Source organism: Xyrauchen texanus, chromosome 25, assembly GCF_025860055.1.
Source record: "Xyrauchen texanus isolate HMW12.3.18 chromosome 25, RBS_HiC_50CHRs, whole genome shotgun sequence".
Taxonomy (NCBI): Eukaryota; Metazoa; Chordata; class Actinopteri; order Cypriniformes; family Catostomidae; genus Xyrauchen; species Xyrauchen texanus.
In genome coordinates, this window is record NC_068300.1 from 26,547,407 (window position 1) to 26,659,152 (window position 111,746).

The 111,746-nt window shown below is 40.3% G+C and overlaps 5 protein-coding genes and 1 pseudogene across 7 annotated transcripts; 4 read left to right on the forward strand and 2 right to left on the reverse strand.

The window, feature by feature from the left end:
- The first annotated feature begins 14,783 nt into the window (after positions 1–14,783).
- Positions 14,784–32,856, forward strand: LOC127618825 (nuclear ubiquitous casein and cyclin-dependent kinase substrate 1-like). Its single transcript, XM_052091463.1, has 8 exons — positions 14,784–15,163; positions 18,650–18,699; positions 18,860–18,914; positions 19,164–19,192; positions 19,283–19,414; positions 24,898–25,071; positions 25,208–25,348; positions 31,193–32,856. The coding sequence occupies exons 1-8, from the start codon at positions 15,147–15,149 to the stop codon at positions 31,495–31,497; spliced, it is 903 nt and encodes a 300-aa protein (XP_051947423.1). The 5' UTR covers positions 14,784–15,146; the 3' UTR covers positions 31,498–32,856.
- A 1,513-nt stretch (positions 32,857–34,369) lies between these two features.
- LOC127619270 (major facilitator superfamily domain-containing protein 4B-like) lies at positions 34,370–42,661 on the reverse strand. Its single transcript, XM_052092125.1, has 10 exons — positions 42,333–42,661; positions 41,069–41,267; positions 39,566–39,808; positions 38,770–38,929; positions 37,761–37,876; positions 37,485–37,658; positions 35,508–35,655; positions 35,173–35,243; positions 34,976–35,093; positions 34,370–34,870 (listed from the first exon to the last, which is right to left on the reverse strand). The coding sequence occupies exons 1-10, from the start codon at positions 42,560–42,562 to the stop codon at positions 34,773–34,775; spliced, it is 1,557 nt and encodes a 518-aa protein (XP_051948085.1). The 5' UTR covers positions 42,563–42,661; the 3' UTR covers positions 34,370–34,772.
- A 35,116-nt stretch (positions 42,662–77,777) lies between these two features.
- Positions 77,778–90,761, forward strand: LOC127619351 (uncharacterized). The gene is made up of 9 exons (XM_052092247.1): positions 77,778–78,229; positions 79,364–79,393; positions 83,784–83,826; positions 89,781–89,954; positions 90,026–90,087; positions 90,166–90,219; positions 90,304–90,372; positions 90,493–90,634; positions 90,735–90,761. The coding sequence occupies exons 1-8, from the start codon at positions 78,119–78,121 to the stop codon at positions 90,598–90,600; spliced, it is 651 nt and encodes a 216-aa protein (XP_051948207.1). The 5' UTR covers positions 77,778–78,118; the 3' UTR covers positions 90,601–90,634; positions 90,735–90,761.
- Positions 90,741–91,757, reverse strand: LOC127619353 (putative nuclease HARBI1). The gene is made up of 3 exons (XM_052092248.1): positions 91,458–91,757; positions 91,245–91,356; positions 90,741–91,162 (listed from the first exon to the last, which is right to left on the reverse strand). Exons 1-3 carry the CDS (start codon positions 91,578–91,580, stop codon positions 90,789–90,791), a joined length of 609 nt encoding a protein of 202 aa, XP_051948208.1. The 5' UTR covers positions 91,581–91,757; the 3' UTR covers positions 90,741–90,788.
- A 2,005-nt stretch (positions 91,758–93,762) lies between these two features.
- On the forward strand, positions 93,763–103,614 carry LOC127619350 (lamina-associated polypeptide 2, isoforms beta/gamma-like). Of its 3 annotated transcripts, none has more exons than XM_052092246.1 (9): positions 93,763–94,172; positions 97,659–97,770; positions 98,120–98,257; positions 99,505–99,551; positions 100,161–100,262; positions 100,745–100,840; positions 100,921–101,007; positions 101,934–101,998; positions 102,810–103,614. In XM_052092246.1, exons 2-9 carry the CDS (start codon positions 97,689–97,691, stop codon positions 103,105–103,107), a joined length of 915 nt encoding a protein of 304 aa, XP_051948206.1. In that variant the 5' UTR covers positions 93,763–94,172; positions 97,659–97,688; the 3' UTR covers positions 103,108–103,614. The 3 variants fall into 3 exon arrangements, with proteins under 3 accessions (XP_051948206.1, XP_051948204.1, XP_051948205.1); XM_052092244.1 differs by lacking the exon at positions 93,763–94,172 and adding an exon at positions 94,396–94,905; XM_052092245.1 differs by lacking the exons at positions 93,763–94,172; positions 100,921–101,007 and adding an exon at positions 94,401–94,905.
- Positions 103,615–104,729: 1,115 nt separating this feature from the next.
- LOC127618430 (N-fatty-acyl-amino acid synthase/hydrolase PM20D1.1-like) lies at positions 104,730–107,131 on the forward strand (annotated as a pseudogene).
- Positions 107,132–111,746: the final 4,615 nt, after the last annotated feature.

Here is a 111,746-nt window from a genome sequence, read left to right on the forward strand (position 1 = left end):
TCTTGGGCGCGGACAACAAGTGCGCTGATTAATGTTGATAGGCCATTTAACTATCTATATGTTGTGACTTTATGTTCTTTTGGCCAATCAGGAGTAAAATAATGGAATGTACGTCCTTGCAAATGGTATAATTGATGTAAGATTTTGTGTAAGGTACGAGTTAGCTTTCGATCACCTCGTGAGACTTTGTCGCTGGCTCTACCAATTTCACTGCAAACTATTCTTCAGTAAATTTTGATTCTTTAATTGAATTTCTCGACTCCTGGTTTTCTTTCTCCATATCTGGTCCAGGTCATAACTGTTATACCCATATATATATTTGGTGGAGGATTCGGCGGGTAATCACTCCGTGGTGACATCTCTGGCAAATCAGCAAACAAGGTAGGAAGCTTTTATTAATTGTTAGGGCTGTCTGACTGGAAGAGATTTTGAAGGGGAGCGGGAGAGCTTCACTCCGATGAGGCGAGTGAAGAGTAATTTAATTATACTATTGAGAGTATAAGAAGTCGCTGAGAGAGCTGTTAAGGGTTAAAACAGCAAACAGCGCAAGTGAAACGTGCTCTGTGGGGTGCCCAGGTGGGCACTGGTGTAGCACCACCCCGGCAGAGTGCGTCCCTGGATAGGAGGTCCAGTGGCACCGTAAACCTGCTCAATCTCTTCCACCTCAGATAGGGGTACCCCGAGCTTAGTGAATCAGGCAGTTAGGGATTCAGATATTAGTTATAAAATAAAATAAAATACAATAGGGATTGTTTTGCCAGGGATGCATCAGGAGCGGCCCCAAGTAAATAAATAAATTGTGACCTGAATTGGTATGGATCAGTATATGTGACCAGGATGTTTGTGAAGAATACTTTGTGGTGAAATTGGTAGAAATCCAGTATTGTTGCTGCTATAGTTCATTTATCCGCGTAAAATATTTGCTGCTAAAATCTTTTCGGTAGTGATTTTCAACTGTGACCAAGAAAAATGTCTGATAAAGGGAATTTTCTGAGCAGTTCTGACCAAAACGAGGAGGGCACACGCTGTAAACAGCTCTGCTCTGACGAGCTCAAATCAAAGAAATGTGCACAGCTCATTAAGAAAATGGTCAGTCAGGGGTTTGAGTCTGATTGGAACGTCATGCAGCAGATTGACTGGCTGCAGAACAAAAAAGACGCTGATAGGACCAAATATCTATCTGTGTTTGCCTATTCATGGATTTGTAAACTGGGTGGTATACCTTTAAGCCATGAAAAGGCAATTCCAAATGTGATGGACGGATGGTCTAGTTTGATTGCCCAGCGTGATAGAGTGGCAAAAATTATTGGGCAGGAAGTCGGCTGTGATCTGTGTAGTTTGAGTAAGGGTTTAAAAGGCTGTTTGTGAAAAAGCAGAAAATACTGTGAAAAATGAGACTGTGAAATTTGATAAGATTTTCTGGGAAAAATTGTGTGTGTGTGCTCTCAGCTTTCCTGACAGAAAAACAAATGCAGTTCTATTTTGATAGCAGGGAACACTGAGACACTTTATCAGTGATCAAGGCCAAAGAGCATTCAGTCTCAGTCACCATTCACTTTCATTGAAGAAAAAAAAAACACAATGAAGATGAATGTGGTCTGAGGTGATCAGTCTCTAGCAATCTTCTTAACATTTCATTTTGTATTCCAGCTAGCCGATGATGAGTGTGAAGGATGCCTTATTTTGATTGACACGGGCGCGACTGTATCAATTACAGATCTCGATCTTGAGATCACTTCTGAAACTTTGTATATAGAAGGCCTAAATGGCACAAATGTATATCATAAATCTGTTCCTGTCCCTCTAACCATTTCTAACTCTGAAAAAGTATATTGGACTGAATTTTGGGTAGGGAGAAATACTGTAGGGACTCTAATCGGTGTTGACATTCTGAAAGAACTCGAAGCTGATGTTTTGCTTTCTCAAGATAAGCTAGTGCTTGGCTGCAATGAAACAATTCAGCTTATCTCAGAGTGGCCCCCACCATGAGCAGAGATGTGCAGTGGCTGAACCTGCTAGGTTAACTGAAACTCGCCCTGAGTGGAAGTTTATAATTTCCAAATTTCCTGATGTATGGGCAAAAGATAAATATGATTGTGGTTTAGCACAGATTCAGCCACTGAGCATCCCAGGTCCTTTGCATGAAGCCAAAAGACAATATCCTTTGAAAAATGAAGCTCGACAGGGGGCTGACACGGTTGTTGATGAACTATGCAAACGGGGGATTGTGATTCCCTGTTCCTCTCCCACTAACTCTCCCATGTGGCCTGTCAAAAAGCCGGATGGGAGCTGGCGTTTGACCATTGATTACACTTCTCTGAATTCAGTGTCTGAGAAAATGCACCCTCTGGTGGCCAACCCCGCAACTATCCTACATGAGATAGGATCTGAACATTGTCTTTTTACTGCTTTAGACATTTCTAATGGTTTTTGGACTTGTCCCCTAGCCAAGGAGGACCAAGGCAGATTTGCTTTCACCAGCAGGGGTCGCCAATGGACATGGAGTCGTTTGCCACAAGGTTTCTGCAACTCACCCACACTGTTTCATCAGGTACTAGCATCCTTCATCGATCCGGTAAGAAAACAACTTGAATATGACGGATCTGTTCTCCTACAATATGTGGATGACATTTTAATTGCTAGTCCAACCAAGTTCAAACATTTGACTGCTGTACAGACTGTTTTGAATGCCCTCCAAAACAGGGGATCGAAAGTGAACTTGAAGAAAGCACAGCTCTGCCTGAAGTGACTTATTTGGGGCAAATTGTGGGTGTGCACGGCAGACGCATCACTCCTGAACGAGTTAAAGCTATCATTGAACTTCCAAAACCAAACACGGTCACTGGTCTAAGGCAAGTAATGGGTCTTTTGAATTATTGCCGCCAGTATGTTTCTGAATACACTGAACTTTCTAAACCACTCACAGAGGCGCTGAAAGGAGGAAAACCTGGATCGGAGCTGATCGACTGGACTGAGGAGATGGAGGAGGCGTTTGTGAGTATCAAAGAAACTCTTGCTTCCTCCCCAGCATTATGTCATGCCGATGCCAGCAGGCCGTTCCATCTATGGACATGGGTGGGAACTCGATCCTATTCAGCGGCCCTGGGTCAAAGGGTTCCAGGAAGAAACTCCTATGGGATGGTAGGATATTAGTCTGCCCCTATTCCTGTTTCAATGGCAGGACAGCATCCGTGCCTGTTGATATGCGACTGTGCAGAGTGGGCTGTAAAGGTTACAGCGGACATTGTGACTCATCAGAAGGTGATACTGCACACTAGACACCAGATTCTGAAACTGTTAACAAACACTCGTTTAGGCTCTATCTCTAATCAAAGACGAGCTAAATGGGAGGCCACTCTCTTGAGTAAAAATGTGGATATAAATATTGACATTGAAACTGCTATCAACCCTGCCTCTTTGCTTCCAGAAGAAGGAACTGCACACAACTGTGCCCGACTGATCGAGACGGACAGCCAGAGCCCTCTTCAATCTGAACCACTTTCTGATGCCATGAAGTTGTTTGTGGATGGTTCCAGCTTTCATGAACAGGGAAAACGCTTCACTGGCTGGGCTGTTGTAAATGAACATGGTGAAACTGTTGACTGTGGTTCTCTTTCAGGAGGAGGGGCTCAAGTGGCCGAGCTGGTCGCATTGACATGAGCATTGTAGTATGGCCAGGGGAAACGAGTCAATGTTTACACTGACAGCCGTTATGCATATGGTGCTGTTCATGACTTCGGCCCTGTGTGGAGACGCAGAGGATTTCTAACCACTGCCGGTCTCCCGATCTCTCATCAACAGCAGGTAAAAGAACTTATGAATGCCTGTGTTCTTCCTGCAACAGGAGCAGTTATCAAAGTCACTGGACATGCAACGGACAATTCTCCTGAGGCCGCAGGAAACCGAGCTGCTGACACAGCTGCCAGAGAGGCTGCAACACGGACTGAGACTTGTGTGAGTGTTATGGCTCTTGCTCCTCAGGAGAGTGAGACCCCCAGAGACATTTTTAAACTCTATGATGAGGATGACCCTGAAGAGATAGAACAATGGACAAAATTAGGAGCTCAAAAAATGCAGAAGGACTGTGGAAATTTAATGAGCGTTTTGTTTGTCCTGTTTCTGCTAGAACTGAACTAATGTCTTTGTATCATGGTTTGGCACATGCAGGTCCTGAAAAACTACATGCAATGATTTCCAAAACCTGGTGGTGGCCACGACTGAGGGCTTCTTGCAATGATTTTTGTAAGAGATGTCTAGTATGCCTTAAGGTTAATTCTTCTTCTAAGCTGAAAATTCCCTTAGGACATGCCCCTCGACCTCAAGGGCCGTGGACACACCTCCAAATTGATTTCATAGGTCCACTGCCCCTAGTGGAAGTTTTACATACATTCTAATGATTGTTGATCTGTTTTCCAGATGGGTTGAGGCATTTCCACTGAGAAACTGCACCGCAGATGCAACCGCCAAGATTATGTTGAATGAAGTTTTCCCAAGATGGGGTTTGCCCTTACAAATTGATTCAGATCAGGGTACACATTTTACTGGGAAGGTGATGAAAAATGTCATGAAGTTGATGGGGGTGAGGCAACACTTTCACATTCCATTTAGGCCCCAATCTAGCGGATCTATTGAACGCACTAATCGTACGCTTAAAACTTCATTGAGAAAGCGATTGTTGGAGTGGGGGAAAGGGTGGCATGCGGCTGTCCCAGCGATTTTGTTAAGCATGAGAGCCAGCCCTAACAAGACTACACAGCTCAGCCCTTTTGAGGTAATGACAGGTCGCTACATGCGGCTGCCCTGGGATGCCCCCTTGCAACATGAGGGACCATCCGGGCCTTTGAAAGACGCTTTACAAAATTATCTGAAAGCTTTGGATGACAGTCTGCGTGAAACACGGGTTAGTGTTAGCACACGACAAGCAGATCGAGATAATGTTGAGCAAAAAGACATGCCTGCTTTGCCTGAAATAGGTGACAATGTGATGTTACAGCGGGAGATATAAGGGAGAGTTTCCCCCTTAGGTCCGAAATTTGATGGGCCTTATCAGGTGGTATTGACCACTAACACCTCTGTTCTACTGGACAGGGGGGTTTTGGGTACCGTATGGAGACATTGGTCACAGGTGAAACCACTTGAAAAGTGTAACAACTTACTACCTCGGGATCATTAAATGTCTGTCGTGTATGTTAAAATTCTAGAATTCTAGAACAAATGTTTTATCATGGGTACAATACCCATGTCTAAATTCAACTGAGGGTCTAAATTTAATTCCGACTATGTACCAAAAGATAAATGATCGTTGTTATCGTCTGGACGGAAATGAGACAGTGACCTATTGGCTTGGTCACTCCCCAAATTATCCCGATACTACCCTCATTATGCAAAAAGGTCGGTGGATGGGGAGTGGGTGTCCTCTGTCTGTGTGTGTGGATGTGTGTTCGTTTCTGTTTTTCTTATGTATGCAGGTCCGCTTGCAGTAACTTGAACCCTTCCGAGGATATATATATATTTGATATGACTAATCAAATAATCATAAGAGTCATCAACCGACTGAGAAAACTGATGACACGCTTGGAAGAGAAACTTAAGAAGGATAACATCCAGGCCCTGTTGTGAGTGGAAGGTGGGAGAGCCTTCGCGTGGGGACTGGGAATTTTTAGTATCCAGCATGTCCACTAATGAGGCTGAAGAGACAAGTGTGACCCGTCAGGGAAGCATGCGTTACCACTCCACCTTCCGTAGTGACCTCACTTGGTAGACCAGACGTGGCGGTATTGGACCCCACATTGGTCTAAAACGGGGACTGAAGGGTGAGGGTCAAAATCCCTTGGCTCTTCAGATATATCAATATATATATATATATATATATATATATATATATATATATATATATATATATATATATCCTTTTATATCAATATCTATCTGTATTCTGTTGCTTAACTTCTTTAATAAAGTGATGAATTAACTATATGCATGATCACATAATCAATTCTATTTTCTTATGCATAATTGAAATATACTTTGAATCATATGTGTGTTGAATGTTAATTAGTCTCTTTTAGGAACATTCCAGAGTCTCTCTGTCCTGCACGTCGGCTGAAGGTCTTTTGGGGGATAAGCTTATTTGTGACGCTCTCCAGCCTCTCAGGGAGGGGGTCAGGGGAATGCGTTAAACATGTGTTCCAGATGTATTCTGTGTTTGATTGTTACCTTTCCATGACTAATTATATGGTTTAAAGTCCTATGTAATAATACCTGAATAGTAGAAGTGTGATTTTCTATTATTATTTCTTTAGGGAAGAAATGTATGTTATTTCAACCCTCTCCTCTGCCCGAGGAGTGAATATTTTATCTCTCTGTTTTGGTTCAAATGGCCTGATAATGTGTGCTCTAGCTGTCTTGTGCCCAGAGAAGGACTGTCGTTCGTCAGTGTTTTGTGTGTGCGTTTGACCTTCTACCTAGGTTTTGAACCAGGGATGCACACCAGACCGATTCGAAGACGCCCCGCGACCATCTGCGAGGTCACTTCAGACGTAAATCTCGGGCGCGGACGACAAGTGCGCTGATTAATGTTGATAGGCCATTTAACTATCTATATGTTGTGACTTTATGTTCTTTTAGCCAATCAGGAGTAAAATAATGGAATGTACGTCCTTGCAAATGGTATAATTGATGTAAGATTTTGTGTAAGGTACGAGTTAGCTTTCGATCTCCTCGTGAGACTTTGTCGTTGGCTCTACCAATTTCACTGCAGACTATTCTTCAGTAAATTTTTGATTCTTTAAATTGCACTCCTCGACTCCTGGTCTTCTTTCTCCATATCTGGTCCGGGTCATAACTGTTTTACCCCTAACAGTACTTGCGCAGCCCCGAGGGCCAGCTGTGTGGCAACGCGTCTGCCCCGAGGGAGACTCTGTTTGGGCATACCATTGCAGGGAGTGGGAGGTCTCTTGGGAGGCAAACAGGTCTACCTGGACCTTGCCGAATCATTCCCAAATCAGCTGGACCGTCTGGGGGTGAAGCCCCACTCTCCACCGGGCCAGCGTTGTCGTGACAGCGCGTCCGCTATCACATTGAGGTCGCTGGGGATGTGAGTGATGTGCAGCGACTTGAGTCGCGGCTGGCTCCAAATGAGGAGATGACGGGCGAGTCGCGACATGTGGCGGGAGCGTACACCGCCTTGGCGATTTATGTACGCTACCGTGGTGGTGCTGTCTGAACTGACTAGGACATGTTTGTCTCAATCTAATGAGAGAAACTTCCGCAGGACAAAGAAAACTGTCAGCAATTCTAGGCAGTTGATGTGCCAGCGCAGCGGGGCCCCTTTCCAATGGCTTGCGGCTGCGTGCCTGTTGCACACGGCACCCCAACCCGATTTGGAGGCATCAGTCCTGACCAGGACACATCGGGACACTTGCTGCAGGGGCACTCCTGCCCGTAAAAAGCAGAGGTCTGTCTAGGGTTTGAATGTTTGGCGGCAGGCGTGGGTGATTGTTACCCGGTGAGTGCCGTGGCACCATGCTCTTCTCAGGACTCGAATCTAAAGCCAGTGCTGAAGCGGTCTCATATGCATCAACCCCAGCGGCGCGACCACCGCAGAGGATGCCATATGCCCCAGGAGCCTCTGGAAAAGTTTTAGCCCCCAGGAACCAGTCATCCAACCACGATGGCTGTGGGGATGACAGAGGGTTCCAGTCCAACCCCACGCTGGTGACGGCCCGGGCAAGCATATCGGACATCTGCGCGTCAGCCTCAGCCTGGGCGTGCTTGCCCGAAGGTGGCAGCCCAGGGGAGTCATCCGCGTCAGACGCCGCGCTCTCCGATGCAGCGGCGATCTCATCCACCTCGAGCTTTAGAGGATAATGGTCTGTATAATCTTTTCTGTACAATTGTTTTAATATATCAAATGTTAATATGAGTAGGCTATCTCTCTCCACATGGAATGTGAATGGGTTGGGGCACCCCATAAAAAGAAGGAAGGTTATTTATTTTCTTAAGCGTAAGAAATATGATATCAAGAAATGTATCTTTCCCCACAGGAAGATATGGGGTGGACATGTTTTCTTTAGTGTTTGCTCAAGTAAGAGCAGGGGAGTCATTACACTGATAAGTAAATCTAAAATTCAAACGTCAAATAGATTAAAAATAAATTAGGAAGAGTCATTATTGTTTTAGCTGAAATTCAGGGGCAAAGTCTTATTTTGGCTAATATTTACACACCTAACATGAATGATCAGGGCTTTTTTATAGATCTTGAAGATCTGGAAGAAGGTGTTGCAAGCCGCTGGCAGCCCTCATGATCTAATATTGGGAGGAGTCTTTAATCTTTTGATGGACTTGGACCGTTATCACAGTAAAGCAAAAGTGTGCAAGCCCTCTAGACCAACATTGACGATTCACAGGATGTGTAAAATCTTGGTCTTAGAGATATTTGGAGACTTTTGAACCCATCTGGAAGGGACTATACATTCTTTTCATCAGTCCATAAGATTTACTCTAGAATAGATCCCTCAATAAGTCACTCATTTCCTCTGTTGTTGATCGCTCAACTGGAAACTTTTTAGTCTCAGATCATGCCCTGGTGGGTTTAGAGGTGTTGCCACGTACGAAGAAAAATAAATCATATAGTTGCCGTTTTAATGTATCCCTTTTGCAAAATCCTGAATTCCAACAAATGCTAAAGACTGAAATCAATGTCTATATGGAGACCAACTGGTCCACGCTATCCTCTGTGGGCATGGCTTGGGAGGCTAGACATTTAAATATTGTCCAAAAAAAAAGGTATGACATCTCTTATACATATAGATCAAGTGGGGTTTATTCTGGGCTGTAACTCTTCTGATAACATTAGGCATTTTATCAATATCATGTGGTCATTGCCATCTCACTTGAGAAAGGCTTTTATATAGTAGAATGAAATTACCTTTTTGGTTTTTGGAATTTTGGAAATATAGAGGTTCGGGAGTACTTTTATTGGGTGGATTAATTTAGTTCAAAAAGTAATTGAATTAATTTTAGATTATTGTACTCTGGATAGGGGCACCCAGCAGGGTTGCCCTCTTTCCCCCTTATTGTCCTGTCTTGCCATTAGCAGCCACAATAAGAAAGGAGGATGATTTTCCAGGGGTGGTGGCGGGTAAGCTTTTGCTTTAGCAGATGATATTTTATTATTTGTCTCTGACCCTACTAGATCTATGCCTTGCCTCCACAGAATATTCATTCCTTTTTAAATTCTTAGGATACAGAGCATACTGCCCAGTAACAGCTTTTCAGCAGGGCATCTTCCAATGGCCCAAACAGGGCATTAAGTATTTGGGTATTTAATTCCCAGCAACTTTGTGTGATTTAGTTTAGAGTTAATTTTTACCCTTTAATAAAAAGCTTTTTGAGTGATGTGGGCAGGTGGGCTTCATTACATTTATCTATGATTGGGAAGGATAATGTTATTAGAATGACTTGTTTTCCAAAATTCAATTATCTGCAACAATCACTCCCTATAAATTTCCTTCTCTCTTATTTCAAGCAATTTGATAGCCTTCAAGTCCTTCATTTGGAATGGTAAACAGCCCAGATTATATTTCAATAAATGACATAGGCCGATTGACAAAGGTGGGCTAGGCCTAACCAAGATTGTTTTATTATTATGCATTCGGTCTCAGACATTTGGCTTGTAGCATATTTGTCTTACTAAAATGGATAAACCAAAAGTCTGAAGAAATATTTTTTCTTCCTAATTCTGTTTTTCATTCTATATTTTTCTATGTTTAAAAGATTATGTGTATATATATATATATATATATATATATATATATATATATATATATATATATATTTATATATGACTAATCAAATAAATTCATAAAGAGTTCATCAAATAAAATTATTTGATCAAATAACGTCAAATAACAAATTATCTTTACAGCTGAATCTGTATGCACATTTTTTTTTGTCAAATAACGTGAGCACAACAGAGAATCACTTTATGACTTAAAAACGTAGCGTACATTCAGTACAACAGCAAACGTGCTTGTGAAATTTGCTTAAATATAATTATTCCTGATATAATAGAGTATAAGAGAATATTGTCTGAATATTTATAATAATATATTAAAATGAATATAACATTTTTAGTATGCAGTAGTAATATATTTTGGGTCATAATTTCTTCAGTTTCACGCGTCAATTTAAACCAAACTTTTATTTTGATGGATCACTGTATCAGTTTCTGTGTCTGTTGGAATTTTCACATTTCTTGATAAGAAGTTCGCCACATGGTTGTTTTGGTTGTTAAACAAGGGTGAAATATCATTAAATAGATAGTCTGGAATGTGCTGTTTCGCTTTCTGTAATCTATTAGGTCTTACACAGATTACATAAGACATAATGTGATGTTCTTAGCGGGTCAACGCCTTCACACATCACTTTCAAGTGTGCAATACAAGAGAACTGGACATATGTTAAATTAAAGCTAATTAATGTATTAATAATGTAGGAAAAATAATTTATAAATGGTCAATTAACTATAAAATAAAGTCAAATAATCTATAAAGTGAGATCATTTTCATTTTGAGGTTGAATTATTGCTTTAATGAAAGGAAGATCATGCCTAAAAAGGGTATCTCTTCAGATGTAGATTTTTATTGTATTTTAGTAAATTTTCCATACGGAACATTTGATTATATAGGTAACAATATTTGTAATTTAAAAATATTTATTATTAAAACATCTGTAACAATTGAGATACTATTTACCCATTGTATGTAACATTCTTTGGTGTATTTTCTGCAGTGGTTGTAAGCCCAACAGACTGCCAGACCTTCCTCTGTTCATAATTGTGTGATGAGGAGGATGGCATGGCTGGCTGTGCACCCTGAGTGCTGAGTCACCTAATCAGTGTGAAAGAAAGATTAAGGTGAGCCAGAGATGCCAATTCGAGAAGGAGAAAGAGAGAGAGAGAGAGAGACATACGCACACGGCCGCTGTGTGTTTTATGTTGTTTTAAGTTCATTTCTGCCATTAAAGTTCTGTTGACTGTTCTACTGGTTCCCGCCTCCTCCTTGCCCATCCTGAACCCATTGCACTGATGCCAAAACCCAGGAAGGAGGAGGCGGAAACCGGCAGAACAGATTACAGAACGTTCATGACATAAATTAACAACATAAAACACACAGACACGTGCGCATGCACACACAGCAGCCACGTGTGTCTCTGGCCCTGTCCCAACACCCACCTTGCGGTCTTGGCCACTTGAGTGCGCATGCACACAACAGGAAGTGTTCAAGCCTGTCCCATGTCTAAATCATGCCAAAGCTCAGTGCACTTAACCAACACCAAATCCACACTTCGCTTCGTAGTGGTCTTTCAGGCTAAATGTTTCCCAGAGTTCATCACGATCAGGTGCCACACCCAACCTACCTGAGAGATCGGTGTATTTTCGCAATGATGACATCAAGGGAAGCTTTTCAACTTAAGTTATTTATTATAATCATATAGTGAAGCTGTAGAGCAGAGGAGTCATTATGGGCAGCTGCCCGTAATTCTCTCTCTTAAACTGTTGTCACCGGCCACCTTTATCCCTCACACGTGTGTCATTCCAGCCCGGCCCTGCCCTCTTCCGTTCTACACTCCTGCCTGCATTGCCTCAGGCCAAGGAGCCCCTGGCATGATGTACACCCCCCCACTCCTCTCCGGGGGGGTAGGGCATGCCTTGGCCCCTTCTGATGGCTGGTCATCCCTGTCTTCCTCAACCTGGGAGGAGACAGGAGGGGAAAAAAACAACAAAAAACTAAATAGGGGAGGGCAAGGCCAACACCCAGCGACAGAAAGAGAGGAGAGAGGAAATGTAGAGGACAGAACCCCCAGTGGACAGAACGCCCCTCCGCGTTCCCGGCGGTCCATGGGGACACTCCTCCGCCCCTGGCAGCAGCCCTAACGCTCCAGGCAGTCGGAGAATCGCTGCCCTAGTCCCCTCGTGGACAGCCGTCTTCTCTCGACATCTCTGCGTTTCTGGGGGACGGCAGGGCACTCCTCCGCCCCTGGCAGTGGCTCCATCGCATCAGGCAGTTGGGGAGTCCAGTCCCCACTCACCCCGTGGATAGCGGCTGTTCCCCGCATCCGGGCTACTCCGTCCCATGGCGGATGGCAGCGGCGCTCCCCTGGGTGGATGGCAATGTCGAGTAAACTGCGACGGGCTTCCCTCCTCCTTCACGGTTTTCAACACCAATGTAAAGGGGTTAAGACGGGCATGGAGGAGGTGACAACTGGCTTGACTATATAAATAAAGTTTAATGATAAACTTAAACAAAAACACACAAACATAAACACATACAGGGCAGCTGCCTGTAATTCTCTCTCTCTCGAGCTGTCGTCACCAGGCCACCTTTATCCCTCGCGCACCCCATCAGGCTGATTGGGGACCGGGCGTGCATTGTTCCAGCCCGGCCCCACCCACCTCCCTCTACAGAAGCATCTATTTATTTTAGTATAAATTAATAAATTCAACATTACGTAACATGTTTGGGATGACTTAATATCAGCATCATAATTATAAAATATTATTTATGTGTATATTTATATACATCTTTGTTATTGTTCTCACCCAGAAATCAACTTATTTTGTTTGTTCTTGCCTAATACTGCTGGTGATTTTGGTCATTTATCAGCCAGTGTGGCATACAATATGTGGTCTAGTAAATGTTGTTTTAAAATACAAAATGCATCAACTACTACCACAGGTTCTTTATCATCTTTATGCATTTAAAATATACGTTTTGATGCTTTTAATTTGTTGTATGAAACCACAAACTGATAAGTTGTGTAAAGCAGTCTTTGGTCATCTTATATAAATGACTTGTATAAGCCAAAGCATATAATTTTAATGGTTTGTATTAGTAACTATTAATGATCACACAGGTTTGCAGAATTTTTTTAAATTAAGTTTTATGCAGTGTATTGAGAAACAAAGTAGAAAGGAATTGCTTATATTTCATATTTTACAGCAGTTATGGATGATGCAAATTTACAGTTAAACATTTTTAATGTGCAAAGAATTGAAAATCAAAATGAGTAAAAATAATTAACTTTTACAATTATTTTCACACAATAAAAACATTATAAACAATTTTATTTGCATATTTTCTACAGCACAATACACTTCCAACAACCAGTAGTGAACTAATAAATGAAAAGATGGGAAAATGTTCAGTTATTTATTATTTTAAGTAGGCTATAACAGTCACTGCTACCAAAAACAATCAGTCTTCAGTGAAAAGACAAAAACAGCTGTCAGAAACAGCACCAACATCTTTAAGTCTACGAGTGTCCCAACGTGCAATCAAAAGTCACCCAAACACTTGCAGTCTTCACGTCTACTTGCACACAAGTGGCCAAACACCGGAAATACGTAAGACTAGTGGGTAAATAAGCAAGACCAGAACCGCAAGTGGGGGTATTGGGACAGGGCCGCCCTCTCATCTTTAACCCCCTCTGATTCAGGGCTGGGTGTGAGAAAGAGGAAGATTACCACAGGAGAAGCAACTGTCTCAGTTTAGTTTGGCCCTGTTCCTATAAAGTGGTATTCTTATCTGTGAGTAGATATTTTTGTACCCTGACAAGCACTATTTTACAGAACCTATTTGCAGCACTGTGCAACTGGTCAGATGTTTGACCATGGCTGTGCATAAACACTAGTGGTGTGCTAATAAACATGACAACCTGCAGGAAAGCCAGGGTTTCTATACCTTTTAAACACCTGTTGCTTCCTACAAATGCAACAACACAACTCTTAGCAGTCAGATTTTTTCCCATAGAAATAAAAAGCACTTTTTCTATCTTCACCCCCTTTCAAATAAGGATAAATACATGAAATCTTTTATCATCGTCATTTAGTCTGATGATGTTGGCAAGATAACGTAAAAACTTCAGTCGGTCTAATATATTGATAAATGAATCTAGTTTTACTCTTCATTATAGGGATATTTCACCCAAAAATTTAAATTCTCTCATCATTTACTCCATCCCAGACGTGAATGACTTTCTTCTGCAGAACACAAATTAAGATTTTAGAAGAATATCTCAGCTCTGTAGGTGAGTACAATACAATGCAAGTGAAATGTGGCCTGAACTTTGAAGGTCCAAAAAGCATATAAATGCAGCATATAAGTAATCCATACGACTCAAGTGGTTAAATCCATGTTTTCTGAAGCGATATGATAGGCGTGTGTGAGAAAAATCAATATTTTCACATTCTTCATTGTGCAAATCACCACATAGGCTACTGGGCATGGAGGAGAATTTATAGTAAAAAAAGGCCTTAAATATTGCTGTTTCTCACCCACACTAATCATATAGCTTCTGAAGATAAGGACAACAACTGAAGTCTTATGGATTACTTTCATGCTGCCTTTATATGCTTTTTGGAGCTTCAAAGTTCTGGCCACCATTCACGTGCATTGTATGGACCTACACAGCTGAGATATTCTTCTAAAAATCTTTGTGTTTAACAGCAGTAAGAAAATCTGGGATGGCATCAGGGGGTGAGTAAATGATGAGAGATTATTTTATTATTATGTTGGGTTGAACGATCCCTTTCATCTCATGTTATTAATATCTGACCAAAGTGGATTGAGAAAATATTAAAATAAAATAATCTAATCAATTGAAGTATAAAAACAACAACATTGCTTTAAGTTGAGACTGAGTAGTAAAGGACTGTGGAAAAGTGTGGTTTATCCAATCGTTATTTGCGGGCATTTTGCGTTCTTCAGACTCCCATCCCACTTTTTACTCATGAGAGAATTCTGGCTGGCAGGCCAGGGCAATAGCTAATTAGTTAGCTAATATTCGACGACAGGCTTTACCAGGTCAATAGGGCCTGGCAACAACATTTATACATTTCTTACTCACATAGAACAAAGCGGCGTGCAAGTAGATCTTGATCGCAAACGTTTGCACGTCTTGAATGCAGTTATTATTGCATCTAGGTAGTTTCTTTTAGCTCTGCGCTACAGAAAGTGCAGCAGCGGGAGACACCAGGATTCAGCTGCAGAAAGCCAGCCGCGCGAGCACAGACAAGCAAGCCATCTATTACAAATAAAGAGTTTGTCGATTGGGGGGGAAAAGCCGCCCAGTTCGTTTGCAGAATGGCAAGACCTTCTAGGTAAGTGCGTTTTATTTGCTTGCTGGTTTACAGTTATGTCGGTTCGCACATGATGTGATCTGCATGTGTGTGTCTATCTCCATGTTTGCTAACTGCTAAATGGCTAACCAGCATTTTTCTCCAAGGCAGATCTCCGCGTGTTTACATAGCTCAACAGAAACGGCAAAAATCGCGGGTAAACGCGTAGACTGTCAATGCTTTATAAATATATTCAGGGGTTCTTTATTAATAAAATAACCGGCTCTCGACGTCCCCAGACCTACCTAAGATAACCGCAAGCAGCCAGCATCTAATAAAAATGCGGGATAGTAGTTGTTCAAGCTGGCGGGCTAATTAATATTTTTCAAAAACAGCCAGACAGTCATTATCGGGAGGAGAGAACTAGTTCAACTTGTGTTTATTGCACGACTATTTTGAAGCTTAAGAAATTGGTATATCTTTAAGGCATTGAGATATAACTTTCACGTGTGTTCCATAGTTAGCCCTCTGATAGTGTAGTGGCAGCGCGTGTGTGAGCTGCAGCTCAGTTTGATATAACTCCTCGAGCGCAACGCGCGCCATTACGTGCATACAGTGCAACACTTAAATCATTTCCACTGGTAACTTATGGTTGAAATAAGTCTACTTAGGTTTTGGATTTGTTTTCAATCAGCAGATAATAAGAACCCATTATAGGTAATCAAGAAATACGCTTTATTTTAGTAAGTGCTGTCAGTTGAATACAACATTTAATCGTGATTAATCACAGATTTTGAAAGTACTGAAATTTCACTAGATATGTAATTGCTTTCCTGTCAAAATGCATTTATTTGTTCTTTTGGAAAGAAAAGAAAATGTAAAATGAATGCTTTATTAACAAACAAAGCCTTCCAAAGTATAAAGATAGAAATGCACTAAAATACCACCAAACAAACCTTTTCACAGACTTGTTATTACGCGTTTCCTCTTTTAACAGCATACATGTAGGAAAACATTTTTATATTTCCAATTTGAAAAATATTTAGTGTAAATTTATTACATTGTATTATATTACCTATATGACCATATTTGCTGCGATGAGGCTCCCACCCACTCCTCAGGGATTGACCAAATTTGTCCTGTTTCTCTCTTCTTACTGCTGTTATCTAGCGCTGTATATTTGTATCTTTTTTTGCAAAGCTGTGAAAGCGTAATAGTTTATTTATTTTTTCTTTTGCTGTTGGAGCAACAAGTAAGGTAAGCAAAAATTAAATTTGTTGTGGTCCCCCATTAACCGGCATTCAAGTTTATCCAACTATGACGACTTCCGCTTTTGCGAACGTAGTCGTGTGAAAAAGGTCCATGCAAACATTAAAGGGTAACTAAACACCTGCTCAGAGTCTGACTCCACCCACTAGAAATATTTGAAAATGCAGGAAAAGTGGGCAGACCCCGGCGGGGATAGAGGGAACGAACCGAGTGCGGGGCTGAGCGGGGGGGGGGGCTGGGGGTGCACCTGAGACTCGTAGTGACGGATTAATTGACAGCTGCTGTCAGAATCTATGCTATTATTATTCCTCACAGGGTCGCAAGACGACATGTACATGAATCTGGCTTGGTGAGCTGGAACCTGCTTACGTCAGCTGTCACCGCTACGCCACGAGTACCGCAACAGCCAATAGGAAAATTCAACTGCAGTAGCCACCATTCAACCTGAAGAGGGCAGCACTCAGACGTTTTTACACCATATATTGTAGAATTAAAACACTTTATACACAAATGTCAAAAAAATTACTTGAATCAATGACCAGTACTAATAAAGCCCCATGCTTACAGATCATTAACTAAAAAAAGTTGGTTTAGGGTTTAGTTACCCTTTAAACGTTTTCAAGTCTAAGGTCACATCCAGACGTGTACATTTTTGTTTGAAAACGCATCTTTTTCTCTACATTTTGGCCTCCCGTCCACACTGAGACCGCATTTTTGACAACGAAAACTTTGGTTTTCAAAAATACTTTCTCAAGTAGATAAATTTGAAAACGCTGCCTTCACCTTGTATCATGGACATGGAAAACAGAGGTATCCGAAAATGATGACGTATTTGTTGTCTTGTGATGAAGTCATGTGATCCTTTCAACCCAAAACAATCAAGGTGGAGGCCCATGTTGTAGCAGGATTGTTGTGCCTGCTATTTACTTTGATAATGTTGTTAAAGACAATTTGTACTTTGTATAACTGGCACCTTGTATTAATTCTAAAGCAACGGGAAGTTTACCCAGAATGGCTGGTCGGTGACACAACACAAGGTCAATTGTGTTTCAGACCGTACATGAAAATCAGTTTTCAAATGTATCTGGATTAATGTGAACGTTGCCTATGTGGGAGCTTGACTAATTGAAAGAACTAGTCCCCATAGGTTGCATATTCATTGCAATGTGCATTACATTTCTTAAACCCTCGTCCTCCACATACACTTGTATATGGAATTCACGACTTCCAAAGGACACCTACATTTTTTGTTTCGCAAGTCCCATCTGGGTTTGTTTTTTTAAGAGGTCCTTTCTCCATCACATGATCATTGACTCAGAATCGCTGTTCTGTGTTTGTTATGTGTACATCAGTGTAATCTCCCCATCAAGCACAGTGCAAAGGTTCCGCCCTGTTCCTACCAGTGTTTAGAACTTACATGGAGCTGAATAATATTGCAGAATCTAATGTGAAAATGGTTATAGGTTAATCGTGATTTAAGAAGAAAATATAATTTTTGGAACATTTTAAAATAGCACCAATGCAAATAACATTTCCCATAGTCTAAAGCATGCCTTTAATGCATTAATTTTGACAGCTCTAATTTAAATACAATGTTGCGTCCTTGTTTCAAATAGTATTTCTGTCTGCTTAAACAAGTGACTAAGAACTTGTACTTTGGTGTTTGCAGTGGCAACATGTTGATATTGAACTTTCAACCTGGTAATTGGATTCTTTTATTGAGTCTGTTAGCTCCCTCTAAGTTTGGAGTGAATGTTGTCCTCGTCAGGATAATTTATGGTCTCGGGATTTTCTGTGGGCCTCTAGTTCAATGCCCTATCTGAACACTTAAGAGATTCTAGAACTGTCCCTCTCCACATTGCTGCTGTTGGTATGGCAATTACTCCAACATGGCACCCCTGTCTCCTCTGCACTTTTATTCATCACAGCTTTAAATAAGAGTTGTGACAGCTCTGTTAACATTTAAAATGACTTTCACATATATACAAAATCAATCCTTTTAGAACAAGAAATTTGCTAACATTTTGTACATTTGTTTAATTTTAGATTCGTAAGATTTAATTATCTTGCATAAAACTGGAGAAAGTGATACATTCTCATTTGAAACTTTTGGCATATTAAGATTTTAGTTGTTTTGTATTTTTTTGCGTTAAGCTATAATTGTGTTTTTAGATAATAACTGTTATATAGACATATTGTACATGTGTTTGGTGTTTTCTCATGGGTCATTTATTTTTTCTTATTTTTCTTTGTGCACAGGAATAAAAGGGTTGTTGACTATGCACAGTTCCAAGAGTCTGATGATGCTGGTAAGCTCTTCTAATGCAAATATACTGTTACATACCTCGCCATTGTGTCATATTTTAAAAAACAATAACACAATGGTGTATTGATTGTTCATAATATGCAGAGTTGTATGTACTGTGAAGTCATGCTGTTTATGTTTCGATTTCACATGATCTTATACAGATGAGGAATATGAAAAAGAATCAGACCGACCTGAGAAAAAGGCTGTAAAAGGCAGGTCAGTCTCCCCAAAATGTATATATTTTTTGTTTGTTTAATAAAAGTTTGACATAATAATTCAGTTTAGTCACCACTGTCATGTTTGTATGTATTGATTTTACCCTTCATCCATTTGGAACATTATTTATGAACTTGTATGCACATTAATTACACTGTTAGTTTTATTTTATAATCATGGCAGCCGTTTGTCTGAATTAACAATTTGTATATATCAGTATAATTAAATGCTTTTATCGTTCCCATGTAGTGATGATTCTCGGCCCAAGGACCGCAAGAGTAAGTCATTTAATTTTAGCCTTTATTAACTTTATTTGTATTGTTTTTATTCAGCTGTTGACTAAGTGCTTTTCCATTCTCTTATTCAAGAGGATCTCAGTGATGATGACAATGATTATGGAGAGGATGAGGAAGATGATGATGATGGTGGTGACAGTGACTTTGATGCTAAAGAGGCCAGCAGGGGGAGGCAGGTGACAGCTAAACGGAAAAGGGCTGCAGGTACTACCAATATAATCCGTGACTATTTTTTTTATTTATTTTTTTATTTAACCTTTATTTAACCAGGAAGTCCCTTGAGACTGAAGTCTCTTTTTTGAGGGAGACCTGGCCAAGACGGCACACCAGTTACAATTTAAATACAAAATACAACATAGTCAACAAACAAACAAGTGTCACACATAGAAAGGAACAGGTCACATATGGCAGTTACATTTTTTAGTTATATGGCATTTTAACATGGCCTTAAATTCATTTAATGGGACTAGATCAGTTAGATGTAGCAAATTTTGCAAGTTATTCCAAGACCATGGCGCAAAGTAAGAGAAGGCTTTTTTCCCAGCTCAGTAAAAACCCTTGGAACCTGGTAAGAAAGCCACCTCGTGGATCGGAGTTGAAAACTGCTGGAATTCTTCATCAGGAGATTACATAGCTATGCCGGCAATTTACCCAACATGGCCTTGTATAGAAAAATATGCAAATGAATTTGTCTACGTAGACTTAATGACGACCAGCCTACCAGTTCATACAGCGTACAATGATGAGTACGGAAACCAGAGTTAGTTAAAAAACGTAGAGCACTATGATACACCGAATCTAAAACGCGGAGAGTATTAGAGGCAGTATGCATGTAGACAACATCACCATAGTCCAAAACACTCAAAAAAGTAGCCTGCATGAGTTTTTTTTCTAGCTAACAGATTAAAACAAGCCTTATTCCTAAAGTAAAACCCCAGCCTTAGTTTCAGCTTTTTTACAAGCTTTTCAACATGAACTTTAAAAGAAAGTTTGTTGTCCAGCAAAAAACCTAAATACTTATATGATGAGACATTTTCAATTAAGTCCCCAGTTAGTGTATTAATAGTTATATTATCTTGGGATTGGGAACGAGCCCTTGAAAACATCATAGATTTGGTTTTCTTAGTATTTAGCACTAACTTGAGGCCATGTAATGAAGTTTGTAGCTGTTGGAAGGCTAACTGAAGGTAATTTATAGCTTGGTTCAGTGAAGGGGCAACTGAATATATCACACTATCATCTGCATAAAGGTGTAGTTTAGCAGTTTGCACATCCTTTCCAATATTATTTATGAATATAGAAAATAAAATAGGAGCTAAAATCGAGCCTTGAGGAACACCCTTAGAAATCTCTAAAAAGTCTGATTTAAGACCATCTATAAAAACACATTGTGTTCGTTCTGTAAGATAGTTTTTGAACCAATTGATAATCCGTGACTACTTTATCCAGTCTGTCATTCAGTCATCTAATGCATCAAAATGCCTAAGAACTCATTTCAGTTAGATAAACAAGTTTCTCTAAACACACTTGTCGCATTGCATGTTAAAGGAATAGTTCACACAAAATTGAAAATTATCTCATTATTTGCTCACCCATATGCCATCCCAGATGTGTATGAATTTCTTTTTTCTATAGAACACAAACAAATATTTTAAGAAGAATATCTCAGCTCTGTAGGTCCATAAAATACAAGTGAATGGTGGCCAAAGATTTGAAGCTCCAAAAAGCATATATAGTCACCATAAAAGTAATCCATATGACACAATTAATGTCTTCTGAAGCGATACGCTAGTAGGGCTGAAATGATTAGTTGACATTATCAAAAATGTTGACAATAAACAAAATTGACGACAAATATTGTAGTTGTCGAATTGTCCTCTGATTTAATTTAACACAACATGAGATATTTTGACACACGAATGATGACACAGGAGAGCAGCACTTCAGCTCGCACTTGATTGTGGAGAGGAAGAAAGAACAGCTCACAGTCCATACGCACTCCAAACTTTCCAAACAGATTAAGATGATGTAGAAAAATGCTAAATAAGTAAATACAGAAGCAGTGTTGTTGTGAAATAAAGCGATGCCATACCTGGTGTTCCATTTGAGCAAAACTTGCCTGTCAGAGCATCTAAAAGGAAACACTGCGCCGTTATATACTGTAATGCATCCTTTATCAAAGTCCAAATAATAAGGAAGCGGGCTGTATAAATAAGCACAAACTCTGAAACTGGCATTTGTCTGTGCGGTCAGAGCCATTCATATGAGTCGCATGAAAAACGGCACGAGAGAGTTTCAAACTTCTCCCGGCTGATACACTATGAGAAGCTCATCACTGGCACACACTTGCTGCAGCTAGAGTTTGTTTATAGTGATTGCTCGTGACATAGTGAATTATAATATGAGTGTCACGGTGTGTATATTATGGTGAAGAAAATCGGTGATACGCAGGTCTATAAAGAAGAAGGAGTTTGCTTTTTGTTCGTTAAATATGGATCGAACTCAAGGGAACAAATAGGCGAGAGGGTTTAGTCCATTATACAATGCAAAAAAATATGTTGTATTTGTCTTTTTTGGTGTGAGTGAAAAAATACACTTATATTTAAGATACGTTCTCTTAAAGCAATTCTTAATATCTTTTATGTTGTTTCTCAAGTAAATGTGTCTTGTTTTAAGGATTTTTAGATAATGTTAAATGGAAAACAAGACAAAAACACTTGATAACAATAGGATATTTTACATTTAAACAATAAAATTCCAAGTAGTTTTTCCACTTTAGTTCAATGATTGTCATTTAGAGGCATTTTTAAAAGATGTTTTTATCCTCTTTATTGTTAGTAAGCACGTTTAATACAGCATTTTAAGTTGGGCACAAGCTGAATAGTCAGTTGAGAGCTAATGATTAATCATTGCAATAATCGGCCGAATAGGTGAATAATCGTTCTAATAATCGTTAGATTTGTTGATTATAAAAATAATCGTTAGTTGCAGCCCTATACGCTAGATGTGTGTAAGAAATATATAAATATTTAAAACTTTTTTTTACAAAAATCTTCGCTTCCGGCCAGCTCGTTGATTAGGGTGTAGTTTAAACTGTCTCTGCCGTGACATAAGCGCATAATTCTTGTCTGCATATATATTCATATGTAGATATTTATTTGCAGCTGTTCCTATGGACCACGATACAGTTTCCACACAAAAGCAGTTTATGCAGCAGTCTGAGCAAGGAGCTCGAGGCATCTTTTTTTATTCACTTGCATTCCAACTGATTCAAACAGCTCTCCTTGTTGACTGCTCCAATATGGCATCTCAGATGACATATCCAAACCAGCCGAAAGAAGCATCCATCTGTGAAAGGCTGCGTGACTTAGACCCTTGAGAATTTTTTGTAAAAAAGTTTTAAATATTGATCTATTCCTTACTCACATCTAACATTTGGATTCAGAAGACGTTCATTAATCCACTGGAGTCCTATGGATTACACGATGGCAATGTGTGCTTTTTGGAGCTTAAAAAATTTAGCACCCATGCACTTGCATTTTATGGACCTTCAGAGCTGAAATATTCATCTAAAAATCTTTGTGTCCTGCTGTGGCATTCATACCCATCTGGGATGGCACAAGTGTGATTTAAATGATTAGATATATTCATCCAAAAATGAAAATTTCTTTTAAGGGGTCATATACTAGTTTTAGACCAATGTGTTGTAGGAATGTGCACGGTTTCTGGTTTTAACATTCGGTTAACCGCACAGTTAATCTGTTTTTCATCAGGATGCGGGAATAAAGAATGTTTATTGCTAGGGATGTCCCGATACCACTTTTTCCACTTCCGATCCGATTCCGATAACGGAAATCTCAGTATTGGCCGATACCGATCCCGATCCGATGCCAGTGTTGTTTTTTTGCATAATCAGTTTATAATATCTTTACATTATTGTGTGGAGATGTCTATTGTGTAGACACAAACCTCTAACTACACATTATTTCAATATAAATGTATAGCTTATTAAGAAACACTTTATTATTAACTATAGCCTACTGGATACTGGCACTCCCCGAGTTCTGATTACACGCACCTGCATATCATTAGTGGCTAATCAGTGACTGCATAAATACCCCGCTTTCTCACCCGCGCGCACACACACTCTCACTCTCACTCTCTCTCTCTCTCTCTCTCTCTCTCTCTCTCTCTCTCTCTCTCTCTCTCTCTCTCTCACTTTCAATTTCACACTCTGTGCCTGTTCTCATCGATAGTAGAAAGTTCTGGAGTCTCAGAAATACTATGTCAAACATGTGTCTTCATTATTGCCTGCAAGTATCATAAAATTGTTGCAAGTTATCTCTTTCATCGTGTCTATACACTGTCTGGATATTACGTACCTGCTGTTTGCCACTCTGCTTAACTGGATTTACTCACAATGTTTACGTCACTGTTTCAATCCTCTGCTCAATAAACCCTGCAGAGTTCATATCTCTGATGTGAGTCTCTCCATGATAGCTTTAACTTTTGAACCCTCACACTTTTTATTCACAGTTTAATTCGCTTCTTATTTATATTCTGGTTAAATGCACCTCCAGTGCCGTTCTAAGTCCATATTATAAGTGAACCGAACTGCTGAGCATCTACATCTGAGATGTTCGTTTGTAGCGCTCAAATATTGTGCACGTGTGAAGGCTATAAATAGCCGCGCGTGTGTGTGTAAACCGAAGCACCATTCACTAACGGGCTGAAGCTGCGCGTGCATTTATATGTTTACTTATTAAACACAGCCTATTGCAATTCACAGAGCTATCGTGTGTCTTCAAGTGGCTTTGAATAAAATGCACGAGTCATATGAACCGCTTTAATGGTGTTTTAACAGTTCTTTTATGTAATTTTTTAAGCTTGACAGTAACGAACATGACTAACACAGAGTATCGGATTTGGGTCGGGCTCGTCAGACCGATACCCGATCCGTCTAAAAACGTCAGTATCGAAGCCGATACCGATCTAGGTATCGGATCGGGACATTCCTATTTATTGCGGTGGAATTTCCACAAACACCACTCAAAATAGCAGCAAATAAAATGCACAGTGAGCTATGAGCTTAAATAGCACAATACATAGATCATTAAATGCTAAAATCTCATAATAATGTCAAACAAAAACAATCAAACTGTATATGTGCTATGATTGGGCAGGTTCACATTTCTGTGAAGCAGCAAACGCAAGTATTGTCATGTTTGTGGAGTTACATTGCTGCAGTTAAATTGCCGCGTTGGGATGCTTTGATTTTTAAATGGTTTCAATCAAATGGCATTTTATTATTATATTAGGTTTAAGATTATATTATTTTAGGTAAATATGCACACCAGAGCAAAAGTCTAACCTTTAATCATGCGCTGCAACTTGCTCGGTAAAAAAAAAAACCTGGAATCATGTTAAATAAGTTTGTAACAGTCCTCTATGCAACCTGAACTAATTCAGAACACAATGTAGGTGTTTTGAGATATGATGATAAACATTAAAGTTCTTTTTAACTTTACTTGGTGTCTAGAAATGCGGCAATCCTGCACGAGGCGCCGTTATATTCAGCACAGCAGTTAAAGACGTCCTTCTAGTGCTGGTTAACAGTATATAGAAAAACAGTGCAGACGTGCACCTTCAGCTTGTGTTGACCATGCATTTGCTATTTTAACTTGCAGAGGACAGTGATGATGATGGTTGTAAAGTTGTAAAGAAGAAGGGCCGACAGGTGCGTCAGGCAGCCACTAAAGCTGCATCCAAACAGAGGGAGATCCTTCTTGGGGATGGAGGAAGTGAGGAGGGGGAGGAAGAGGAGGAGGAGGAGGAAGAAGACAGTGATGTTTACACCGGGGGTATGGTCATTATTATGTCACAAAAAAGTCAAAATATATCTAATGCCTTTTTTATCAGATATTAGTGTATTCTGAGAATGTTTTTGTATTGTGATTTTGTTGACTTTTGAGCAATACTCTGCTTTTCTGCTCATAGAGGACTCCGGTAGTGATGAAGACTTCATGGTAGAGGACGATGACGATGACAGTGATTATGGGCGACCCAAACGGAAGATCTCAAAAGTGACCAGGAGAAGCAAAGACAAGAAATCGCCTAAACCCAGGATAAAGGCTTCAGGTTGACCACTATAATCAATCAATCAGATTGTGCCAGGAAAAAAAAAAAAGTTGAAGGGATAGTTTACCTGAATAGGAAAATTCTATGATCATTTACTCGCCCTCATGTTGTTCCAAACCTATATGACTTTTTTCAGTGGAAAACAACTGGAGATTTTATGTAGAATGATAAGCCTCAGTCCACGATTCACTTAAATTGACAAAAAGATGCCATAACTTTTTTTATGCATCAACATTCTGCCTAACTCCTTTTGTTTTCTTCAGTAGAAAGTCATACAAGTTTGGAACAACATGAGGGTGAGTAAATTATTTACATTTTGGGGTGAACTATCCCTTTAAAGACCCCATGGTATAATTCTTTTGTGTGTTTTGTGTAGAGTTCTGTGGCTTTTAGTCCACGTGTGATAGCTTTGAGACCATCTATTCTGGCTGCCAAAAGTTTGGAATAATGTACAGATTTTGCTCTTATGGAAAGAAATATATAGCAATAATTCAATATATAATGATTATACATATTTATATCAATATATAATTATACATAGTTATATTTAAATATTTAAAAATTATATATATAAATAAAAAATATTCAGATAATTAAAATGCATTACATTCCTGTAGCAGAAGAGTTCATCATTGATAAGACAATACAAAAAGCGGCTTTAGAATACAATTTATTGTTTACTACCATATGTCAATCATTGGCAAACAGTTCACAGCACTCTATTTCACAAGTGAATTTGTCAATCAGTTCGAGATTTATTATGAGGGCTTAAGGACACGTAAATTTATTCGTGATTAAATATTTATGGGTAATTTCCAAATTTTGCACCATCTCAATCCAGCGTCAGACATGCTTGTGTAGCGTCTCGGGTGCGTTGCATCATAAACATAAAATGTTTGGTTCACTGTGTCAAGTTAAATATAGTTAAATACTCAATCTTTAAACACATCTTGAGATCCCTTAGTTCGCATTTGTGCTCCTTCGAGTGTTTTGAATGCAAGAACGTAACGCATGTCTGTGTTGTTTTCTTCACTGTATAAACTGCGTGTTGCTCATACAGCTGAAATTTCACTTACTACCCTCTGGAGTAAACAGGTGGTACTACAAGCTTGCATCCTATTATGGTCTGGGGCATACATTTTTTTAACGCGTTATTTTTTGTAAAATTAATCGCACTGAATTAACGCGTTAAATCGACAGCCCTAATTTAATAAATAGTATATTTGCCCTGTGTAAATCACAATATATAGGAACTGTATCTAAAATAAATAAGGAGTGATAAATAAATGCTAATACAACAGGCTGGAAAAATAGACATTTATTCAATTTAATATCTTATATACAGTGCATCCGGAAAGTATTCACAGCGCTTCACTTTTTCCACATTTTGTTATGTTACAGCCTTATTCCAAAATGGATTCAATTCATTATTTTCCTAAAAATTCAACAAACAATACCCCATAATGACAATGTGAAAGAAGTTTGTTTGAAATCTTTAAACAAACTTACAGCCTCAAGTCTTTTTGAGTATGATGCTACAAGCTTGGCACACCTATTTTTGGGCAGTTTCTCCCATTCTTCTTTGCAGGACCTCTCAAGCTTCATCAGGTTGGATGGGGAGCGTTGGTGCACAGAAATGTTCAGATCTCTCCAGAGATGTTCAGTCGGGTTCAAGTCTGGGCTCCGGCTAGGCCACTCAAGAACATTCACAAAGTTGTCCCGTAACAACTCCTTTGTTACCCTTCGCCCCAGTCTGCGGTCCAGAGCGCTCTGGAGCAGGTTTTCATCAAGGATGTCTCTGTACAATGCTACATTCATCTTTCCCTCGATCCTGACTAGTCTCCCAGTTCCTGCCGCTGAAAAACATCCCCACAGCATGATGCTGCCACCACCATGTGTCACTGTAGAGATGGTATTGGCCAGGTGATGAGCGGTGGCTGGTTTCCTCCAGACATGACGCTTGCCATTCAGGCCAAAGAGTTCAATCTTTGTTTCATCAGACCAGAGAATTTTGTTTCTCATGGTCTGAGAGTCCTTCAGGTGCCTTTTGGCAAACTCCAGGCGGGTTGTCATGTTCCTTTTACTAAGGAGTGGCTTCCATCTGGCGCCTCTACCATACAGGCCTGATTGGTGGAGTGCTGCAGAGATGGTTGTTCTTCTGGAAGGTTCTCCTCTCTCCACAGAGAAATGCTGGAGCTCTGTCAGAGTGACCACTGGGTTCTTGGTCACTTCCCTGACTAAGGCCCTTCTCCCCCGATCGCTCAGTTTGGCCGGGCGGCCAGCTCTAGGAAGTGTCCCAGTGGTTCCAAACTTCCATTTACGGATGATGGAGGCCACTGTGATCAGTGGGACCTTCGATGCTGCTGAAATGTTTCTGTACCCTTCCCCAGATCTGTGCCTCGATACGATCCTGTCTCGGAGGTCTACAGACAATTCCTTGGACTTCATGGCTTGGTTTGTGCTCTTGACATGCACTGTTAACTGTGGGACCTTATATAGACAGGTGTGTGCCTTTCCAAATCATGTCCAATCAACTGAATTTACCACAGGTGGACTCTAATCAAGTTGTAGAAACATCTCAAGGATGATCAGTGGAAACAGGATGCACCTGAGCTCAATTTTGAGTGTCATGACAAAGGCTGTGAATATTTATGTATATTTTATTTTTAATAAATTTGCAAAGATTTCAAACAAACGTCTTTCACATTGTCATTATGGGGTATTGTTTGTAGAATTTTGAGGAAAATAATGAATTTTATCCATTTTGGAATAAGGCTGTAACAACAAAATGTGTAAAAAGTGAAGCGCTGTCAATACTTTCCGGATGCACTGTATTTAAAATGTGTTGAAACTTGACACCGGGTGACGCATCCTGAAAACTGCACCGTTAGATTGGTTTCATGCTGAAGAGCCTTCTCTCTCTCCCATAAATGTAAACGAGTGTAAATGCCAACATCATCATATATGTCGAAAGGACTGAAGCCTGTCAATCAAAACATGAGCTCACTGATGTCATTAAGTGAGTCTGCTTTTTTATTCCATCTGTTACTCCAGGTTGGAGGCTTCCGTTAATATATAGTTTATACGTAGGGTTACGTCATACCTAAGTTTAATGGTGCAACGCTCAAATATTTAGTAGTGCAGAAATTGTGACTTAATGCCCATTTACTCCACAACTAGGCTAAGTTCTAATGTACGTATAGCTGGTGCAACTGGCCCCTGGTGTGCGCACTGTCCTGACAAGCAAGTGACTGGTAATAATGCAAAAGCCAATGAAATGGAGAGCATGCAAAAGTAGAGAAAGGCATCGGGGGAAAAATGTATTATTAAATGAAAACATAACCAACATCTCCCAAACTTTCTTCTGTGTTTCCCCCGTTGTGTGCAAATCAGTGCAATAATGGGTGCCAGTTCATCTTTCTTGTTGTTTTGGTGCGAGTTCATCTTTCTTGTTGTTTTCATGAACAAACTCTCCCATTGCTATTTGTGTGGGTTTGTGAAAGAAGTTCGGGATCGTAGTTTCATTCGGGCACAAAAGGTCATGTGTTTGATACAGCTGGTCTGCAAACAGTCGTGTTTGTGCACTTGACTTTAGTGGATGCACTTAACTCGCATCTTTGTTTCTACATCTGTCTTTGGCTTCCACTGCTCTGCTGTGATTTAAACTGAACTCAATATCGATTCTGATTCTTTTGAGAATCGATTCAGACTCTTTTGAAAATCGATTCAGATTTGTTTGAGTATGAATCGCAATGCATCGCTGAAACAATGTTTTCCTCTACCTTACATTGATCCCACAAAAGCTCAATGCGGGTTAAGATACATAAGATACATAAGACTCTTGTCCAATGTCTGTTTCTTTGCCCACTCTAAACTTTTCTTTTGTTTTTCTGTTTCAAAAGTGTTCAAAAGTGTTTCTTTGCAGTTCTTCCCATAAGGCCTGTATCCCTGAGTCTTCTCTTTACTGTTGTACGTAAAACTGGTGTTGAGCAGGTAAATTCAATGAAGCTGTCAGCTGAGGACATGTGAGGCATCAATTTCTCAAACTAGAGACTCTGATGTACTTATCCTCTTGTTTAGTTGTACATCTGGTCTTCCACATCTCTTTCTGTCCTTATAAGAGCCAGTTGTCCTTTGTCTTTGAAGACTGTTGTGTACAGCTTTGTTTGAAATCTTCAGTTTTTTGGCAATTTCAAGCATTGTATAGCCTTCATTCCTCAAAACAATGATTGACTGAAGCGTTTCTAGAGAAAGCTGTTTCTTTTTTGCCATTTTTGACCTAATATTGACCATAAGACATGACAGTCTATTGCATAATGTACCCTAAACCCACAAAAAACGAGCACTCGATTACTCGTAAAGTAATATGCATGTTAAAAATAACACGTTTGAAACGGATGTGAATCTTATATTTTGTTTTATTCACAAACGTTACCATGAACGGTTTCAAAATAAGATAACTTCAACAAACTACAGTATGCTTTACTTTTGGGGAAAATTTTAATGGATAATATGCATTAATAAAAATGAAAACAGAAAATATTTTAAAATTAACCGTAAAAAACATTTGCACGGATATAAACTTAGAGTCTACATAAAGAAATGAAAATTCTGAAAAACAAGTGCTGAATGTTTGCTTTTTCAGGGTTCCGGCGGATCCTTAAAGTCTTAAAATGTGTTAAGGTCATAAATGGTCTTAAATAGCTTGGTATAACAAAAGTCTTTATTATCATTTAAAGAAGTCTTAAATTTGGGGACAGAAAGACAGGAGTCGCGATATGATATGAGATATATATATATATATATATATATATATATATATATATATGATATTTATTAAACCACAAAACGCTACGATTTAACTAAATAAATGCATTCTGAGTGATCACCGATGACTACTACTGTTGCCAGATGTTTGCTTTAAGGTGTTTATTATCTAATACGTTGTAGATTATTGTAAGAGTGCATATTTCCCTTATCTGTTTGAAAGAGTAGCTTGAATCAGTGAAGCACAGACATTTCAAAATAAGAGTCCCCAGGCTTGTTTATAGTTAAAAGTCCCATCGCACCAATTTGGTCCACCCTGTCACAGGAAGAAAAGACTAAGAACATTTTTTTTACATTCTATAAATGATTTATTTTGAGATTGTGTGGGCTTGTTGTGGTATGGATTACAGTATTAATTTTATTGTTCTAAGGTCTGAAAAAAAGGTCTTAAAAAGTCTTAAATTTGATTTTAAAAACTCTGCATCAACCCTGTTTTTATCAAATGCGCTCTGCCCTTGTTCAGAGAATTAACATGAATACACACATACTGGTCTGATCAGCTTCCAAGTTCACTTTGCATTGACTTTCCACCAATAAAATCAGATCCTCGTCTGTTGGTTTGCATGACTCCAACAAGAACCAAACTGAGTAAAATTAAATACAAATATTACATGTATTGCTCAGACACCATGATATCCTCTTCTCTCATCCAGCACCTCGATCACACATCCACAGACCCTCCCCCCATCATAATATATTTGAGCAGTGTTTATGATACTTGTGTAACTGGTGCAGAACAAGTACTTGATTATTTTGCATATAACTAGTTCACAGCTTCGACATAAACTAAAGGTTATTGGCTTTTCAAAACAAAAAACATATCCAGCCCCAGCTTATGATTTCAATTGGAAATACATCAACTGAATTGTTTTCATGGGGTTTTTAAAATGTAAATCGTTTTACTGTAATGGCTTGATAATTAAGTAATTACTACTCTCATGAACTGCCTGCTTTTCACAAGCGTAGAAAGCTGAGATCCCCTCAACTGTCCCATTGTTTGACTTGATTTTTTTCCAGCAACCCGAGGGCCCAAAAAGAAGAGAGGGAAACGTCAGACAAAGGTGAAGAGAGTTGTGAAGAAGGCCTCGCCTAAAGATGATGATGAGTATATTGAGAGCAACAAGGAGCAGGAGGAAGAGGGCCAGGATGAAGACAAGGAGTCACCCGCCCCCAAGAAGAAAAAGGATGACGAAAGTGGTGCGGAAGAAAACAATAGTGACGAAGAAAAGGAGAAAGAGAAAGAGAATGATAATGGCAAAGATAACGACAAAGAGGAAAAGGACGATGTTTCTGAGGAGGAGGCTCCATCAGGTGAAGACTAAAGTCTTTTACCTGTTGGTGAAAATGTCTATTATCGGTCTGTTTTTCTTAAGGATCAGTAGAGTTTGTTTCCCACAATACTCAGTGTTTTGGATGTTTGTTTATGTCTCTTAGCTTGTAAATACCATATCTCAAAAGAAATCTGTTAAGTATCATCAGACCTACCCTAAATGGTTTATCTTAATCTTAAACAAAGGATTTTCTTCAGCCTAAATGCGGTCTTTCGTAATTATTTTTATAAAATTTTCAAATATAGCTTTTTGCGGCGGGTTTTGTTACAGTTGACCAGTTTTTAAACAAAGTAGGAAAAAAGATTGTCAAATTCGCCCCCCCAAAAAATACAGATTATACTGTATGGATTATCTTAATTTTGAACATGGGATTTCCTTCGCCCTAAATGCGTTCTTTTGTATTAATGTTTATTGATGTTTCAATTATAGTTTTGGTTTCTTTTTTCAGGAATCATTTTGGTATAGTTGACCTTAAATCTGTAACAGGAAAAAGATTGTTAAAGCCACCCAAAAGCTACAGATTTTACTATTGGCTAATCTGTATTTCACAATAAAAGGCACCTTACATTTAAAAAAATGCATTTAAAAGAAAGTAACTGCTTGTTTACTCTCAAATAAACCAACCCCCTGACTTACTTAAATGTACATGATCTCATCCCTGCTGCATTGACAGGTGCAAACACGGACTTATAATGAACATACGCTTGATATCATGAACAGCACTGGATTTTGTGCAGTTCATTCACGTGATGTGTCCTTCGACCTGTCTGCATTGCTACATAAAGTGTAAGTTACGTAGTTATAAAGTATGCTACTTTCTCCAATTTTTGTGCAGTTAATTCTCGAGTCTAGTAAATCAACTTTTTGCTTCTGAGCATTTGAACTAAAAGATGACTCTTTCTATGGTTGTATTGAATCTCTTTCATGGGTGGCATGCTTTCATGTATGTGGTGTGTAATGTTCAGGCGACAGGTATGTTGGTAGGTGGAGTCTCAGCCAGCTGGGTGGGGCCCTGTCAAATTAGTGACAAATTTTGAGAATGAGTGATGTCAGAAGTGAGCTAGTGAAGACCTTATTATTGACCTCTGTGATGCTTCATGTGTGCATTTTTTAAAGAATATTTTGATGCTTATAGATGCCTTTTTAAATGAGCGGTTTGTTAAGCCATTAGAAGGGTAAAACAACCTGATTTCAATGCACACCATCCATAGCATTCTCAGCTTCATATGTATCTCCATCCTAATCTGTAGCCTTTCAGTCTATATCATAATTTATCCAAAAATACATGTTTTAATTACGCTATTCTGATTTTTGTAAAATCTGTTTTACAAGGAAAAAATAAAATGTATCTTTAAAGAATTTGAGTGGTTGGTGAGCTGTTCTTCAGTTTGTTATATAAAGAATAAATGTGTAATAGTGGTAGACTGTAATGAAAATGACAATGATGTTTCCTTTCCCTCCTGTAAAGACTGAAATCAGATGTTTTCTTAATCAGGTGCTCGATGAATATTGTGATCAAAACCTGTGCACTGAAGCTTAAATCAGCTAAATTCTTTCAGGTTTGAATAAGATCAGTCTCTGCCATGAACAATTTGAAGTTGTCTTTACAAAAAGTCTGACCTAAGATGATAATTTTGTCAAGATACCTAGTGCAAGCTATTGAGACCTCTTTCAACATTACATTTTTTTAAAGGTTTACATGTTTTAATTTAATAACAAAATTCCATAAAATTGAAGTGAGTAATCTTTAATAAAATAAATATTTTACGTTTTATTCATAAAATTTTGTTAAACATGACACAGTTCAATTTGATGGAATTGTGTTATGAAATTAAAATGTGTGAATCAAAAAAAAAAAAATATGTATATATGTATATATATAGAGCCTGTGAAGAATATGCAAATCTTCCAGTTGTGTTATTTAATGCCTCTCAAATGTATTCATTTCTAAAAGAAATCTGATGATGGAAAAGAGTTTCTTATTTTCTGTTAAATTCTCTCCAAATTTGTCCTTTAAACATAAATATTGGACAGAGATTTATTGACTAAGCAATTCTTGATTTGCTTGTTTTCATGATCACTGAGTTTTTCCCAATTCACTAAATATTTTCTGTTTATTGACTTGTTTGGCTTTGCGCATTAAATGTTTCCATCGTGACATTGCACGTTTTAAATTTTCTTGATTGTATTTAGTATTTCAGTATATATAATACTGAATTACACACTCAAGAATTTTTTTTAAAAGTTATATTTCTTAAATAACTGCTGTGGGTTACACTCGACACGGGAGATTCTTGCACAAACAAAGGGAATACTTTTATGGACTTTTCACTCTCAGGATATTCCCAGAATGGAAAGAAAACTGTCAATACATTCATATAATTTGTCCTAACTCTGTATTGAAGAAAGAATATTTTTATTTTCCTGGCTGCTCCTGTATAGAGCATTGGTGCAAGAGCGTGTTTTGTATTATTAGGAAATTTCTATGAATTTTCCCTAAAGTTGGTGAATGGTTAATTGAGTTGTTTGGTGTTTAATTTGGTGTCAATGATTTTTAGACTTTATGGGTGGAGTACAAAAAGAATTTTATTTAAATTAAAATTTTTATGCCAGAAATGACTCCATCCCTTCAGCAATTAAACATTTCTCATATTTGACAGCCTTCTATTTTTAATAAATTTTACAATTAAATACAATAATACAAAAATCAGTCAGAATTATTTTTGCAAAACTGTAAAACACAACACGACACAAAAATAGATCATAAACTTAGCAGAAATACACAAATAGTTTATATTGCATCACTGTTTTTTTTTTTTTTTTTACAGAAATATGACAATGAAACCACAAATGAATTCCCTTTTAATGTTTACAGTTTAACAGTACAGTTATGAGGATAGTTCAACAAAAAATGAAAAATCTGTTATAATTAACTGACCATCTTGTTCCAAAACTTTATGGCTTTCTTCCATGGACTCAAAAGGAGATGCTAGGCAGAATGACAGGATTAATGTCATATTGTCCGGGAGAGGGTTTCACCCCTGCCTCAGTCACCATTCACTTTCATTGTGTTAAAATGATGCAAGAAAGTGAATAGTGACTGAGGCTAATATTCTACTAAAAATCTCCTAAAGATTCAGAAGGGTTTGGAACAACATGAGGGAAAACAATGACAAGTGTTTTTTTAGGCAAACTATCCCTTTATTTAGTTCCAGCAGGTTAAGACCCATTAAGATTTTCATAGATTCTCATGTAGTTGGTTGTGATTATGTTACGGCAATTTTTTGTTCCATCACAGCTTTCTCTGGAGTGGGTGGAGATGGTGCTTGTGGGTTGTCTACCATAGCAGCTTTTTTAGATGTTCCTTTGTGGTGAAGACATTTAGACAGAGTGATATAATGCTTCCTAGTTAAGTATGCACACAGTATGTATTCCCCCTGTGACATATTGGGCAACTTTTTTATTTTACCTGTGAGATTTTTGTGGATGTGGTGGCACAGGATCAAGGCAAGGAGGAGGATGAAAGCAAGGCATCCGAGGACCATGCTACACACCAGAAAACTATAACTGCCTTCTGTCTGAATCAGCTGGGGGAAGTTTTCTGTTATGTTGTTTATTTTTAGCAAAATATTTCTCAGATGTTACAACATTATTGAAAGTACTTACAGATCCAATCAACACCTGCATTGACATCTCGCCCATTCCAGCAAAGGTCACTAAGACTGGTGTTGCACATCCTGAAGAAAGTGGAGAACAAGATAAACTTTTTGCATGTTTGTCCATGTGTGTGCAAAAAAACAAAACACACTATGACATTTTTACAACTTTCCCAAAAATACAAAAATTGAGAGTGGTGGATTACGGCTGTCAGAAAAGAGGAGGGTGCCAAATTTGCAGTCACTCCCTCAGCAGCTGTGTTTGAGTAATACTGTATAATATACTAAATTAAATCTTAATATTGTTCTAAAAATTCAGTTTCTGTGTGTGTGCATACAATTTACCCTGGTAGTCAAGGATGTCCTCAGTGTAAGCCAGCATCAACGGGAAAACACTGCTGAGGAAAAGCCCGACCAAGGCTGTGCCCACAAACAGAAACACATTGTTTGTGTAGAGGGTCAGCAACAGCAGCATTGTTATAATCACGCCAGCCTTAACAAGAGAGAGAGGGACAAAGGGAAATCACTATCCACCATGATTCCTTATACACTACATAGATACATGTGGGTCCAAATGTTCAAGACCGCATTGAATAAGAATGCATTTTACTATAAAACCTTACAATAAATTTCAGATCTCAAAACTTAATCCCCAATGCAATCAAGCTTTTACTGAAACCAAGCTGCACAAACGCCTCATTCTCTACTTCCACGACTTCCCTACATCACTAGGAGGCTCATTATTTCATGACAACCTCTAAAGCAATAACATCAATACCTACTTTTATCGCACCCTTGGCCCCGACCACTGGTGCTCAGAGAGAACAGGACAGACAGGACCTTGTGTGGCCAACTAACTATTCCTGAACACCAAAGAGGACTCATCTGGACTATTTTTTATTATTTTTGTTTTGAAACATGTACTCAACAGAAGTCTTTGACCATTGTCATGTATCTTGTGACACTTTTTAAAGTGACGGTGTCAAGTTACAACTCTGAAAATGGGACCTTGTTCCATTTCATTTAGCTGCTCTGCTGTTTTGAGCACAAAAGCATCCTGGACACCTTCTTGCGCCCATCTGCGTTTTGTTGGTGTATGTAAACATGCACTTAAAGGACACCGGTATCAAAGTGTGTATTTCAGCGTGGATTGTATGTTTTTTCAGCTCATATCAGCATGGATTGCTTGTGAACCAGTTATAATATGATTCAAGCTTTGCAAAGGAACTGTTATTGAAGGATATGGGCAGTTAAAAACACTACTAGACCCAACAGCAAATCAACTGCATAACCGTAAGTAAACAGTTTCATTCAAGAATGTGTCACATTTCATGTTTGCTAGTTTATGATGCTGATGTGCTTGAGTGTACAGTGTAATATATTCGGATGCAATGTGTTGGGTGTGCATTATGTGTAAACCCCGAAATGTTGTTTTATAATGTTGTGGAGCTTGATCATTCCCTTCTGAATGAGATTCAAATATGGCTGTGTTCAAGGGCTGCACAATGTCAATCATAACAGTGGGCATTTACATTGAAGTTTCAAGGAGGCGCTTATGTCAAAACCGGGCATTTCAGACAGAGGGCGAGACAGGGTGGAAAATTATCATATAGTACTATACAGGGTGTATTAAGACTGATTATACATAATTTGTTTAGTGCATAACAACTTTACTAACATTATCAGTAGACCTCAGGGAAGATAATACAATTATAAAAAATGTCATGACCCCTTAAATTAAACCTTAATATAGCTTTTTCCTAGTATAAAAGTAAAAATGTCTGGATTAAAGGTTGGGTTGAGTAGATTTTATTAACAATGAAAATCAGCCCTGTGTATGTCAACTAGAATAGTTCAATCTAAAATGAAAATGTTGTCATTATTTACTCACCCATGTCATCATGTTGTTCCAAACCCGTATGACTTTCTTTCGTGAAACACAAAACGTGAATGTTTGAAAAATATTCAGGCCATTATATCCATATAATGAAAGTGAATGAGGACCTTTCCAAAATGACAAATAGAAGTACCATTAAAATATCATAAAAGTGTTCCAAACAACTCACTATATTTCCAGTCTTCCAAAGCCACATTATAGCTTTGTGTAAGAAACAATCTGAAATTAAATCAGAATCTGTCCCATGGACCACATGTGCTTTTAATTTTAATTCTGCATTTTAAAACACTATCAGTTAAGGTTAGGTGTTGTTAATGGTAAGAATGTCTGTTTTGTTAAAGTCTTATTTCTCTTTTTGGACTCAAAATTCAAATTTTTGGTGAACTATTCCTTTAAAGACTGACAGCAAGAAGCAGGTTTATTACCAGGTTGATAATGAGCAGATGGACCGGTTTGAAACGGTATGATAATGGGATGGAGACCAGTCGTCCTGCAGTGACAGCTGCCCAGAAGACACAGTTCAGGTATGCTGCCATCTTAACTGGCAGTGACATGGGAGCTGAAACAGCGTATGTGTAAACAAAGCCGGCAAAAACCCCCTGAAGATAAGCGTCAAGGGTAAAGTGTGAATATATTGTAACTTGCTGCTCTCCAAAGATATTTTACAGTAAGAAGTAAGTCTCGTCAGGCCACTTGCTCACCATTATGCCTTCTGACATAAGCAGGACCAGTCCACCCAAGATGTGGATACCAAAAAATGTGACGGGTAGCCCACGCAGGTTTTCATTCATACAGCAGCTAAAGAGATCACCATGTCCTGAATAACAAAGTAGGGGAGACCAGTGATAGTTGCAACAAGAGCTTAAATTGTAAATTGGTTTCAAATTAGTTCAATTTATTATAAATTCTATAATAAAAACTAAAATTCTACTATTAACAAATTGTTGTAATAACTCGAGTTTAAAGTGAATACAAAAAAATTACATTGGGTTACATTAAGGCAAGAGTTTTAATTATATACTGAAAGTAGTGTAAAGGTACACTCAGTAATTGTTTTCCTCAAAATGTTACTTCTTTACAAATGAATTGTACATTTGAAACACATGCATAAAATCATGAGCTCTCACATGAGATGAATTCTCAAATCATATCAGAAACCATATAAAAGCTGTTTTATTCTACCTGGAGAGAGGGGCATGGGGGCTTACATTTTAGAATCACATGACCAGCCAGATACTCGCTTAATCTCAGCAACTGTTGTTGAAGGCTTTTACTTAGGGATTCAATTTCATCCATTCTGAGTGTGAATAGTGAATTCCTACAATGGCATCTGTAACTAAAAACTATTGCATTTGTATTATGCTACATACACGCCCCAGTGTGTCAGTGTAGGTCCATATTGACATATTCCAAAAATTACTGAGTGCACCTTTAATGAAAAATTGTACAATGGTACTATTAACATTTTTGACATTTTCACATTGATATAGTGTCAAGTTGACACTCTCATATCTCATAATCACACTCTTTTTGTTTGTTGTAGTTTTACATATTGTAATTTCATAGAATTGATAAATTACCATTTCTATAGGCCTAAACAATGATTTGGTAATTTGGTAGAGTTAACAGTGAAACGACTTGTTCCAGTCTTGCCTCTATTTTGCAAAGTAAAATTAATTCTTAGGTATAAGATTCCAAGGTGCTGCTCACCAGAAACTTCAGCGCATGGATCGGGCGTCTCTGTGCTTTCTTGTGTGTGGGTCTCCATGGCTAATTCATCCTTGTCCAGCAGCCGTGGAGTGCTGTTTGGGCAAAAGGGAAGCAGCTTCTCTAGGTACATCAACACAAGAACTGCAATTGGCACAGGTAGCTACGGGAGGAAAAAGACAGTGTTTTTAGGATTTTAATAATAATAATAAAATATATAAAATTTACATTAAATCAATGAGAAATATTAACAATTCTGCATTATTTCAAGTTTTCTAATCAAATAAGCAAATGTATTATATTGGCCATGTTATTGTCCAATGTATGAAAAGTCAGAATTGCTTTCTTCCATTAAAGCACACAATATGCCCTGTGGCATATTCTCAAATGTCACTGCAATAACATGGATCTTTAGGATTTGCACAAATTTGTCGAGTCAATGTCAGCTTGTGTGCATGCTGTCATTAAATTCAGGGCATACCAAATACTAAGAAAATGTATAATTTGTGGTCATTTTTCAATTCACTTTTTCACTCTCAAATTGTTATGCTTTATTATGATTTAATTTGCAATGAACTGGATTCATTTGAAAAATTCAAAATAAAACCATTTTCATAAGTGGACAAATGTTAAACCCCACTGTTAATATATATATATATATATATATATATATATATATATATATATATATATATATATATATATATATATTTATATATATATTTTTTTGTTTTTTTTTTGTTTTTTTTTAAATCAAGGTCAGTGTATCTCACAATTAGACAACACTTTCTACACTTACATTTATGAGGGCCATGATCCAGAAGGCATATGACACACTGGCCTTCCCTTCAACCGGCCCTGAGTGTGGGGAATTCTCAAGGATCCCTGGTGACCTAAAGCTGGCTGTCAGGCTGTATCTGAAGTGCTGAATTACCTCTGTAGCATTTGCTGTGCTGTTACTGCTTGGGCAGTGCCCTGATATGAATGGGTCTGCAATTAGGGGGCTCACCAGAGCACCAAGCCCAATAAAGAAGTGCAGTGCCTGGAAAAGGAGTAAAGACAGAGAGGAGAAACCCAGTTTAGAATTATTATATATTTTTTAGCAATATCACATGAGCAAGAGTGCTGAACTACACTTTTTTTTGTTGTTGTTTCAACTTAAAAAAAAAGTAAGTGTACGTGCTGCCTTAAAATGAATTTTCTGAATTTGTGTCAACAAGATTGTTTAAAGTTTCTCACCCCCACCTATCATATCACTTCAAAAGATATAGAGTTACCACTGGACTATTTTTATGTTGCCTTCTGGCCACCATTCACCTGAATAGTACTGACCTACAAAACAATTTTTTTTCACTAAATGTCTTATTTTATGTTCTACAGAAGTATTACACATCTGAGATAAGTAGGATTGGCAAGAGAGTGAATAAATGAAGAAAAAAAAATTCAAAAATGAAAAATTCAATATAAATGATTCATATAAATTCAATATGAACTATTCCTTGAGTAAAAAGATGAGCTTTGAATTATTGCTACATGACAAATATCCAAAACTTCTAACAAACACAACAACCAGCAGCATCAATAAAAGCAGCAAACAGTAAGAAATGCTTAGTAATTTGCATATTTTATTCATGCCACCATACATGCTGGGAATCCAAATACATGAGTGTGCTATGCATAGTTCTCTTGACTTATCATTTTGATTTCAACTGAATCATTTTTTCATAATAACTTATCACAAGTTTAGCCAACAAAAACTGGGATAATTAAGTTATCTCAACAAGATCAATGCAGGGCATTTATTCTAACTCTAAATTTTAAGTTATGATAACTAAAATGCAAAATAATTTTTTACAGTGATGTTATTCTGAATTTTAGCACGACTATTTTTTTTTAGAATTGTATTGGTTGTGATTCTGTGAAGACTCAGTGCTATTCAAATAGTCAAATGAGTCAATGACTCACCCATAACATAAAATATGCTAATTTGTCACCACCCACTGTTTAAAAATCAAAATGAATAGAGGAAAGTCACAAACGCTGACAAGCGGAGGGAATCAAAATTCAAATTCAAGGACCAGAAAATCCTGTTGTGAAATGTTCTTTTAATGATTCAATTGTATAAACAAAAACGAATGGTAAATCCTTCTTTTCATATAAAATAGTCCATCACTGACCAACAAATTATTACAATTATGAGGCAGCCTTCATACCCATTTTACACTACTGTTCAGAACTGTAGGCCTACTATGGACTAAAACCTCTCTTGTGTGAGAGTGAAAATATAGATGGCCACTCTCACCTGCAGGAAAATAGCAGAGTCCTTCTGATAAATGGACACCAGTTGGATGTTTGCAATAGTGTCGATGATGCCCATGGCCAGGCCTGATACTGCCATAGCGACGGCCAGCAACAGCACATTATTGCAAAGTGGGATGATAGCAAAAACCACAGAGATGATGATGGCGGAGAGGAACAGAGCAGTGAGGGCACTAAACAACCTGAGAAACAGAAGGAAAAAAGCTTGGTTGCACATGATATGTGATTATGTGCTATTTTGCCCTTTTTATTTCTCACATTTCTAAAGAGGGACTTCTTCTAATCATTTGATCCTTAAAAATGTATTCTCCTCCCTGCCCAGTAGGTGGCAATATGCGCGAAGAATGCTAATAGCCAAAAACAATGTTGAAGTGAAAGTGAACATTTAGAGTAAAAAAGGACTTCAATATTGATCTGTTTCTCACCCACACCTATCATATCTCTTCGGAAGACATGGATTTAACCACTGGAGTCTTTTGTGCTTTTTGAACCTTCAAAGTTCTGGCCACCATTCACTTGCATTGTAAGGAGTTGAAATATTGTAAAAATCTTTGTTTGTGTTCTGCAGAACAAAGAAAGTCAAACACATCTGGGATGGCATGAGGGTGAGTAAATGATGAGAGAGTTTTCATTTTTGGGTGAACTATTCCTTTATAATGAAGGCACTTTCTAGTAATCAAACATGGGTGGAATATGTCCATTGTTAATGTAATGAACCTGTGGGAACTGACTTTATACATCCACTAAAAATCCCATTTTACATGTACATTAATTCTAAATTACAATACAGATTTCAAAAACCTGGCAGCAATTTAGCTTTATTTTGAAATGACATCACAAAACCAACTAAAGATAGCAAAATACCTCATGTTAACTTGGTATTCAACAGGACACTGCACTGGTACTCTCAAAAGCATTTTTTACAAAGCATTTTAACAGTATATAGGACAAATTATTTGTTTATTATTATTGTACACTTCAATTAAGGTATTCGGTACACATCTACGTAAAGACATCAACATGCGAGATTGACAATATAAGGAGCAACACTGCTAAAAACACCAAGCAGTGAATACAATCCACAATCAAGTCTGACATTTGTGCAACACAGCTTTTTACTGTGACCAACATACTAAATATCTCAATTAAAACGAAATGACACCGTGTTACCCAAACACTGGATTTTTACAAGGAGAGTGTATCTTGATGTCCATCTTGATGTAGTGTGGAATCCCAACTCTACTCACGTTTTTTGGAAAATCCCTCCAGTAGAGCTTCCGATGAGCAGGCAGAGCTGCTGTGAGAAGAACACCCAGGTGATCTCCCGTAACGTGGAGCCCGTTTGGCATTTCAGATCTAGGATTGTAGGCCCCAGGAAGGCTATGCTGAGTCCAAAACTCCAGAACAAACTCCAGTATGTCAGTGTATGTTGACAGTTCCTTTTGAAAAGTGTTAATATATGCTCTTCAATGAACATAGTGTTAAAGTCTCTCGACTATTCCACAGAGAGGAGTGAATGGACAACTTTGTTTGACTCCTGGTGCCTGAACGTTTACTTTTTTGGGCTCCCAGGCTTCTAAATCATTTGCTTAGAAGACAGATCACAGAATGGAAGGTCATTTCCCATATTTATATTCCTTCACTCATCCCACAGCTTTTGTGATGCCACTGAAGTTAATGTCTAAAAATCACCATCTCAACAGAGCTCCTCAAAACTGTCAATGATTTTCAGTTGAACTGTCAATGATTTTGATTCTGGTTGAGAGTCATGGATCAGAATGTAATAATATGAACATTCCTTCCAAAGAACATAATGCCTTCAATGGACCATTGTGTTTTTATGAACCAAGTACCGATGAACAATGTTGAATCTGCATGCCTACTATTATCAGTATGTATTATGGGGCATATTGTATATACAACCATAACCTCTATACTTGTAAAGCACTGTGTGCGTAATATCCCTGCTACAAAGACCGGCTTAACCATCATGCAATTCCCATGCTAGCCTAAGCTGATTTATGCTGGTAAATGCTGGTTCAGTGCTGGCCTAGCTGGTGGGCCAGCATAACCATGCTTTTCACCTGCAAAACCTAATTGGTTAAGCTGGTTGACCATCATGGTCTTTTTATGAAGATGGTTAAGCTAGTTTAAAAGCCTGATAGGGTCACTAGCACACCAGCATCTCTTGCTGGGGGACCAGCACCCAAAATACAACATTAGCTGATGACAAATGCTGGTCTTTTCAGCAGGGATCTAAAGTTACAATCGCTGTTGTCTTGTTGGCTCTTCAGTCCAGAATCAATGCAATGCCACGCCACGAGGCTGCACAATTCTTTCTGTTTTATTCTACAGAATAATCCAGACAGTAAACAGGGAAATCATTAGCTTTATTTACATTCACAAAGTGTTACATATATCCCAAGTACTGGTTAGGCAATGTACTATGGACCCATCTTAGGGCTATGTTTGAAATATCTAAACCTCTTTTTTTGTTCCTGGTGAAAACCTACATTTACTTGGTGGGTTTCCCATGCTGTAGGTTTAATCAGCATACATTTATTGCACTTTTATACGTGACATCTAATCATTTAAATTAATTTGAGTGTAATATGACTGAATGGCACAGGGTACAAACACAAATTTTCCATTTGTCACATAAATGGATGTCATATAGTTGATAGTATGTCATAAATACTGTCCACAGACATTAAGTTGTACATTACCTGATGTAGAGTTTTTCAATGTATCAATTTCAATTTTATTATAGTGACATTATATTGTATATAAATACACAATGCTAAATATCATCTGTTAATTTGAACATTTTATGAATCTTTGATTAATGTACTGTAATTTCACATATATTCGTATAATAATACATAAAGTAGGCTACTGTTTTTGTGATTAACATTTTTTTTTATTGATTCATATATTAAACAATGAAAAGAAAACCATATTCAAACAGAATTAATACTTAACCTCCACTATTACCACTAATTTAATTTAATTTAATTTTCAATGTTAATTTCAACATATACTAATACATTTATAAAATACGTTGTATGTGTTAATGTATCAGTAAATGCATTGTTAACTAACAATGTAAAATACTGTTGATTGTTAGTTAATAATATGGTATGCATTACAAATGTTAACAAATGCAACTTTATTGTAAAGTTTTTAATATCTGTCCTTGGACAGGTCTGTGGAAAAACCTGGCTTTAACTAATAGTATTTACAGCACACAATGTCTTGTGTATAATAATTAATTATCTTTCTCCTAATGCAACTCATAGGATGTATATTATTGTTGCTAATAACTGCATTTAGTGCTGTTAAGTTTGCATGGCTGTATATTGAGTGTAAGTTGAACCATCTTTTTATAGCAAAGTAAAAATAGCTTGAGGTTCTTAACTATGTCAAAACATGTTCTGCACAATCAAGTAACAGCACTACATACAACGTGTTCTCAAATCTACATATCCAGGTTGGCTTTTCAGGGACTCAGGAGTATGCTTAAACATTCATGCATATTTCTCCTAGCAACAAAATCCTTTCAGTAGCTGTCAACAGCCTGAACCAGAATTATTGATTCAACTATTTTCAAGTGCTTTAGTCATCACTAATTGGGCTCTATGTGTAAATGCATGCTGATTTCTTCTTTGTCAAGTCTGATAAGATAACAATATCCAATAATTCTATGTGACCAAATAGAGAGAGAGAGATCTGATTTTGGGAGTGCATGAAATGGTTGTCTTTAATCTTCGAGGAGAGGAAGGCGATGATGACAGATGTGTGTTTTTACAATAGACATTGATTAACGCTTTCAAATGATTTCTAACTTCCTTTTCACAAGTAAAGCAAACCCAAAGTGACTTATTGAAAGGTAATTGTAGACTAAGACTTCAAACTTCAAACTGACATACCTAATGAGGACATGTTAATTTTCAACATCGCTATTACTCTGTGAATCGCAAGATGTATTTTTTCAATCTGTATGTGATTATGGAGGTTTGAACTGCCTGAGTTATAGAATAGAATGGAATAGAGTTATAGAATAGAGTTATAGAATTCATTCTCTGTTGGGTGAGAGTTAGTTGGCAGCATTGACGTTTGACCTAATTTATCTTCAAAGTACAAAAGGTGCTCAAATAATCAACCTGATTAAACGGTTTTGAAGCATTCTAAAATACCAGAGACGACATGAAATTGATTTTAAAGGGACGGTCTAACTGTGGCTGCAATTTTTCAAAATTTTCAAAATGTTCCTTATTATTATTAATGCATTGTCCTGTATTAATCAGATATTTCCTTTTGCATTTGCATAGCAATTCATCAACTGCTGTTCTCAAACACAAAGGGTAATTAATGTATCCACATTTCATGATGAAAATGGTGTTGAATTTAAAAAAATGTCCAGAAAAATTTTCATATTTATACATAATAGGTACAACACATCATAATGTAACTAATCATAAAAAAAGTTTCAGTCTATTTTTAGAATTTGCATATTCCAATTGTGTTACAAATTTCCATCAAATTGAATGGAGTAATCTTTAATAAAAATGTACATAATATGAATTAAGCATAATGTCAAGTGTATCATTAAACATAAATGATAAACATTTATGCTTCATTATCAATAGTTTATATTGTATAAAGATTCATTCTAAATATTAAGTTCAATTGAAATGTGTTATAATTCAGCAGAAGTAGTTAAATGACACAGTTCAGCAGATCTATTTAGTAAGGTTAATATTTTTTAGGTATTCAAATATCACATATGGCCATGAGGATTCAGACCTAATAATGTTATGCAAATGCAAGGGCACTGGCTGTGAGCACTGGTTAACTATTGTTGCATTTTGCAGTATCAGTTAGTGAAATGCTCAAGGTCATGAGAGGTAAAATTTTGCAACAAAGGATAAGAAAGGGGCAGGAGCTTCAAATGACACCGCTCTATTTGAGTTGAATGGTTCTGAATCCTAAATAATTATTGGTAAAATGGCTGTTAATCCTCATTGCTACCACTAGATGTCACAATATAATGACGTCTAATCAATGAAGTAGCAAGAAACGGGAGAGTTTTGTTGTAGAGACTTCTGCGTCCACCATGTTTGAGAGGGGTTGAGAAAATACCCGTGAATTACTGTACTACTGTATGTAATGCTATTTTGGTGCAAAATAAAAAAAAATTACAAAAAATCTCCAAACTTAATAAATCACACTTAATCATCTCAATTTGGATACTGCTCAGATTATCAGATAACGGTTTACAACTTGTTATCGGCTAATGATAGACCGATATATATCGAATCTTTAGAGATCATCAACATCTGCAAATAACTGTGCCTTCTTGACAAATTAACAGAAGTGTTAGTTTACCAATGGCCTCATTAATATTTTGTGAATTTTGAGAAAAGTGTTTCTGCATTTAATTTTCACAATTTTGTCATTTGCTATTAATAAATTGTACAATATAGTCCACATATCAGTATTAAATGCCATAGGCCAGCCAGCTCTCCAGATATCATCATTGGCTGTTACAAAACTGGCACTGTAACACTTTACAACATGGTTGTATTCTTTAACATTAGTTAACTACGTTAGTTAACATGAACTAACAATCAACAATACTTTTACAGCACTTATTAATCTTGGTTAATGTTAATTTGAACAAATTATAATATTTTTTTTTAAAACAAAAGTTGCATTTGTTAACATTATTTAATGTATTATGAACTAACATGAACTAACAATGAACAATTTTATTTTTATAAGATTAACAGATTATTGAATGTAGCTAAAACATTGTTCATTTCTAGTCCCTTTATCTAATGCATCTACTATCAATTAACCAAGAGAACCTTGATTATAATATATATATATATATATATATATATATATATATATATATATATATATATATATATACACAATTCAGTCCACCACTACTGTAGGACATATAAACATTTTAATTGTTACAAATAATAAAATCTTGTGAAAATATGCAATAATTGATTAATTTAAACTGCTACATTGTGAGACTCAATGTCAAACCACACTCCTGCATTGCTCAAAGCCCTGTTATAAGAGCATAAAATATTGGTCAACTGTAACATTTACTGCAACAATAAACTATAAAGTACATCAAAGCTGCATTTATTACCTTTTTTATCTGAATTTCAATAATTTTTCATGTTACTGCTCATAGCAGTAAATGACAAAAAGGCAATAAGTCAAACTGAAATTCAACAATAATTGCCTAAAGCACTCCTCAGACAGAACTATAATACCAAATATTTCAAAGTAGATGTGACCCCTGGCTGCATCAACCAAATGTACAATAAATCACTTTCTCTGTTTTCAAAGACACATGCATACACACACATGCAACACAAACACTCAGGCTCTTGTCCTTAGCTTATCCAGACATGCCCACTGATATTTGGTATGGGTCTCACGTCAGTACAGCACAGATGGCATGACCCTCCTCCCCCGTCTGACATTTAACAACACTTTCACTCGCAGCAAAACACAAATGTGTACACACACCCAGACATAAATTGGGGGTAATTAAATATCTGTTTTCAAATATTTATTTATTTATATTTGGCTAGAATTTGAATTACCTATCACAGTAAATCTTTAAATATCACCCTTCTTTCTCCTCCACACAGACAGACAGACACACACACACACACACACACACACACACACACACACACACACACGGCTGGTTTATAATTAAAGCTGTAAAGTTATGGCAGTGTAAGTTTGGATGTGACATTATGCCAGTCTGGGTAATTTCCTGAAGGACAAGTTAAAGTCACTGTGAAGTGACTTAATGAGCGCAGTTCAGCTTGGTGTTTTGACGTATTTACTACTGAAACAGGAAGTGAGGATGGACATGCGATATGACCCATTTAAAAAAAATAAAATAGTTAATAGTCTTTAGTTTACAGCCACACACACACACACACACACACTATACCTGTTTCCACCATGCTGCTCATGTCAAAGCCTCTTACAAGGGAAACTTGAGAAGCGATCTCAATACCGACAGCTTTTACAAAGACTTGAGAACCGAACGATGATCTAACTGACAACATTAATCCATAACAGCCCACAAACGCTCTGTGTTGGTGCGTCTCATTCAGAAGTCATCATCCCTATGCCTTCTTCTTCCCTTCGAAGACAAAAACCCTTCAACTGTATGGCCGTACGCACTGTACAACTGTCATGAGAAATATTTACTCTCAGAATATTTAATCAATCATGAAATGTGTCCCATATTTCTGTTGGCTGTTTAAAAGAACTAGCAATGCCCAATTTGTGAATTAATAATTCTTTTGAGTCTGTTCTTTTCAGTGAATTGGCCAAACGGGCTTGCAAAATGGTCTGCATCAATTCTTTTTTTTTTTTTTTTTTTAAGATGTTGCTACAGTATTTGTTTTTTTTTTTTTTGTTTTTTTCCTCCTTTTTTTTTTTTTATTGAGAAAACGTTAAAGGGAAATACAGAGACATTTGAATCCGTGAAACAAACAAAAAACAAACAAACAAAAAAAAACAAAAAACCCAATTCTGCATTTTATTTCACATATCAATCATCTTTCTAATACATTAAGTATCCTTTTCAACAGTTTTGATGTCTTTAGAGCTTTGCGGTTGTTTTGTATTGAAGTTAGAGAGTTATAAAACATCTTCAAATCAGTGGAAAATAGTCTAACATTTGGTACAGTGGATATGCATTTTGCCTTATGTATATGATATTTTCCAAATAAAATGAGAAGTTTCGTTATATTATTCATTTCCAATAAATCAGAGTTACAATCCATAAACAAGACCATTACCTCAGTTATTGTGACAAATTTATAAAATAACTCAAAAAGAAACCAAGAAACTTGGGACCAAAATAAATTAGTATAATTACAACTAAAAAATAAGTGTATTATTGTTTCATTTTCTTCATTACAGAAACTGCATAGTGGTGAAAACCCTTCTTTAAATTTACTAATAAAGTCATTACAAGGATCGTATCTGTTTATTATTTTAAAGTGAGTTTCTTTAACTTTATTAGGGAGTACATATTTATTTATATCAGACCACAAATTTTTAAAAACCAGAAAGTGGTAATCCTGTTTCCACTTCACCATTGCCTTAGGTGAAGAACTTTTTTCTTTGGTTAAAATTCTTCTGATATATATATTATTAAATTTCTTATCTCTAATAGAAAGGCCCCCAACAGTCAGACTAGGAAGAAAACTTGGAGTTACAGGATTATACATCTTTTCTTTTTTATAAGATAAAGTACTTTCGGGAGATACAACGAATAAGTTTAAAGTATTCTTTAGAAGATACATTTGTCCCAATATAATTAATAAATTCATTATAATTAAGTAGGTCACCTGATTGATTTATCAAATCTTTAACAAAAATTAAACCTTTGTTAAACCAATCATTCCAAAAAATGGTTTTGTTTTTGAATAGTACATATTGATTATTCCAAATAACACATGAATGGGGAGAGAAATTGTGTTTGTAAATTAATTTCCACGCATTCAAAGCTTGTTTATGAAAGTTGGACAACTTAATTGGGAGTTTAGTACATTTAAAATCACAAGCAAGTAGAAAATTAAGACCACCACATTTTTTGAAGATTAAATTGGGAATGAAAAACCATGGAAGGCTATTATCACAAAGACAATGTTTGATCCAATTAATTTTAAATATATTATTGATAGTGTCAAAGTCTAAAGCATTTAGTCCTCCTTCTGATACGCTTCTAATTATGGTTTTCCTTTTAATATATTCTGTCTTACCTCTCCAAATGAATTTAAATAAGATTTTATCAACTGCAGCACACATTTTAGAATCTACATAAAGAGATAATGCTGGATATACAACTCTGGAGATGCCTTCAGCCTTTGAAATCAACACACGACCTTGAATAGATAAATTTCTTTGGAGCCAGCAGTTAAAAATATTTCTTGTTTTTTGTAATCTTTTCAAGAAGTTTTGTGTTAGTCTCTCAGAATCTGATTTACTAATTACAATACCCAAGTATCTGACTAATTGTTTAACCTGTATTCCAGATATATTTGAGTCTTCAAGTTGGTGTACAGCCATAATCTCACTCTTAGCCTGATTCACACTTAGACCTGAGGCATCAGAGAACAATTTAAGTGCCTCCAAAATAACAGGGATCTGATCTTTGTTTTTCAAAAATAAACAAGTGTCATCAGCGAGTTGACTAATAGTTAAAGTGAAATCTCCTATTTCAATACCTTTGATTTGAGAGCAATGCAGAGTGTAAAGATTCAAAGTTTCGGCTACTAATAAAAATAAAAATGGGGAAATAGGACATCCCTGTCTAATGCCTCTTTGGATACCAAAACGAGCAGACGTACCATTAGATAAAGAGACACTACTAGAAATATTTTTGTAAAGTGTGTGCATCATATTTGTAAAAGTTGGGCCAAAACCAAAATAATTAGGAGCTTGATACATGAAATTGTGCTCTACTGTAGCGAAAGCCTTACAAAAATCTAAAAACAAAATAAGAGCTTCCTCATTGACCAAATCTGAATAATCTAAAAGGTCTAAGATCAGTCTAATATTGTTTGAAATACTTCTTCCTTTCATAAATCCAGACTGTGTGACAGATATGATTTCCTCCAAGCATGGTTTTAACCTATTGGCGTATAGAGATGCTAACAATTTGTAGTCCGAGTTGAGCAGTGTGATTGGGCGCCAATTATCTAAATGCAAAACGTCTTTAATTGGTTTTGGAACTAGTGTCATTACTCCTTGTTTCATAGATTCTGTAAGTTCTCCATTTGCTGCACATTCATTGAACACATTCAAAATAAACTCTCTAATTTCTTCCCAAAAACATCTGTAAAACTCAAAAGGTAAACCATCGGGTCCTGGGCTTTTGTTAAGTGGTGTTTTTTTGATGATATCATCTAATTCTTTCAATGACATCTCCTCTTCACAAAGGTTTTTGCTGTTTATATTTATACTAGGAATGTAAGGCTGTATCTTGTTAAAAAATAAACTACTTGAATCAGGATTAAAAAATGATGTATATAATTTTTGGTAAAAATCTGAAACAAATTTTGAAATTATTTTATCATCTGATATAAGAGTGTTATCAATATACAAAGAGGAAATTTGTTTTAGTTCAGCTCGTTTTTTTTTTCCAAATTGAAAATATGCAGAGTTTTTTTTCGCCAGCTTCTAGCCATTTGGCTCTAGATCTAATGAAGGCCCCTTTAGCCTTTTCTATATAAAAGGAGTCTAATTTTTCTCTTAATAGGTATAAACTTTCTTTATCTGCATCATTTGGGTTGGGAAGACAAGTAATGCGGTTAATTTCTTTCCATATAAATTCAAATTGTAATCCTTTTGACTTTAAAAGATCTTTACTAAATTTTATGGAGAACTTTCGACACTCATATTTAAACAATTCCCAGTTTAAGGTACTAGAAATATTAGTATTTTTTTTAAAAGAATCAATTATGCCTTTAATACCCAAACAATAATCAGAATTGTTTAATAAAGAGCTATTCAATTTCCAATACCCTGGTTTCCTAAATAAGTTATGTTTAATGTCAGAGATTTCTAACTCGATACCTGCATGATCAGTTAAGGGTGCATTGGAAATAGAACATGATTTAACAGAAGAAATCAGATTATCAGATATTAACCAAAAATCAATACGTGATTTTTGTGTCAAATCAGATTTAAACCAGGTGAAGGAAGGGGGAGAGTCATTATGTAAGAATCTATGAATATCTAAAGAGAGACTGGTACACATATCACTAATTATTTTGTTGACAGTAGTAATGCCATATTTTGGAGGAAATCTATCATAGCATAAATCAGGAGCCTCATTAAAGTCCCCACCCATAATTAGTGATGTAGATGGGTATTTTGTTTTTAAAGAAATTAATTTGGAGGTTAAATCTGTAAAGAGACAACTATTAAGACTGGATCGGTTAAAGCCATAGACATTTGCTAGAATAACAATGTTTTCCCCAAACTGGATAACAATAATTAACCACCTGCCTTCATTTGAACAATGTGATTCAAGTAAAGTGTAATTAAAGTGTTGATTAAATAAAATCATAACCCCAGCAGAATTATTGGAACCATGACAGTAGATAATTTTACTCCCCCACTGATTCGACCAGAAACGTTCGTCTTTCACAACTGAATGCGTTTCTTGTAAAAAATAGACATCTCTACACTTCGATTTACAAAAAAGAAATAAAGCTTTACGTTTGGTTAAGTCTCGGATTCCCCTAACATTAAGTGAAAAACCGTTTAACTTAAATGACATAAAAACAAACGAACAAGAACGTGAAAGCAAAATCTATTATATAGTAAGTAAAACTAAAACTTCTAAATGGATTAAGGTAGACAAAAAGTGAGTGCAACACTTATCTAGACCTCCTCATTATAACGTTAATTAGAACAAGTTTAACGTTTCTCTAACCTAGGTTGGCACCCTTACAAGAAGTAAGTTCCCCGAGAATGAAAAACCTCACAGAATGTTAGAAACACGACAAAGAGTCACTTATATGTGGTCAGCTGTAATTTTCTTCCCGTCGATGATGGCAGCTGAACCCTGAAACCCTGCACGTTTACCTTCCAGTCTAGCTTGGTTCACAAGTGGCCACAGTTTGTTTCGAGCCTCCCTTGCGCGTTGTGTTAAGTCCTCCGTTATCCTGACATTCTTTTGTTTGAGAATTTCGGAACGCTTTGCGTCGGCCCAGATGAGGTCACGGTGTGTGCGAGAGGTGAACTGCACAATAATGCGACGAGGCTGCTGAGTGAGCCCTTTCTTTCCAAGCCTGTGGGCCACGTCGATGGAAGACTGGAGAACATCTGCTAGAGATGGTGAAACAAAGCGCAGTATTTCCATCACAGCCATCTTTACGTTCTCACCGTCCACTTCAGAAATACCAGCAATCCTTAGGTTCCACCGCCTTTTGTATGCCTCTAATTCATCCAGCTTTTCCCAAAGTTGTTTGTTTTCGGTCTTTAGCGATGTAACTTGATCCTTCATCACAGTGGAGTTTGTAACAGCAAAATCGGCCTTGTCCGAGATCGCGTTCATTTCAGATCCGAGTTCAGCGATGCGGTTTGAATTACAGGAGACAGAGTTTTCAATTGCCGTTAACTTCTCTAAAAAATCGTCTTGCTTTTTCCCAAGTTTCTCAATTGCTTCCAAGAGAACAGCATTCGATGGCTCTGTAGTATGGCGTCGTATCTTCGATTGTGGACTCTTGGTGGGAGTATCAGGTAACGTTGAAAGAGCCGATTTATCCGTCTGCACGGGCGACATTGCGTAATCATGCACACGTTTTACTGGTAAAGCGTCTTCCATGTTTCGATGAGGGAAAAGACCGATAGTTATAACCGACGGAAAGAGCAGTCACTTCTCAAATAGCATAGGCCTACAGATTAATTTCCAAGAAAGTGGGTATAGGAAACATCCATCATCTTCAAGAAAAATCCAGTTGTAAGGGTTCTTAACTTTGTAGTATTTAGTATCAAATTTATTCACATGAGGATCGGTTAGGTCAAGAATTGCACATAAACTTTTAAGAGCTACTGAAAACACGACTTACACAGGCGCCATCTTGGCCCTCCTGGTCTGCATCAATTCATGATTCAGTGAAATTCATTCAAAGCGCTCTATCACTGAATCATTTGGAGTGGTTTCTCACAGTAAAACAGTATTGGGATATTTACGAATACAGCGCTGGATACAGTGTACATTTACCTACAGTCAACTGAAACAAAAGACTGTCTTTTTGAGAGGTAACTTTGAGAAACTTCAGCTAGTGCTGTGTAATGTGAACAAGGGGCTGTTCAAACTGAACCTTTTCTTGCATCCGCTCGCGCTGTTTTTCAATCGTTTACCATGTAAACATTTGCTAGATAGATGTAACGTATGCGTCACGTTTCACTGTGTTTTAATCAACTCTCACGGGAGCGCTGCATTTTTAAACCGTGGCAAAGAACTTCTTCAACTGATAAAAACGCCTCTCGAGACACCTGCATTCTGCTCTATTCGTTGTGGTGCCTTTTGCTTTTTTAACACGATAACCCATCTGTCTGAATGGTTACTGGAAGACACGCTTTAGGCCAATAGTTACATGAATGCTATTCATACTCGAGAAAATAAATAAATGCTTAGCTTCAAAGTTACCAGAATTGACCGCTTTGGTGTTGTTTTTATCGGGGGAACATGCCGCCGTATCCCCCAAAATATAAGGATTATGAGGCAGATTTAGAGGTCTGCAACCCAACGGGACCTGAGAACCCGACAGGTTTCTGGTCGGGTTCAGGTTTGTAACTAATGAAAAAATAAAAAGGCCCATCTCACTCACAGACACGCGCGAATAGCCGAGTTAGGGGCCGTTCACAACGAATGTGTTCTTGCGCTCGTCTGTTCTGTTTTTCCATTGTTTAAACACTTGCTGGACGAATGTCTTTGACATTTGCACTGCATCGCACTTTTTGTTTTACATTTACATTTTAAACACCATGTCACGTTAAAAAGAACTTCAGATTTTCAAAAACGCTTGTTGAGACACCTGAGCTCTGTTTCATTCTTTGCGCTGGGTCTAGATTGTTTTTAGCGCAGTTGCCACAAAGATTCAATTATCTGAACAAGTTCCTGTTGCATAAAGGGGACTGTTGCATTGTTTCATATTATTCCAGTTTGTTCTGCACCAGGTGAAGTTTCAGCAAATAAATGGAAAGGCAATACTTTTCCCCCTTCTGCTCTAGTACACTGATGGGGGCTGCTGTGCCTTGTTAAAACTGTGTATGTTTACTGCCTCAGTACTGTTAAGAATGTTGCATATATGCTTACATTAAATACAGCTATACTAGGAGAAGAAATTAGATAGTAAGCGATGTCCTGGGCAGGTTCTTGCTTAAAGTCTGATAGTATCGTTCAGCCAGTTATGGTCAGACCACACAGTCTCTGGTTGTGGTCGGGTTTCATTTTAAGGCCTGTGCAGAACTCTATAGGCAGATTTCTGTGCATACCCTCAGATTAAATCCTACTGGCACCCATGCTGTGGGAGCTTAAGATGACTGAAAGGAGATAATGGTCATTCAGAACTCACTTTTGAAGCAATTATTATTGGAAAATCAGTTTGGAATGACTCTACAGCATGGATTGTGCTCCCTTCGAAGTGTTTAAATGCTTATTTCTTCTGAAAGCAAATTTTGTCAATGTTTAGAAGTACACTAGCATGTAGATTACCTTAAAGCTAATATATATGGACTAAAAGCAGCAAACATACATTTAGATTTTATGGGGTCTTTAAAGTAACATTACTAAACACTCATAGTCTCTCCCAGAGGATATCTCAAGATGTGCTGTATGACGAAGTGTCTGTAAAATCTCAGTGGTTTCTGGTGTGATTTGTACATTTCCTCCTTAAAAAAAAGATGAAAAACAACTAATCTCTGTGATGTGATCAAAATGGTTCAATGGTAAGACTATCACAAGGAAATAAACATTCAAACGAATTGGTCTGAGGTGCTATATCAAGTGTTGAATCAGATAATGAAAGAGGAAACAATCAAGAAAACAAGGATTAATGCTCAAATGCTACTCTGTACTGAAGTTATCTTCACCAAATGCTCTCCAGTGTACAATAAAAGTCACAAAGACCTTCTGGAGGCTTTGAAGGCAATAAAACCACAACAACATTTTCCAACATCCATTGCTCAGACTTCAACCACAACAAATCAATCTATTCCACCTTGACACACCAAGGTAGACTATCTATCCCAGCGTATTGAGGCAGGAGAGGGAGCATCTGTGCTTTATCTGAAACCTAATTCCTCCTCCTCCAAAGGAGATAAATGAGAGGCATGCAATGGGTTTGCAGGTTGGTTACTGGCAGGCTGCTCTGTCATAGTTACAGCTCTATAGACTTCTCTGTGCTGCTGCTCTGTGTTTCTGACTGAGATTGAATGGAGTCCTGAAACAGGAATGCCCTCTCTGCTGTATCATGTTTAAATATGTACCTTTTTACCACTGTATCATGCTTTAGTTTGCACCATGTCATGCTTTAGCATACAAACTATGCAGTGTGCCCCATATCATGCCTTACTATGCAACCTCTTAGCACTGTATCCTACTTTAGTATATAAACTATTGCCACTGTATCATTCTTTAGTATCAGAAACAGAATCAGCTTTATTGCCAATTATGCTTACACATACAAGGAATGTGTCTCTGTGACAGGAGCTTCCAGTGCACAAGAATACAAAAACAATACAAAAACAGCAACAAGACATAGATAATAAAAAACTAATTATTATACACCTACATACAGACACACAAACACATACATTGTGCAAATCTAATACAAATGTGATATCTGTTATGTACAGTGCAAAATACAAATCTGTTATGTATAATCTGTTTTCTTTCCAGAGTAATGAAGTGGCAGAAGAGGTTGGATGTGTTGGATAAATATTAAAAAGACAGAACTTAGTATTGCACATAGTTATTGCTCAATGGGTCAGTTTTAACTGTTCATGAGATGGATAGGCTTAGGGAAAAAACTGTCCCTGGGTCTGTCGGTTCTGGTGCTCCTAATAATCCTCTGATTTCGTAGCTGAACCAAACCAGACAGTTATTGAAGTGCAGAGGACAGACTCTGTGACTGCTGAGTACAACTGTATCAGCAGTGCATGTGGCAGGTTGAACTTCCTCAGCTGGTGAAGGAAGTACAACCTCTGCTGGGCCTTTTTCACAATGGAGTCAAGGTGGGTCTCCCACTTCAGGTCCTGTGAGATGGTAGTGCCCAGGTACCTGAAGGACTGTTTAGAATGGTGAGGGGGGATCAGTGTTGGGGTGTTCCCGGTTTTGAGTGTGTTCAGCTCCAGGTTGTTTTGACTGCACCAGACAGACAGCCATTCAACCTCCCTTCTGTATGCAGACACATCGTCATCTTGTATGAGGCAGATGACAGTAGTGTCATCTGCAAACATCAGGAGCTTGACAGAGGGGGTCCTTGCCTGTCTGTCAGAAAGCTGGTAATCCACTGACAGATAGACTGATGCACCCTGTATCAACCTAGTCTCATAGAATGAAACTATAACTAAATGTTTGCATACTGACTTTTTCATGTACTGTTCTACATTTTCGCCAAACCTTTTTTGGTATGCACCCATATGACAAGGTTCTTCAACTCTCTCTGAAGGAGGAAGTGGGAGCCAGGTGTACAATCCAACGTGAGTTTTATTTCTACACTTGCCAATAAACTACTTTTCAGCACAACATAAAATTAATGAACACATAGTCATCGTTGTGTGTCTCTCTCCCTCCTCCGGCAGTCTGGACACTTTTTATACCTCTCCAGCTGTCACTGAAACACAAAACAGCTGTTATAGATCATTTCCGACAGGTGTCAATCCTTACCGTTCTTCATCTCCCAGCCTTGTTCTCCACACATATCGCTCAGCCACGCCCACAACACTACAACCCTGTATCATTCTTTAGTATGCACTGTGTCAAGATTTAGAATACAAACTACTACCACTGGATCATGCTTTAGCATCCACTCTATTTTCGCTGTATCATGCTTCATGCATTCATGAGGCTAATCTCTTGATTGATCATGTTGTTGTTGTTAGAATAATGTCCTACATCAATAAAATATTTGGTTTTGTTTGTAAATGTACATGCCTTTAAAGGCAGATTACATGAGAGCAGGTAAGTTTAATTGATGGTTGTTGTTCTCCCTGTTTGATAGATGGCTAAAACATGTTTGCATTTGATATGTAAAGAATCAAGAAGAGCATCCTAGGGAAAAAAAGAAAGTTAAATCATCTTTGCTTTTCAGCCAGTTATTCAGAATGATAAAAAACTTCTGTGGAGATCTGAGACAAAGGCAGGCATCCTTTCACACAAGAACAGGCCTGTGTGATGATCACAACACTCTGAATAGCATCTGAATATGCAGATTAAGAGGAAGATGCTCTGAAGGTTTCTGAGAGGTTTAGATTGCGCTCACACAGCCATCTGCCTGAGAGAAGATAAGATTACCATAATTTTGATGAGAGAGCTCTTGTTTTGGAAACCAAAATAACCACAATTTGTTTTGAGCCTTGCCACACATAAACCACAGTCTCACTTGTGAGGTTCAAAGTCAGAACAGTCTGCCAAATGCCTCACATAACCACATTTGATCATAAACAGTCTTGCAGGTCATTTGTGATAGGGAACAAAACAAAATGACAATCTGAAACATTCAGAAATGTAGATGCAGTAGGCCCAATTCAACTACTTACAGTATATGCCATACTATGTACATAATGGTAAAGCCTAACATGTTCTGTGTATGGTAAAACTGTATGCCAGGACATACTGCCACAATCATCTTGATACCACAGACCACTGTTGTGTACTGTTTGTATTTGCAGGTAAGCAGTAATATTTAGCTTAATCCATTACCTTAAAAGTCATTATTACCTTTTTAGATTCATTTAAAAAAAACTGCTGCGGTAGTTTCAGCCTCAAATTCCTTGTCACTTTTATTTATGGCAATATTAACCCAATAATTTCATCCGGGCAGCTTTGGTCTACTTTTTTTTTTAACATACTATGATTTTGACATCTTAATTCAAATCTTGCAAATTATTTAGAATAGATAGTATGTGAATTGGGAAGCAGGGATGCTTTCATGCTGCAAAACACCTTTCAAATGCAAGCAGAGTCACTTTAATAATTATCAGTTCCAAATAACCTTGAGCTCATAATAATCCTAATGCCCATTCCCAGATAATCAGCAGCACTGATGGATAATGAATAATTATAGCTCCAGGCTTAGTTAACTATTGATGGTTTTAAAATGTGAGGTGAGTTTCAATGGACAGAAATAAGAATCTACATGCTGCTAAATTCATGGACTGTCTGGATGCGTGTTATACCCTGCTGATAAGTCTTTCATTACAACACTCACTCATCCCTGGAGCTATCTTAAAATAGATCCACAAACTCACTGGTCCTGACCAGACAAACAGCTGAGAATGAGAGAGAGTGGGAGGAAGAGAGAAGAAAAGAAACTCCCAGTACATACATGCACAAAGTATCATGCATCAATCCATAAATTACTTAAAGAGTTTTGTGGCTCTGACTCCTTGTTTATCAGCATTGGGGTCATCTTTATGCCTGTGCACTACTGAAAGTCGACAAAATTAACTTTACCGTCTTTCTCTTCCTGAAAAATAGACTCACCCTGTACTCACACACATATCCAAATTTTTGTCCAATTAAATGCACTCTAGAATGAGCATGCCCCTCCTCCTGATGCCACCTGCCACTGACTAGCAATAGTAAGTAGCAAATCATGTGTGATATTAACTAAAGGCAAATGGCTGTTAAAAAAAAATGGGGATGTGCCCTTGGTAGTATCCCTCCCCAACTTCCTGTTCCAATAGGAAAGATATTTTTTTGATGATCCAAGATGGCGGCGCGGTAGCACGCAGCGGCCACTCCGGATCCACAATGGTGCTATTTTTGTTAAAAAAGCCCGACTTTTGCAACACATGGACATCGGAGCAACCAGTGTTCGTGTCTACCATCGCCAGACACTACTCAAATATAAGACTCATGCAAAAACCAAGCTGCATGATGACCTGCAGGAGGCGCTACGCGTACTCGGCTTGCTGCGGAGACCAGGCCTCCAGCCCTCGGCGTCGCCTGATGCCGGTGGCGGGGAGAGGACGTCGTGGCGGTGTCGCGAAAGCGAAGCGGAAAGAGGGCGGGGTCCATGCTAGGCTAAAAACAAACCCTAGCCGGCCGGCTCTCCCGTCTATCCTGCTCTCAAATGTTTGCTCCCTGGACAATAAACTGGACTATATCCGACTCCAGCAGGCTACGCAGCGTGAGTTTAGAGACTGCTGCATCTTTGTTTTCACGGAGGCGTGGCTCAGCGACAGAGTTCGGATGCCGCCATTCAGCTAGACGGGCTCGCCTCGTTTCATGCCGACAGAAATACAGCTCTCTCGCGGTAAGACTTCGCGGTGGTGGCTTGTGTGTTTACATCAACACGAATGGTGCAAGAACTCTATGCTAGTCTCTAGTTACTGTTCATCGCTGTTGGAGCTTGTGACTGTTAGATGCAGACCTTTTTATCTACCACGGAAATTCACCACTGTTTGCATAACCGGGTTTACATTCCCCAAGCTAACGCTAAGGAAGCTCTGTGAACTGTATGGGGCTATGAGCGAACTGCAGAACGCTCACCCCGACGGACTGTTTATTGTCGCCGGAGATTTCAACCATGCAAATCTCAAGACAGTGCTCCCTAAATTCCATCAGTATGTGGACTTTGCAACGAGAGGCTGAGCAGCTTGATCTTGTTTACACAAACATCCCAGGCGTGCACGGTGGAGCCCCGCCCCACCTCGGCTACTCAGACCACATCTCTGTTATGTTAATTCCAGCATACAGACCGCTAGTCAGGCGCACAAAACCGCTTCAGAAGCAGGTGAAAACTTGGCCAGCAGGAGCCATCTCTGCTCTTCAGGACTGTTTTGAGTGTACTGACTGGCACATGTTCAGGGAGGCTGCAACATATGGCGATTCTACCAACTTGGAGGAATACACAGCATCAGTGACCAGCTACATCAGCAAGTGCATTGATGATGTCACTTTCTCCAAGACCATCACCACACGCTCCAACCAGAAGCCGTGGATGACTCGCGGAGGTGCGCGCGCTGCTGAGGTCCGAGACTCCGCCTTCAGAGCAGGCGATAAGGCAGCCCTAAGAACAGCTAGGGCCAAACTGTCACGGGCAATCAGAGAGGCAAAGCGCGCTGCGCCCAGAGAATCCACAGTCACTTCCAGGACAGCGGTGACACGCGGCGCATGTGGCAGGGCATCCAGGCCATCACCAACTACAGGACAACATCAGTTGCCTGTGACAAAGATGCCTCCCTTCCAGATGCGCTGAGCGACTTCTACGCTCGGTTTGAAGTGCAGAACGACGTGATGGCGAGGAAGTCCACCCCTCCTCCCAACGACCAGGTGCTCTGTCTTACCACGGCAGATGTGAGGAAAACTCTACGTAGAGTCAACCCACGGAAGGCTGCTGGACCAGACAACATTCCTGGCAGAGTGCTCAGAGGATGTGCAGACCAGCTAGCAGATGTTCTTACCGACATCTTCAACATCTCTCTGAGCAGCGCCGTTGTTCCAACGTGCTTCAAGGCCACCACCATCATCCCCATGCCAAAGAAGTCTTCAGTGTCCTGCCTCAACGACTACCGTCCCGTCGCACTTACACCCATCATCATGAAGTGCTTCGAGAGGCTCGTCATGAGGCAGATTAAGACCCAGCTGCCCCCTCACTAGACCCACTGCAGTTTGCGTATCGTTCAAACCGTTCAACGGACGATGCCATCACCACAACCCTCCATCTGGCCCTCACCCACCTAGACAATAAGGACTCATACGTTCGAATGCTGTTCATAGATTTCAGCTCAGCATTCAACACAATCATTCCCCAGCACCTGATTGGAAAGCTGAACCTGCTGGGCCTGGACACCTCCCTCTGCAACTGGATCCTGGACTTCCTGACTGGGAGACCTCAGTCAGTCCGGATCGGGAACAGCATCTCCACCACCACCACACTGAACACTGGGGCCCCCAGGGCTGTGTGCTCAGTCCACTGCTGTTCACTCTGCTGACTCACGACTGTGCAGCAATGCACAGCTCGAATCACATCATCAAGTTCGCCGATGACACGCGACCGTGGTGGGTCTCATCAGCAAGAACAACGAGTCAGCATACAGAGAGGAGGTGCAGCGGCTGACGAACTGGTGTAGAGCCAACAACCTGTCCCTGAATGTCGACAAAACAAAAGAGATGGTTGTTGACTTTAGGAGAGCACAAGGTGAACACACTCCGCTGAACATCGACGGCTCCTCTGTGGAGATCGTCAAGAGCACCAAATTTCTTGGTGTTCACCTGGCGGAGAACCTCACCTGGTCCCTCAACACCAGCTCTATCACCAAGAAAGCCCAGCAGCGTCTCTACATTCTTCGAAGGCTGAGGAAAGCACATCTCCCAACCCCCATCCTCACTACATTCTATAGAGGGACTATTGAGAGCATCCTGAGCAGCTGCATCACTGCCTGGTTTGGGACTTGCACCGTTTCGGACCGCAAAGCCCTGCAGAGGATAGTGAGGACAGCTGAGAAGATCATTGGGGTCTCTCTTCCCTCCATCAAAGACATTTTCAAAAAACACTGTATCCATAAAGCAACCAGCATTGTGGACGACCCCACACACCCCTCACACAAACTCTTTACCCTCCTCCCGTCTGGCAAGAGGTACCGAAGCATTCAGGCCCTCACGGCCAGACTGTGTAACAGCTTCTTCTCCCAAGCCATCAGACTTCTCAATACTCAGAGACTGGTTTGACACACACACGTGTCCTGAGTTGCACTTTAATAACTGTCACTTTATAACTGTCTGCTAACTGTCTGCTACCTCAATAACTGCTATGTGCATAGAACATTATCTCATAGTATGTTATGTTTACATTTTTAGAAACTGTCATCTTTTTGCACTACTGAGTACTGGTCGGCGCTGCACTGTCTATTGTCCTGTTCATTGTCAGTAATTTGTTGTACTGTCCTGTACTTTCTGCACATGTTTGCACGTGCACTTTATATAGGTGTATATAGGTAGTTTATATAGGTATTTTATTTCGTTGTGTAGTCTCATGTGGTCCTATGTTGGTCCTTTGTTGTTTTTATGTAGCACCATGGTCCTGGAGGAACGTTGTCTCGTTTTGCTGTGTACTGTACTAACTGTATATGGTTGAAACGACAATAAAAACCACTTGACTTGACTTGACTGATCAGCACAGGAATGAAAACTGATTTATCAATTTATTTCATGGCTTTGAAGCTTTTGTCATTGTTCATTCTCAAAGATCTTTTGCTGCCTTCACGTGCTATCGGAATTATTGAAGTTGCACAGAAACGACTCCTCAAGTCGTGACAAGGAAACTGAGATCATTTTGATACCCGAGTTTCCGAGTTGGGAGGAGATAAAGTATGGTTTCTGTTGTGAATCACAGTTTTTATTCATTTTCTTAATACAGCTCATTTTTAGTGCTTGCTGTTTTGGTCAAATTAATTTATGTATATCAGCAACCATTTGATACATTTTGTGCATTTTACACTGTGAATATAGAATGTATTTGACCAAAATTCCTTTATTGTCAGCAAGCTAACTGAGTAATGTGTATTATGGTGTCAAAATAAAGGTTTCTCAAGGAATATGTATTAATTAATCTGTTGTTCCCCTTCTGTCACTCACTCGACGTTGTGTTGAATGTATTGACACAAGGGGTCTTTCTTGAGAGCCTCGCGTACCTCTGAACATGAGAAAAGGCCAATGAGAAATTGGCAGACAGAATTTGCATGTCCCGCCCCCAGACATACAGGTTTAAAGGAAAGCAGGCGTGTGTCTGTCAGTCAGATTTTTTCTTCGGAGCCGAGCGGTTGTGCAGCAGCCAACTGAATCTCACTACTGTTCCACTCACCTCTATAAGCAGAGCATTGCTGTTGGATCTACGGCACATTACCAGCGGCTTTCTCCCTCTCTGCACGCTGTGCAGTCCATGCCCCTGGGCGCTTCGACAGCGCTTCTGTTAAAAGAGTGTATACCTCTAAAAGAGAAGTATTTTCCCTCTAAAAGAGTAATACACAGCAGGCGTTGAACATCCTTTTCAGGACGTGTCTTTTTAAAGATGCCCTTCTGCCCCTGTGTACTTCCTGGATGTGGTCGATATCTCTCCAAGTCTGACAGTCATAGATTCTGCATCGTGTTCCTGGGTAGCGATCACACCGATGTAGATGGTTCATGTACTCACTGCGAGAATATGACCATGGCAATTTTGCGGTCGAGGCTTTCATTTTAAGTGAATGCCACTTCAGCCGGATGACCCAGCTGCCGATGGAGGCGATTTGGGGATGGCAGCAGGCTCGGTTTTGCCGGGTAGATCCCCCGGCACGCTCGCTTTCTTCCGTCCGGGCTCGAACTGAGTGCTGCTTGCCTCACGGCCAGCCGCGTTCTCCCTCGAGCCCCCTGAGTTGGATGATGATGTCGCCGCTGCATCGGAGAGCATTCAGGCGTCTGACGCAGAAGACTCGACTGGGCTGCCACCTTCGGGTCAGCCCGCACACTGTGAGGCTGATGCGCAGATGGCCGACAAGCTTTCCCGGGCTGCCGTGAGCGTTGGGTTGGACTGCAACCCTCCGTCTTCCCCACAGCCTTTACGGGTTGACGATTGGTACCTCAGGTCAAGGCGCCGCTCCCAGTCCTCCAGGTGGACAGAATGGTTGCGATCCACCTGTGCCCCGAGAACGCCGCCACCTGGCGGGATCACCCGGTACTCCCCTCCAAGGCCTGTAGGATGATGTCGTCACTGACCTCGAAAGCCTAAAGTGCCACTGGTCAGGCTGCCTCTGCCCTGCATGCCATGGCTCTCCTGCAGGTCCACCAAGCCAGAACTGCACCTGGGTAGTCCCGACCCCGACGTGCTGCAGTAACTGCGCTCTGCCACCGACCTCACTCTCAGAGCCACGAAGGTCACATCGGGCACTCGGGCAGGCGATGGCCACCCTTGTGGTCCAGGAATGGCACATCTGGCTGAACATGGTCGAGATAAGCAATGTTGACAAGGCCCGCTTTCTCAACGCCCCCTGACTCCCAGCTTGGCCTCTTCGGCCCGGGCAGTCAGATGTTCACTCTGGAGCTGGTATCAATACCAGTCCTTCCCCCGGTGGAGGGCCGGGAGGAAAATCCTTATTTTCCTTATTTTCTTTTGTCACTTTGGGCTGCGGTACCCACAATGTCAATAAAAGAGCGATTTCCTCACTCCCTGGGTCATCTAGCTGGTGAGTGCCATTCTCACAGCGACCCGGCAACAAAATCCTACAGTCCCAGTTCCCCGGACACAGTTACCTCGCCTCCGGACCCGCGACTGCCCATCCCTGAAGACGTCTCTACAGGACCTCTTCCTCAGTTTTTACCCCGTCCCCTTCCGGGTGCGCGGAGCAAGGTAAGGGCTTTGAGTCTTTTCTCAGCACCCAATCCTCGGGACACGCTCTTGCCTACCAACTCATCATTACCCCCCGCTGCAAAGCCCCACCCGGTACGTAAAAAATTATCATACCTCTAGTGCCTCTCGCATGGAGCTTGGATGCATGGCTTTTGCTATCCAACCCATCACATTGGTTGGCCAGGACCATCCAACTCAGCTACGTGATTCAATTCGTCAGGCTCCTGCCCACGTTTCAGCGGTATTCGCTCCAATTCGATGCATGGCGAAAATGCCAGCAGCTTACGGGCAGAGTTTACAACTCTGCTACTCAAAGACGCGATATAGCCTGTCCCTCCAGCCGAGGCCTTACTTCATCGTACCCAAAAAAGGCAGTGGGTTCAACAAACTCCCGTTCAAAATGCTCACGCAGAAACAGATTTTAACCTGCATTCTGCATCAAGATTAGTTCGCGACAGTAGACCTGAAGGACGCGTACTTCCACGTCTGCATTTTTCCTCGACACACCCTTTCTGCAGTTTGTGTTCGATGGCCAGGCATATCAGTACAAGGTCCTTCCCTTTGGCCTCTCCCTGTCCCCTCACGTCTTCACGAAGGTCGCAGAGGCAGCCCTTGCACCGCTACGGGATGTGGGCATCCGCATACTCAACTACCTCGATGACTGGCTCATTCTAGCTCATTCTCAAGAGTCACTATGCGCCCACAGGGACCAGGTGCTCAGGCACCTCAGTCGACTAGGGCTTCAGGTCAACTGGGAAAAGAGCCCGCTCTGGTACTCCCTATCAGAGGCCCCTCTTGGGACAGACGTGCTGGCACACAGCTGGCCCCGGGCGCTGCGCAAGTACGCATTTCCCCCAGTGAGCCATCTTGCACTGGTGCTGTGCAAGGTCAGGGAAGACGAGGAACAAGTCACCTTAGTGGCTCCTTACTGGCCCACTCGGACTTGGTTCTCAGATCTCACGCTCCTCGCGACAGCAACTCCCTGGAAAATTTCCCTGAGAAAGGATTACCCCTTCTTTCCCAGGGACGGGGCACCCTCTGGCATCTGTGCCCAGACCTCTGGAACCTCCACGTCGCCCCTGGACGAGATGCGGAAGATCTGAGCGACCTGCGGCCCTAGACACAATCAACCAAGCCAAAGCTCCCTCTACCAGGCAGCTGTAAGCCCTAAAGTGGCGCTTGTTCGCAAATTGGTGTTCTTCCCGGTCTGAAGACCCGCAGAGATGCGCAGTTCGGTCAGTGCTTTCATTCCTGCAAGAGAGGTTGGAGGGGAGGCTGTCCCCCTCCACCTTGAAGGTGTATGTAGCCACTATCATGACCCACCACGATGCAGTGGACGGCAAGTCCTTGGATAAGCACGACTTGATTATCAGGTTCCTTAGAGACGCTTGGAGGCTGAATACTCCCCTGTTCCCCTTCTGGGATCTCTCAGCGGTCCTCTCGGGCCTTCAGAGACCCCCCTTCGAGCCACTTGACATCTTAATTCTAAAACCGTGACCGGGCTACATTCCCAAGCTTCCTACGACCCCCTTCGGGGAACAGTTGTGAACCAGTAAGCACTGCCCCGAGAGGAGGCAGACCCAGCCTTTGCGTGCTTTGCTTATCTATTTGGACTGCACGCAGAGCTTTAGATGTTCTGAGCAGCACTTTGTCTGCATCGGCGGACGGCGGAAAGGAAATGCCATCTCCAAACAGAGGTTAGCTCAATGGGTCGTTGGCTCCACAGGCCTAATTCCCTCTTCAGGCAACTCCCTGTGATGTATTTTCTGCGGTACAGTCACCCTGTTGGCAGACCCGCGTCTCCCTTGGGCAGTCCCTCCACCCCTAGTTGCTGTGTTTGTAGAGCTCCTGCCTCACCAGGTAGGACCTACCACCACACCACTTCTACTTGTGGCTTGCCAACCCGTGTGATGTATTGGCCACATGTTACCTCCCCCCAGTCTGGGCAGGATGTGGTCTCCGCAGGGTCTTTTCCCCCTGAAAGAATAGGAATGGAAAAGATCGCCTTCCCCGATGTATTTCATAGCGTTAAGATAGCTCTAGCCACTTTATGCTCTATGACGAGAAACATAGAGAGAGAAAAGTCAGCGGCTGGCCGGCTTGCTTCCATGATAGTCATGTCGCCTGTTCCCCTCTTTGGGGTGCTGGGAACATAAGGTCTGTATATGACACCTTTTTCTGGGGGCATTGGGGAGGGTTATGTGCGGCCGATACAGTTGTTTCTAGCATGCAGTAGCTTGCTTGCACCTGTGTCAGCAGTTCACGTAATGCATGGCGTTTTTAAATGGGACCCCTTGTGTCACTACATTCGACACAACGTCGAGTGAGTGACAGAAGGGGAACGTCATGGTTACTGTTGTAACCTCCGTTCCTTGATGGAGGGAACGAGACTTTGTGTTCCCCTTGCCACGACACTAGACCTACCACTGTAAATGGCCATACATTATTCTTGGCTCCTCAGTGCAAAAACCTGACTGACAGACACACGCCTGCCCACTTCCCTTTATACCCATATGTCCGGGGGATATGCAAATTCTTTCTGCCAATTTATCATTGGCATTTTCTCAAGTTCAGAGGTATGCGAGGCTCTCAAGAAAGACCCCCTGTGTCACTACATTCGACACAACGTCTTGTTCCCTCCATCAGGGAACGGAGGTTACAACATTAACCGTGACGTTTCCTGTTCTTTCTGACAACAAAGCACTTTTACACGACATACGTGTACTTGTAACTACCACTTCAAAAGTAGAAAGAAGAATCATTCAGATAGCACATGAAGACAGCATTTATACAACTATAAAATGCATATTTCTTGGTTTAATTAATGAGTATTTATTAAATGCATTCAGAGTCATTAAGAGGTTTGAATATCATTTCACATCAGGCAGAGGGCATATTCACCATCAGCTCATTGTGTGCTCATACAGGGTATGTTCATTTAATCTGAATATAATGAGGAGAAAACTAGTTGGTGGTAACCTAATGATTAAGGAATTAAGCCTGTCATGCCAACGGATGCAGGTTTGATTCCAGATGTTTGAGCCATAAATAACTGAAGAGGTTTATTATATTTTTGTAAATATTATTTGATGTGTTTGAATGTTAGAATATACACATTTTGAATATTTAGACTGTAAAATGTTAAGTTATACTACTTGGTGTGATCTTTTCTATTTTTCTGATAAAATATTTGACATTTAGAATATTCTCTCTTTTTTTAGCTCACATGACCACAGTCAATTTCATATTTAATTTGGATGATTGAGCAAATGTTAGCTATTTGAAATAAAATTTTGAAGAAAAAAAAACAAAAACAAAGGGATCAGTTCTAGGCAGTCTAGGCATCTTTAATTTCAAGGTTTGTAAACTGTTAATAGTTTTAAATGTTTTCTTTGTACTTTGACAAATGAAAAGTAAAATTGTTACACTGCAAGTTTATGGCTTCACGGATGTAATTCTTATGGACATCCTTTTTGGAAATTGTGGAGTTATGGACAATGGTTAAGACAGCCATTACACTTCTTGATAATCAAGACATATCCTGTCAACATTGCACACTTGAGCAGTGATTTAACCCCAGGTTTTTCCATGGGCATGTTTCAATTCCTATAATTCGTTTTTCTGTAAGAAGCTCAACATAAACCACATCTGCAAAGTGACTTGTAGCCACTGCTGGGTAGATTACTACTGAATTGTAATCCGATACTTCTTCATTACATGACTAAAAGTGCAAGCAGTAACGTAATCTCGGTACATTATTGTTAAAATTACAGTAAAAAAACAGTAATCGGGCGTTCCCAGAATTCCCTGCATGACCCATTACATTTCATTATACTGTATTTTATGGGAATAGTTTTGTTTCTTCTTATTTTTAATATCAGTTATGTACTTTGGGGTGTTCTGTTTGATTTTTGATGTAGCTAATTTAATGTTTATTACATTATTTTAATTTAAGATGTGTTACTCTGATGGTGTTAAGTGTTCGTGCAAGTGACACTGAGCACTGTCACTACATGTTTATTGGTCTTTGTTCCTGGAAGGGCCACTATTGATGATCGTCATATCATCATGTGCCTTTCTGTAATTACTATGGTGATTAATAGTATATTATAAAGTGAAAAGCAGATTTTTTTTTTTACAGTTTCGGAAGTTAAATATATTAAGTTTATCATTGAATAATCTAAATGACGGTACTGTTTTAACTGTTACTGGTAAAAGATTGAAACTGTAAAATGTACAGGTTGTTCTGTAAAGTTGTTTACATTTTTACTGTATTTTTTTACATTATTATTCTGACAACCACAGCTGCCAGTTTTTTGTTTTTTTTTGTTTCAATAATTAATTTTTTCAAATCAATAGTATGCTCCTTCACAGCTCACACTTGAATGCTATTGGCTCACGCTATAGTCAGACTTTACAGTTGGGAAAAGGCACCATAGCATTCACACACTTCAAACTAGTGCAGGTGTTATGATCCCTTTTTGTCTGTCCCGTGTTTTCTGTTTCACCCGTCTCTGTTCACATTCTATGTCACGTTTTCCTTATTGTCCGCCCCGTGTTTCACTGTCTTCGTGTTAAAACTACATTTCCCATGATCCCCAGCACTCATCACTGCCAGCCTTGTGTCATTGTGCTCACCTGATTGTAGTTTGTCATCATCTTGTATCCAGTGTATATATACCCTGTTTGTTCTCCATTCCCTTGTCTATCGTTGATGTTTGTGGACGCCTGTCTCCGTGCTCCTCCTCATGTTCATCCTGCCTGTTCTGCCTTTGATGTTTTCCGTGCTTGCGTTTTGTTTCCCCATCGCGGGTATTTCCTTTGTTTGTGTTTTGTCCGTTTAGTTTTCACCGTTGTTAATAAAATCACTGCATTTGGATCCAACCCCTTGTCTGCCTCCTCTTGCATCGTAACAGAACGATAGACCACATATGGATCCAGCGGTTCTCCGGGCAAGCTGTCGCCTACTGGATTTGAGGCAAGGAAGCCGCCCGGTGGAGGATCACGTTAGGGACTTCCTGAACCTAGCGTGTGCCACCGACTTCCCTGACTCTTCCCTGGTGGTGTTTTTTAAGGATGGCCTGACCGATTCGCTCAGGGAGCGGTTGCCACCGGCGACGCGCGGCTGGACGCTGTGTGATTTTGTGGCGGAGACGCTGCTGGTATGCGGCTCGCCACTTACTGTGGATGTTGTGGAGGAGGATCCTGCCTCCCCTCCCACAGCAGTGACTCTTCAGTCGTCCCTAGCTCTCCCTGTCACGCCAGTCCCTCCGGTCAGCGAGCAAACCCCCACGCCTGTCGCCGTCAACGAGCCAGCAAGGCCAACTTCATCCGCCTGGAGGAGGAAGAGAAGGAAAGCTTCCGCCTCTCAGCCCACGCCTGCCACGGTCAGCGAGCCAGAGCCCACGCCTGCCACGGTCAGCGAGCCAGAGCCCACACCTGCCACGGTCAGCGAGCCAGAGCCCACACCTGCCACGGTCAGCGAGCCAGAGCCCACACCTGTCACGGTCAGCGAGCCAGCGCCCACGCCTGCCATGGTCAGCGAGCCAGCGCCCACGCCTGTCACGGTCAGCGAGCCAGCACCTGTAGCCTCTACCGTCCCAGAGCCAGCGCCTGTAGCCTCTACCGTCCCAGAGCCAGCGCCAGAAGCCTCTACCGTCCCAGAGCCAACGCCTGTAGCCGCTACCGTTCAAGACCCAACGCCTTCCGAGCTTTCCAGAGCTCCGCCTCCCGAGCTTTCCAGAACTCTGCCTTCTGAGCCTCCCGAGCTTTCCAGAGCTCCGCCTTCTGAGCCTCCCGAGCTTTCCAGAGCTCTGCCTCCCGAGCTTTCTAGAGCTCCGCCTCCCAAGCTTTCCAGAGCTCTGCCTTCTGAGCCTCCCGAGCTTTTCAGAGCTCCGCCTCCCGAGCTTTCCAGAGCTACGCCTCCCGAGCCTTCCAGAGCTCCGCCTCCCGAGCTTTCCAGAGCTCCGCCTCCCGAGCTTACCAGAGCTCCGCCTTCCGAGCTTACCAGAGCTCCGCCTCCCGAGCTTCCTAGAGCTCCGCCTTCCAAGCCTACCGAGCTTCTTAGAGCTCCGCCTTCCAAGCCTACCGAGCTTCCTAGAGCTCCGCTTTCCAAGCCTACCGAGCTTTCCAGAGCTCCGCCTTCCGAGCTTCCCGAGCCTTCCAGGGCTCCGCCTCTCGAACCTTCCGGGGCTCCGCCCCCCAAGCCTCTCGAGCCTTTCAGAGCTCTGCCCCTCAAGCCTTTCGAGCCTCCCAGGGCTTCGCCTCTCGAGTCTCTCGAGCCTCTCAGGGCTCCGCCTCTCAAGCTTCTCGAGCCACCCAGGGCTCCACCTCTCAAGCCTCTCAAGCCCTCCAGAGCTCCGCCCCTCAAGTCTCTCGAGCCTTCCAAGGTTCCGCCTCTCAAGTCTGCTGAGCCTCCCAGGGCTCCTCTCGAGCCTCCCAGGGCTCCGCCCCCCAAGCCTTTCGAGCCTACTAGGGCTCCGCCCCCAAGCCTCCAACGGCTCCGCCTCTCGAGCCTCCTATGGCTCTGCTCCCAGAGACTCCAGAGCCTCCTACGGCTCCGCCTCTCGAGCCTCCTACGGCTCCACCTCCCGAGCCTCCTACGGCTCTGCTCCCAGAGACTCCAGAGCCTCCTACGGCTCCGCCTTCAGGGCCTCCTACGGCTCTGCTCCCAGAGACTCCAGGGCCTCCTACGGCTCTGCTCCCAGAGACTCCAGAGCCTCCTACGGCTCCGCCTCTTGAGCCTCCTATGGCTCCATGTCCCGAGCCTCCTACGGCTCTGCTCCCAGAGACTCCAGAGCCTCCTACGGCTCCACCTCCAGAGCCTCCTACGGCTCTGCTCCCAGAGACTCCAGAGCCTTCTACGGCTCCGCCCCTCGTGCCTTCTACAGCTCCGCCTCACGAGCCTCCTACGGCTCCGCCCCCAGAGCCTCCTACGGCTCCGTCTCCTGAGCCTTCCTTGGCTCTGCCTCTAGAGCTGCCTACGGCGCCACCGCCCTCAGCTCCATCTCATGAGTCTCCCTCAGCTCCGCCTCCTGAGCTCCCAGAGCCTCCCTCGGCTCTGCCTCCTGAGCCTTCCTTGGCTCCACCTCCTGAACCTTCCTCGGCTCCGCCTCCTGGGCATGCCTCGGCCCGGCCTACAGGGCCTCCCTCGGCTTTATCTCCTGAGCCTCCCTCGGCTCCACCTCCTGAACCTCCCTCGACTCCGCCTCCTGAGCCATCCTCGGCTCCGCCTCCCGAACCTCCCTTGACTTCGCCTCCCGAGCCTCCCAAGCCTCCCTCAGCTCCGCCTCAGAGGTCCTCCTTGGCTCCGCCTCACGTGGCTTCGCCGACCTCCCCAGTGGCCACTCCTCCTCCCAGGCCACCTGAACCAGTCCTTGCCCCTCGGCCATCTCCTAGGCCACCAAAGCCGGCCTCTGTCCTGTGGCCTCCTCCCAGGCCTCCTGACCTGGTCCCTGTCCTGTGGCCTCCTCCCAGGCCTTCTGACCCTGTTCCCGTCCTGTGGCCTCTTCCCAGACCTCCTGACCCAGTCCCTGTCCTGTGGCCTCTTCCCAGACCTCCTGACCCAGTCCCAGTCCTGTGGCCTCTTCCCAGGCCCCCTGACCCAGTCCCTGTCCTGTGGCCTCCTCCCAGGCCCCCTGACCCAGTCCCTGTCCTGTGGCCTCCTCCCAGGCCCCCGGACCCAGTCCCTGTCCTGTGGCCTCCTCCCAGGCCTCCTGACCCTGTTTCCATCCTGTGGCCTCCCCTCAGGCCTCCTGACCCGGTCCCTGTCCTGTGGCCTCTTCCCAGGCCCCCTGACCCAGTCCCTGTCCAGTGGCCTCCTCCCAGGTTCCCCAAACCTGTCATTGCCCGGGGGCCAGCTCCCAGACCACCTGAACCTGTCCTTGCCCTTTGTGCCCCTCAGGTCTTCCTGCCTGCCCTCTGTGCCCCCTTGGACTTCCTGCCTGCCCTTTGTGCCCCCCTGGACTTCCTGCCTGCCCTCTGTGCCCCCTTGGACTTCCTATGTGCCCCACGTTGCCCCCTTGGACTGCCTGTCTGTTCTCTGTGCTCCCTTGGATTGCCTGTCTTGCGTCCCTTTGGTCTGTCTAATTGTCCCTTGTATCTCCTTGGTCTGTCTCTGTGTCCCTTGTGCCCCCCTTCATCTGTCTGTTTTCCCCCCGGGTCTACCCCCTCACTCCTTGGTCATTTTTTCTTGTTGTCATTTTTTTGGGGTCTTTTCCCCTCTAGGGCCATCTGGAATCCGGTCCTTTTGAGGGGGGCCTATGTTATGATCCCTTTCTGTCTGTCCCGTGTTTTCTGTTTCACCCGTCTCACGTTTTCCTTGTTGTCCGCCCCGTGTTTCACTGACTTCGTGTTAAAACTACATTTCCCATGATCCCCAGCACTCATCACTGCCAGCATTGTGTCATTGTGCTCACCTGATTGTAGTTTGTCATCATCTTGTATCCAGTGTATATATACCCTGTTTGTTCTCCATTCCCTTGTCTATCGTTGATGTTTGTGGACGCCTGTCTCCGTGCTCCTCCTCATGTTCATCCTGCCTGTTCTGCCTTTGATGTTTTCCGTGCTTGCGTTTTGTTTCCCCATCGTGGGTATTTCCTTTGTGTTTTGTCCGTTTAGTTTTCACCGTTGTTAATAAAATCACTGCATTTGGATCCAACCCCTTGTCTGCCTCCTCCTGCATCGTAACAGCAGGGCTGCTGCTGTTTAAAGAGATCACAATGGGCCATCACACAGTTGCTTGCTGATTGCAAAGTGACTTTACATTTAGGGGAGCTGAAGCCCTCCTAAAAAGGGTCAAACAACTCCTACCCAGCACTACAAGTAACCAAGTAAAAAATATGCAGAAAGGCTCCATCAACAAAGCCAGATTGACCAGATCATGGCTCAAAGGATTCCCTCTCTCATTTCAGTCCTCATTCAACAAGACGAGGCAGGGAGGTGGGAGACGAGGAAAAAATGCGGGAAAGGTAACTCACAAGAGCGAAGCCCATGCCAAGATTTTGGCATGCACGAACAAAGAAATACCTCATAGAATTTGCAAACAAAAAGGAGACATTCTCTGCATCAACACGCACAAACAAATCACAAGCCGACAAAAAATTGCAATTCAATGACACAAGTTTTTTTCCACAAATTACACTGAATATCTCAAATTCCTTTAAAACTCAGATCTTCAAATAGCCGACAAAGTCCTTTAACTTCATCAAACAGACTGCTGTGCCCAGAGGCACACAACTCCATGGGGGAAAGTGGCTGGTAAAGTTGAGTGGCTTTTTCAGGAATAAGAAAGGCTCAGGAAGAGAGATTAAAAAACAAAGAATCTATTTAAATTCACAAACCAAAACTCCAACAAAGGGGGAAACAAACATAAACAACCCCATAGAGGTAAACGGATTATCCAGGGCTGGAGCTGAGGTTAACAGGGAATCAGGACTGACCGGACAGGACTTGGACTGGAAGCAAGAACGACATAGAATACACAAGCAAGTCCGACTGGAAAAACAAGCACACAAGACTGGCCCTGGACAGCAAACACGAGTAGACTAATGGGGCTTTTCCACTGCGCGGTACAACGCGACTCGACTCGAATCTGCTCGCTTTTTTCGGGGTTTCCACTGTGGATAGTACCTGGTACTTTTTTTAGTACCACCTCGGTCGAGGTTCCAAGCGAGGCAAGCGATACTAAATGTGAGGTCAAACCCCTGCAGATCACTGATTGGTCAGAGAGAATCATCACTGCCAGCTTCACTGGATTTGCGACACAGGACATCAACCCACTAGTTTTAAAGTTAGCTACAGCGATAGCAGTATCGTTTGTTCACGCGACTTTTGAATTGTAAAAATAAATGGCTGTGCACAAAACCACGCCGTGGTCAATAAACGAGGTTCAGATGTTCCTCTTGTTAGTGGGAAGTGTCTTTCAGGAAGTGTCTCAGCTATTGGCCGCATACGGCTACCACTGGACCTACCATCAGTGTAGGGAAAAGTAAAAAAAAGCTTAAAAGTGACTAAAGAACCATCAAGGAAAAGTGGAAGTGGTTCAATCAAATGGACACTATCTAGACTGGCGAGCAATGGGAGGGAGAGTGTCCTGGACTCAGTCATGGCTGGAGTCCATGACGTTAACCCTATACTCTGCTTGAAAGCTTCACTTTACTTAGTTGACCAGCTACTGGAAAGCTTGCTTCTAAAACAACCAGGCCAATTTAACTGTTACACTTGTGTAAAATCACCATGCAACAAATGCTTTATGCAGCACAATGAGCTAGTAGCTAACAGCTAGCAGTTGTGTTATTGTTTATTGTTTTGTGTTGTGTTTAAAAGTGCCATAAAATAAGGAAAGAATCAAATGGGTTAATGGGACAGGTGAGGCAAATTAACTAATAATAAGCAAACAAGGATAAGGGGTATGACACAAACCGAAGGACATGATTGCACATTGGCAAGACAATAAGGCCATATATGCCCATACCAACCGACAAATGAGACGAGAGAATGCGTAGCAATTCCAAACAAAACGATGTCAACGCATTCTCACACTAAACAAAACCTGAGCCGTGGAAGGCTCGGGTACTGGCTGAGGCAGGGGAATGGCCTCCGTGGCCGTGAACATTGGCATTGACAGGGGAATGACCTCCTTGTTTTTGAGTACTGGCAGTGACAGGGGAACAACCTCCTTGGTCGTGAGCACTAGCAGTGACAAAGGAACGACCTGCTTGGCCGTGAGCACTGGCAGGGGCAGGGGAACAGTTTCAGTGGCTGTAAGCATAGGCAGTGAAAGGGGAACATCTTCCATGGTCGTGGGCACTGGCAGTGATGGGAGAACAGCCTATGTGGCTGTGAGCACAGGCAGTAACAGGGAATGGCCTCCATGGCCGGGAGCGCTCACAGCAGCAGGGAAATGGCCTCCGTGGCCATGGATTCTGGCAGCTGTAGGGAAATGGCCTCCATGGCCATGGACGCTGGCAGTAGCTGGGAAATGGCCTCCGTGGTCATGGATGCTGGCAGCTGCAGGGAAACGGCCTCCATGGCTGTGGACACTGGCAGCAGCAGGGAAGTAGGTGCCCTTTTCCTCTTCCTCCTCCGGGTACTTTTGCTGTAACAGCCTCCGCCTCCTGGTGGTCAGCAGCAGGAACAGCCACCATGTCCAGGCAGTTGGTAGCGGGAACGACTGCTGCCTCCTGGTGGAATTGGCCAATGGGCTAGGCTTCCTTCTCCGCTTCCTCCTTTGAGGTGTGGGGGCAATGGCTGAGGCGTCCACCTCCGTGTGGGGAATGCATTTTTCCTCAGGTTGGGATGAGGATGGGGTGTTTCCAGAGGAGGAGAACCATTTAAAGAAATTCAGCAATACAGAAACAAAACAGCCAAAGCTCTCACAAGACAACAAAACACCCGAATGCATGAGCATGCATCGCTAAGACAATAAGGCAATATATGCCCATGCCAACCGACAAACCAATGCATGCAACAGGTGACAAAAACAAGACAGGACACCTATGCAAGAGTTCGGCCACACATACACCCGACACCTTAGACTGAAGTGACCGAAACTCAGCTCAACACGAAGACACAACCGAGCACTGAAGACACAGCAAGATGCAGCCATGTTTGTGAGAAACTACTGACGCGAGTGCATGCTGCCAAGATGACATAGCGCGATGCCCCCACGTCAGTAACAGACAGACATGGAGCACGATTGTTCGGATCCTGACACAGACCAAAATCGAACCAGACAGGAAGTCAGGATCCAGACACTGTGCTCCCGACAAACAAGACGGACTGAAGAGCGCACGACAAGGAATACAACTGAAACCGTGCGCTTACATAAAAGCAGACACCGAAACACAAGACAGACATGGGACGATAATGTCACAGTCTTGTCAGACAAAAACCCAGACTGACAGAGTGAAAGGATCGTGACAGGCTTTGCTCTATATGGTCCTATCGGACTCAAATGGCTAACCTCAGTGTACTTGCTCTCTCGTTTCACCTCAGCCCTGTTGCCAGCTCTCTATCCAAGCGAGGCAGATCACTCACCAGCAAACGCTAGTAAGAACAGGGGTTACTGGAGAGGGATTTGGTGAATGGGACAGCATTTTAAAATGGCAGAAAAGAACTTTGGGATAATACTGAGGACTAATTCATAATGCACATGCCTTTATTGTGTATCTAATAACATATTACAGCACCTCAAAAAGCCTGTTTGAAAGACAAAAGGATATATTACATTGCTGCTTTTTTGGTGGTGAGAGTAAACGTTTATCATACTACTGAGTGGACAATTATGAATAGGATGACATAATAAATTCTTTGAATGCAAAGACAAACCATGTTTAATATCACAAATTAGATGCAACAAGCCTGTTTTCCCTCGCTCTTTCTCTCTCTTTTCCTCTCTTAGTAGGGTAGTGATGCATGTCTTAGGAAGACCCGGTGAATAGTAATGAACTAAGCTTGTGTGTCTATTTGACAGAGCAGGAGAAAAGAGAAAAGGGGTGGAGGCTGTGCAGTGTGTACTGATGCAGGGAGAGCTGTGAGAAAAGAGCAGCACAGGGATGCAGGAGTATGGAGGCAGTCAAACAATCCCTCTGTCGTTCCATTCCCCCACTCCTCTCGCTTCTGTTTGTCCCTGTTAGAGGAAAGAGTTCTGAAGATGTGCTACTTAATTCTTTATAATTTCATGTTTTTTTTCTTTCTGACAGATTTAAGTGAAAAGGGGCAATCAGAGGAAAAGAGTTCTGAAGTTATACAAAAAAAAAAAAAAGCTTTTCCACCAGTTTCTCGGCAAAGGTCTGGCAGATTTCTGTGAATAGAGGCATTTCAGAGGGAAAGAGAGAGAGAGAGATACTGGGAAACCGACAGAATGGAGAAAAGGACATTGGAGGAAAACAGACTGAATGCACCTCACAAATGGAGAGTACCTGCACGAAGACCCATGTCACTCTGTCCACCTCCATTTACCTAAAGAGGCACCAAAAAGGATGAACCCATGGAAGGAAACATTGAAAGTAAGTAATAAATATTGTTTTGTTTTAATATCAGAATACATTTTTGTCCTAGAATCAGACGTTTTGTCGATATTTTGCATGCAATTTCAGTTATTGCATGAAATAGTTAAAATCTTGATGTCATTAGAATTTGTGGGGAGATTTCAGTGGTTTGTTCTCAACAGTTGGGAGAGTGATGACCCAATAAATGCCACCTGATCAGACTTGATTTTGAGTCCCTCTCCTAGACATAGACATAGTGCCCTTGAACACAGCACTTAACCCCAAATGGCTCCAGTGAAAACCTCTGTCTGAACATTGATAAATGTGTGTTCAGATGAGTGAATTCACCTAAACAGGGGTTCTGGTGCTCCTTTTCAAAGGAGATAAAACCATTAGACAATGAAAAGTGCAGCATCCAGTGTGTGTGTGTAACTCAAATATCAATTGTAGTGCTGAGAGGAGGGGGACACATTCAATAGCTCTCCCCCCTCCCTCTGCATGCTCTCCATCTAAGAATCAACGGCTCAGTGCCAAAACTGAAGCACAAGGACTCATTGAAGAAAGTAAGAAAGAGGTTTGGTAAAGGCTGGGGCCCACTTTCACCATTGTTTTGTATTTTATTCCATTATCTAAAAAATTGTCATTTCTTTCTTGTTCAAGTGCTTTTTTCATTTCTCTGCATTTAAGGTATAGGTCACCCAAAAACATAAAATTCTGTCATTATTTATTCACCTTCATGCCGTTTCAAATTTCTTTCGTGGATCACAGAAGATATTTTGCAGAATGTCTAAGATGCTCTTTTCCATACAATAACAGTGGGTTGTCAAGCTCAGAAAAGGACAGAAAAACACCATAAAAGTAGTCTACATAAAAGTGGAATTGACCAACATTTAGGTCTTTATTCTATGATAATCTTTCTTGACAGCAGTGGTCAACATTTATTTATTTCATTCATTGGAAACAAGCAGCTCAAAGATATTCTACCAGATAACTCTTTGTGTTCCACGTAAGAAAGAATACTATCGGGCTTGGAAAGATTTTGGGGTGAAATATACATTTAATAACTACTTCCTGCTCTGCAGAAAAACAACATTAATTGTTTTGACCAGATTTAAACAAATTTTGCTTTTTATTCTCTCTCTCCATATCCAGTTGGTTGCCCGTTCCCCCAGTCTCAGTCTGGTGAGTTGCTCAGTATTTTTGTTGTATATTTTGTATATTTAAAAGATCCTTATGCATTTTGTACATTCTTAATTATTGTATATATAGAGAGAGAGCACATTGGGAATTTGGCGTGCCAAATCAGAGGGATAGTGTGTCTCTAAACAGACTGTTTTTCTGTGTTGTGACTAGGCATAATGCTCATTAGTACATACATCTATGATAATGTGGGTCATTCGAGTTATGTCTAATGCATAAAACTAGATCACATCATTTAACTCTATGTTGTTTTATTGGTCTGAGCAAATCAGGCTAACCTTTCATAATTCTTTTCCTGTGACTGAATTAAAATGCAAGTGAAAAGCTGAATACAATCCTGTAAGATTACTTTTTTGAAACATTTTATATTTCTTTCAAACATGTAGCTCTGTATATTTTAATTAGCTAGGTTTGCTGCTTGATTAAGACTATCACATACAAGGTATAATAAATGGCAAAAGAGCTGTGGTACTCTCATTTACTTCAGTTGCTGTTACTGTTGCTGTTAGTTATTCTATTTGAATTAGTGTCCCTGAATAAGCTTCAGAATGATGTGATTCAGCCTTGCCTGGTATCTGGAGTCAGAAAATTCATGAGCTAACACTATAAACTATTTATAGCAGAATATGTGTATGGTATTACAATCTTACCACCACCCTCATGTATGAGACAGACTGAATACAACAGGTTTCATTAGGCTTCCACAGCCTTTTTTCAGGTGGTATAGTTTAAAACTACTCCATGTGGTTACTTATGTCTTATCACTGTAATTCAGCATTAGCTTTCGAGAAGATAGGTTTGAAGATGAATATGTATTTGTCATTATGGAAATAATGTTTTAATTTTGAACAGGTCTACAGATGTTATGAAAGATATATATAAATATATATAATTATACAGGCGAATATAAATACATTCATTCAAATGTCACTAAAGGCTGCTGAATATAAAAATATTCCCATCAGTTCTCCTATGGGAATTTTCATGACTGGGTTTCCACATTTCCACTTCATCCAATAAATAAATATTGGCTGCAAAAGAACCCTCCTTTTCTTATATTGTGAGCGTTCTTCTGCAGCCAATATTTATTTATTAATTTATCTATTTATTGCTAGCTGCCATAGAAAAATGTTTTAACAAGCAAAGTATAAGTATATTCCTCCAATTATTGGTGTACCCTAAATTTGGAGAGACACGTTGACAAAATACATAATTATCCAGATTGGGATTGCCACACAGAGTGTAATATCTGAACTGAACACACTCAAATAATGTGGTGGGAAGATGTGAAAAAATGTAAGAATAGTATGTGGGAATACACACACTTTAGAGGTAGCCAAGGGCCTCCTTCCCATTCTGACAGCATTGTTTTGTCAGAATATATTATGCTATGAATATAAATGTAAATCAAATATTAATCAGCTCTGATAAACAGTGGATTTGGTGACATGCACACACACACGCGTGTGCGCATACACACGCACGCACTCACTCACTCACTCACTCACTCACTCACACACACACACACACACACACACACACACACACACACACTCACTAATCAACTCTATGCCAGAGATTTATGAGGATAAATGAGAATAGACGACCAATGTATTCTCATTCCCATAGACAGGAACACAGCCAAATGGTAAAACTGACAATACTGGCACACTGTGAACACAGACTGTATGAGAATCACAGAACATTACAGTCTGCGCTATGTTAAACAAAAAAATATTCAGAAAATATGATGCTAGTGTGCTTATAACTTGATTGGTTTGCTAAAGCCTTGCTATGGCATTAGAGAGGTCTTTAAAAATGTTTGGATTTTTAGTGTTCGTGAGAGGGTTAACAGTCCTGATTGTGTTCAAATATTTAGAAAACTCATATTGCTCACTGATATAAATGCTACTGAAACATGGTTTGTAAATCCGACATACAAAGAAAATAAACACAAAAGGATAACATTTAAATTTACATGCACACTGACCATGTTAATAATGTTTATAAATATTAAATGTTTACAATGAACAATATACATTAGCTATGAGAAAGAATAATAATGCCAGTAATTTATCTGAACAGAAATGTTATAACATTAATTCTAATATGAATAGATTAACACACCAGTAATTGCTGGTAATCCATTTAGTATGTCCAAAACACATGCTGCATTTAGTTGTTTATAAATCACAGCGTGAAGCACAAAAATCTGATTATAATGCATTTTCATTAGGAATTTTATTAGTGTCTGAAATGCATGTTTTCTGTACTGTTTATACAAAGATTGTGTTCATTAATCAGTTTCTTCTAAACCCCCTGGGCACCAGCCTTGAGCAGTGATGTAATTCAATTCTTAAAGTCTTTTGTCACAGGCAGAATGTCAGTAAGACTTCTGGAGTCTAATTGTAAATTGAATGTTTACATAATCCTCTCTGCATTCAAAAGGACACTGTGGAAATCCAAAAGCCTTTTGATAAGTGCTGTACCTTTCTGTTTCTTGGCATCATTACAGTTTCTCAAAGACTGTTTGGAATGTTCTTGGAGAATGATTGACTAAAAAACAGATCTTATTACTGAAGTGGGACAAGGAACATAGGGATGTTAAGTGCAATAAAGAATGCCTATGCATAAATAAAGGAAGAAAATCCCAGAATTTTCCCAGAGGAGTAACTTAAAAAATAACAATGAGATACAAACACATTAATTCTCCCAGGCCAGAAACACTGAATAGTAGTCTCTCTTTTGTTTAATTATTCATGTTGATGTGATTTTGTTTTCTTTAATCCTCTGTGCTGCCTGCAACTTGGCTCAAGTGGTTTATACTGAATCTGTTTAGATGTGGAAGAAGTCACGGCGAGTCTCATGGTGGTTTCAATTCAATGTTCGAATAATAAAATAAGCAAGTACAGCCTGGTTCAACACCAAGCACTACTGTGCTTTATGGCTTTCTATTCCTATGTGATTTAGATATGTTGTATCATGTAGGGTTCAAAGCCATTAGGTACAGAGTGGCTTATCCACAATGGCTCTATTCAATATCTACTTGAAAAATCAATACATAAGCCTCCTGAGTTCATAAGTGTATTTGCCAAAAAACTTTTGTTTTGAACAAAATTATCTGTTGAATGGACTAAAATGGACTCTAGGACAAAATCACAGAGATTTTTCATTTATATGAAATACACAGCAACATAATACACCCTAAATAGATAGCAGTTTTATTGTTTAACCGAGTGTCAGGTTTGAATGTTAAACATGCAATTTACAGTGCCAGTCTTCAGGATTTATTTGCTGCAAGGGATGTCTGGGCAAGGGTTGGGGTGATGGCATATTCATGTTTGCCCTACCTTACATCATGCTTTCCCAGGAGAAAAAAAATCATTCATTTGAGAAAACAAAAACAAATAAGATGCGAGATGAGAGAGACACATGAACTGAGAAAGACGAAAAAAGGGGTGGGGGGAGAAAGAGAGAAACAAGGGTTATGCATGTTGATGAGTGAATGAATGCCACACTAATCTGGGCAACAGGCAAAGCATTACATTTCCAGAATAAGGATCAGAGCGAATCAGAGTTCATCCACTAGGGATGAAGCTCAGCAGTGGAAAACAGAGCATCTGTGCCTGCACCCGACAGAGGCATGAGGGAGGCAGAGCACAGTTGTGATGCACGGCACGTTTCCTGTTGGCACATCCTTCTGGACTCTTGAAGCTTATTAAAGTGGCTCGTAGAACAGGATAATCCTTTTGCTTGGAGCGCAAGGGAGTAATGTACCAGGCAGATATAAGCCTGGTGAATAAACTTAACTATAGCATGGAATTGAAAACCTAGTCTCTGTAGAAGAAAATAAAAATGGTCACAATATTTTTATTTATTTATTTAGCTGTTTTGGAATGAGTATCTTCCTTTTCTCTGTAAAATGCATGCAGTATAATACAATTATTTTCTTTTCACATTAACCCTGCTGATAAAAAGGCTTAAACCAACCTAAGATAGTTTCCTGGTCTTCAGCTGGTCTCCCAGCATGGCCAGTGTTCTGAGAGCCCAACTAACGATGCTTATGCTGGTTTAAGGGGCGGTCACACTACACTTTGCACTCCATTGACTCCCATTCAAACACATCCGAAAGTGGGAGAGTGAAAATGCAAGATCATACGAAAAGATTTCGTACAGACCTTCATACCAAATTTCAAGCTTGGTGAACTCTCAACTGTGAATCTGGATGACGAGAGGATGCATGACCAATGGAAGATCGAAACATCACACACTGACCTCTTGGCACATTTAATATATATTTCAAAGCTGTGTGTATTAATTTCTGCTGGAAATTGAGTAGATTTTTTTTCTAACATTTTGAATATGATTGTAGGGACTTCAAGGAGGACACAGGAAAACAGGTTCCTTCAACTCAGGTATGTGAGCTTTTATTGTTTTTTACAGGGGCGCCACAACACGCCAGCTTCACAATAAACTTTAGCTTCACGATAGGCTTCCAGACCCCGACTCTCTCTCCCCTCTGCTGGCGGTGTGGCTATTTTGGTGCCGCTCTCCCCGTGCTCACTGTAATTAGAGACAGGTGTTAATCATAATTTAGCTCAGGTGTAAGTACCCTTACCGCTTCTCTCTCTCTCCGGACAGGCACTTGACCACTATTTGGGAAATGCTATTTACGAAACCCAGAAGCCCTCTAGTGTGACATCATCCTGGGTTGCATTTCCCAAAAGCATTGCAAGCTTAAATTGATTGTTTAGACCATTGGAGCAGTGATTTCTATGATCTACTTAAGCCTAAAGTGTTGACCAGTTTCAGTGACAACACTTTTTCGCCATATTTGTGACCATCAGCGGGAGGAACTAATGGTGGTGAATGGAGAAACACCCATAAAACTATTCAAGAATAACATAAAAAAAAATGTCCATGCCAAGTCCCAGATAAGGTGTATTCAGGTCTGAGGTCTACACAAATATGGCCAAATTTGACTTTCGCAGACATTTAAATATATTTAATCAATGATTTATCTCTGTATGGAGGAGAGTCTGATGTGTGACCAACGAGTGCACACCTCTAACGGTACATCACCGTAAACATCTCTCATTCAGATGTTACAAATATTTGTGATATTTTCTGCTCTGATTTGGTCAAAATTTTACTAAATGTCTGTGACGATCCTGTCTGTATGAATGTAAGAGCTGCTTTTAACTCATGAAGAATACACAGATATCAACCAAGGCATATTAGTGAATATGACTAATATGTTTACATTGTGGTGTGAATAAAGTCTGCGCTTCATAATCTTGTGTTGTTTATTGACTAACATTATTATATACACATTAAATATATACTAAATATATTCACATTATAGTGCTTTTTCATTAATTACAACATGTTACCATTATCATATACCACAGTCTGGGAGAACTGTGAATATCACCATACTATGTGCATTTCCAGTTTAATTGTTATCAGAACCGATGATGGTGGCAAAAGACCCACAAGTGTTTTTATCCGTGCTCTTTTCCTTCATCGCTGTTTCCTTGCTGGAAAATCCAGCTTAAGATGGTAGCTGTGTTTTGGAACATGGTAGCTGGTCCAAGCTGGTCCTAAGCTGGTCCAAGCTGGTCATGAGCTGGTCCAAGCTGGTCGACAAGCTACATCTACCAAAAACCAGCTTGACCACCTTTAGCTGGTATGACAAGCTGGTAGTTATTCTAAGATGGTCTCTCAGCATGGACCAGCTAAAGTCCATCTTGGAAAGGTTAATGACCAGCTTGGGCCAGCTAGAAATCATCTTCCATGTTTCAAAACACAGCTACCAGCTTAAGTTGTATTTTCCATTAGGGTTGACTTTGACTAAATTAAGCGGTGTCACTTAAAAGATAAAGCTTCATTGAAAGAAAAATTACATTTTGGCTCTGGTAATTAAACAGCAGTGTCACCTTTTAAGATTGATAAATATAAGTGTAATGTTCAATGATGGGAGGGAAAGGAGGACACAGGTAACTCGGAACTTCAACTCAAAGGTATAACTTTAATTCTACAAACTCAAAAAAGCTTTTCAACATCACACTCATTAGATCATTGTTTTGTACATTCTCATTTTCACTGGTAGCTCTCTCTTTCTCTCTCTCTGCCTTGTCTCTGGTATGGTCCCCTTTTAATCGCTCTCCCCAGTGCTTATTTAAGGAAGTCTGCGACAGCCATCTGCGTCCCAGGTCTATGGACTACCTCGAACCAAAATGGCTGAAGAGCCAGATACCAACGGGTGATCCTCTAGTCTTTGGGCTGGTAACATCCGAATAATTAGGCACACACCTTCTATAATAGCCAACCAGTCTTACTGGTCTTGGGTTTCGGGCAGGTCACAATCACCGCGGTTTTATCAATTTGGGTATGCACCTGCCCGTGTCCCAAGTGGAATCCCAGATACCATACCTCCACCCGTCCAACTGTGTACTTCTTGGGTTTTGCTGTGATTCCTGTCCGTCACAGCGACCTCAGAACAGCCCTCAGATGCTGCATGTGCTGATGCCAATAATTACTGTATATAATGATCCACTTCATCCAGATAGGCAGCGGCGTAAGCAGAGAGGTCCGAGGACTTGGCTCATGAGGCGCTGAAACGTAGTCGAGACCCCAAACAAACCGAATGGAAGCATCACAAATTGGTGTAAGCCAAATGGTGTGGAGAAGTTTTTTTTGGGGATATTGCCGTTAAGGGGCTCTGACAATAACCCTTTGTCAAATCCAGTGTCGAATAAAAGCGAGCTGTGCCCAACTGATCGAGCAATTCATCAATACAAGGCATTGGGTATGCATCAAATTTAGACACTGCATTGACTTTCCTATAATCCACACAGAACCATACAGATCCATCGCACTTAGGAACTTGAACATCTGGACTGGACCAATCGCTGTGGGATTCCTCTATTACTACCATATCATGCATTGCATCTAATTCTTCCTGAACTATTTTCTTTTTGTTGGTAGGGATGACTACGTACCACAACCTTAGGCACTGTCTCGATGTGGTGCTGGATGAGGTTTGTATGACCCGGCAGAGGAGAATACACATCTGCAAATTGTTTCTGCAACTTGGCAACATCTGTGACTTGATACAGTGAGCGGTGGTCTTCACAAGTGACCAGGGTGACATGATTGGCTATTACATTCACCTCCGGCCCAAACTCCACCCTCTCCGGAGCTACCATTGCCAACGTCATAGGGACTGCCTACTTCCATAATTTCAGGAGGTTTAGGTGGTATATCTGTTCTGATATCTGTTCGTTTGACCTCATAATCGAGATCCCCCCACTTGTCGTGTGACATGAAAGGGTCCTTGCCACCTGGCGAGTAATTTAGAGCTCCATCTAGGGAGTAATATGAGCACTTTGTTTCCTGGTGCAAATTCCCATAGCCGAGTACCCCTGTTATACTGCCGGCTTTGATGTTCCTGAGCTTGGAGCAAATTCTCCTGTGTTAGATGACCCAAAGGGTGGAGTTTTGCTCTAAGATCAAGAACATATTGAGTAAAATTATTACTTTTTGAAGGTCCCTCCTGCTGACATTCACGGCATGCCGCACACCAACTGCGAACATCCCCGCGAATGCTCAGCCAGTAGAAATGGGCCATTAATCGGTTCAGTGTCTTTTCCTGTCCTAAGTGACCCGCCATCGGATTATAATGAGCCTGGAATAGCATTTCCCAATGGTTCTGTGGTATTAACAGCTGGGTTGTATACTCTTTAGTCTGAGCATCCTGCATCACTTGATACAACCGCTCTTTTATAATAGGAAAATATGAATATGAAAGTGCGATGTTTGGTTGGAGTCGTTGACAATCAATAACTTTCACTTGGTCAAGAGCATGCCTAAGGGTTTCATCTCTTGACTGCTCTAGAGGGAAATCCCTTTTGGAAAATCCTCTAAGGACGGGAGGGGCCGAAGCCTCCCCCTCCTTTACGTCATCCTGACGTGGATCTGATGAGGGCTGCCCTGGCTTTGCCTCCCGTCCCAAGGCATTGCACATCTTTCTCGCAGGCCCCATCCACACACGTACTCTTTAATTCATTTTTAAATTCTGGACAATTAGTTCTCAAAATTAGTTGATGGGTGAGGCGAGAACTAACTGCTGCCTTCACTCTATGCTTTTGTCCTCGAAATGTAATAACAAGTATCACTACAGCATAATTGTGAATATCCCCATGCACACACCTCACAACTTTTGCTTGTGCCCAAAGCCTCGTCTTGAAACAAACATTGGTGTATAGTGGTCTGGTACAGCTTGTATCCACTAAAGGCTTGATGTGCACTCCCCTTGACACTCACCGGTATTCACATTTACATTTATTCATTTGGCAGATGCTTTTATCCAAAGCGACTTACAAAAGAGCCTGCATTCTGTATGCTCCAGCTCGAGCGGGGGCAGCCTGTGAGTGTCGGGGACCCGGACCAGAGTTCCCAGCTCCATCACTGGGCATTGGTCCCAGAAGTGCCTTGGATCCCCACACCAGCAGGCTGGCCCGGGCTTTAAATCCACATCTGTGTCGGCGGGTACACCACCGGTGGTGGGACAAACCCCCACGAATAAGGAGCTGGCTTTGGCGGCAGGTTTCCATGCCTCCAGGGTACTGGGATGAGTGAAGGAACAGAGTGAGAGGAGGGGGAGGGGAGAGAGAGAGTGGGAGGGCTCTTCTACCCTCTGATATGCTGACATATGGTCCTCTGCCAGTTGGACGGCTTTCTCCAGCGACGCTGGGCGGTGGCACTGGACCCATTCTGCCATTCCTTTCGGTAGACGATGGATCAGCTGATCCAGCACCATGAGATAGATGACTACCTCGGCATCACTGCCCTCAGCCAGCAGCCACTTATGTCAGGCATCTCGGAGCTGTTGAGAAAAGGCAAAGGGGCGGCTGCGTCCATCCATCTTCATTGACTGGAAGAGTCTCGGCTGGGGCTTTCTCCTGATGTAGTAGCCTCTGTATCGCATGCCGGTCCTCTGCTTGAGCTTGGAGCACCTCCTGGAATAGGCGATACTGGTCCTGGTGTAACAAACTCAAAATAGCTTTTCAGCATCACACTCATTAGATCACGGTTTTGTACAGTCTCTTTTTGACTGGTTGCTCTCTCTCTCTCTGACACGTCTCTGGCGTGGTCCCCGTTTTATCACTCTCCCCAGTGCTTACTGCAATCAGAAATAGGTGTTAGACATTATAGTGCTCATTGGTATGCACCCATACTGCTTTCTCTCTCTCTCTCCGGACGAATGCTCGATCACACCCCCGCCACCACAATAAACAAAAAGTTGTCGACTTTTGCCGCATCCCACAGCGCAGCACAATGAAGAAATATGGAATTTTGGTCACAAACATGGTGCTGCGGTCATGTATAGTGATGTCACATGAAACAGGTCAATACTTCAGTGTCCTGTGTGACGCAAATCTCGTCATCAGCAGAGTGCTCGAGCACTGAACGCATACAGCCCCATTTTTCTAACAGTGCATCTTTTAATGAGCAGACTGTGCATACGTATGGAAATATTTACACGTATTAGTGGATCCACAAGGAGGCAATACACATTTAAACCGTTGCTGTCAGGAAGAAATGCTAGAAGACATAATTGCCGTACAACAACAGTATATATTTACAACAAGAGCATGTGTGTGAGGAGGTCAGGGGCCTGTACCATGATGGTAGTTGAACAAACTCGGGGTTACAGGATTGGTTTTGAGTCGACAAAACCAAACCGATGCAATCAGGCTTTATTGGTACCATGACGCAGCTCATCAACTTTCTCTGTCAACTCAGGCTTTGATCCTTAAGCTATGATTACTCCACACGCGCGTGCACATAAAAGAGTGACGTCGACACTGAACAACCAATCGCGTTCGATATGGATAGAGCGAGAGCTATATATTTTTCCGCGCAGGAGCAAGAGATTATTATTCAGAAATATGAAGAATATAGGAGTGTTTTTCAAGCATGCAGTAACACTGTATCTGCTGCCAAAGCAAGAGAACAATCTTGGAGGAAGATTGCTGATTGCGTTAATGCATAGGCTAAGTTAAACAATTAATGTAAATTTATGTAGGATAATCATATTAAAAATTTATTAAATGCTAAAATTAAAATGTGTATTCGTGCTGATATATACATGCATACATAAGTGTGTGTGTGTGTGTGTGTAGATGTATGTAAAGTGTGACTGTATAGGCTATTACATCCTAAGAAAGATTGATATTCATTGATTTTTAGATGCAACCCCAACTCCAAACGTTCTTGGCAGCAGATCAAAACAAAATATAAAAATATAATTCAAAGTGGTGAGTATTTACCAAACCATTTAATCACAAACACTTGTTTGCAGCAAACAGAAAAAAGTGTGACATAAGGAAAACTGGGGGAGGGCCACCTCCTCCAGAATACACTGTGGCGGAGGAGTTGGCACTGAGTAACAACAAGGGGCGGCCGATTATGGATGGGATTGCAAGTGCTGTACAGTCTGACCCTGGTGCTGGCTCCTCTAAGCAAGTGACACTGGGTATGTGTGTGCAATGCATTACTAATGTTTTAAAAAAAAGTTAAATATGGCTGACTCTATGTTCTGCACAGTAGAGGGAAATACAGTGTCCCTGTTGAAGCCAGCACACATGCACACAGTCTCCTGCACAGAGGTCAGTACACCAGACAGAACACAATGAACATAACCTGCTTTATAACAATTTTGATTTAAATTGGCCTTCAATTTATAGGGTGAACCAAATGATGAAGACACTCTGTCTGTGTCTTCAGAGACAGTTGCTGAGGTGAATGCACTGGGCTTTTTATTACAGCACACATTTGAATGTCATAATTAAATGACTGGCTCTTACACATCTCTTTTATTGTAGGATTTTTCACAACCTGCCCCAGAAACTGAAGCCTCTACCTCAATGGGCTTCAGAAGGAATGTGAACAAGGTAATGCTTTAAACCCTTAATTACAGTCAGTCCTATGTTTGTAGAAAGTCATGCCACTTTTTGTGATTTGATCAACCTCCAGAAAACGTGTAATGATTGTTTGTGGTGGAATTGTTTCAGGTGGAAACAGACTCGGTCAGGGCCCTTTACAAAAGGAGTCTAGAAATAGACTGTTCACTGAAGGAGCTGGACTGTGAGCTGAGGAGGCTCCAAATTCAAAAAATTTAATTGGAGATCAAACAGCTGGAAAAAACAGATCTCAGTATGTAACCGTTTTTTTTTTTTTTTTTTAACCAAGTTACCCTGTATGAACACTATGAATGTTTATTAATGTCATTTTTCTTTCTCTCTTTCCTCCCTAGCCACATGACCAATAAAACAGTTTGAGACCTACCAGCAGTGTCAGTGTGCTTTTATTAAGTAAAATATTGTGTTGTGATTGCATCTCTGACATCTGCGCCAGCTGGGTGGTCAATTGCGATGGGGTCAATTTCATCAGGGAGAAGCTGGTTTTGTGGTGGTACTCGCTCCTTTCTGATAGTGGCTATATTGTGCAGAATGGCACATGCAGCCACTATCTGTGATGCTCGCTCTGGTGACACTCTTAAACGCCTAAGGCAGTTGAAACGTGCCTTTAGGATGCCAAAGGTCATCTCGATCTTGACCCTGGTTTTACTGAGGACCACATCGAAGCGGTTTTGTGGCCCTGTCTGAGGGTCAGGATAGGGGGTTAGCAAAAACCTCTGGCATGCATAACCTCGATCTCCTACCAACAGGCCATCAAAAAGCCCTGTCATAGAACAGAAAAGGGAAAAATTGTGTAAGCTTTTCAAATTAAAACTTTAAAGTGTACTGTACCAATTTTAACTTGCCTTCCTCAAAGCGCTGACACAAAATAGACTCACGGAAAATTCGTGAGTCATGCACTGAGCCAGGCCATTTGGCATCCAAACTTGTGATCATGCATTCATGATCACAAGTCATCTGCAGATGAAATGTACAGTAAATAATTGTCCTATCTGTTAGTTACTTATTTAAAGATTGATCTCAATGCAAATAAAAATAACTTCACATTTTTCAAATACCTGAACATTAAGGCTGTGAAAGGACTTTCTGTTCACATACTCTGCCTCATGTTCTCCTAGAGCTGTGGAGATTGCAACATGTGTGCAGTCTATTGCTCCTATGACTCTAGGGAATCCTATCATAGGAATTAAACATATATATTTAAAATCATTCTTAACAGCTACTGTAGACTATTGCATTATAGGCCTATATTTCTAAGTATGAAATGTGCTTTTTTGCAGAAGAAAAAAACGAACGTGAAAGGTTAAATTTGTTCATATGATGTCACCCAATCAAGATATCTTAAATGCAATTTTATAAAATCCCTCTTTTATGGACATGGTCGATAAATGTCCAGGGAACACAATGAAGCTATTTATGTACCCCTGCAGAGCGAGGACCACCTTGCGAATGGTCCGACAGACCGTGTTTTTCCCTAGATTCTCTGCATCACCGACCGCATACAAGTATGTACCACTTGCCAAAAAACGCAACGCAATACATACCATTTGCGGTACAGTAAGGGCATGGCTTCGACGAGTCACATTTGTTATGTGCGGCTCAAGAAGTTCACAAAGATAAGACATTCCTTCCGCGGAAAATCTGTATCTTTCATACAAGTAAGTATCGGGAAAGTCAAATGGATTTTGTCTGTCCCTAAAAACTCTTTCTCTACGAAGTGCTCGTCTAACAATTTGCGCGGAGATGTCCACAGGATTTGGGAGAAAAGGTGAAGCCATTGCAGCAGAGAACAGACGCTGGGAATTAGTTGCGTCACCTATATGTTTCTTTGCTCACAGCTGATTGGTCAAACTTCAGTCTGAGACCTTGAATCCAGAACATAACCTGCCCCGGAGCAGGTTAGCCGTGCAGCGTAAGATACCATGGCAACGAACACCGATTAAAGCCAAGCTACTTTCATAGTACCTAAAACCCAGGGTTGGCGGAAGCTAAACTGGAACATAGCTGGCTAGCCACCTAAACCGGCTTCATGGTACAGGCCCCAGGAGATACCTGCATTTGTATAACTTGAGTTTGAAGGAATATAAAGACATATTTATGGGTCTAAACTCCTGAAGAGAAATTGTCCGGTGTCTCATAGCAGTCGTAGTGCACATGCGCCAAACGCCTGTGTATGCATACACTATCAAATGGACAGGCTCGAGTTCGACTGTATGCAGATGCTGAGCATTTGCGTCAAAATCGGAGTATACTCTGGGTTTAAGACTAACGATGCTTTTGAGAAATAAAGCCCTGGTCCGTTGCAAATACTTAATTATGGTGACTTTTTATGCCCTAATTTGAGCTGGATTAGCTTGTCTGCTGGTATAACGAGCACACTTTTTGATGCACTGAAAATATTTACTACAATGTTGTCAAATTGCTAACCAAGTATAACAACCGTACCCCGTTTGGCAGTCTTTTTGAACATATGTTCAATATTCTGCGACAATTACACTGCTGCCTGCTTTCTCTTCCATCTCTCCTGCTCTTTTCGACCCATACTCACTATCCAGCTGGATGTCGTTGGGATCGCTGATGTAGCGTGGTAGAGTTTGACATTTGACATTCGGTTTCTCAGATGTAAGGGACCGTCTGAAAACGCCACACACTACGCTAAAACATAATAGACGTCCACTCATTCATTCAAATCACGAGCAAGTTATATATGAAAAAAAAAAAACAACAACTGTAAAAATACATTTTAACATTAAGAATGTTCAACTTCCCAGAGGACAGATGAGATTATTACAATATGATCAATGTATGAGACAGGTGAGATTATCACAATATGATCAATTATGTAAGTACAGTAGAAGGACTTACAAAAATAAGTCCTTCTATCCCCTTACAAAAATATTTTTGTTAGAGGATAGAAGGACTTACTACTTAATCACTAAAATTCTAAAATAAAAAAAAAAACTACAGCCTTTAAAATATTCTATAAAATAATTGATTACTGTATATATAATTGATGATACTGTAATAATATATCCTGTAATAAGTCAGTCTATCGTCTGGGAAGTTACTACAACCTTTAGAATGAGAAAATATAATTTTGGTGAATTTTAGTGATTTCTTTCTAAAATAATTGATTACTGTATTATATAATTGATCAAACAATCAAATATACATTTATAATAATATCACCTATAGTATGTCTTTTCTCTGAGAAGTTATAAGAACATTCTGAATGTGAACATTTATTTTACAGTTTTTCTTTTTTCATGTATAACATGCACGTAAATTGAATGAATGAATGGACATCTCCTTTGTTATAACGGAATGAGTGGAGTTTTTAGACGGTCCCTTACATCTGCTAAACCGAATTGGACATTCAAACGTCAAACATTACCGCGCTCGCAGATTTTGCTATGAGTGCATAGTGTCAGTTTCTATGCATGTAACTCACGTAAAGGATGATATTAATGAATAAAAAAAAACTGATTTATATTTTATATATACCTTTGGAGCAGGTGGGGGATCGTTCGAGCTACCCGAACAGCCCTGTTGTTAGCCATTACATTTATCTTTATTGTTTATATATTTTTTAATTCAAGCTCTGGTCTAAATAATTGTTACGAGAAAAACATGGAGACACTAATGATAAAATTATGTGATTCTCGTTGCAGTTGCCATTTCGTTGTAGAAATGGCGGGAAACACTGATCGTATGACGTCGCTATTTGTCAAGAGGAACTCACGTCAACACGCGGACATTTGAATACTATCCAGGTAAAATGAAACCATCATTTTTGGTGCTAAACATTTTTTTCACTTTGTCCGTAGCACACACCTGAATCTAGCATGGCGAGTCTCAAACTAAAGCGAATGTAACACGTGTAATAAATTCACGTTAATCTAATCTATATATGTTAAATACCAAACCTAAACAATCTAGCTTTTCATTTAATGCCTAAATCAACCACGAGCCACCAATTTGAAAACCCTAAAATCTTATTTTTCTCAGTTTCTGCATAAAAATGATTGGTTTTAATTTTTGTTTTTATGGTGGAAATCGTCTGTTTTTTAAACGAACCACATGCACGAATGGATCAACGGGATTGTCTGAGCTGTGTAAATAGTGAGGCCTGTGTGTGAAGAGTGAACAGCTGTTGGTGGCACGGCTGTTTGGACTTGGAGAAAACCAGTGAGCTGCCTACCTATAGACCGTTTCTTTGGAGGGACAGCCGACAGTTAATTCAGTGGTGGACCATTGGAAATAATTTTAAATTTTATTAGCTAGCTCTCACACCTGCTGCAGTTTCTAACTGACATGCCGGTGTTTGTGGAAGACCCCGCTCAGTTCTCCAAAGAGAGACTTAAGTCGGAACTGACGGCGCATAATGTGGAGTTGCCCCCAGCGGAGAGCAAGAAACACGTTTATGTGGAGCTTTATCTGAAATATGTGAAGAAAAACAGCACTGATTTCTCTAGTGATGAAGAGGAGGATCACCTTAATGACAGCGTGAGTTAAAGAGACCTGCACTAGAGGTCACATTATTATTAATCTTCATTCCCGAAGACTCTCGCTCGCTCCTCGACAGTTTTTTGAAATGTTGTGCACTTTCTCGGATATTGCAGATTTTTTTTTGTCTTCGGATTCCCCAAACGGTTTGCTATGCACAACCATTTTTGTGTATCCAACGGTTGCTCACAAGGTGGCGTGATTGAAGTTGAATGATTTGTGCCATGAATATTCATACCCATATGTTCTTTGCTTTCATGCCAACACAAAGCTGTCAGGGAATTTGTAGGTCATTGGCTGTCAGCTCCCAACTGCAATGAAATAAGTATGCATGTGTATCAAAACATCAAAGATTTTGCAGTTCTGTTAAAATTGGTATGATTTTTTTTCTCTCACTGAGATTGAAACATGAGTCCAATAGAATTGGGCTCCAGCTGTCTGTCTCTCTCACACACTCTCTCTCACACACACACACACACACACACACACACACACACACATACATAGAAGGTAACTGATCTCTGGCAGCATGCAAGACCATTGCAAGTGTGTGTGGGTCAGGGGAACCTCAAAGGGGGCTGGGGAATCTGGGTCAGAGCCATCTTATACTCAGGTGTCAAATTCTTAGTGTATGATTAGAAGCGCTGTGCTCACATGTCTGTATATGATGACCAAAGTGTTGTCACCCTGTTGCAACACGTCTTTGCTTGGTGCATGACTTAGCAGTTTCATTTATATACTTGTATTCTGTGTTAGGGATGTTCAATATGGCCAAAACATCTAACAATTTAGAATCTTGTTTTAATGATAATCTATTATTATGGTGTGGATCAACTGTGCATGTACAAGATGTTTAGAATCTGTTTGGTATGATAGTAAACACCAAGATGTTTGAGCCTATATTTATATTTTACAGCAAAGCCTCAATAGTTGTAATGGCTTCAAACCATCAGTTTATGCTGGAGTGATCGCTGACTGTATATTGAAACGAGTGCTCATATTACAGGTTCAGTACAAGTTAAACTCAATCATAATGCTGATTACCAAAAAATGTTTAAAAAAAAATCTGGGTTACAGTGAGGCCCTTACAATGGAAGTGAGTGGGGGCCAATTCGTAAACTTTAAAATACCCACCGTTTCAAAAGTCTTGCCACAAAAACACACAATATGATTATTGTTTGCATGGTTTTAGTGTAATAAAATTGAATACTAACCATTTCTTTGTAAAGTTGTATCCAATTTTACAATTTCGTTGCCATCACAACATAATGCTGTAAACCCTAAAACGACCATAAATACAATGATTTAAACAACAGCTCAAATAATATACAAGTTTTAACAGATTCATTAATATAAGTGCTTTTATAAAATTATAAGCTTCACATTTCTGCCTTTTTAAGCCCTTCGAAATTTGGCCCCATTCACTTCCATTGTAAGTGCCTCACTCTAACCTCGGTTTTTGCTGTTTTTCTTTTAGAGGGACGAGTTGAAATACATTTTTGTGGTAATCAACACCATTGCACAAATGCTGTCGAATGAACTTAACTTGTATTGAACCAGAAATATTTCTTTCAAATACACACCGTTTCAAAAGTATAGCCACAATATGTAAACATTATCCTCGTAGTGGCAAACAACGTTGCGCCAAACACCAGTCCAAGTACACAAAGATATAATAAAATTATCCAGGTGCGTAGATCCAAAAATATGCAAATGGAATGGAACATTGCTTTAATGCAATACAGTGTTAATGACTCCGAACAGATGGCATTTCTGTGATATTACATCACAATAATGCTAATAGCTTTTTTTTTTTTTTTAATTCAGTGTCAAATTTCTCAGTACTACTGTAAATTGAGAACATCATGGAAGTTATCATAACCCATCTTTGCACTGCAAAGGTGGCACAGAATCTGCATCCAAATTGGCATTTGGATGTATTTACATAGACTGTTTAATGCCGCTATAAGGTGGCATAAATGAATTTACACATTGATTAAAACTGCATTAGTACTGTTCTGAGATTAATGTTTTAAATATAAAATTATGAATATAGACATTTTAAATGGATGAAAAATTAAACTAAATTATGAAATATATGCTCTGTCATGACTACAACAAATAAGGTTTCTATAAAGCTGTATTTCATTTACACAGAACCAAAGCAGCATCAGAACTTCTTTTGATAATCAGGGTTGAGGTGGGTCAGAGCAGCCATCATTTAGTCTGGCTTTTATCCGCCATTGCATCTTTAAGAAGAATTCTGAGCAGGCATAGAGCAGTCCTAACTCGGCTGTGTAAAAACACCTGTGACTAACTTTCCATGTGGACTTTGTACATACTTGATTTAATGAGATTTAAATCTTTCCTGTGCTTCTGGACTTAAACTTGTTTTTGATCATCTACTGTAAGATGCAGCAAAAGTTTTTGCTCAAGTTTGCTAAACACGAAGAACTCTTTTTAGCCTTGTGGCTTGGGAAACTACTACAGCAGCTAATATTGGATGTGGGATGTGACCCCATTTCAGAATCTGTCAATGCAGATGCGAAAGCAAAAAAGCCTCAGAACAAGAGTCCGTTGAGGATCGCGCGAGTGGAGGTTCACCCTTTGGCATGCTAGTGTCAGCATGTGTTTATTAGATTATGCTAAAATTTGCTGATTCCACACTGTGCTGTGATGAAGTGTTATAATTTCACTGCCTCAACAGTATTTTTGATTAAATAATGTGATGTTGTGTGTATTTCATTGTACAGTCAGTGGAAGAAAGAGAAGAATCATTAGTCATGGCAGATGTGGACTTACTGACTGATGATCAGCTGAAAGCCAAACTGCTCCAGTACGGATTCAAAACTGGACCCATTGTAGGTCAGTCCATCCAAATCAAAGTCCATTCCTTTTAAAACTGAAAAAAAAAAAAAAAACTGTGAGAAACTATCCGCATCAAGTGGAATTGCAAAAAAGTTTCCCTACATTCATCCTGTCTTCCATTTGGTCAGGCAAACCGATAGTCCAGCCAGTCCATAACTCAATCAATTGGTTTTGAGCCAGTGTTGTTGTGCCAGGTTGGGTGGAAGGCTCAAACAAACAGAGCAATGTTTTGATCGTACCCACAAATGGCTTACTTACTGTATAGTTTAACTTTAAGGAAACCCTCTTGGCATATCAGATTGTAAAGAGTTTATCTGTCTTTAAAAATGTTGTGTGTTGTGAACAGCTTCCACTAGAGCCTTATATGAAAAGAAGCTTCACATGCTGATGGACACTCCAACAAAGGCATCACTGCAAAGGGTTAATGGCACAGCTGATGGAAGCCAGTACTCTGATAGTGAGGAAGAAGAGGATAAGGAATCTGGTAGGCAACAGCATTGCATGACTCCCAAATAGTTTTTTCAGCCTTAAATGTATTTTTATTCATTTTATTTTCTGTAATTGGTTTCTGTTATTGCACTTGCTGGTAGGGCTGGGTATCGAGTTCGATACATTTTAGGCACCGGCTGAATTGCCTCTAAACAATTGAGTATTGAAAAATGTCTTGTCGTTATGTACCAAATTTCTATACATAAGGGGTTAATCTCGTCAATGTTAGTGATAAGCATATAGCATGCTTGATGTGAACAAATCTAAAAGTGCCGGTGATTAGCTGTGTTTAGGCATCAAGGGAAAATACTAGTTTATGCCAATTACGCCCAGAGACGCTGCTCACACATGAGGCTGTAGTGTGTATGCGCCCCAACCCCCATAGATGTAAAAGATGTGGAAAAGATCAAAAGTGTGGCTACATTTCACCAGGCTCGATGCCAACAGCACGCGATGCAATATTTGCAACAAGATAATTGCTGCCAAGACCGGCAACACAACAAATCTGATGAAGCACTTGACATTGCACGGATTACACTTAAGGGCAGAAAGTGTGCAGTCATCCTCTCAGCGTCCTGCCACAGAGCTTCCTTCAACATGCCCACCACACAAGTCCTCCTCCAAAACTACTAATGAATGCAGCGGTGCTATGACTTGGACTCTGACAGGTAGGTTAACGTTTAGCAAACAAACCAACAAACAAAATCGGCTAAGTTGTAGTGGTACATTCTTGTGTACATGTTAATTTAATGTTTCTGTGTGCGGTGACATAGTCCTATAAACTGGAACCTACGTAACATTAGATATTGTTTGGATGTATGGCTATAGCTAGCTAGCTAAATTAATGCTAAAAATGCTTTAAGGTTGACTGTAACTGATCAAATTTAACTCATTAAACTATTTATCCCGTTAAACCGTACTTATCCTTAGGGTTGGCTGAATTAACTGTTTAGCTTTCTTGTTTTTTTTTTTCCTCTTCACATTAATGTTATAGCCTCTGCCCCTGCCGACCCTGGCATGAGGAGACCAGAAGGCTCAGGAGATGACAAACTGAAAAAATAAAACCAAAGTTTTTTTGAGGCAATGTTTGTAATCTTGTTAAAACGGATTTAATAAAATTGGTATCGAAAAAAGTATCATTTAGGAACTGTTTTGAATTACCTTTAGGAATTGTTTTGAACGATACCCAGCCCTACTTGCTGGTTATACATTTTGTTGGTGTTCTTTTGTCTGTATATGTAGAGTCTGAAATTGTGTCCAAGACTGAGACCAGCAAAATGACCAGCAAGGTGAGTTCACGATTCAACATCCACCTACATTGAAATTTATCTTAACTAACTGCTCATCTATAAGTATGTTGAGCTGTCCTGTTGATCAAATGTGTATGTGCAAAGAGGTCAAGCAGCCTGCTGTCATTCACTTTCTTTGTGTAACATCATAAATCAAGAATGTGGCTGATGCCTTGAGATGGACACTTATCTTGTAATTTGATGGAATGCAATAATGGACTTTCAGTATTGTGAATAATGGCACCAATTTATGATTGGAGTCGGTATGACATTAAATCATGATGTATGTTGTACTGCATTTTCTGATTCCACAGCTGGGGAGGTTCTGTCAGAGCAGAGATTTTTATCCACAGTGCTTTTTACCCTCTGGCGGAATGGTAAATGTACATTCTGAACAGTCCCTTCTTATATGTTTCTGCAGGGGATAAGGCGCTAAAGGCACAGATTTTGATTCTTTCACACACTGCTATGTAAAATAATATCAGATTCACGTGACTGTTTGGTTTGATTCCATTGCACTAAATGTTTGTGTGTTTTTTGCTATTACTGCTGATTGAGTCATTTGTCATATTGCTTCATAAACACAGTTTGGCCCTTTGTAACTTACAGGGAAAGACTCTGCACAAGTCATCCGACAGCAGCCAAAATGGATCTTTGGTTCAAATCGCGTCACCGTACAGGTCCTTCAGCATCTCCCAGATGGTGGAAGAGGTGTGTGCGTGCGTGCGTGCGTGTGTGTGAGAGAGAATGTGTGAACAAGAATATCAGTAATTTTGCAGGCTCATGGACAAATCACAGTTGTGCTTATATTCAGTACAATTGCATGATTGTGAGTGTTCTATTATTTTTATTTTTTATTTGGCATCATTTTCAACGAAAATGATTCCAGAAGAAGCAAAAAGCAGGATCAACAGTTCTGTGTCGCTGAGTAACACACAGACTAGCAGCTTGCCTGGAACACCGTAAACACTGACAAGTGAAGTGATACAAACAGTGAAGCATCCTAGTATCAGCATTCTTGGAACTCTACTTGAAAAATCAGTTTAGAGGACCAGAATTAAATGTTGTATGATGAAAGTTGTGGGATAATTGTCAGTGGTCCAGTATATGTCTAGTATATTTGAATTTGGTGTGGATACTTAGTTTTGGGAGTCTTGTGTGTTGTTGTGGGATTGTACTCATTTTGTCTGCAGATTGAGAACAGATTCAGTCCTCAGTCACAACACACAGAGATTGAGAGGAGATCCAGTCAGAGAACTGAGCTTACGGTGGACAGCGGAGCCCAGCGGGTTTGTGGCCACACACACAAATAAGTTGTCTACAACAGCAATGCTCTACAAATCTGACAAAAGCTCCACTCTCTCATCAGAATTTCATGAGCCTGGACAAAGACACCATGACTGGCAGATCTCTGTGTTTAACACCTCAATCACCCCATCAGAAACAAACTGTCACAGTAACTGCTTTTTTTCCCATTCAACCTTCTCTCTCCTCAGGGTCTGTCTTTGTTTGTTCACACTGTTTCAGTGGATGTTTAATTCAGCAGCCATGCTGCATTGCCAGAAGTCTAATGGGCTTTCACACTCCTCTGTCCTTTGGGAAATCCCTCTGAATTCTCAAGCATTTCATTTTTATTATTGCTTTATTGCTTCATTTCCTTTCCAGATCTGAGTGTTCTAACTTGAGTGAAATGTACAAAGACAAAACACAAACATTGGTATCCTCTTTTTATTTAATAGTTTTTAGACAGTCTGTTTTTATTTTCTCTTTTTCCTCCTGATTCAAAGGCAAGCTGTTGAATAAAGGTACTGTAATGCATAACCACAGTGAATCTGTCAGAGGAAAGAGCTCAGAACTCATTTGAGTCATATCAAAGGGCTTGCTTTCTTTTTTCTGACACTCATGTGCCTTAGATCCTGTATGGTTGAGCTGCTGCTGCTGGTCTGTGTTTTCACTATTTCCATCCTGCTTTTAATAATTTGTGTAATTTCCTCATATGACAGCTTTTTTTTTTTTTATCTGTCACATTTTGTTCTTGAGACTGGGCTTGAATTCCTCTGTCCCTTTTCATTCTATCCTCCAAGTTTTTGTGACACCTGGTTCACTCTTTTTCTCCCAAAACCTGTCCATGTATTATTATGCAAGGTGTACTCCTTTACAGACCAAATGTTAGGGAAAGACAGCTTAAGTCACCATTCACTTTTCATGGCATCGTTTTTCCAATACAGTGAAAGTGAATGATGACTAAAGCTAGTACTGTGTTCTACAGAAGAAAGTCATACAGGTTTTGAGAGTAAATTAAGTCTGAATTGATATTTTTGGTTAGAACAATCCTTTCAAATCAACGTGCTTTTCTGATTTCATCTGTGTTTTGGCCTCCAGGAGCCTGCAACCGATGTTCTTACAGAGATGTTTGCTGGCACTGTCAAAACTCCTACTGGAATCTAGTGAGTACCACTTGTGAAATTGTTAAGGCTAGGGTATATAACAGACACCTGTTTAGTTTTCGGATCTTTAGTGTTTTCACTCGCAACAGAGTATGATCTTGGTGGATAATGTGATGTTTAGCGTATTCAATTTGTTAAAAAATAAAGCATGTGGCTCCATAGTGCTGATACTTTAGAGAGTTGCGATGACCATTTTTTTGACATTGCCTCACTCATCAAAGTTTAAGGTGTGGGTGGATGTCACCCAAGGTTAGCTAAGCTGATATAATTTACTACTTCGAGTTGTGAAAAGCCAACACATGCACAAGGTGAACAAATTTTTGCTCCAACCTACATTTAAAATGGTTGTTGTCCGTCTTGAACAGTCTTATTGGTAGTATCTTGTGGAGACCAGAACCAGACAACAGCCCAGCTGCAACCATGGCGCCACCCAGTGTTTAGTCAGGAAATCTGTGGATACCCAAAATATACTCCCTTGACTGCAAGCCCAAATTAACACATTTGACGCATGCCCACTAAGACTGCTTTGCTACACTGTTTTTTTAGCACAGTTCAATGGTACATGCATGCGCAGACAAAGACGCAGACTGTTCCACATACAGCCTTGTTTTTTGAGACATGTGGACAGTCTGTGTCTTTGTGTGTCATTGGCACATGTACCTGCTGTTGACTGTCCTAAAACACTTTGCACGAGATATACCGGCACATGGAAAACCGAAGTATACTTTGGCCTATATATTTTTTTTATTATTTAATCAGTAATTTTGACATCCTATTATCGTTCTAATGTCTTTGTTTTTCCTGTCTCCAGCGCCACGAAGAGACGGCCTATAAAGGGAGCCGCAGGCCGTCCTGTGCAGTTTAAATACCAAGATTTGCCACTACTGAGTCCCACTACACTGGAAAGGCAGGAGATTCAACAGCGCCTGGTGCCTTTGTGGGTTCAGACCGTGGTTTTTCTACTGGTGGTGTGTCTGTTCTGCCTCATCTACTTGTACATGAAAATGCCACTCTTCAGTCCGTTGACTGCTCTGCTGGATGGTCTACATGAGGAACCTGGTTTCATATCCAGCTCACAGGCCACTCCTGCAACTGATGTTGCAGCTTAAGTTAACTATACCAAGAAGATACTGATGCTTTAGTTATGGAAAGATCAGTTCCTTCTAGTTCATCTCAGGTCCTATTCAGCTAAGCGTCCTCTCTTCTGGATTTTAACTTCTAAAATTGTCTCTCTTCGCTAGAAAAACTGTGTGTATTTGCATTTACTAAACTTCCTGCATAAGCGAATCATCCTTGTTAACTGGTCTCAGGAAACTTGGTATCATTAGTCTACATGAAATGAAAGGAGCACTATATCATAGCATCACTCAGATGCAGCATTTTTCTTACCACATTATGTATGTTGTTGTAAGTAGTACTGTGCATGGAGTGTATTGCCTGGTTGATCTTTTACTAGATATATGTATTTTATACAGGTTGCTTTCCTCATTTGAAAGTTGTTTGGTTTATATGTACTGATGTATTCATTCAACCTGACAGTGGAAATCTTCCTTCCTGATGGAACAATTGAATTCACCCTGTAGTGTATCACCTTTTTCGATTTTAAAAAATTGTGTACTGGGTTTATTTGTGAATAAATACATTTAAGATTAAGTCTGTTTTTGTGGTCAGTGGCAAAGATTTACAGTTTTTGTTTTTTTTAAACACATATTTTGACAAGGTAGAATATAATTAGGTATGGAATTATATTAATGAAAAAATGTCTTTGGAACTGAAATGCACTAACTGAAAAATAAACGTGAAAGTGCTTGAATTTTTGGGAGATGCAATTTCACATGGCTGTATATTTAAATTGATCACTTCACCATTAAAAATTCAATATTAAGTATAAATCTTGGAAAGTTTAGTTCCAAAATGTATATCTTTTTTCATCATTATTATTCAGTCACTAATATTCGGTCCATTATATTTCGCTTTGCAAATTCGCCTCTAAAATTGCCACTGTGGTAAAATCTAGCAGCAGAGACTGAAGATTGTGCATTGTACTGTACCCTAATCATGCAAACATAGTAAGATGACTGTCATTCCTCCTGAACTTACTGAAAATTGAATGTCAAATTCACTAAGAGAAATCTTTTAAAGCTTTTGAAAATTCACCTGACCTGCTCTACATTTAAGTTGTAATTTTGTTTCTTGTTGTGATAAGTCAGGCATTTACATTTAAGGTGAACACAGAGCTTGGACAATGGGAAAATGCACCCACCATTTATCCTGATTTAAGTCTTGAATGGAGAAAGGAACTGCTGGCAAATGCTAAAGATAATATGAAAAGTCAGTATTTGTCAAAATTGTATACCCTTTCCCATCCTTTATACATTTTTGTGAATTATTTGTTTGAGGGAGGCATTTATTATGTTGCGTTTATAGGTGTATTTGTTTTATTATAATGTGTAGTTGATATAGGTGTTATTTTCCTGTTACTGACACACACACAAAAAATAAAAAAAACTTCTCATGATCCCCTTTTACATGCAGAATATTCTGAACCAGATTATATATTCCAATTACTAGAATAAGACATCTGGCATTTGGCTATATTAATTCTACATTTGAATTATTTTGTTGAATAAATTACAGCTTTAAATAATTATTAATCAGTTGGAAAATGGAGCACATGCTTAAGTTATGTATATCAGCGACAGCCGATTACCATGTAAACAGAAATATTCTGATGGTCCAATTCTCATGCATTCCTTTCATCTCTCTCATAGAGACAGATTCCCACAGTGTCTTTTCAGAGACACAGCAGAACACGAGCACCCTGCATGAATTTGACCTGCTTGTGAGAAGGACGTTCTCCAAAGCATGGGACCACTTGCCGTTAATTTCTTGATTCCTTTTGTGTGATAATGATGATATTAATTTGTTGTGTTTCTCACAGTCTTCCCAAAGGTCTTCTCATCAAGCCTTGTACAACATGAAGCAATATCAAACTACTGCCACCTGTTTACAGTGTCAGGGAGTGATCCCTATTTGGAGCCGTATATGCTGCTGGTACACAATGATGTGGTACCAGCTGATGAGGTGGATGGATGGGATGCTCCTCCTTATCTGCACAATAGATCAATGCTTTGTTTATGGGCGAGGGACCAAAGATGATAAACAGTACTTGATGGTATGATGAATAAATAGCAGTGAAGTGTATAATTTCTGTGACTTTAGTGACACCAAACAGAATAATGATTATTTTACAGAAACAGATAGTCACGCCCCAAACTCAGGCCATTGGTTGAGCCAATGTTGCTGGTCGCGATGCTCAGACAAGCAGAGCAATGTTTTGATAGCGCTACAGTTTTTACATTTTTTTGTCAAATCAACCAACAAATTGACTGCATATCAAGTTGGGATGGAAGTATTTTAACACCTTTAAAACAATGCTACGTGTTCAGAGCAATCTTCTACTAACTGCAACAACATGCTCTTGAAGGGGATCCTTCAGGTGATGGAACTTCTATTGGAACTAGGTTACACCCCACAGCGAAGCTTCTACATTGGTTTGGGTCATGATAAAGAGGTCAGTCTCAGGGTCATTTCTGCACAACTTCAATATGCTAGTCATAATTTACTTGGTAAAATGACAGCAGAACGTTTCTCTTGATGCAGCCGTTTATTCATTTCTCAGTTACTTGGCTTACATGGTAAGGAAATATTGTGAATCTGTTGAAGAGCTGTGGGGTGAAGCTGCAGTATGTTTTAGATGAAGGTCTTACAATTATGGATGGCATTGTTGATGGCCTAGATGGACCTACTGCCCTGTGAGTCACATAATTTAAGGAGCAAAACAGCAGTAATATAATAATTTGATATTATAATGTATAATTTATGCCTGGTGTATGTGTGTGTGTGTTTTATAGAACAGGTATCAGTGAGAAAAGCCAAGCCACATTAAAGCTGAGTGTTAGTAGTGCTCCAGGACATTCATCCATGCCACCTAAACAGAGCAGTATTGGCATCTTGGCTTCAGCAGTCAGAAGGTCAGAATAAACTTCTAAAACACTTTAATATTTAAAACCTAAATTATCCCTTTCATCTGCAAAACATCCTCAAATCCACTGTGTTACACCAAGTTATAAAGTAAGATAAAGATAAGTTTGCATTTTTGGTCATATCCTTTCCCAGTTTGGAGAAGAACCGGATGCCCAATCTCTTTGGTTATTGTCCTGAGCGTGCCACATTTGAGCAGTTGGCACATAAGGTACAACAAAACATATCACAACACATCATGCATTTCACTCCTATAATATCTGAATTGCTGTATGTACAAAAAGCTGTTTCTGGCTTTTCTTTTCACTGCTCAGTGGGTAGGCCACATTGCCTTTTTCACTCTCTACAGTAACTAATGTGTACATGCACTGATCTGTGGTAAAGTACATTCTCACTACATTTGCAGTATTTGGTAAGGACAGTCTGACACAAATGCCTTTGTGAGGACAATTACTGCTGTCACAATTTTTAACTCGGGTGTAAAGGTGAGCTGTAATTCACATAAAATCACTCTAAGCATAAATGTATATGTCTGATTATTTCTCTCTCTTTGACAGATTAATGTCATGCCAGCATAAGATGAGGCTTTTGTCAATTTTCGTATCCACTCAGCCCAGACGATGCAGGAGATAAGAGGTCCAGCTGTTACCAAAACAATGGTTTTGCACATTTAGTTACTATTTTAAATTACTGAATTAGTTGTTTATAGACTTGTCCTTATTCCTTTTGATGGTTCTGAAGCTGATTGAGTCCACCATATCAAATAAGCCTGTAAAGGTGGAGCCGGCCGATGGATTCAACCCACTGCCCATCAGCTCCTAAGATGAGCAAACGTTTGGATACCAGATCATAAAGAAAACGGTGCAGGACATTTTTCCTGAGGTCACCGTGACCCCTAGTAAGTCAGTCAGCATTGTGCACCAAGAACTGATATTTGCTCCCTCTGCAAAGAGCTCAAGAGGCTTAAATGCTCCTTACATACGTCATTGACTCTTGAAGAGCCTGCCTCAGAACTATGAAGAGATTGTGCTGTTCCACTTTCAGCTCATCCAGAATAACGACATCAGAAACATGTCATCACCTTATTAACTTGAATATAAAATCTGTACAAAATGTTTATATACTGTAGACACATTCTATATAGTTGCATTACCGATTGAGTGTGGTTAATCTGACCTAATGAAGTGAGTAATCTCTGCATATCCTAAAGCCCCTTCTGTAGTTATTATTATGTGCAAGTGTTTTGCATCTGTGCAGATTTTATTGAAGATTTATGTTGTATTATGAGCCACTGGATTATCATTCCCACAGAAGTACTTTTATTATGGTATCCTATCCAGAATATTCTGATAATGTCTGACAAAAGATAAACAGTGTTACTCTATGTGGCTCAATAAACATTTACAGTATTTGCCTCTATAAATCACTTACATCACAAGGCTGTTGTTGAACTAAATATTTTGGTTGTTGGAATGTTCCATGTGTCCACCTTAGTCGAGTCTGAGTCAAGACCGAGTCTTTAAACAATCGAGTCTGAGTTGAGTCCGAGTCCAAAAGGTGCCGAGTATGAGTCGAGTCCAAAGGAATTGGTTCATGAATCTGAATTAAAATTGTAACCGTACACTCAACATCAATATTTTAAGCTTATTTAAAACTTCACAATTAAGAAAAGAAAATTGTCAATATAAATGTAACAAAACACCTCTATATTTTATTTGTTCAGTTTCCTGCTGAACAAATTTCACGGTGGTTTCAGAATGAAAGAATATGCTTTAGCTGTATGAAGACAAAACTGTCCTCTTCAACACAATTCTTATTGCATTCTGTTGACATTTCAATTATTTGTTGCTTTTTCCCCTCCACTTTCATAGACTAAAGAAAGTGAAAGCTGTGTTAGTCATTAAAACCAAAGTTATTATGTTTTGAATTTTGAATTTTATTAGAATTTTTATTTAGTTTTTAATTCACTTTTATTCAATCTGTCATGGCCTAATATTATCAGTGGGCTTCACTAGTGTTTTCAGATGTAGCATTTGCAGTCAAGTCAAGTTTAATTTAGTTTGATATAAAATGATCTCTATCTAAAGAAATAATAGTCTATACTGAGATTTCTTTCTGAATATTTTTTCTCTATCTACTGACTAATTTGGGAAAATACAGTACATACAAATGAGTCAACACAGTAGTAATTAGCACTCTGTGAGAGGTTACGTCTCACGACTTGACTGCATATGCTACATCTGAAAACACTAGTAAAGCCCACTGATAATATTAGGCCCATGACATAACACATTATTTTCTATTTAATTTGCGTGAAACCTCACAATGCAGGTCAGTTCTGCATGCTGCTCGTGTCCCTAAATCCCTGATGCATCCATGTGCGTCTCACAGCTGCTACCACAGAAGATAAAAAATAATAATAATTGATATTTGTTTGAGTGGCTGCCGTGTTGGTCTGCAATCAGTCTGAAATCTTTAAATACCAACCCAAAAAAATTTAATTGAGCTCTTATTTAACCGCAATAACATGGAGAATAATACATTTGAGTCATACATTTAACAGAACTGTCCTTCAAAAGTTATGGACTAGTTCAAGCTATTATAGACTAGTTCAAGCTGTCAACACTGTGTGGACCACAAGAGACTACAGAAGCTACATTATGATACATTATGCCTAAAAAGACATAATATCCAATATTAATACTATGTTATGTATTTTTATTTCGATATGCTGTTTTTAATAAACTGAGAGACATGATGTGGGTGACTTTTTTGATTGGCTCAGAGGATGTGCAGACCAGCTAGCAGATGTTCTTACCGACATCTTCAACATCTCTCTGAGCAGCGCTGTCATTCCAACGTGCTTCAAGGCCACCACCATCATCCCCATGCCAAAGAAGTCTTCAGTGTCCTGCCTCAACGACTACCGTCCCGTCGCACTCACACCAATCATCATGAAGTGCTTCGAGAGGCTCGTCATGAGGCACATTAAGACTCAGCTGCCCCCCTCACTAGACCCACTGCAGTTTGTGTATCGTCCAAACCATTCAACAGAGGACGCCATCACCACAACCCTCCATCTGGCCCTCACCCACCTAGACAAAAAGGACTCATACGTTTGAATGCTGTTCATAGATTTCAGCTCAGCATTCAACACAATCATTCCTCAGCACCTGATTGGAAAGCTGAACCTGCTGGGCCTGGACACCTCCCTCTGCAACTGGATCCTGGACTTCCTGACTGGGAGACCTCAGTCAGTCCGGATCGGGAACAGCATCTCCACCACCACCACACTGAGCACTGGAGCCCCCCAGGGCTGTGTGCTCAGTCCACTGCTGTTTACTCTGCTGACTCACGACTGTGCAGCAATGCACAGCTTGAATCACATCGTCAAGTTCGCCGATGACATGACCGTGGTGGCTCTCATCAGCAAGAACGACGAGTCAGCATACAGAGAGGAGGTGCAGCGGCTGACGGACTGGTGTAGAGCCAACAACCTGTCTCTAAATGTGGACAAAACAAAAGAGATGGTTGTTGACTTTAGGAGAGCACAAAGTGAACACTCTCCGCTGAACATCGATGGCTCCTCAGTGAAGATCGTCAAGAGCACCAAATTCCTTGGTGTTCACCTGGTGGAGAACCTTACCTGGTCCCTCAACACCAGCTCTATTACCAAGAAAGCCCAGCAGCGTCTCTACATTCTTCGAAGGCTGAGGAAAGCACATCTCCCAACCCCCATCCTCACTACATTCTATAGAGGGACTATTGAGAGCATCCTGAGCAGCTGCATCACTGCCTGGTTTGGAACTTGCACCGTTTCGGACAGCAAAGCCCTGCAGAGGATAATGAGGACAGCTGAGAAGATCATCGGGGTCTATCTTTCCTCCATCAAAGACATTTACACAAAACACTGTATCCGCAAAGCAACCAGCATTGTGGACGACCCCACACACCCCTCACACAAACTCTTTACCCTCCTGCCGTCTGGCAAGAGGTACCGAAGCATTCGGGCCGTCACGGCCAGACTGTGTTACAGCTTCTTCCCCCAAGCCATCAGACTCCTCAATACTCAGAGACTGGTTTGACACACACACACACACACACACACACACACGTGTCCTGAGTGCACTTTAATTACTGTCACTTTATAACTGTCTGCTACCTCAATAACGGCTATGTGCATAGAACACTATCTCATAGTATGTTATGTTTATGTTTTTAGAAACTGTCATCTTTTTGCAATACTGTGTACTGGTCGGCGCAGCACTGTCTGTCACTGTGTCTATTGTCCTGTTCATTGTCAGAAATTTCTTGTACTGTCCCGTACTTTTTGCACATGTTTGCACATGCACTTTATATAGGTATATATAGGTATTTTATATAGGTATTTTATTTCGTTGTGTAGTCTCATGTGGTCCTATGTTGGTCCTTTGTTGTTTTTATGTAGCACCATGGTCCTGGAGGAACTTTGTCTCGTTTCGCTGTGTACTGTACTAACTGTATATGGTTGAACGACAATAAAAACCACTTGACCCGACTTGACTCAATGAAGTTCTTGATTAAGTTTTTAACCACGGTGCGAGCACCGTCTTGGCTGCACAAATGCCACACAAAATGCCTTGTTTAGTTTCTATTACATTGGATACCCTTCTTTATGTTTACGTCATGCCAGCTACCTCTGTAGTCGATGTTATACAGTAGTCTCTGTAGTAACATTCAAGCATATTGGTAGACTGATGAGTGTGCATGTGCGTATGTGTGTGTGTGTGTGTGTGTGCGTGTTTGCTTAAACACAGTGAAACAACTCTGGCTAGTCTACGACTTCAGGGGCTAATACAGCTGCATGCAGACAGACATGTGTTCATTAATTTTTGTTTTGTTATTTTTATTTTCATTGCATCACAAATGTCATGAACTCCACTGGACTCAGAAAAAAATTCCTGAGTACCAAAGGCTCGAGTCCGAGTCCAAACTAATCCCAAAATATTCCCAGTTAAGTGAGTGCATGCAATCAAAAATACATTCTTCTTTCTCGTGAGGGCAGTTTACTGAAATTTTAGTTTTATATACACAATAGTTGTAAAACTTTCACACTGAATACTCTCCATAAATTATACCATTAGTTATGTCAAAGCAAATAATGACATTTATTTAATTTAAAGGGAAAGTTCACCCATAAAAGAAAATTCTCTCATCATTTACTCACCCTCACGCCATCCCAGATGTGAATGACTTTGTTCTGTTGAACACAAATTAATATTTGTAGAAGAATATCTCAGCTCTGTAGTGAATGGTGACCAGAAAGTTGAAGCTACAAAAAGGAGATAAAGGCAACATAAAACTCCAGTTGTTTAATCAATGTCTTCTGAAGTGATCCAGTTTGTTTTGGAGAACAGGCCAAAATATAACAACATTTTCACCGTACATTTAGCCATTGCAGTCTCTATGCACAATCATGATTTCAAGCTTGATTACACTTCCTAATAATTGACATGCGCAGAGTGCTAGATGGCGCTGTAGGAAGTGTAATCAAGCTTGAAATCATGATTGGCAAGAAGATTGCTGTCAAGATGTACAGTGAAAATGTTACATTTTGGCCTGTTCTCACCCAAAACCAACAGGATTATTTCAGAAGACACTGATTAAACCACTGGAGTCTGATGGATTATTTTTATGTTGCCTTTATTTCCTTTTAGGAGCTTCA

Coding starts and splice junctions, on each gene's coding strand:
- LOC127618825 (XM_052091463.1), top strand. Junction 18,700..18,859: donor CCAAGAGTCTGATGATGCTG/GTAAGCTCTTCT, acceptor GATCTTATACAG/ATGAGGAATATGAAAAAGAA. Junction 19,415..24,897: donor TAAACGGAAAAGGGCTGCAG/GTACTACCAATA, acceptor TTTAACTTGCAG/AGGACAGTGATGATGATGGT.
- LOC127619270 (XM_052092125.1), bottom strand. CDS start 42,562: ATGTTCATTGAAGAGCATATATTAACACTTTTCAAAAGGAACTGTCAA. Junction 39,809..41,068: donor ACTCTGCTATTTTCCTGCAG/GTGAGAGTGGCC, acceptor CTCCTTTTCCAG/GCACTGCACTTCTTTATTGG. Junction 38,930..39,565: donor GGATCATGGCCCTCATAAAT/GTAAGTGTAGAA, acceptor TTCCTCCCGTAG/CTACCTGTGCCAATTGCAGT.
- LOC127619351 (XM_052092247.1), top strand. CDS start 78,119: ATGCACCTCACAAATGGAGAGTACCTGCACGAAGACCCATGTCACTCT. Junction 90,088..90,165: donor ACACAGTCTCCTGCACAGAG/GTCAGTACACCA, acceptor TTCAATTTATAG/GGTGAACCAAATGATGAAGA. Junction 90,220..90,303: donor CTTCAGAGACAGTTGCTGAG/GTGAATGCACTG, acceptor CTTTTATTGTAG/GATTTTTCACAACCTGCCCC.
- LOC127619353 (XM_052092248.1), bottom strand. CDS start 91,580: ATGATAGGATTCCCTAGAGTCATAGGAGCAATAGACTGCACACATGTT. Junction 91,357..91,457: donor TTCACAGCCTTAATGTTCAG/GTATTTGAAAAA, acceptor TTTCATCTGCAG/ATGACTTGTGATCATGAATG. Junction 91,163..91,244: donor GTGTCAGCGCTTTGAGGAAG/GCAAGTTAAAAT, acceptor GTTCTATGACAG/GGCTTTTTGATGGCCTGTTG.
- LOC127619350 (XM_052092244.1), top strand. CDS start 94,714: ATGCCGGTGTTTGTGGAAGACCCCGCTCAGTTCTCCAAAGAGAGACTT. Junction 97,771..98,119: donor CAAAACTGGACCCATTGTAG/GTCAGTCCATCC, acceptor TGTTGTGAACAG/CTTCCACTAGAGCCTTATAT. Junction 100,263..100,744: donor TCTCCCAGATGGTGGAAGAG/GTGTGTGCGTGC, acceptor TTTTGTCTGCAG/ATTGAGAACAGATTCAGTCC.